At 42.6% G+C, this 144,179-nt stretch overlaps 2 protein-coding genes across 2 annotated transcripts; one reads left to right on the top strand and one right to left on the bottom strand.

The window, feature by feature from the left end:
* Positions 1-465: 465 nt before the first annotated feature.
* On the top strand, positions 466-22,163 carry BFSP1 (beaded filament structural protein 1). The gene is made up of 8 exons (XM_075708255.1): positions 466-836; positions 8,267-8,327; positions 13,096-13,191; positions 14,044-14,136; positions 14,786-14,893; positions 17,288-17,508; positions 18,918-19,003; positions 21,217-22,163. Exons 1-8 carry the CDS (start codon positions 466-468, stop codon positions 22,161-22,163), a joined length of 1,983 nt encoding a protein of 660 aa, XP_075564370.1.
* Positions 22,164-28,381: 6,218 nt separating this feature from the next.
* PCSK2 (proprotein convertase subtilisin/kexin type 2) lies at positions 28,382-136,369 on the bottom strand. Its single transcript, XM_075708073.1, has 12 exons — positions 136,184-136,369; positions 113,967-114,071; positions 84,411-84,524; positions 82,630-82,738; positions 80,634-80,671; positions 62,980-63,056; positions 56,139-56,227; positions 52,518-52,693; positions 39,135-39,350; positions 37,764-37,864; positions 33,313-33,540; positions 28,382-28,868 (listed from the first exon to the last, which is right to left on the bottom strand). Exons 1-12 carry the CDS (start codon positions 136,367-136,369, stop codon positions 28,382-28,384), a joined length of 1,926 nt encoding a protein of 641 aa, XP_075564188.1.
* Positions 136,370-144,179: the final 7,810 nt, after the last annotated feature.

Genomic DNA, 144,179 nt, shown 5'->3' with positions numbered 1-144,179 from the left:
CAGCCCTGGGGACACCACCATGGGACAAAGCTCTCCCCCCAGCACAGCCACGAAAGGCTTTGAGCTCAGCCTCTGAAATTGCAAAGCACTCATTTTGTTGTCCGTGGATAACGCTTTAATCTGCCGAGCGAAAGCTGGAGGTTGCTCTCTTTTTATTCTGGCTGTACACAATTGCAACGTTCAAAAAGAAAAGCCCCTCACCCCCCCACTACCCACTGCTCCTCCAAACTGCTGACGCCCGGACGGGCAGCCCCAAGGCGGGGCCATTGGGTTTTATTTAGTTCACTGCTGCAGATGATGCCTTTAGTGCCACAAACAGCCCTGGAGACAAGTCCTAATCATCTGGGGGGGTGATTATGTTCAGTTCTTCCTCCCCAGAGCCCCCAGATATAATTCAGATCCAAACTGGAGAGACAGGCAGGCACGCAAGAGGGGACCCCGACAGCGCGCAGCCCCCCTGCAGCCATGTACAGGAGCAGCTTCCTCCGCGAGGTGCGCAAGGAGAAGTATGAGCGGTCGGACGCCTATGATGAGCTGCGAGGCTCCCCCGAATTCGACAGCTTGGCCCAAGCCCGGGGCCTGGAGAACCTGCAGGAGCTCAACGAGCGTTTTGCCAGCTACATCAACCGGGCGCGTGTGCTGGAGCAGCGCAACACCATCCTGCGCAAGCAGCTGGAGACCTTCCAGCGCATGGATGAGCTGGTGGGCCTGGACGAAGCCTTCGCTGGGCAGATCGAGTTCAACCGCCAGCGAATGCGGGAGCTGGCATCCGACCGAGCCAAGCTGGAGCGGGAGGAGAAGGACGCCCAGCGCATGCTCGATGAGTACCGCAACAAGTAAGGCTTGCGAACGGAGGAAGATAGGTGGTATCGTTTCCATAGATAGTCTTTGTAGTAGGGATGGGTTTGGTGGGTTGGGCATGGCTGCTTCTCGGGCATGGGTGTGCTTTTCATACGTGGAAATGTATCAGACTTGTAGCTAGGGATGGCACATAAGCCCATGGTGAAAAGCAAGGTGCCAGGGCTTAGGGAGCTCCAGCTCTTCATTTCACGGTCTCACTGCTACTAGGTGGGCAATGGCCTTCTCCCTTCCATGGCAGCAGGTCCTCACCGTGGTACATGTCGGTTGCTGTTGCTCATTAGCTTTAGGAGGATTGTGCTCTCAGCTGCAAAGAGGGAACAGCTCAATTAAAAAACAGACAGCTCGAAGCAAGTCTTGTGTCTGAGCAGCACAGAGTTAACACAACCCCAAACATATCCTGAAATATGTGGGACATCTCTGAGAAACTCTTATTTACAGGCATTGTGAGGCCTCTGGGCCAGTCTGCGCCAGCCACTACAGATGTGGGATGAAAAGAAAGTAAATAAAGTTTTTCGTGGCATGTGACATTTGCCTAATTACCCTGCTCTTCTTCCCTGTATCCTGCTATTTCTGTCTCAGGCTACTAAAGCAATAGCTGTAAGAACGTTTCCCCTAACTTCACCTCCCTTTAACCTCAGTGGCACTATAAATCAAAGAGCAGGAGCCTTGGGGGCTGCGGCATACGAGTGCCTCCAGACACATGTGGTCCCTTCCCTTCAGCAACACGCAGTGTTGGCCGTGTTGCTTAATTAATTACACAGCAAGTCTTGGTGAGTGTTGCTCATAAAAGGACTGCTCACAGGAGAGGAGGGTCTTGGCTTCCTATTACTTATAGGTCAGATTTTTTTTCCCCCTAAATATGCATCTGGATAGTTCACCCAGGAAAATTTGGCAGCAGCCTGGACGCTGAAGCAGAGCTTTTCATCCTCTTCCCCACCAAAGGGTGAGGGGTGGGTGGACTCCATATAACATGCTTTAGCTTAGAAACACTTTTCACTGCCAGTGATGGGAAGGAGAAAAATTAAATATTTTCAATAAATGCAATCTTGGTGTAAGTGCAGCCACTCCTGGGCAATGCTCACCATGCTCATCAGAAACATTTTTAATAAGGCAGAAGGTGAATCATCGGGAGTATTGTCTTAGTGCAGAAATCCAAGTCCCTCAAGATTTCGTCCCTGGTCTCCATCACAGACTTTTTGTCTGACCTTGCCCAAATGACATGATTTTTCTGTCTGATCCTCTACTGATTTTCCCCTCCTCTGGACTAGTAAGTGCGAGTCTGATAACATTTTCCTTTTCTGCCTCTGATCATTTTTCCACTGGAAAGAGCCGGAAAACAGATGCGCAATAATTGACGTCGAGGCCATCTGTGTCTTTAGGCCATGGTCCGATGACATACCGCTATCAGCAGCCGTACAGTCCTAATGCACCCTCATCCTGCCCTCCCCAGCCCTGCACGCGGCTCGGCACGCACCGCCTGATCTGCTGTGCTGCCACAGCTATTCCTCGGGCCACCCTGAGATTTGAATCAAGAAAATGAGCTGGCTAAAAAAAAAAGAAAAAAAAAATTAAAAAATCATATCGCCAACCCAATTCAGGGGGCTGCCACACGAACAGCCCGTGGGGGCTGTGAGCTATGGCACAGCTATAGAAATGCCAAGTCCTGATCTCTCTTTCTCATCTGACAGCAGAGAATAGCCCATCCAGGTGCACCGAGACTTAATGGTGGAAATGGTCAGATGTCCATGATGCCCTGACTTGGTGCCAGCAAGTAATAAGCACCTGATCAGGCAGTTTTGTATTCCAATATTAATGAGCAGGAAATTCAGCTATGAACCAATGCTATAATTTAGCTGTTGACTTCAATATGTATTCATATGTTTTTATTACATGGTGTCTGTGAGATTTTTGACTAAAGTCGGTACTTAAATGTCTAGCTGCATATTAGTTAAAAGTATGTGCAAACTGTAGAGAAACATGCAGTGCTATGGTATAGCTGGGCAAAAATGTGTTATCTCTGTCTGGAGTATTTCAGGCAGGGGAAGAGCCAGTGCAGTGAAATACACAACTTTGATTTCAACAACTTGCAAGAAAAATTGGCAAGAAAAGAAGTAGAAAAACTGGTAAGAAAAAATCAGGTTGTACTGGCAACCTTTTAATGGATTCCTGTGTCCACCTGAGCAGTTTGTGGATTAACTGCCTGTATAGTGCCTCAGCAGCAGGATTAGCTATCTGACACAAAGATAACTTACTTTTTATTAGAGGTGCTTTATGCAAGTTGTAAATAGGTGGGGAAGAATACAGGACATTGAAAATCCTGGGTGGGAAACACCCAGAGAAGGGGGCTGTGCTTTGTGAAAGTGAGATTTAGGAGCTGTTAGAGGGGTAGTTAGTGACTTCTTAGAAAAAATGGATGGTGCCTTGTCACACAATCCTGGGATGTTCACTCAGCAGCCATAAAAGTAAAAAGGAAACTTTGACTATGTCCAAGCCAACAATGTTGCAATTTAAAAATTAAAGATACCCAGGGCCATTACAGTGGAAGAGCAGTGGCTGCTTTTTAACCAAATTGCCTTCAGTTTACATGAAGAAGTGAATCTGGGGTTTATTTTTTTTCTCTTGGGAGCTGCTGAATTTGACCTGAAGACAGACATGAAAGTTCCTTCAGATTCTGAAAAAAATTGGTTGGGTTTGGAGATGCAGGCATTGAAACAAGGCCAGTGCTCTGACACAGCGTACTCTGCCTTCTCGCCCCGTTTCCAGCTCAAAGCCATCCTGATGGCTATGCTTTCAGCTACGTAAACTTGTAAATAAAGGTCTCTAAACAAAATATGGGAGGAACAATCTTCTGTGCCGTGTTAGGGCCTTGCCATGCTACTGAAACCAGGAGTATTCCTGTGCTGAAGACCTGCTCTCCTACCTGGTTCTGCGCTCGGTCGGCAGCAGGCAGCACTCTCACTGCAGCAGCAACGTATGGGTTTCTTGCTTCAGTTTGAAAAATGAAGCATCTACTTTTGGCACACTAGGATTAACAAAATCTCTTAGAACGGAGCACTGTGTATCAATTAATTGACAAATGCCTGTGTCCTTCACTAATGCAAAGAACTTTAGCTCTTACAAGCCATTCTTTTACTCACATTCACAATTTGGGAAATAGATTTATATCTATAAGTAAACCTTTTAAAGCTACATTTAAACACAGTAGGGCCTGGGACTACTGGGCGTGTACAATTAAATGAGCATGAACCATTGAAAAGTAGGTCTTATGTTAAAATTTATTTTTAAATCCTCTATAGCCACATTCATAGATTTTCACATTAACATAAATAATTCAGACTCTGTACCAGTGGCGAATTCTTTCTCTTGAAGTTGCAAAAAAAAGCATCACTAGGAATTGTATCTCATAAAAAGACTAATTATGCTAATTTTATTGAGGATCATTAGTATAGCAATGTTGCATCTAGCTGTGCGAAGAGGCTGTATTTCTCTCTCCATGATACTAGGAAAGATGCTGAAACCCTGATTTTAGTGCCCTTGACTGAAGAGGATTAATTAACTTCAGAAATTAAAAGTCTTACTAATCGATCATTTCATTTAAAATTCATTCACTGCTAATCTTGTGGGTTTTGCATGCAATACGATTCCCTGGAAGTTGCTAGACACTGAAATTGGCACTGTGTTCTCCAAGCTGCGCCACATGGTGATGCTCAGACAAGCTGACACCCTTTGGGGCAACAGTGGAGACCCAACACCCATGAGAAAACAAAAACAAGTAGGAAAACACGGTAGCTGGGATATGGGGAGCAGTAGGGGCTCCATAGCCAGTGACCATTGGCAAAGCCGTCTTCAAGCCCTGTCCGCAGGGGTTGTCTCTGCGCTGCTGCTGCTTCTCTGGTGATAGGGAGAGCGTTCTCCTGCTCTAGCTGCAGGTGAGGAGGTCCTGCCTGCCCTTCACCTCCTCCTCAGACTGCCGAAATCTTGCCCTGTGGCTGTCAGCCACTCAATAGCAGCTTCTTGATAACGCAGGTAGCAATCTGTTCATAAATCAGCAGAACAGAGCCCTCACGGGGCTCATCCTAGCTTTCACAGTATAAAATACAAGGATTATTGGCCTGTCCACTGTCCTTGCAGGACCAGCATTTCACAGTTCGTGCTCTCTTTGGCACCCAAATTACTGCTGCCTCTACTGAGAAAAGGCTAGCAAAGTGCCTCGGGGAAACTGAAAAGGAGAAAAGTAATAGAAAAGTTTAGCCTCGGCTTGTGGCAAGCCAAGAGGTTTCATATATTGCTGGAAAAGTTCAGTAGGGTTCAACAGAGAGGCAACATTTCTCTTTGTATTAAAAGCACAGGCTTGACACCAAACTGAGCGTCTGGCCATTAGGCATCACGAGGATGTATTGTGCCTGTTTTCTCTTTGGAGGGGAGCCAGCCCTTGCACTGCAGCAGGGGCAGGGTCTGAATAAAAAGGGCCTTGCCCTGGCCCCATCTTTTAAGAGCAAGCACAGTCTGTCTGTCAGCTGGGGATGAGAAAAGAGATTTACAGTGCTGCTGGAGCCGTGCTTCCCAGCTGGAGAAACAAGCCTAGTGGTGGGCTTCCCTCCTGCATGCCGGGTGCTCTCACCAGCCCAGTGCCTGGAGCTGCAGGAGCGCTCCAGGGGCTTAACATATACCTGTAAATCTGTTAGTGCCCCAGCAGAGAGCTGCTAACCTAAGAGGGGTGAGGTGATGGGAACCTTTAAAGCTCTTACCTGCCTTTGTTTGAGCCTGGTAGCCCCCTCCACTCCATTTCTTTTCCGCTATGCAAAAAACAATACCCCATTTTTCTAAGCAATCCAAAAAGGTTTGCTGCACCCCTAAAGCTACTTGACTAGATGAGAAGGTTGGTTTTTTTTTTTTAAAAAAAAATGAAGCAAATGAACCTCATGGCTCTTAAGGTCCAGGAAAGGCTGACCAGCAACAATCCAGGAAAAATACGGCCTATTTTAAACATGTCCAGCTAATTACTTGAACACTGAAATCAGGTTTGAAGCATAGCGGGGCTGCAATTTGTCAGCCATTGCACTTACATGGATACATTTCAGCAGGCACAGAGGCATCGTGAGGTCTCTGAAGCATTTCTAAGAGATCTTTAGCCCCTTTGCACTGAGCTTCTAGAGCAGACTGAACATCACTTAAAAGCAACCCTCCTTCAAAGGATAATCACACAATACTAACTCTTTCAAGGCTGCCAGGTGGATTTATGACTGTGTGACACAGCAGGTGTTTGAGTTATTTGAGAGTGAAGGAAAACGTAGCTGCATATTTCAGTCATTGAAAGAATTTTTGAGTGAGGATCTAGCAACTTGGCATGTTTGAAGAGGTCTGAATGACATTGGGACTGAGATTTAGACCCTGACTCTATCGGATGGTTGTATATTACTAGGAGTGTAAATCCAGACTTTTATTGTAGCTGTATATTTGATTTCACAAGCTGCCACAATCTGCTTCGTTCTCGCTCAGTTGTCAGAAAGTATCTAAGTTAACGAAGTGTTTATTGTCAACTGCACCAAAAATTTTGTGAGAGAGCTAGAAAATTGGTTGGAGGTGAGCTACTTAATAAACAACAGAAACAAAGGCAGTCTCGCTTTTGAAGCTGAATATTCTTGGTTGTATTCTTCGAAGTGAACCTTGTGTTATTACAATTTGGCAAAAAGACATTGGTTTAGTTTTGTCAGAAAAACAGCACTTCAGCTGAGGAGGCCCAGCAATCCGTAGGAGTGATAATGAAATAAAACTTCGTAATTTTCACTTGTTTCTTTACTGTTCATGGTAAAAATTGAAAACAGACCAGTGACCAGCCCTGCTAATATTATGGGATTTCAAAAGAAGGGAAAGTTGGGAAACCAGAGCACCAAGTTGAGTCCATTTCTTTGTTCTGCCAAGTTTCTCCTTTGTGGTCCTGGTCAGTTCATGAGTGACCCCATCCCTTCAGCTTTCCAAGACACGTTGAGAGAGATGAGAATAACATTGGCTGTTCGTCCTTCAGGAGAAAGAAAGAAAGAAAGAAACGAGGTTGACATGACCATTATAACTTGATCCTTGATGTGTTCAGTCAGGGAACTGACAAGTTCCCTGTTGACTGGAGCAAGTCCCTTAGATGCCACCAGCATATGTGGGCTGAATCGATGATTTCAGAAGACAGGTGAGGGTTATGTTCAATTCCGAATTACAGCCACGTTCATACTTGTGTTGATGCCCATTGCTTGTACTGCAAGTGAAGGGCATTCACCACCAGAGCTGATTTGTCACCAACCATGAGGGTTTCTTGTACAAAGTAAGAAAATGACAGGTTTTTATATCTCTGTATCTCTATTATTTTAGGGAAAGCAAAGGGACAAACAGGAATAGACTGTATTTATGTACTTTGGCACTGGCAGCAGATGGAGTTTGATGAGCCAGTTGTTCAGTACTGATGGCAAAGTCTCATTGCCTTGTACTAGAAGATGCTTCTGGCTGTTTTTGTTTTATTTAATGGGGTCTCATTAAACCATATCTCCTATTAAACATTTTATATATAGTTTATTTAGGGAAAGGAATAAACAACTATAATCATTAGGAATTAGGAAGTTTTGTACTCTGCAGCTCAAAAGATTTCCTAGAAGATAGTTCTATCTAACATACAAATACACAGCCCTAATTCTTAAAGAATATGTGTTGTTTCCTCAAATGAAAGGTAAACACAATATATATCCATTGTTCACTCAGTACAGGAACATGCACATTATGCATTTGTGGACATTTTATAAATGCATAAGAATAGTTGGCTAAATGCAGTCCTTACTAAGACTCACATGTGATTTTGACCAAACTGAAATATGAATTGCTATTAAAGAGGGCACAAAGCTTGATCCATCAAAGCATTCTAATACAACATTATTCATACACAATCAATATGTGACATTGCAACCTTTGTGTTTAATATGTCTGTCATGAAAATGCTTATTCAATATCAGGTAGAACAGAAAACCAAGTACAATGTAATTAAAAGCTAATATGCCAATGTAGCAAATATTCACATAGTAACAACTGATGAATGGCTGTCACTGGAGTCCAATGCCAGTCAAATAGACTTTTGTTGTAAATAATCTATTCTTGGGCTTTCTGTGAAAAAGTGGTAGCAAATGTGTGGCATTCCATTGTCTTCTGCTATATAAGTTGAGGACAAGAAGTTAGTCAATTTTGGAATTACTCTCAGCATCTGGGACCACAAAAAAAAATTAATGCTAATGCATAAATAAATCTTTTGGGCCCTTTCAGGATTCATATTCTGCTTTAGTGTGAAGCATGTATTGTGCATGATAGTGCAGATAATGCAGTTTGCAGAAGGATGAACCATTGAACTTCACCTCCTTTGTTCTATTTGCAGGTATAGAAATGAACGTGAATATCAGCAGAAGCTAAAAGAAACCCTTGAACGCCTTAATAAGGTAAGCCTGGAAAAATGAGAAAGGTAGGATCTTTATCATTTTTTTCTTTTGGTTTCATTTATGACAGCGAGCTGCTTTGAAGAAGCAGTAGGAAGATAAAATGTCAGAGCAAGGCATTTCTTGTCATTATGCACTGATGAAAAGTTCTCCATCCCCCTCCCTAAGCCTCATGCAAATGGCTGAGCCTTGGCATGTGTGTATGCACTGTGTAGCACCCTGCTCTGTACAGCCCTGCTAATTTTGGTCATGTAGCACATGCCGTGTGCAGCCCATAGCCTCAGCTGTGCTCAGGACTTCATTAATTTTTCAGTAAGACCAAGGGCCAGGAGGATCTACTGCGTAACGCTCCTTTTAGAGCATCAGCAAATGGCTCCTGCATTCAGTTCGGGACCTGGAGTTGAAATATGTGTTGCTTCTTCCGCATCCAATGTGAACTTTGCAAATTCACCCTTGCTGAAAATCTGGCACATGTTTAGGTGCCTTTAATAACTCTTTTTAACTCCTTTAATACTCTTTTAACTCAGAAGACCATTTCTCTCTGAGTGAATTAGAGTCTACACACAGAGGTAGGAAGAGTCCCTTTATTAGCTATACCATGCAGCCAATACGCATATCTAAGAGTCTGGAATATGACCAGAGAAAGCATGTTTGTTGCTAAATACCTTCTCTCCCCCCCCCCCCCCTCCTTTTTTTAAATACAGCTACTGTATTAAAATATATTTAGAACTCATATCATGGCATGAGAAAATGCTGATTGTGTCCAAGCCTTGAAGTCTGGTGGGTCTCAAAGCTCCTCAGTCCCTTGCAGGATATGGTCAGCCCTTCCCAGGACAGACCCTCAGCTTCCCATTAGGTTTCCAAATAAAAGAGAAGCCACAAACCCCCCTGATTTGTTCCTTTCACAGTGAAACATGAGGAAAGTTTATGTGGAGATGCATTTTCCTGAACTGATACCATGGGAAGAGAAATAATAATGATGATGATGATGATGATGATGATGATGATGATGATGATGATGATAATAATAATAATGCTCAGAGAAAAGATGAAGTTTACTAACATATTTAGGAAGTTTCCAAAGCAGGTCTGTGAAACTGAGAAAGCCTGATTCATCCTCTCTTGCTACTAGTTTCCATCTGAGTGAAGAAAGTTGTATTGTATCTTTCCCTGGTTCTATTTTTCACAGCTTATCCTTTATCTTCTGTATTGGGAAACAATTACGGGTGGATTAAATAAAGATTTTTTTAATATCCTGCTGCCAGTGGCAGGAGCTCTTCTGCTTGAGCACTGTCATATCAATAATATGCATGTTTTATATGAAAAAAACATGCGTTTTAGCATTTCTGTCTCCAATGAGCTCGAGATATCCTGCATCAGTGCTATTTCCCAGTGTGCTAGCAGGGCTCTTGGACACCCTGCAAGCTCTTAAAAAATATTTGTGGAGGCAAGTATTTTGTAAGGGGTAGCTGGAGCTGGTGGGTCCATCTTCACGGTCCCCCTCAGCAAATCTGTGGCTGAAGAAAAGTGGATTGATTTGACAACCCCAGGCACAGCTGACAAGATCTTGAGCTGCGGGGGGTGGTTTTATCCCAGGCTGCGTCTGGGCTGCCCCTGGCTGCCCCTGTTGCAGCAGCTCTTTGTATTGGGGCACCAAATGCTGGAGGGAACACAGCTGATTTTCTGTACAGCGCCCAAGACGTAGCCTGAAACCTGCATGTGCAGATGTAAACTCATGCCTTTTCTGACAGATGGAGAATCAGTTCGGAAAATCAGCAAATGGTGGTTCTGGTGAGATCTAAGGGATCTCTCTTCCATGGTAAATGCAAATGCTGCTTAATCACATGGATCAGCTTTCTGGAATCGGCACCTAAAGCAGAATGTTTTTTTGCAAGTTTTTTGCAATTTGAATAGCAAATATGGCAAAGTTCAGAAGAAAATGTGTAGGCACTGCACTGTACAGCATCAGTGCAGCTGCTCTGTCTGAAAGCAGGGAATAAAAGCAAAAGTATTTTTCCCCTTTGAAGGAACATTTGGAAAGCCAAATGCTGCTTTTGCCTATTAAATGCATGTCCTGGTTTCGGCTGGGATGGAGTTAATTTTCCTCCTAGTAGCTGGCATAGTGCTGTGGTTTGGATTTAGTAGGAGAAGAATGTTGATAACACGCTGATGTTTTTAGTTGTTGCTAAGTAGTGCTTATGCTAGTCAAGGACTTTTCAGCTTCCCATGCTCTGCCAGGTACACAAGAAACTGGAAGGGGGCACAGCCAGGACAGCTGACCCAAACTGACCCAAGGGCTATTCCATACCACATGGCATCATGCTCAGTATAGAAACTGGGGGGGGTTGGCCGGGGAGCAGCGATCGCTGCTTGGGAACCGTCTGGGTATCGGTCGGCGGGTGCATCACTTGCTTTGTATATTATTATTACTATTATTATTATATTGTTGTTATTATTATTTTACTTTATTTTATTTCAATTATTAAACTGTTCTTATCTCAACCCAGGAGTGTTTCTCACTCTCACTCCTCCCATTCTCTCCCCTACCCCATCGGGGTAGGGGGAGTGAGCGAGCGGCTGCGTGGTGCTTACTTGCTGGCTGGGGCTAAACCACGACAATGCAGAAATATTTGCTTATCGGTATTATCTAGGGGCCTGGCGGCTTTTTTTGGCTCCCTCCCAAACCTCCCAACATGGCTATTGTCCTGCTGATCTTCTGCAGAGGAGTGCAGAAAAGCAGCGGGCATTCCTGATGACTGGCTCCGAATGTGCTGGTCTGGATGTGTCCGAATCAGCCACTGTCTCACAAAGCAGAGAGGCTGCTGGAGAGGTCTCTGGCTGGGAGGCTCAGCGGCATAATGAGACAGCTAACATCTACACATTTTTGGAATAGCTCATGCTGTGCACGTGCAAAAAGAAAAAGCCCCTTCTACCAGTCATATGCTGCACCCATAGAGTTCAGTCTTTTATTTGCAACCCGTGATCCACTCATGAGATATTTACAGCTGGTAATGGCATGACACCTTTAAATCCCTTCTTTTTAAAAAAAAAAAAAAAAAATTCCTGCTCTTAGAAGCAACATCTCATATTTTGGTATGATGTCCTAGAGCTCAGTAGAGATCTTTCGGCTGTAAAGCAACAGAGGCAGGACTTATATCCACCATTTTTCAATCACATGAACTATGTGGTCATTTCCAGTTAGGTCTTCCATGAAGTACACCGAAGTTTTCTGAAAAATAACAATTGTAGCACCTTTGAGACTACAATGAGTGATACTGGTAGTGAAATTCAGATTTCTTGTTCTGTTCTTACCTATGGCACTGAGGTGCCACACGCATATATATATATATATATATATATGTTATAAAAGTTATAAAGTATCTGGAACTAAATGAGTAGTTGAAATATTGCTATAGCAGAGGGAAACCAGAGCATGGAACACCCCAAATCCATAACCATTTCCCTTAGCAAACTAAAAGTGTGAGTGAACCAGTTGAAACTCCTGTCTTACATTTTTTAGAGATTTCCTGCTCAGCTGAGTGTTACTCTCTATTAAGTGATTATATCGTGATTCCCTGACAAAAGACTGTGAAACTGCAGAACCTTTGTTGCTGTTGCCTTCAGTGGGGACAGGGTGCCACTCAAGATCTGGAGATCAAACCTGTAAACAGGTCTACATTTTAATAGATTTTAACCCTTGAAAGCTTAGTCGTGTCTTTTATAAATGTTGCTTAATTTCTGACAGCAGTTTAGCCAGACTTCAGATCCAAAAAGAGATGAATGAGGAGGAGGAAGGACAGGCTGGTCTGTGGCATGGGCCAGGGGTAAGGACTGTGTCTTCTAATAGGAGATCTACGAGTCATCCAACAACATCAACAGGTGATAGGCTCAAAGCAAACAGAGATACTTCTTGACACAGTTCAGTGGTGGAACGCCTCACTTGTTTTATGAATACAAAATTGATTTACATTCATGGGCTTGTATTAAATAACATAAGATGGGAAAAACCTAGATTAGACCTTTGGGCAGAAATGGAGATTTCACTGGATTTAAATACCAGTGCCACTCATACCTATGTACTTTGAGATCATGATTGCTAGCCGTAGACCTTGCCCTCTGAATTAATTGGACATTATGAACTTTCTTCCTCACAAACCACAATATTAGAAACTTCTGCAGCAAACTGATGTTTTCTGGACTCGCTCATCTGTCATTTTCATTTCCAGAAATGGCTTCAAACCTGACAAACATTTGTGATATTTGAGAACACACCAAAAGGAGAGAAAATACTTTGGACCAACCTGGGGATTTTTTATGAGGAATTCTGTACTAGGGATATGAAAAAGGTGTCAGGATACCGCAGGTCCTGTCATAAACACTAGAGAAATCAATGCCTTAGTCTGCTGATGTCATCTGTTTAAGATTCATGCACCATTGCAAGCTTTTAGCGTCGAAGACTGGTATTTCATAGCATCTATTACTTGGCTCCCAACATTCATAAAGCATATGGTAAACATATTTTGACAGTGCCAGTGCCAAACTGTATCATAAATTACATTTGTGCTGAAAAGCAGCATGTACAAAAGGAGAACACGATGAATAAGGTGCTTAGTGTTTGTTGGCTTCATAATACTTTTCTTTCTCCCAGTAGGCTTTAATTCTCCACGCAGGCAGCTGCGCATGTACAACGACTGATGTTATGGCCAAGTGGCTGCTGGTTTTGGCACTCTAGCTATACGTACTGACCATACCACATGTCTCTGCATTGCAGGAAGCTGATGAAGCGCTGCTGTGCAACCTGGAGCTGCAGATCGAGTCCCAGTTCCTGCAAGATGACATTAATGCCACAAAGGACAGATACAAGAAGGTAACAGGCTGAATTTGTGATCTTCTGTAGATCTTCCTTCTAGAGACATTTAGCTTTGCCCTTCTCCATGATCTGCTCTAGTGGCAAATTAAAGCAAATCCTGCTTGTGTTTTGGTGGGTAAATATAGCCCCTATATGTTTTCAGTGGGCACAGCAGCTGTCATGTGGATGTCAAGCCCAATGTCTGGATGGCTGCAAGCATCTGAATTGACTCCCTCAGGGTCCAATGTCTACATCTGTAGCGACGTCTTGAATTTGTTGACCTGTTACCATGATTCAACCCAATGTGTTGGTCAAGCTGTCTTCTATTTCATGCTAAGAAGCTATTGCTTTCATCAGAGGGGGATTCCCAATTTTCTGGGCCAGAGCATTCCAGTTAATTGGCAGAAATAAGCCTGTGGCCGTATGATTACGCTGCAGCTGACTAACACATGCAGCCCCCTTCATCTTCCTGGGAGAGCTGTGAGGCTTGGTATCAGGCCACTGTCCCACTTTTGTTGCTTTTGAAAGAAGCGGCTCACTTTTTTTGACCACATGCAAAGGTGTTTGTGGTCCTCATTTTGAAAATCTCCCGTGAAATCGGAAATCATGAAATCTTAAATTAAGACTATGAACTATATTGTCACTTAACCAAATGCCTCTAGTATACCCTCAGCATGATGAAACTGTTAGCACATATGCACTCAAAATCAGGTGTAAAAAACACATTCCAAAACCAAGTCTGAACATGAACTGGACTTTTGTATGCTGAAAGAAGTAAATATCTAGGAATAAGCCCCAGAAGTGGAGCACATTGAAGGGCGCACCTTGCTATGGTATTTTCTGATGAAAATGGTTTTTACTTCACCACAGAACCTTATGGAAATCCAGACCTACGTCAATGTTTTGCAGCAGATCATCCAGACAACCCCTCGCGTGTCCCCTATAACTGCTGGCATATGTGAGGTAAGTATCGCTGTCGGTAACTACATGCTGCTCTAAGTAAGAAAGAGTCAATGTTTATTCCTAAAGCATCCCAGATCCTCTAAATCGCACTCCAGGGTTAGACCAAAACTGCAACAACGGTAAGTACTGAATATAAGAGAAAATACTAATTGTAGCTTTGGAAATATGTATTAGCCCCCAAAATGGCTAGTTGAAAGGTAGTTGAAGTAGTTGTGCTTCCTATCTGAGGAGGAGCTGGCAGGATATATAAGGGTTTACAGAGAGAGTAAATCTTGTCCTGAAGGGGCGAGATGTGGTGAAAATTTGTAAATCAAATAAATTGGTACAGACTAAATGAAAACTTGGCGATTCCCACCATCATGAGTGGCTATGCCAAGAACGTTTATTAGTTGGAAGAAGGTATGAACAGCTACCTCTGCAGGGTCTAATTTCAACAGAGGCAGTACTTCTACAGTCCTGCCATCTGACATCTTTTATTCTTAAAGCCATGCCACAAGGGTTTACTTGAGGTTCAGTACCCATCTTTTTATTTGTCTTTTGTCATTTTTTATTTGTCTTTACATTTTATTTCCAGTAGCGGAATTTCTTTTGGCTCTTTTTAAAAGAGTGAAACATCTTTCCTGTACACACGTTGTTTTCTTCCAACCAGGAAAAACTGATAGCGGAGAGGAGGATCCCTGTTCTGCAGAGCCAGCTGGAGGAATACAAGAGCATCCTCTGCCAGCTACAGGCACAAAAATACAAACTGCAGACAGAGGTACTGCCATAACTAGCCGTAAACACAATGATGATGCTCATGAACTCTGCTCTTTTTATGGCCATGTGGTCTTTACCAGGGTCTGGTGAACTCAGTTGACTTGGAGATGTGTTTTCCTTTTTCCATCTTCTTCCTCAGCTGTTTCATTCTCATTTTCTCAGTGGCCCAAATCATCAGGTTTAGATGGCCAGGGAGGGCTGTAGGTATCGTAGCCGCAATGTAGCCATCTGTGCTTATCAGAGTAGCTGGTGGGAGAAGCTTTCCATGTTGTCACTAGATTTCTGTGAGATGGAGTCAGCAGGAGGCTGTGGGTGGAAATGTCACATGGGGCTGGTCTCACTCTCTATCTTACTGAGCTCAGGCTGGAAACTGGCTCCATGAAAAGTGATGGGGGACCTTCAGGGCTCTGCCCGGTCCTTTTCCATCAGTGCCGAATCCAATGCTGAGCTTGCTGTGAGAAGGACTGGACAGACCTGGTAATCAAAACTGAATGTCCTTTGAAATAGGAGTCAGGCTACATTCGGCATCCTGCATTCATCCCTGTCACTGCTAAGCACTACGTCAACACCTCTCCTGTGCTTAGACACTACCAGCACCAAAACCACCTGCTTTATGCCAAATCCTGATTTGCAGAAAATGACTGGCTGAGACTTTCACTCATTGCTCCTGCCCATCTCCCAGCCAAACTTGCCGTAAATCAACCTTCCTCCTCTAGCCAGTGTCTCCAAGCAAGTGTGCAGTGCAGGGACAAGGGCGGCAGGAGATGGAGGAGCAGCTAAAGGCTACAGTGAATAGAAACCAGTCCTGTATAATTGTCAATGGCAGGTCTACCTACACACAGTTGGATGTTTCTTAGCAGATAGGGTGGAGAATGACCACCTTATGCCCCCCAAATACAGCTTCCTTTGTGCCTCAAGTTGTCCATCTGCGGTGGGGGGAGTGATATACTGGCATAAAACACCTTTTGGTGGGATTTTAGACTCCTCTGGAGAGTCAGAGCAGCGGCTCTTAGCTTCCTGGGTGTAACTTCTCTCACTAGGGCACTTGGGGACACTGCTACCCTGAGGTCTTTCCTTGATCTCTTTCTCATGTCTGATGCTCTGGTGAAAAGGAACCGTGTGCTCTGGGAAGGGCAAGAATCAATATAGTGATAGAGATAATGAATCAATATAAAAAAAGGGGAGAAAATCAGCCTTCTGCTGGGCAGATGGAGAGAGGCACTCTTTGGGGAATCGTGCTGCTTTTAAAATGAAATCTTCATGTCCCATTTAGAAAGAGTTTATTAATTCATTCCTTCTCATGCCTTGAGATTAAAATAGTGAAATAACTTTATGAGTGGAGGTCGATGACGTGGTTTCTTGTGACAGTGAAGGCTGGAGCTGATGACTGAGATGTCCTCAAGCTCCTTTGCTTTCCTGTTTCTGGACCTGATAGCCATGTCACAGAGAGGTTGTCGACCCCACCTTGTGAGCACTAGACACTGAAGGGGTCTGTGGAACCTGTTGGTCCACTGGTACACTGCAATATAACCAAACTAATACCAAGGGACTTAGCTCCTAAATTTAGGATCTTAAAAGGTTTTTGAAAATCTTGCCTGCAACATATAGAAATAAATCAATTATTAAAGAATCCATTAGGCAGTTATTGCTCCATTAGCTTTTTGTGAGTGCATCTCTTTAAACGCTGTTTGAAAAGAGGAAAAAAAAAATCCCAAGTGATGAAGTATCTATAATAAATAGCCAAAAATAGCAGAAGTAAGTGAGGGCAGAATTACACTGCCAAATACCCCACCTGTAACTCCTGCCCCTTGTTTTTGCAAGGGACTCATCGCCACCTCCTGGTCGATGCGCACACCAATGACTGGCATTGAGGCCTTATTGCACAGCAGTTATTTCTATCACTAAAGTAAAAAAAGCTGAGGAACTGAATTCAAAAGGGAAGATTTTTATTTAAAAAAAGACCCTTCCTTAATCTTCAGTGCTTGGTCTGCAGACCACAGGTTTTGCCCAGGCACATCTTCCCAGTTAAGCACTTTTGTTCTCCTCATAAGACACTGCCTGCTCTGCTGAGGCCATCCAGGGTGAGCTGCGGGTCGCACAAGGAGACATCAGCCAGCCTTGCGTGCGTGGGGAAGAAGACATCACGCAGCTGTTCCCCTGGTTCATGCTGATCCCATCACACTTGTTGTGGAACAGAAGCCTTGGGATAGATAAGGGAGAGGGGGCAGTTACTGCTTTTGAGTAACTAAACAAATGTAGTGAAACTGCCACTGTGTTTCAGCAGTGCAGCCTCACACATCGTGCTAAAACACATCTTGCCTTTAATTACCCTTGAAATATGGGGCTGCTGAATGCTTGGGAGCTGCTTCTTTCACCCACCAATTTTGTTTACCAGACAACCATGCTGGAGCAAGCGATTAAAAACACCCAGGAAAGTTATGATGATGAAATTCAGCTTTACAATGAGCAGATTGAAAACCTTAGGAAGGGGATAGAGGAGGCCGAGAGGACCTTGGAGAAGTACACGACCGACTGCCGCCAGCTGGTGATCTACCAGCAGTCCCTGGAGAACGAGCTGGAACGGTACAAACGTATCATCGAGAACGAGGACAGCCGGTAAGGCTGGGTTCCTGGACTCTCCCAAAGGGGCCAGTGATCTCTTTTATCTCCTTTGAAAAATGTATCTTTAAGGGCATTTGATCCACCCAAAGCTATGGCCATTTCACACCTTTGACTGGTAGATATCCAGGGACAGGAATCTAAATAGATGCAAAACCTGGTCAAGCCTCTGCCAAGGAAAGAGTCAGAGCCATTTGGAGCTGCTTCTTTCCATACAGTCTCCTTTCCATATACTGTCCTGGCGTCAGTGCACAGAGGTCAGGGAGCGCACAAAAAGCAGACTGAACACCCTTGCCACTGCCCAGGTGTTAGCGAAGCTTGCTGGGGCATTACAGGCAGGTTGGTCTCGCAGGGCTCAGACAGGGCCAACGTCCTGTAAAGCAGAACACTCTTCACAGCAACCCCATTCTTCAGACAAGGGGGAAAAAAGGGTAAAATGTAAGAAATTTGCAGGGATTTGGGTTGTGTTTAAACCTACGGAGGAGCACCAGCTCCCTCTAATGTCAACCATCAGCCTCACACAAGAAAAGGCGCTGGGCTTTCACAGCAGCGACCGTGCCGCCTGCGCAGGCAGATGCAGCGGGGCCAGACCCCTGAGCACCCAAACCACTGCTCTGGGTTGTCCAGAAGGTGCAGGGGAAGGACAGTCACTAATAGTCAAGCTCACATGTGGGCAACAGGTATTTCATCAATTTTCAGCATCTCATTTTGGACACTGCGTTCTGGTTAGGAGTATCCGATCAGGGTAATTCTCGGCACCAAAAATCAAAATGTGCACCTCTTGCATATCTACACAGGGTGTATATCCTCCCTACAGGCCAAAATAGTCTCTCAAATTCTAACAGAGCAGACTTGAAAGGCCACAGATATAGTAAGTGGTTTGCATATTAGGCCAGCCTTTCAGTTTTAACTTTTAACCCTTAATACCACTGACTCCTCCAATATTTTTCAAGGAAGACTGCTCAGATTTCTTCTTGCCCTTCTGAAGTCAGGCATATGCAGGTAACATTGTAACACCTACCAAATTTCATATTTTACCAGCCAGTGTGTACAGCTCTTGCTGACCTCTGGTAGGCATGGATTGACTGCCCATCCAAAATCTTCCCGTCCTTTCAATGTGCTGTGCTAAATTACAAGCCTGTTGCTATGGGTTGTAATTACTGGTGTACTTTACCTAACGGAGCATCCCACGTCTCCTGCTGGTGGAAACCAGCCTAACTCCTGCGAAGGTGCTGTGGCTGTGTTGATTTTCCCCAGGCAAGAAACAGGCTCCCATTATTCTCTTTGACTCCTCACCACAGACAAATACATTTCTTTAACCTCCATGCTTCATTTTTGCACAATTTCACTTGCTCTTGATGGAAATGAGGGGGAGAGATCTGACCGATGCACGTCTTCTCCGGCAGGTTAAACTCTGCTATAGCAGGAACGCCAGTCACACTCTTCACGCAGATCTATAGACCTGTCCAGCCTCAAGCTTCGAGGGGAAGAGGTAAACCTGTGACATGTCTTCCTGTGTCTGTCAAGAGCAGCATCATTGTATTTTAAGCTGTTTTTCCATTTGTCTTCCATACGAACCAACCGTGACAGCCTGACTCGAGGCGTGCTAAGTAAATGCGATGATTTCAGTTTACCTCCGCTGGCTTTGGGACAAGCTGTCAAAGGCCAAAACCACAAGCCAAAGAGTTTTTTTTGTTAATTTCTGCAATTTGCTACTTAGGACAATCAGTAGAGCAAAGTCAGAAGGCATCTGAAACTATGGAAAGAGCTGGGGGTTTGTGCTGACTTGTTGCGCACCGTTGGCCCACACCTCAGTCACCTGCAAAGAGCATCAGGGTACGCTGAGTGCTGCAGGCAGGCAGAGGACACATTTTTGGGCCTGTTTGTGTCCCATGGCCTGGTTTCCTCTGAATGGTGTTTTCCTCCGTGTTGTATGATTGCTTGTTAGAATTAGGATGCTTGTAAACCTGGTGACAAGGAAATGGCCGGGATTAAACTAGCAAGGCTGCTTGTAACAAAGAGGGGAGCTGGTTCAGAGAGAGGTGCTGTAGGTACTAACATATGGGATGACTTACTATAGCTTAACTCCAAGGCTCACTAGGGATTTACTAGCAACTAACTGCCCTGGGAATGGAGATAAACCATCCAATAAGGTTTTTCTGTGGCATGCGGCTGTAATTTTTCTAGCTGCTCTGTGAACCGTAGCAGTTTTATATGAAATGGGTCCATAATGCACGAGGCCAAATCCTCAGCAGCTGTCAGTAACTACTGTCCTGCAAAGTGTTGTTTTATACCCACTGAGGATTCATCCTGTCTCTAACCATACCTCTGCTTCCCACCTGCAAGGCAAGCAGGGCATTTTATGTGCATTGCCGTACCTGTCACATTGCACGAAACACGTGCCTTGGGGAAAACGTGTTCATTGCTGTCTGTCCCTGTGTTCCCCTGATTCCCAGTACCAACCTCTGCCTCCTCTGCTCTATCTATTCATGCCATGGAAATCAGCAGCCTGCCCGCGCTCCCGCCACTGCTGCTGGTGAGCTGTCATGGGGTCATAGAATCATAGAATCGTTTAGGTTGGAAAAGACCTTTAAGATCATCCAGTCCAACCATTAACCTACACTACCAAGTCCACCACTAAACCAATCAAGGGTAGACTAGACTAAACCATGTCCCAAAGTGCCACATCTACCCGATTTTTGAACACTTCCAGGGATGGTGACTCCACCACCTCTCTGGGCAGCCTGTTCCAATGCTTGACCACCCTTTCTGTGAAGAAATTTTTCCTAAATTCCAACCTAAACCTCCCCTGGCGCAGCTTGAGCCCATTTCCTCTCGTCCTATCGCTAACTACTTGGGAGAAGAGACCAACACCCACCTCACTACAACCTCCTTTCAGGGAGTTGTAGAGAGCGATAAGGTCTCCCCTCAGCCTCCTCTTCTCTAGGCTAAACAATCCCAGTTCCCTCAGCCGCTCCTCATAAGGCCTGTGCTCCAGACCCTTCACCAGCCTTGTTGCCCTTCTCTGAACATGCTCCAGCACCTCAATGTCTTTCTTGTATTGAGGGGCCCAAGGGGGTCATAAACACAGCCTGCGGGCTGGGCTTCCCTCTGCGCAGGCCTGGAGCTCACCATCAACCCTGCATTCAGCGGGAAGGGTTTGAAATAGGGCTTTCAGGTTTTTTCCTCCCCCCCTCCCTAAACCCTTGCAGGAGTTGTAAAAGCCAGACAAGCTATTTCCACTTAGTCCTGCTGCCAGGCCATGCCTCTAACTTGGGGCACCTGGCTTCAGTGTCTGCCTTAGGAGACGAGGTTTCTTGTCTCGTTAACAGGGCCAAACCCTGCCACAATCCCTGGGAGGAAGGTGCCGAGCCCGAGAGCAGCAGCAGGCGCCGAACGCTCCTGCTGAGCATTGAGGCAGGCCTGCTGGGTGAATGTTTTGTGCGGCTGCTTCTGACACGCACAGTTGTCCTGTCCTCGCGCCGTGTATGGCAGTAGCGACCTCAGATGCAAAATGGCTACTTGGCCAAGGGGCCCCATGCAAAAGACAAGGCTGTTTACTGCACTGGGGGATGCTGTGCTCACATTTGCTGCTGCATTCAGCTCTCCACCTGCAGTAATGAGGGTGAGAGCTCTAGCATTTGCAGCGACTGTGTTCAGCACTGTTTGGTGTTTGCTTTGTTTTGATTTTTTTTTTTTCCCTAGATATCACCCAGGCCATGCAAGACATTGCCAGTGTAAAGCCCAGACAAAAAGCTCTGACAAAGAAAATTGCCAGGAAAAAGGAGCTGATGTCTAAAGACAAAACTGACGGTCTCTCGCCTGAAAGAATGTACGAAAGAACTCTGGAAGGTTTTGACCAAGATCCACTGGAGTTTCGGCACGAAGGCTCAGTCACATGTGAACCTGGGCAGGAAGGATTAGAACTTGAGGAAAAAGAAATGGGCCCAGAGGACGTACCTGATGGAGCCCAGATAAGTAAAGCCTTTGATAAATTGTGTAACATTGTGAGGGAGAAAATAAGAGTCTACAAGAGACCAGAGCCTAAACCTGATGCCGTTCCCAAAGGGCGTTATGTGCTGGTAACGGGAGAGGAAACCTATGAAGAACCTTGCATCTTGGTCCCCTCCATCCCAGCTGTGGGAGGGATCACAGTTTCCACCAACAACGGGAAGGTGATGAATGGTGGTGAGGTGGAGCCCATACTGGAGCTCCCAGAACCTGCTGAACCATCAGAAAAAGAGAAGGTGGGTATCTGTGAAAGGAGGGAAGAGTTTGAACTCCCAGATAAACAGAAAGAGGAAGAGAAAGAAGACATACTTGAATGGGGAAAAAAAACAAGAGGAAAAATCGAGCAAATCACAAAGTATCGGGACATCTCTGAGCCTGAGCCAGTTCCTTCCCCTGTTCTGGTAAGCCCAACCGAGCCAGGAGTCCTTCGAGAGACAGAATATGACCGAGAAGATAAGCAGGGCCTTTTGTTCAGGGAAGCAGGCTTGCCTGGCTCCATGAGCTACGAGAAGGTGGAGGTGGTGGAGTCCATCGAGAAGTTTTCAGACGACAGAATTCAGACTTACGAAGAGACAGCGATGATTGTGGAGACGATGATAGAGAAGACAAGCAAGAAGAAATCAGGTGACAAAGGCTCTTAAGTGACACACACCCCCTTGATAGTCAACTTGTCTGGCATAGTTGTTAAATGACTGTTGGTTTTGTTTTTTTTTTTTTTCCTGACCGAATGATACAGTAGTGAGATTTTTGCTGTTTGGTATGGAACAGATTGATACCTTGATGGCGATTCTGTCTGATGTAGGCTCACCTTTGGTGCAATGACCATTAGAGTGCTCCAGGGCAACAAGAAATAGGCACATCCTATGCAACTGATTTTTCATGATTAGGACAAGTTGAAAGTAATTATTATAACAGAGCTGCCTGGCTTTCCACAGTATCCGGGACAAATTTGCATATCCTTCTACTGCTCCTATAGCTGCCATATGATTACCCCTCTCTCAGACAGCTGCAAATGTTAACTTGTGACATCTTGTTCATTTAATAAAAGTTTTGCCTTCTACAGAAGAGACCCACTGTGGGTTTGTGTTGCCTTTACCATTGACTGATGGTCCCTACTAGTAAACATCAACTGACTTGGTGTGCAGGAAGTTTTCCAGGGGAAGGGCTGGATACCTGTTAAACTATTCCAAATCTCTCTGATTTACAGTCTTTAAAGAAAGATGAGCTTGGCAGACCTTTCTTTTTGGAGCTAAGGACAAACTCCCTATTTGAAATAAGCTCTTACTGCATAGCCTCTCAGAATAAAACTTGAAATGCCATGGAAGTGGGGGGATAACCCTTATAAAAGATACTAAAGACATTATTTGTCCTTCACCAACACAACTAAGGTATTTACAAATGCCAACAAGCTTTTGAGCAGACTGCAGCCAACGCAAAGGACTGTGCAGTTTGGTATTTTTCTTGTTAAGGCTTTCCTTGGATTGTGGCATTTTACAGCGTTTAATACCACCACGTGATCCTGTCACAGCCCAGTCACTTGCAGTCCCATGGAGTCCCACGGGGTTGCTGGAACAAGTGGTGCCTTCCCACGTCCCCTTGCCTGGGGAAGCAAAAAGCAACACTTCTGCAACAGCCTCTTACAGCTTTGCAGCTTGCAGAAATCTTTGACTCAGCAGAAAAAGGAAGGGAAGAAAAAAAAAAAATATCCTTCACTTAGGTACGTGCAAATACTGAGCACTATTTAAAGCTCATTCATTTAGGCCTCAGCTTGACTTCAGGCTTACGAGTAATCCCACTAAAGCCAGGTACATACTGAAGTGCTTTACATGTTCCTTCTCATCAAATTCTAGTTCTCAAAGTTTTCATTTCAGCTTTTGGCATTGTTACGCCTTTTTCTTTCTGGCTGATTACTCTGTTAGTTGTGAAGGTCAGGGCTAAATGCCACTTGAGGTGATGAGCCTGAGGTTCAGGATTACCTTCTTATATCACTCAAGACTTTCCTTCAATATTGTGTTGTGGTTTTTTTTGTTTTTTGGTTTTTTTTTTTTTAATTAGTGAGTTCCAATGCATTTGTAGCATCTAATCTTACTATTATGTCTGGTAAAGTGGCACCTCCTTCTTTGAAACAGGGACAGGTGACCCACAGAGTCACATTTTTATTCAGGATTTTTTTTTTTGGTTGATGCTGTTTTATTGAAATGCTATGGAAGTATATTGCAGACATTTCTTGCTAGGATGTGTGCTGCTTTTCAGTTTATTAACACTGTAAATAACCACAGAGAAAGAATTTATCAATGCATACGCAGGCTGCACTCTGGTGAACTGGGAGCAACTGCTCAGAATAACTGCTGGTGAAAGCAGGTTTTGAGTACCACAAGGCGGGGGGAGGGAATTAAAAAAAAAACAAAACAAAAACCACCACCCACAATAAACACCCCACGACTGCAATAGGAATTCTGTCACAAAATGGGGTGTAAACAGAGTCAGGCACTACCTAGACAGAACTAGGTACCCCCAACCATCTGATTTCACTGCATTATGGAGAGTTTAACATTCAGAATACCAAAAGCCTTAATCAATGGCAAAGAGGCAACACCTCGGGAGAGCCTGGGTGAGGTGTTCAACGTGTGAACAGCCCGTGCTACCTTCAACTATTTTGTGCTGTGGTGTCACCACTCTACACTGCTGACATAGAAATGGTTGTCTGCTGCTCGTAAACCTTGGTCAGCAGCTGGGCAGTACAAGTATCACGCCTGAAGGGGGTTTAGTGGCATGTAGTCCTGAAAAAGTCACGTACTGCCTTGCAGAGGCAGCAATGCCAAGGTGCAAGACTTGAACCAAGCTGGTGCTGAGCTGCGTCACGGACACCACCAGCAGCAGAAGTCAAGGACCCTGAGGAACTAAGGCCTAAATTCTGCTACGATCTCTGACCTGCCTTCCACAAACACGGCAGTTGCCCAGTAAGGCTGCAGATGACAGGCATCATTCTGTAAATCTGTATGAACATTACACAGAAAACCACTAGTATTCTATTGTTCATAATGACAATGCTGAAAGGTGTAGTAGGTCTTGTGATTTATGGGCTAACCTCTGCTTCAAGTGCAGATTCTCAAATGTAAATTCTCAACAAAGTGTTTAAATGGCAATACTAAAGCGTAACGGTGAAGTACTTGCGAGCAGCTATGCAGCAGAGCATGGGATGAGACCTGGGTTACTGCAGACACATTCTCGCCTCGGTGGCAATCGGAACTAGAGCAGGAGGTTCTCTGCCATCTTCTACTGCTCCAGACATCGTAAGAAATTCTAGAACAACATGTACCCTGTGCCATGAGAACATGTGAGCTAAAAAGTACCGAAAAGCGTGGGTGGGAAGTAGGGAGCAAGAGGAAATAGGGGGTTTTTGTGGATCGAAGTGCTCCAAACAGCAGAGAAAGAAACCTGCTGTAGTATTTCCTCGGGGCCAGAACTGCTTATGAAATGCAGTGCAAAAATGTCACTGTCTCTCTTCCTGAGCGTCCCCTTCCCCACTGAGGGCAGCAGTTCAGCACCCGCATCGCCGTGTACCTCTGCAGAGCTGCCCGTGGAGCCAGCGGGTTTGAGCCACGGAAGTAACACCCAAGGCCTGCGGCCTTAATCGCCTGTATCCCGCCATATCACAGAGTTAATATAAAGCCTGTTAGTCTTCATCCATTGCTATCGATTCTTTTGGAGGATCATGTTCATTCTCTCAGTATCCAGCATGCACGGGATACAAATTTCCTTATCGGTATAAAAAGCAGGGGCGTAGGAAGTCATCCCACTTACAGCAGCGTATTACCTCCCGTGTACCTTCGGATAGGCAATGATGATAGGACCTGCCAGTTTACAACAGCTCTTTATTTTACTCATATTATAAAACATCATCACAGGGCTTTAGTCACCTGTTTCAAATCATGAACTTCATTTTCCCCTTTATTATAAATACTAACAAATTAACTTTATTTTCCATCAGCAATACCATAAAAACTTAGTCTAACTGGACATATTTTTCAGCGATCCCCTGATGCAAAAATCCTGAAGAATTTGAAGTAGATCTCTATATTGTATATACACTTAGTTTTATATATACTTATATCAAAACTCACCATTTCTGTATATCACTCATTATCATGACCTTTCACTTAATAAATTATGTCAGCATTATGAAAATATGAACAACCATCTAGTTATTTTGCTGCTTTATAAGATATTTAATGATCAAACAGAGAACTGCAAAATTACATGAATGCAATGGAAAGTCATGTACACGTTCATTTAAGATTTCCACATGGACTTCTCATATTCCAAACTTTTCCCACATTTTAGAAGTCCTTCAAAAGCTTCCAGTTACCTCGTTCTTTAAACACATACACACAAAAAGTAATGATGTGCGTATATGTATTATACATTACATACTATATGTAATTCTCTATATATTTATAAGCAAATATATGTAACATACTCTGAATATACATATCGTATGTAATATATACATACACAGAGAGATACCACAGGTGTGTCATATGCATTTAGACATACAGGTGTATGCATAAATATATATACATATATATATGGTAAATTCTTCCCTCTGATACATATACGCTGCTCGTTCTGAGAACTGGGTGCCTTCCACGGAAACCTCCTGCCGTCAGCGGGATCCATTCACTTCCAAAGACACAAGCGAACCTGTCCCTGACCCGTTTAACTTCAGTAAGTTTTGGCTCATGCCTTTTGAACTCCAGTTCATGCTTTGAAATGGACCCACCTTGTCCTTGGACCCACCTTGTACTTGGGTTAAGTTTTAAATCACCAAATTAAACACAGCTGGCACTATAATGTATTTAAACAAATAACCAAGAGCACTTCAAAAATAAAAATCACACGGGGCCTTATTCTTCTCCTGCTGACGCCTGTTTCATCCCAGTGCGACTCAGTTGTCCGAAGCGACTGCTGCATGCGACGAGGAACCTGTGAGTAGTCTGCCAAGGCCGCTTGTCTTGGCTTTGGAGTGTAATTCACACAGACTTTGAGTAGGTTGAGCTGTTTATTTTGCATTTAGATTTGTAAAGGAAAGAACAGGCCTTTTATGGAAAGATAAAAGATGGATATTCACTAGAAATAACAGCATAGATTATACATTCTTAAGTGAAACGTGTGCACCATATAACCTTTGGGTTACGTTTTTAATTTTTAGATAAATATTTACTTACTGAATGTGTTTCTACTACTATACACCTGATTAACCAGGACAACTTTTATTAAAACGTTTTAGATGAATACTCTGCATATTAAAAATACATAATAAAATTCTGACTAGTCGCTGCTAAAAAGTAGATCTTGGATCCTGCAAAGATCCAAAGCACCTGCTTAAAATTAGAATTTGAGTAGGTCCACTGATGGCCTTTACTGTAAGTGAGTGCCTAAATATTTGCAGAATCAAGACTTACTATTCAAAGGTTAAATTTGGGATCTCACACCTGAGAACATGTAGTGGTTACTACCATGAGTAATCCCCACCGAGGAGAATGTTACATCTTGTGGCAATAGCCAGAGCAGACTCCAAGGGCGAGAGAGACCGACTTTACTCATGTATGAAAAGCGAGGGTGGGACTGACTCTTTAAGCAGCAAAGAGCAATGATTACCAACAAATCTTCCCAAACACTACATTTTATTTCCCAAGAAGGCCAACTTTGCATTACACATTAATAACTTAGGCATATTTTTCTCCTTAAATATATTTGTATAACATAGAAATAACAAATCTCTATTTCTAAAAATGAAATTTGAATAAAAAATTTGCTTTGGGACTGAAACTGCGTACTTCAAATTTCTCCCACAGCAATTTACTGACAGCCAGGTTGTAAACCCCAGAAAACAGGGGTCTGTGGTGGGAAATGCTGACACAGCCTCATCCTACATGGCCGTAGTACATCTGGCTATAGAGATGAGCAGATGCACTTTTGCACATGGGTTGCCAGAAATCCTACAGCTCATTCCCTATGTGCTCATTCTTCTGTAAGATGGTAAATTGATTTAAACTGCCAAAATTAAAAAAAAAAAACCAAAACACAAAACCAAAACTGAAACTTGTGCTTCTAGAATGCCCTGACCCTGTTTGCAAAGCACTTCCCCTTGTTGCCTGGCTTTGGCATCACTTTCCCTTCCTTATTGCATGCCTGTTGAACCGTTCTGTGGCTGAAGTGTTAGTGTGTATGTTGTATAAGTGTATACATTGAAGAAAACTCTCAAAACAATTGGATTTCTGCAGATTGGGTTGGTAAATTTTCTTCATCTCTGGATTATTTCTTTTTGTAGGGTCTAGTGCCTCTTTGGTTGAACCCGATGGGCAAAGTCCCACTGAAGTCAATGATGCAAAAGGAGCTGTTAGACGTTCAAAGGTCTCTCCAGCCAACCTCTTTGTGATTCCCTCTCTCACAAAAATTTTTAAAAATGTGCCCATTATCACCAACTGCCAATGTTAAAATTCACTCTTTTTTTAATACAAACAACATTTACCACAAAAATATGAAGGGAAAAGCCATTAACTTGTTTGCAGGTTATTACCTATTTGTATGACACAAAAGAAAAATCATTTACAGTCACAAACTGTACATAGTATTTGGTGGGGGACAGTGTATTTGTGGTTTAGAGTAAAAAAAGGATTGCTTCGGTGGTAATTAAAATAATTATTGATGAGATAGAAGACTTGAAAATCAAGAAAGTGTGATAATTTGGCTACAGAGACAATCATTGTAATATGTCTTAACACAGAGGTTTGGGTTAGTAGAAAGGTGAGTAGAGGGATCTGGGGAAGGAAAGACACCGTCATGCAGAACAGCACTAGTTCTTGCTCAGTATACTCTTCAGGCTTCTCTCCACTGCTTCATCTAATTCTTCCTCCAACTCTTCCTTCTTGGACATGGCCAGTTTGGACTGATAATCTTTTACTATTTGGTCTATATATGGTGCGCTCTGAGTCCCATGCAGCATCAGTGTCCACTCCTTCAGCACTCCCCGCTGTGGCAGACTGCCAACAAACCCAATCTCTAGAGCCCAGGTGCCTCGGGGGTCTTCTCCCCAAGTGTGTGTGGTCATGAAAGGCCATTTGTCAAAACCCACCTTGGAGTCGTCATCCCTGGGACGCCGGCTCAGTAAAATGGACTTTGTTCCCATTGGCGAGGTCATGTTGATGTTGAGGTCTCCTCGCCTCGTGGAATTCACAGTTATAACCGCCTGGACGTGCTCAAGGTATCGGACAAAGTTTTCCTTCCCCTCACAAGCATCAGTTGTAAGTGTGAGGACCAGCTTGCCACTTGGTGGTATCTTTCTGCAGTTCAAAAGATAAGTAAGCAAATTAAAAGGATATAGACAGCATGACATGGCTAATTCTAAAACTACTGGGTTTTGGTGCCTCACAGAAAAACCAATACTATTTTCCTTATTAATACATGGAAAAGTAAGGAAATAATAGTTGCAAACTTAGCCAGAAAGAGAGCGTTCTCTTTTTAGAAAATGGTATCAAAACCTTAATTTCAAAATACATTATGAAATGTACACCTACACATAGAGAAGGAAGACAACTAAGAAGTGCACACTGCTATTTAAGAAATATTAACATATCTAATAGCTGCCTTTACTTATCACTACTATATTGGGTAATTGCATAATAATGTGTATATGCAGTAGAAGAACCGTGAGCAGTCAGTCGTGTCAGACAGTCACCTTAAAAGACAGCAGCGTACAGCTGTCTGGAGTCAGAGGAGCCAGTTGCATGGAATTTCAGTGCAGTCACATTCAAGCCTACAGCCTTGTTCTGATTTGGAAACCAGCACAAACATGGGATCCCCCGTTTCAGCTCATTTGAAAAATACTTTTCTATTAAAATTGCTATCCTTGAGCTGCTCCCGTACAGGAGCACACACACACAGGGGAAAGAAGTTGCACTTCTTTACTCAGTTGCCAAAGTGCTGCACCTCGGCGTCACAAGTTTCTTGGCAATTACAATTCAGTCCCTACGAAGGCAAACTCACAATCTACTGAAGGACATTTGTTCCAAGTATTACCAGAAAGCTAGACCTGGAGATGGAACACAGGCTCAGTCCTGTGCAAGGTGCATCCATGTTTCCCAGCTCTCGCAGAGGAGGCCAGGAGCCGCTGTGCACCGTGTGGCCCCACTCAGGATTCCGGCACAGGTCCAGGGGCACTGGTGCCTGGCCCAGGAGCAGTGCCCTGCCAGCAGCCCAGGCTGCCGAGCACCTGCTAAACCCCTCGGGGTCAGGATGCGACTGGCAATTACCAGTTGCCTCAGAAACTGGCTGGCAAACTACACTGGAAGCGTAAACAAAAGTCTCTGCGTCTTCACCATCAGCGAGCTGTGAGCAGTGTGACACCTTCCTCTGTCTAAAAGAAATACTGGAAAGAGAAGAATTACTGCAATCATTAAAAAAGGGAGTAAGTCACAAAAGACTCCAGTCAGCCTGTCATTACCTCTTCCAGTGGCTTCTCCATGACCTAGGTTTTGCCGTAAAATAAGAGAGAGAGTCTGTTTTAAAGGGCATTGACCACACTGTGGTAATGAATACCTTCTTTTCAAAAGAAATGAGTACCAGCCTCTTCTCTTTGCTAATGAAATAGTGCATTCTTCAGAGACCAGTGAAAGCATCTCACTCAAGCCTAGCTTCCAGGAATTCTCTTCTTTCTGAGATGAGCTCCAGTATTACAGCTTAGTACATCACTAATTGGCTCAGACCAGTCTCTGCCCCCCTTTTGTAGAGTACTGCCTTCTTGGGAGTACTTGCAGAGTAAAAAGACATTCAGGTCCAGGTCCTTGAGGCATTTGAACACTTACCTTAAACTGAAAAACCTGTGTTGTTCTTAATCTTATGGATGCCCTGGAGCAGAAACTGGTATAAGATAAATACTGTATAGCTAAAATATTTGAACATATAATACCCTCGAGATTTATTTTGTGTGCCAAAGCACAAGGAAAATGCACTATATGCCAGCCAGAGGTGAAGGATCATAATCTCACAGTTGCCATATACTTGCAAGTTCTCTGCATGGGAAGCATTGTCCTCAAAGCGATCTGAATTTATGTTGTCTCATAGCAGTCTCACACAGCGGACAAAGCTTTGTCAAACAGTGCTTCATTCCACCAGTGGTGATAAGTGCTTTCTGTCTGCTCCAGTAAATGAGGGAGGACACCACAGCGTGAGTCTTTTCTATCTATCAACACCAAACCCCAAAGAAATAAGAGCAGTGTCACCACTCCATCTGTTTTGCAGACAGCCTGACAGCTGCAGACAGCTTTTCTCTCCACCTTCGTAAGTGTTGCAGTGCAAAAGTTATCTCTCTAAAACACATGAGAAAAGGCTTGCTCTGTTTCCCCCTTTCCTATTAATTAGGATCTAACACTCTCTGCTTGGCTAGACTAATTACTAGAGTCCAGGTGAATTTCCCCAAAGAAAGAAAAAGAACAAGAGGTGGTGGAAAGAACCTGACACGAAAGGAGCAGAACAGGAGACAGGTTTTCCACACCCTCACAGTGTACTGCTGCCCAATCGCTATATATATATAAAAAATATATTCACTTTTGCATGAAGTGTAGTACCCAGTTAGAGATGAGCAGGGGGAGCTAACTGCTCTCTAGACGCACACTCCCATGCTCCTGTTCCTCAGCTAATGGACTCTGATTGTCCTAAATCATCTTTGTATCTCTCTGGACTAGCCAGATTCAGACTTGTCCATTTTTTTCTTTTGCTGACCCAACAAAAATCCCTCTTCAGGCAAAGTTTCTGTTGCTAACAAGTGTTTCTACATGCAGCAGAGAACTGTTGCACTTTAAATACTGACTACTTTCAGCATACTGTACATTCTAGGTTGTCAATTCTTTCCTGGCCTGTTTCTGCTAATTGACAATGCTCCTACGGTACAGACTTCTGTATCAACTGCTCACCTACCTAAATACATATTGAATATGTATTTTATATCTACAAACATCTATATCTATATAAACATATATAGAATATATGTAGAAAATGTTGCTCCAGCAAGGCCAAACTGGAAAAATAACCCAATTATCCATGGCAGAAATGCAGCATAGTTTTCATTTCCAAGGAATCTCTGGAGATGCTGGGACTTCACTAGTTTTATTTACAGTGTAATTCAAAAAATGTAGATGTTGCAAGTCATGATTCTTATTATCTCTTGTCAGCATTTCATTTGGGGACATAAATATTACAGCAGTACTATTAACATACAGATGTGTTGGGTAATTATAAGGGGACACCCACACAGACTGCACACTGAGACTCACTGCAGTAGGGCTAGGAGCCTTAGGTCATGACTGACTTGGTTGAAATAACTTGGCTACTGTTGTATGCTTTTAAAATCTCTTCTTTACAAATCTGCGTGCTGTAAGCACAAAGCCTGTTCTGGGTGCTGCTCTCAAAAGACACCAATACAAAGCAATGTATTTCTCAACTCTGGAGCCTGTTGGGCAACAACAGCTATAGAGAAGCTTTACTGCAGTTCCAGATCCCTGGGCTGGAGGAATTACACCATCACCTCTGCTTTTCTACCCGCTCACCAGCAGAAACAAGACAGAAAAACAAAGGCAGAAGGAGACAGTGCTACTGCGTAGCACTTGCCTGACTCCGGCTCAGTCTGTTGCCAGAATACCTCTGCCACATTGTCTAATGCATGGAGCCAAGCCTACAGAAAGAAATTTTCTCTCTTCCTCTACAGTGATCTGCATTTCAATAAATGAAGCTGTAGTAAGATAAATGAAATGATTTGTCTGCATTTAAATTATGAATAAACTAGAGAAGCTCAAAATTAGCTTCAGCTCTCTCTCATTTGTTTCCTACCTGTGAGCATGCGTAGGCCAGATAAAGTAAAACTCAAGATTTCAGCTGTAGAACCTTGGATCCTGCAAACACAAACCCATCTGGAGGTTGGGAACAAACTTACTCTTTGCCTGGCTGAACTATGTGCCAGTGTGGCATATTGGTTTGCTTTCTTTTTCCAACAGAATAATGATGCCTTCAAAAATAGCACTGAAAAGTCAAATTTCAAATGCTATAGACATAAATTGGCCATTATTAGATTAGTATTCCAAGTAATTGAATTGAACTATAGCTGTTGCAGTCAATTAGTATTAATTCATTCACTTGTTGACTCATTCACTTTAGCACATGAAGGTAAATCAGAAAATAATTTGACTACCTAGCCTGCAATTAGAGATTTGAAGAACATAAACCAAACACAATTAAATGCTGTAGTGTTCAAACTGAATCACTGGTACCTGTAGATGATTGTTTTGGTCTTCTAGAGATAAAACTGTCTGCTAGAATATGTCACAAGGAGATATGACCTGGCTGACAGATATTTCATGTAGCAGCAGTTCATGTAATTTACAGTGCCAGCCTCCCAGATTTTCCCTTGTGCACAGGCTCTTTATTCACAGAAACTTTGGCACAAACATACCTGTAAGTACTGAGGAGAAATGGATGTTGCTGTTAATACTACTGGCACTAGCAATGATGATACAGATGAGGTGTAGAATGCACTCCTCCAGCAAACCAGGAACCGAGAGACCATGTAGTTTATTTTATCAACTTATTGAAATAGTTGGAATGCTGTTGGTGATGTTAGGCTCTCTTAGAAAAAAATTTTCATTATGTTTCTTTGACTATCTATGTCTTTGTCCATGTATTTGCATGCTTGTGGTCTCCTAAATGCCTGGAAGAAGCTAAACACTATTCACTTACTCAGGTTCCTGTATTGACCCTCCAACACAATGGAATCTCTCGGGAACAGTCTTCCAGTCTTTCGCCATCTTAACCATTGCTCCCGCATCTAGGACACCATAGCCAAACAAATGGTTGAATTCCAGCCCAACGCCATTTCTACGCCACTGATGAACCTCATCGTGAAGCTGGTTCCTCTTGGAGGTGAGCACTGTCAGGTGCTGCATGTCTCTCCATGTCAGATCCAAGCTGTGGAAGAGCAACATGGAAAACAAAGCATTACAGTATTTCCAAGTGGATATTAAAGAAAGACAGTGTGTTTGAGTAAGCCTTTTGGTAAAATTTGCTTCTATGAATCACACAGAAACTGTATGTATACACATATCAATAACAAAGCTTCTGTTGATTTCAGTGGGAATAAGAATAGGTTTTAATTTTATAGTACTTCCCAAAAATATATTCCCCAAAATTGCAAAATAATTTCTGATTGTTTCCCTGTTCTTGAAAACAACTGCTTTTAACTACACATTATAGATCCACCATGCAATTTTTAAGCTAATAAAATGAGTAGGGTATTCTACTAGATCCTAAAAAGAATACAAAAAGAAAAGGATGATGACAGAATTTTGCCTAGCCTTCCTCTTAAATCTTGCCCTCCTTTTCTTGCCTGCTCCTCCTGCTTTTCCCATGGACCTTCCAAGATTCACCCAGAGAAGTCGCAGTCTGATGAAACTGATGAGCTACACCAATCAAGGTGTTAGTAATTTCAGTATTCTGTGAATACGGGTATATGGGCTGTGGGTGGCTGTAGGTTTGAATTATAAGGTACGGTAGAGGTTTGTCACCCGTGATACACTAGCATGGAGGGATGCAGTCAAGTAACATTTGTCTAGATCTGATGATCATTTTTCATCATCAGCTCTTGTCTTCGTAGATTTGCAATTATTACAATGACAGGAAGGGCACTTACAAGTTATTATTTTCGTGCCGCTTGCATAGGCACTGCAGAGAAATGGGCACTTGTCACAGAATCATAGAATTGTAGAATAATTTGGACTGGAAGGGACCTCTAGAGGTCATCTAGTCCAACCCCCTTGCAGTGAGCAGGGACATCTTTAACTAGATCAGGTTGCTCAGAGCCCCCTCCAACCTGACCTTGAATGTTGCCAGGAATGGGGCCTCTACCACCTCTCTGGGCAACTTGTTCCAGTGCTTCACTGCCCTCATTACAAAAAATTTCTTCCTTATATCCAGTCTAAATCTACCCCCCTTTAGTTTAAATCCGTTATTCCTTGTCCTGTCACAACAGGCCTTGCTAAAAAGATTCTCCCCATGTTTCCTACAGGCCCCCTTTAAGTACTGAAAGGCCGCAATAAGGTCTCCTCGCAGCCTTCTCTTCTCCAGGCTGAACAACCCCAACTCTCTCAACCTGTCCTTGCAGGAGAGGTGCTCCAGCCCTTGGATCATTTTTGTGACCCTCCTCTGGACCCACTCCAGTGGGCCCATGTCCTTCTTGTGCTGAGCGCTCCAGAGCTCGATGCAGTCCTCCAGGTGAGGTCTCACCAGAGCAGAGCAGAGGGGCAGAATCACCTCCCTCAGCCTGCTGGCCATGCTTCTTTTGATGCAGCCCAGGATATGGTTGGCCTTCTGGGCTGTGGGTGCACATTGTCATCTCACGTGCAGCTTTTCATCCACCAGTACCCCCAAGTCCTTCTCCACAGGGCTGCTCTCAATCCCTTCGTCCCCTAGCCTGTCTTGATACCAGGGGTTGCCCCGACCGAGGTGCAGGACCCTGTACATGGCCTTGTTGAACCTCATGAGGTTCACACAGGCCCACTTCTCGAGCTTGTCCAGGTCCCTCTGGATGGCATCCCATCCCTCAGGCAAGTCAACTGCACCACTCAGCTTGGTGTCATCTGCAAACTTGCTGAGAGTGCATTCGATCCCACTGTCTGTGTCATTGATGAAGATATTAAACAGTACTGGTCCCAATACAGATCCCTGAGGGACACCACTTGTCACCGATCTCTATCTGGACCATTGAGCTGTTGACCACTACCCTCTGGATGTGACCATCCAACCAATTCCTCATCCACCAAACAATCCACCAATCAAATCCACATCTCTCCAATTTAGAGAGAAGGATGTTGTGCAGGACCGTGTCAAAGGCTGTACAGAAGTGTAGATAGATGACATCTGTACCTCTTCCCTTGTCCACTGATGTAGTCACTCCATCATAGAAGACCATTAGGTTGGTCAAGCAGGACTTGCCCTTGGTGAAGCCACGCTGGCTGTCTCGAATCACCTCCCTGTCCTCCACATGCCTTAGCATAGCTTCTAGGAGGATCCGTTCCATGATCCTCCCAGGCACAGAGGTGAGGCTGACAGGTTGGTAGTTCCCAGGGTCCTCCTTTCTACCCTTTTTAAAAATGGGTGCAATGTTTCCCTTTTTCCAGCCTCCGGGGACTTCACTTGACTGCCATGACTTTTCAAATGTCATGGAGAGTGGCTTGGCAACTACATCAGCCAGTTCCCTCAGGACTCTGAGATGCATCTCGTCAGGTCCCACAGACTTATGTATTCTGGAGGCTTTAGAACTGACATTCTAATACTACAGAACTAAAGCTGTTCCAGCTGTTTTATGATGAACTCTTTCAACATTACAATATGTCTGATTCAAACCATCAATATAAAAGGATCCGCTTCTCAGCTTTCTGTGCCCCAAGTAATAAGCATGTGTGCATCCTGAATGTACACCAGAATAGCCAATTACTGTCATTTTTCCAAGGTGACACATGATAGCTGAAAACCAGATATCACTTGCATCATTCTTACTGAAACCTTTTAAGAGCTGCTATGTATCTTAAAACTGTACTTTCCATTTCACAGATTGGTCTGTTTTTAGAGACATGTCAAACATATATTGTATATGAGCTGAGAGACATACGGCAGGCAGCAGTCATCTGTATGGGAAATTGTTAGCCATTCCTGTGAAGGCTAGTGTAATTCATCCAGGGTAGTTCTGCACTCTAAAATGGGAGTTTAATAGACCCAGCCTGGGAGGAGATAGGAGACACTGACAGTCCTTTCTATCTTCCCCTCCCACCCCCACCCTTCTGAGCAAAGGCTAGAAACCCAATTGCAAACCAGGGGTATTAGTGTAATTTCTACTCGTGATAGTTTGGCAAGAGTTATTCCAGTCTTCATGGATAGTCCAAATAAAGAGGAATGGTAATTATCGCTGAGATACTAAGGTTGTAGTCCAGGTTAAACATGCAGTGGTCAGAAAATTCATTAAACCTTTATATTTTTATGGTCATAATTACTTATTACATCGTGGCTGTCCCACTGAATGAATTTGATAGTAGAAGGATCGATCATCCGAAGTTAAACACTTGGCATGTACGTTTTACATGTATAAAACCTGAACAATGAGACTTGGCTCAAGTCATGCTCAGCAATCATTGCTCTGCTAATGATAGAAACTTTGTCTCCTCTGCCAAATCTCCATTCTTCTGCATACTGTTGAAGAAAACTATGTACGTAGTGCTCACTTCATGCCGTGGTTACAGCAGCTGAAGCTGTATACCAGAGCAAATGTTGCCTCACTTCATAAAATAACTTAACACAAAGTAAAAAGATGGTATAGGTTATTGTAAGGAAAACTCTTCCTAATCATTAGAGAAGATGACAACGAAGCAAGATATGCGAGAGGTCTCCAATGTCATGAATAGCATGGAGATGGTAAATAGACAATGGATATTTATTCTTTCACATAACAGAGCAATTATGTAGCACAGAAGCAAATTACCAGCAATGGGTTAAGAAAAAACAAAGGAAACATTCCTCACCACCATCGCCAAAAACTATTATTACTGTGGAACTGATTGCCACTGGATGGTACAGGTGCCAAATACAGACAAGTTGAAAAAGAGTTAGACAAATTCAAGGAAGATAAGTCTGCCTGTGGCTATTAAACAGGATAGGGCTGACTGCTCTCTCTCCGAACCACTGATTGCCAAAGCTGTTGTTGAAAGATTGCTTTTAATCCCCATTTGTTGTACTCTCCCCTAAGCATCTGTCATTGCAGACAGTATGTGGCACAAGATATACTCCTGTCTGATACTATAGGTTTGTTCTTATGTTTTTGTAGGCTGGGCATTCCCCACTGGATATGTGGAGAAATTAAATAATCTCTCCCTCCAAACAGTGCTGGAGAAGACAAACCCCTGGAAGCACTGGATGGAGAAGATGCAGAGAGCGAGTCAGCCAAAATGTATCTGTTACATGGCTTTGGCAAGACTGTCACGCCATCTGTAAGTTACCAAGCATGTCACTACTGTAGCAGGCAGCTTGTTAGCTGTTCGTTCTAGCCCTGTGCCACAGACAGCCAACTTGTATGATGAACAACATTAAACAAACCCCAGGCCCTCTCCTCTCTAGAGCTCGCAAGGAATTTCTCAACAGCATACTTAGCCTCCAGGGCCAAGGCGAACACTCCAGCTGCTTCAGGGGCAGCTGCAGACGTTCCTGAGTGACGCAGGGTGCAGTTGCCATATAAGTCCGTTGTAGCCTGCAATGATAATAGACATAATTAATGAAACTAGCTAGTCCATTTTCCTTGCAGCTACAGACGCAGAAAAATACAGAAAGTGGAGTTTGTGCCGTTGCTCTTTAGAGTACTTGTGTGTTTGTTGCTAGGATCTGTTTTCTACTTTAGAATAGCGTATCAATTTAAAAACAGTGAGACATAGTTACAGAAGGTATGAATGCAAGAATAAATTATGATGTAGGAAAACAATGTTCATTACCACTTAGTCATAAACTCATATGGATCTCATTTATTTCCTACAGAGTCTAACCAAAGGCGTTAAATTCCCTTGTGGTTATCAGAAGGATTTGAAACTAGAATTGATGGCAGTATTAAGCTTTCTAACATTTGTGCAACTCCAAAACCAACAGTAGTACCAGGCTGCTATCTTCTATGCAGATTAGTAATTAGAAGAAACCAGAAGGAAACTTTTTAAGTACATTTTATGGTGATAATTACAAAGGTGCCACAGATCATTTCGGCTGATATCAAGACAGAAACCAGTATTTTTCCATCTCGTACTGCACAGGGGCATTTAGGATGCTACAGTGTCTCTTTGGGTTTGAGACAGGGCCAAGGAAAATGTATAGAGGCTTCTGGCAAAGACCTTGAGTTATTACACCTGAATTTTCCACTCTGTGAATTAGACTATGTCCTGGCTAGTCTGAAGGTGCTGAAGAGCAGTGATTGGTACAGGGGAAGAGAATCCCAGTTACACTTGAACAGAAACTGCATATTTTCCAGTTGTAGGTACAGCCCTGTAGGGGATGAATACGATGCTCTGCACCGCTCAGTATGAGACCTGAGGGTGATCTGAACCCCCACATTCCCTCTGTAGGTGACTGAATGTCGTTCTGCTCTGTGCAGCTTCTAGTACAGCACAAGACTGGTTCATGGATGCTCTGCCAGTACAAGTAAGTATGACCTCAGATGTTGACACTTTTCATTTAGATTTTTACAGAGACCTTTTATCACACTGTCCTCTGGAAAGAGTGTAACTGAACTTCTAAACCTGCTTTCCGATAAAAGAATGCACCAACTATATGAAGATCTAAGAGATGGAAGATCATTGCTTTTCTCAATATTAATCCCACATCTCTTCAGCTGACAGTTTTGGCACGATCGCGTACTGCAGATGAGAAAATATCCATCTCAACAAAAGACCATCTGCTGCTCCAAAGCAGACAGAGTTGTAATAGGTCATGGGAGTGCACAAAGACAGGAGCAACAGGACAATAATATCTGGACTCACCACACCAGCCTCCGGATTTCTCTTCCTCCCGTTACTAAAGGTGGAGGCTAAGGTTGAAGAGCAGCTTTCATCATATAGAGCTGTCCGTCCATCATTTATAGCGGAATTGATGGAGATCGTCCACATGCTCGATGCATAACCGTCACAGTTACAGTCATCGTAGCTGCCCCCATCTCCAGAGGCCCAGACATAGATGCTTCCTTTGCCACCTCGGCCCTGTGAAAGGGGAAAATTGACCCTCTTGGGTTAAATTGCAAAAAGGAGATAGCAGCTACTTTAAACTGTACCTCTAATTGTAAAGCTAGGCATCTATAAAGGAGAAAACTGGTCCAAACAAAATATAAATCAAACTTAAGCTAAAATGACATGGACTTCTGCAGGTTATTAAATCCATTTAACTGGCAGCCACAGCCACTTCTGCAACCTTATGTACACAGAGCACTTCCATTTATCTCCTGCTTTGCTTGATGCCCTGAAGGCTCCTGTGCCAGATGCTAAGACATTTTATGGATTCATTAGTGTTTATGTCAAGGTCTAAGTGCTATGAGGAAAGCGTTCTTTTAAAAGGGATATAGGTCATCTCACACACTGGGTTACTAAGATCCAATTCGGTTCAGGCAAAAAACTCTGTAAAACTGGCACCTTTTTCTCTCAATAGATTTTTCTCCAAAGGTATCACTGACTCAGAGCTGTTTTTCTGACAAACCAGCTTCTACTACTAAGCAGAAAATAAAGTTATGGGACGATATGTGCACTTGCAGCCCAGAAGGCCAACCAAATCCTGGGCCGCATCAAAAGAAGTGTGGCCAGCAGGTCGAGGGGGGTGATTCTGCCCCTCTGCTCTGCTCTGGGGAGACCTCACCTGGAGGTCTGCGTCCAGCTCTGGGGCTCGCAGCACAAGAAGGACATGGACCTGTTGGAGCAGGTCCAGAGGAGGGCCACAAAAATGATCTGAGGGCTGGAGCACCTCTCCTGCAAGGACAGGCTGAGAGAGTTGGGGTTGTTCAGCCTGGAGAAGAGAAGGCTGCGAGGAGACCTTATTGCGGCCTTTCAGTACTTAAAGGGGGCCTGTAGGAAACATGGGGAGAATCTTTTTAGCAAGGCCTGTTGTGACAGGACAAGGAGTAATGGCTTTAAACTGAAGGAGGAGAGATTTAGGCTGGATATAAGGAAGAAATTTTTTACAATGAGAGTGGTGAAGCACTGGCACAGGTTGCCCAGAGAGGTAGTAGAGGCCCCATCCCTGGCAACATTCAAGGTCAGGTTGGAGGGGGCTCTGAGCAACCTGATCGAGTTGAAGCTGTCCCTGCTCACTGCAGGGGGTTGGACTAGATGACCTCTAAAGGTCCCTTCCAACCCAAAGCATTCTATGATTCTATGATCTACAGAAAGATGGTCTACCAATTGCACAGAGAAAGCAAGAGAAGGATGGGAGAGACTGAAGCTTAAGTGCAGCTATAAAGGCTTCCCATTAGTTGAAGGAAAGAAATTCGTATCGTCTCCCCAACTTCCAGATAGGCAAGGAGCGGGAAGAGATCAACTCAGCTCCTTCTTCTCATCCCATGCTAAGAAAGAGGTAGGGGCTACCTGGAAGAAGGTAAGACCCGAGAACCCTGACACTCAGGGAAAGATCAGTGCTACTGAACCCAAAGCTCAGATCTCCCACTGATTCCAGAACAGCTACCATTTCTCTCTGCGTTTAGTCTAATGTAATCTGATGTTTACTTCCAACAGCGCCAGAAGGGCGCAAGGCCTCAATTTAACATACTGTTTATACGCATTGGGCAGAAGGTAAGAAAAAAATCTCTTCTGGCCTCTTCATTGTCCAGCATGAAATGAAAGTTAAAGAATATACAAATGTAGCAACCTGCAATGGTATTTTAATAGGAAACCTTTTCTGCCAGGAATTTAAATCAAATCTGAGCTCCCAGCAGTAGCTTCTATTTTTTATCATACCCCACTGAACAGAGCAACCTCATTATTTCAAGCACGTTAGTGAGTCGCATTATAATCCACTGAATTGCACAGCAGGTTTGCTGCCACTGGGGTACATAACATCTCAGGACATAGATTTTCATAATAAAGATGATGATTATGAAAAAGCTTATTGAAATCAGTCTAAGAACTCCCACAAAGATCTGAGATCAATCATTGAGTTTTAAGGGAGGAGGTTACCATTGCAAAAATATATACTCTAAGAACACAATAATTCCAGCAAATTATTTAAAAAAAAAAAAAAAAAAAGTTCATCATAACAAGAACAGTTATGCCTTTTTTCCCTTTGACTTCATCCCCTACGGGGCCCAGCCCTGGGCTTTGGACTCACTTCAGAGGCTACGACCCAAGCTTGCCATCATGCCCACGTACACCATCACACCACCCACCTTGCCACCATCTGCCTCCTTTGGACAGCCTTGGTGGCAGCTTGAGCACATCTCTGTCCCAAAAAGGCAGGCTGCTGCCCAACACAGAGAGCAGGTGGCTGCTGGTGCCAGGAATAGGACATTTGGCATGTACAGACCCATTCTTAAACCACCGTTTCCTTCCAGCCATTTTAAAGGGAGAGAAAACACTTCATTTTCATGTGATAAATCCACAAAAGTAGCTTGGTGCCTGGAAGTTAGCCTCTGCGGTGTTCAGCATGGGGAAGCAGATCTAGCCCTGCTCAGCAAATTGTTCCATGCTGCCAAAACTGGGTACTGCTGCACAGCATTTCACCCCATGGGTGGGATTTATGGCAGAAAACGGGAGTAACAGATTGCTGGTGGGGAGCAGGGGGAATCCACAGAGGAACCGAAATCTGGGCTCGAGTTTGTGGGTGGAATTAGCCTGCTTGAGTGCTGCTGGGGACGGGTTTTCTGCATGTAATTACTGTAATGTGAGAATGGCCTCAGGATATCACTTCTATAAGTATCACATCCACAAGTGCAGCTTAGTGTTAAAAACCATAATTCACCTCTTAACACTCTAATTTCAATTGTCTTTCTGTTTTAGCCAGGACTGAAAAGAAGAGCAAACACTACCAGAATAAACTGATAGCGGCTCAAGTACATTATTTGCAATGATCACAGAATCATAGAATCGTTTAGGTTGGAAAAGACCTTTAAGATCATCCAGTCCAACCATTAACCTAACATTACCAAGTCCACCACTAAATCAGTTAAGGGTAGAGTAGCAACCCCACGCATCCTGGCTTGGTAGCTGGATCATTTATAAAGAAAGTAAAAACTAGGAATCATTAAGATTGGAAAGGATCTCTAAGATCATCAGTCCAAGCATCAACCCAACACCACCATGCCCACTAAACCATGTCACAAAGTGCCACATCTACCCGTTTTTTTGAACTCTTCCAGGGATGGTGACTCCACCACCTCTCTAGGCAGCCTGTTCCAATGCTTGACCACCCTTTCCATGAAGAAATTTTTCCTAAATTCCAATCTAAACCTCCCCTGGCGCAGCTTGAGCCCATTTCCTCTTGTCCTATCGCTAACTACTTGGGAGAAGAGACCAACACCCACCTCACTACAACCTCCTTTCAGGTAGTTGTAGAGAGTGATAAGGTCTCCCCTGAACCTCCTTTTCTCCAGACTAAACAACCCCAGTTCCCTCAGCCACTCCTCATAAGGCCTGTGCTCCAGACCCTTCATCAGCTTCGTTGCCCTTCTCTGAACATGCTCCAGCACCTCAATGTCTTTCTTGTATTGAGGGGCCCAAAACTGGACTCAGTATTCCAGGTGCGGCCTCACCAGCGCCGAGTACAGGGGCACAATGATGCTTACGACTTGCTTCTTACATTTCTCACAACCAGACCTGCAGTAGTTGGACAGTTCGCACAGGCAAACTGTTTGGTGGCTGTCCTCAGGTATCGTTTCATTCGACCATGCAGAAATACATGGCTTCAGGGGAAGTGAATTTTCAGTTCTCTGGATGGTAGTAGTCTAAACCAGAAAAATCTAAGTTGGGACAACTGAGTGTCACATTTAAAGCCAATTGAAAACTCCTATTTGCATCGCGACCTTACATGAACCTCAAAAAATTCAGTGATGTCACTCAACTTAGGCTGCTCTTAAGTGTAGGCCAAAACCAGGACTGGAGAAGGTGGTAGTAATACAGGCTACAAACACCAGAGGGAGCCTGAAGGAAGATTCAGGAAGAACAGCGAAGACCAGCAGGATAACAACATACATTTTAAAGAGTATCTTTCCTCCAGAACCCTGTTGAAAACTGCTCATTTCCCCCAAAAGCGATGCACAGTGTGGCACCCCCGTTTCGAAGCCATCTGAAGCTGTGTCTCACTCAGCACTGAAAATGGATCTTGGTGCATTTAGTACTAGCCCAAGAGAGGCCCATCTCTCAACTCAGGCTAAACCAGAATTAAATCTTGGGCAAGGCTTATATGCTTAGAAAGTCACAGACAACTACTGAGAAGCTCTCTTTGCAGAAACAGCAGGTTTTCTATTTCCAGTGTCCTTCATGGGATGTTGTGCTACCAGCAAAAAATATCCCTGAGAAATTTTCTTACCCCTTTTCTCATCTTTTAAAGAGCATAATCCCAGAAAAACTTCTGTGAACTACCTTGCAAAAGTGAGTGGGCAGGGCACTGCAGCCTAATTCACTTTATGTAACTTCAGGCACATCTTGAACTTTTTTTTTCCCCTGAACATTTTTTTTCCCTTGTTATTGTGTTCATTCATCATGTTTGCTGGGCTAGTGCCTAAGCCAGTGTTTCTCAAAGTTTTGATTGTTGGCTCACACTACCCAGATAAAAATGGGTGGTATTTGACAAATAAATCTCCTCCAGCTTCTCTGACCTTTCCCATCAAGGCTGGCAAGCACCCATGTGAATAACAGCTGGGCCTCTAGCATGGCATGGCCTCTGCCTTGGCTCCTCTTGTTCACCCACTCCCACCTGGCCATCGGGGTTGCTAAAGATGGATGGAAGGAAAGTAACAGTCTTTACAGCACGTTTCTGATGCCCTTTGGCTTTGGCCTAATCCTTCAGTTGTAGATCAGGACTAACAGTTTCCAAAGAGTACAAGCTAAAAACAAAGAACAGACTCCTGTCCTGAAAAGCCAAGTACCAGGAAAGACAGCATCAGGACAGCGGCAGGCAGATGGACTCAGGATTAAGAAGAAGAAAAAGCAGCACCTGAGGTATTATTTTTTAGGCGCCGTAAAAAGGTATTTCAGGATAAGGACAGCCAAATGGTTTGCTGATGTTTAGGGACTGTCCCATGTCTAAGGAAGAAAATGCAGATGGAGTACATTTGAAAAAAATATGAAAAATTACAGAACTGGAAATTGCTTTCCGTAACAAATTCAAAGCACATGTTATTTTATAAGCACCTTTCTTTTTGCGTGACATATGATAGCTATTTTGTAATTCTTCCCCTTAAGAAAACAGAATGTTTCAGCACCTTCTATATAATTTAATAGCAATTTATGTGCCTGCTATGGTAAGAGATAGGCTGGTTTTCCAGGAAAAGTGAAAAATTCTGCAGCTTTTTCAAGTCTTTGCCATGGGTCCTACTGACTTATGAATAGGACTCAGTAAGTTTCCATCTCCTATTAATTTCAACTGTATTTTGAAAAGAGCGTTACTTTCTCTTCAGGACTGAATCCTTATATGTGTTTTGTACTGAAAAACTGCATCCTTCAGTAATGATTGCTAATTATCTCAGAAAATGTAGTTTGCAGCCCAGGCAGGCAATGCAAAATTGTCATCATGTCCCCAGGCTGGGGCATGCCAAGGCAAGGATGGACTGTGGAAGAGCTGTGGGACCATTTGCCTGCTGTTACGCCTTGGCAGGGAGCATTGGCCTGGGCTCTCAAGACATCCAGGAGCCTACGCAGACATCTTGCTCTGCCTTGGTCTCCCCACCACTCCTGTGCATGAGCAGTCTGGCTATGCGGCGTAAGCCAGCTGGAGGCAGTGAGTCCTTGGCATTGCTGAACTGCTGCTCATCTTTTGCACTGCCAGGGTTTTCTGGAGTCTGCCCGTGCGTTCCTGCATCCCTGACATGGTGCCAGCTGGACAGCCCATTGAGCCCCCGCTCTCCTGGCTCCTCCAGCTACCTCTGCATCTGCCAGGCTGATTTGCCCAGAGCAATCTGGTAGCCTATGACTTCCTGGATCCCTTTGCTCCTTTTCTATCCTGATTTCTTGGGGAGTGCTAAAACCTAAAGCAAAATCTAGGCAGAAACACATGCTTGACAGCCAGCCAAGCAATCTCAATTTAACCACACAGACACCAAAGTTTTAAGCAGGAAACATTTGGACTTCCAAAGTTTGCCACTGCACACAGTCAGGGGGACAGCTGTCTTGTTTGAGCTAAATGCCTTAGCACTTCTCCCATGTCCAGCCCCTTCCAAAAGCCTGGAGCTGCTGTACTGTGCCCCTGGAAAAGCCCAGAATGTCTGGCCTGCCCAGCACACCCACGAGTCATGGAGTTCAGCGCAGAAGAAACAGCAGCTGGGTTATCCTACTCAAATCCACCACTGCTGAAGGTGGTGCCCCCTTGCTGTAGGCCTGTCTAACCCTCAGGCATTCATTGGGGAAGGAGGAAAAGCTGTTTTGGTAGGAGCAAGAACTCAGCTAAACACTTGGCTGCCATGCAGAGGACAACCATCACTTGGAACCATGTTTCAGTTGTGCATCTCCTGGTTTTGTCCCTTTTGTATTTTGCTGCCTTCAATAACTGGCTGTCTGTTTCCTTCAAGCAGATTTCTGAAACTATTTGAGTCAAGTAATAGTCACCCAAGTACAAGAGATGCTGCGTAAGAGATTCTCAAAGAACCAAGTCCTATAATGGTTACACCCTAACAAAAGGCTTTAGGTAACTTATTCGTGACTTGGTCACAGAATTCTGAGTACTGAACTCCCGGCCACCAACCCCCAATTAATTAATTGCATAACTGTTAATACCTCCTTTGGCTAAAAATAATGCTTGAGCCATTTTCTATGTATAAATTACTGTTGAAACTGGATGGACTTCCGTTAGCCAAGAGAAATGAATGGAAAATTACACTTTTGGTGAAGAGAGGGAGCATTAGCTTTCAATTAGGGTTCAGTCCAGCAGGGAAATGGGGAGGGAACTTTGAAAATGTTGAGACAAAACCTTTCAATTATCCATTCCTTTTTTGTTGGATGCTGGGCTGTGTACCACAAGTGATAATACATTACTCTAGTCCAACAATTCTGCAGGCGTACTTCTGGTATCAATAATATTTGCAAAAAGCAATCCCATCCTCTTTTCAGTATTTCCGAGCTAGATTATCACCGAGAAAAAGATTCTAAACACCTCATTTACTTTCCACTAGTGACAATGCTGGTTTCTCTGCCCAGAGCTCCCAACTGGCGTGATGAACACTGGCCTCACAGCTTCACCTGTGGCTCTTGCAAAACTGTGCAATTGTAGCATCAGCCTTGCTGGGAAGCAAAAGCACACGGCTGCTGAGTTGCAGCACAGAGATTAGGCAAAACCACTCTTGGGGTCAGAGTGAGACAGCAAAATCTACATTTTGAGGCCACATTATTGTCTTGCCTCCTTAGAAAACAGTAATTTACAGGTCAATAAAGAAAATGTTTACATTTGGAGCTTACAAATATTGCCATGTTGGCCCAACCTATTGATGCCGCAGCTTTCTGCTCTTTATGTGACAGTCATTTAAGTCTTTGTGAAGGGCAATATTTAACCCTGTCACAGGCCCATGGAAAGCACAGACCTACGACAGCCAAGGTCCTGAGCTGACCAAGACATCCCTGAGGAGGCCAGTATCACAACAGAAGTCAGCAGCACTGGGGTTTTGCCCCTGTCCTGTCCTCAAGGCACATACCCATTCCCCCATCTGCAGCAGGAAAGCAGACAGTCACAGACTGATCTCCAAACCTGGGTCATGTACTTAGTGAAAGGTCGTGTATCCCATCACCAGGTCAGAAAAGCTGGTCGTGCTGTTTTACAAAAGCCTGAAAATATCCCATCAGATGAACGGGGTGACTTCAGAATTCCAAGCAGATGTAACATACTTGTGTGGGGTTTTAATACGGTTTGAGTTTAGCTTACATAAATAAGGCATGGAATTATAATGCATATTCCAGACACAATAGCAATACAATAGTAAAGGGCTCCCAAGTTATAAAGCTTGTAAGGCTTGCTCAGAAATGGAGTAATCAGACAGTTGCCAGATCATAAACTAATTTCCCTCTCCTCACTTGGCCGTTGTGCAAATAAAATGATGTTAGAGGTATCTAACTGCATATACTTTATTAATATGCTATCTTCAGCATATTTCAAAGAACAATAACACAATGTCTGTGGCCTTGGAGAGAGGCAAATGAGAAGTATTTCCTTTCTTTTTTAACACCGTCCTTTCTTCTTTCATTGGTGAGCCCAATTACAGAGCCATGATGAGACAATAAATTCTTAATATTGCTCCCCTGGCAATTTGTACTTGTGCAGCATTTTCTTAGGTAGAACCATATTATGGAAGCAATAATGTTTTCACCAGCATAAGCACAAATGGATCACGTCTTATATATTCTGGCTGAGCCGGCGAAGTCTCAAGAAATTAATTCAGTCCATGAACAACTCCTCACAACCTACAAATATAAAAGCCTACAGCATAAAAATGCAATAGGTAGAGACCAGCTTAGCTTGATTACTTCTTTTTACTGCCTTAAATTCCAACAGCTGAAGCTGGAAAGAACTGGACTCATAAAATCGCAAATAAGAAACGTTTACTGGATATTGCATTAAAGACAGGATGTACCACGAAACATGGGTGGAATTAGTTCTTGAGCTAGTTACCTTTTCCTGTTTAAGATGACTGCTGATACAATTCCAGACACAAGGTACCAGAGAACAAAACGTCTATATTTAAGAGAGTTGTGCTGTCACAGGAACTTCTACCGTCCCTACCTCCCCCTCCAAGCTTTCTAGTCCCAAAAGTGGGTAAGCACAGGTCAGACAAGGGATAGGTAAGTCACAAAGCATTGCTTTGTCCAGCTATACCATTAATAAAATGCTAATACCAGCTTACTCCCCCTTCTCTGAAATGCAAGTATCTTGTCAATCAGATGAGATAGCTAGCTGTGCTCAACACTGTTGGGCTGCTTGCTCTTAAGTCCATCATCCTGGTTTCTTGCTCTGCTCTAAATTTTAGTTTGTATTTCTGCATCCGCAATAAAATCCCTCCATAGCTCATCAAAGAAATATAGCTGCAAATATGTGACACAGAGTGATTAGGAGTGGTGAAACTGAGCATATGAGCAGCCTGGTCTCGCTGCAGGGCTAAGATACCTGAGGACAGCCCAGAACAATGTTAGGGTGATGTGATTTACTGAGACTGTAAAGAAACATTTTTCTCCCTAGACCCTGTAACCTGCTGCTGACCATAGGATGCAGCTCAGACGGAGTCTAGAGGAGAGACAATAAAATCTCATTAGGGATATGCATTTTTTGCTCCTGGCAAGTGTGTTTAGAGAAAGACAGCAAGTGACAGAGCGCATTCTCTGGATCTCTCTTTCACCAGACAGAACAGCATTTGTCCCTTAGCCTGTTGCCGATGACCCTAATGGATATCTGACTTGGGTGCAGTCTAGCACAGTCTCCTGTTATAGCTGGCAGCCAGCATCAGGTGCCTCACAGCCAAGGGTGAGTGCGAGACCTCCTCATTAGGCAGGTACTAGATAGTCACAAGTTTCAATCTTTAAAAACTAGAAGCTGTATTAAGTCCTTTCCAATTACTTCCCAAATATGTGTTTTCTGGCAGCTTGAATTTGCATTATTAAGATTGTTCATCTGTGTCAAACCAGTGCTGGTAATTGCCAAGCTGCTTGTGGATGTTTGTCAGTATGAAACTCTTTCAATCCCTATTCTTAAGCACCTGCTGATTCAGCTGTGAGCTCATTTATCTTTGCAGTGCAACTACCACTATTCAGTGACCCAGTCGCGCTGCTGACTGCTGCCCCTGAACAAAAGTCATGAGATAACACAGTGAAGCGTAGATTGCACTAAAAATGAGTGAGATGGTGGCTTAATAACAAAAAGCAGCTTGGGTCCCCAATACCTTCTAGTTACAGGTATTACACGCCATCCCCTTTGTGTTCAGCCTTAGAAAAGCAGTTAGTAAAAGAGCCCGTAAAGGAGTTGCCAATGTGATGGACAGATTCTGCTATCCTTAATTACGTTATTTTAGTGCTGCCTTTATTTATGCTATATACATTATAAGCAAAGAGCACACTGAAATGAAGGTAAGATTAAGACAGAAGGTAAGAATTAGCTTAACAAATGCCAGGAATGGGAAATGAAAGAGGAAAGGTAAGAAGATGTATCAGCCTTAGCCCACCTTGTCTGCACAGCTTCAAGCCATAAAAACAGACATGCAAACAAGAAGTCTCACAGCTTCTGCAGTTAACATCATCTTATCATTACCAGGTGAATAGCTACCCCCAGCATCCCAGCAGCTCTGGAGGGAGAACTTCAAAAGGACATGACAGCAGAATGAAGTTTGGGGGAAGGATGAAACTCTTGTCAGTGAGTTTCTCCTTGAGCTAGGTTCCCAAGTATGCTGGCAACAGGGTAAATGTTACTTGTGTTTCACAACTCAGTAAACTGCATATTCCCCATAAGAATTTCATATCATTCCCACTTATTTATTTTTAGTTTATTGCATTAGAAGCAAGGATATTAATCTTGCTCTGTGCAAGAAATCTTACATTTCCTTCTAGGACATTTGAAAGTATTGCTTTTAGTTTAATAATACACTTTTTATGCTCAGCATGTTGCCTCCTCCCTGCCAATATTTCAGCTTCATCACTAATTCATGAACCATCGTTCGGGTGAGAATCAGCCCTAGACTGAGAAAAAGAATTCCTGCATTTATTTGTCACTCAGTTTATAAAAGATACTTTTCTCTTTAATAAGAGGGGGTTTTATTCTGAAAAATGATTATAAATTAGATTTACATTTGTACAGCGCATGTGTTATAGACCTAAACTAGGTAAAAGGGTATTATATCAAATGCTGACTAGTCTTCCTTTACGTGCAGGTAAGTCTGTAGTGGGTTTTTCAAAGCACCATGGAGAGTATCCAGCATCCACTGACATCCTGAAGTATCTTTAGAAAATCTGGCTCTCCACAAAGAGACATCGAAATAAACTATACCCAAAAACCCCTTCTATGACAGGAAATGTAATGAGCAAAATAAAGGTAGATAAAACTATGATCACGACACAAAGGGAGTTATTTGGGGTGCAGCTGTGTCATCTTTCATGCACATATTGCCAGGAGATAGCTGGGATACTGCCACTATAAAATTAAGTGTAATTGTCCCCGGACAACAAAATCTTTCTTAGGTAGAGAATCCAGTATCATTCCTTCTGCTCTCTAATTCTGCAGTGACTGACAGAACTGGTTTCCTAATGCAGGCTCTCCTGTTAATTTTATACTTTCTGATAAGGTACAAGAGCAATCCTTCCCAGAGTGCAGCTCACCATCACCATTCTCTCTCCTTTGCCAGCATTCAGCCTGAGAGATCTCAGGGCTCCTTCTGATCTTAATATTGCAAGTTATTTTTTCTTAAAGAGAATTACAAACAATTCTGAGAGGAAGGAATTAAAAAAGTCATATGCCCAACACTGCCCAAGTATGGGACTATGACCAGACAATAAAACAGAAGAGAAAAATCCCCTCTTGTACACTTAACATTCAAAGAGATTAATTCCAGCATAACTCCACAAACTAACCATATGGTGATACAACAGCAAGTTAATTGAAAGATCTTTTAAATACCAAACTGCAAAAAAACATGACTACAGTCTAAAATCTGCTTCTCTTGAGAGGGTAAATACCTCTGTTTAGTTTAGTTTACATTCCCCTGCCAGGGTTATTAGTGCCTTTACTGTCACTTTTAGATGAGCTCTGCATGGGAGGAGAATAACACAAAAATTATAGGTGAATTTTTCTATGTTCAGAGTTTATGTCTGCTCCAACCAACATTAGTGGAAGGAAGATCAATTATCCACTAACTGTAAGATATCAAGGTGTTGCTAAAAATTTATCAACTGTGCCACATACCTAAGAAAGATTCTCCACAATACAGGAGTATTTAAGGGGATCTTTATGGAAACACTAGATAAATGAAAGAAAGTCATGAGAAGAAACACAGCTTGTGTAAGATGACTTCAGAGAGACTTTGAGCTTGTCAGAGGTTTGTAAAGTTTATACTACAAAACTGAGCACACTGAAGAGAAATTTGTGACAAGTCTTCCTGTGTTATTGCAGTACATTGCCAATTTTATGGGCAAGAGCATGAAGATAACTGTAATTCATTTGTTATAGGCAAAATATTTGAGGCTCAGGATTTGCGAAAGCTTTAGATGCTTCACTACCTACCACAGCAGTAGATTCAATTAACATGTCACAAAACATGGTAAACTGAATGTGCTGCTCACAGCGAGGTGGTGATGAAGAGTGGGAGAAACTGGCACAAGTAAGACGAAGAAATAATTTGGATGGAAAAACGAGTAATTGCGGAGCTCCCACACAAAACCACCCCAGATGTTCTGGGCAACTTCAGATCTTTTCATTACGGAAACCCATCTACGATCAGCCAAGGGGAGGAGGCTCATTCCCTACAGCATCAGGAGCAGCTGTGGTTGTCCTGGCTGTATGACACCAAAGAGATGGAGACAGAGCCATGCAAGGTTTGTTTGTCTGTTTCGGACTGATTTGTTTTCTTTTTGAGTTGTGGCACACATTTTACCCAACCTTCTAATAGAGTATAGGTTTAACAGATTCCAGGATGATACTGAATGCCTTTTACACAGACCACAGACTGTTCCTACGAGGAGGTGGAAAGGTGGGAATAAACAAGGAGGCTCTTGCTACTGGGGAATAATATTACTCCGTGGATATCTGAACAGTTGTGGTTCAATCACAGCTATAATAATGACCATATATAAGTGACCTGAAAGACACTACAAATCCAAAACCATAACTAAATTGGTAGCACACCAAAACGGACAATGTGATGTCATCTTACACAGCTGGACGTTTCAACCTGGGGAATATTTACAGGATCAGGCTCTTGCATTTTGACTGTGATGGTATATGAAAAGCATATGTAAGCTGACTAGAGATAAACACAGTTCCATGCAAGAAAGCACAGTATCCTGAGATTATACAATAACAGCAATGCCACAACATTGCAGAGAGAACGTTAACAGACCTTGGAATATGCTGAAGGTTGGGACAGTTTACACAATTGCATTGTGTTCTCTAACATCTATGGGAGGACCGTGTATTTCCAAGTCATTGCTTTCAACACAAGTATGTACATATCATTCTGCCCCAGTACCCAGATTATTTAATAAGACTGTTACCTTGTTCACACCATCTGCCATTGCTTGCAGTGTTAGTTCTCTAGGTCCATCCACAGTCTTTCCATTATCAGTTGGTCCCCAGCTGGCACTATATATATCTATGACTTGAGGCATATGACTGATAGAGGAAGCCTCAATAATGTCTGTCATAAATGGCTGGTCGAGCATACGAATACCTGTAGATTTAATCAACATAAACATGAATTATGCATTACCCAGCACAAGATGAAATCTCGGCACCTGCAGATGTCCCCCAGTTACAGATATTTTAATTCACTGACAGTTTCACCCACTCAGTAATTCCACACTCGCCATTCACATTTCACCAGGGTGTGCTTACCCAGCAGGATGGCAGCACTTAAGCACCCAGACACAGCAATGCAGTGTGGCCCAGAAAGAGAAAGCACTTTATTGTTAGCTTTCTAATTACATAGTATTTTCCATCTACTATTTGAAGACACTTTTAAAACAGTAGTATTCAGCAATCTCAGCATTTCTTAGCATTTAAATAATATTAATAGTATTTAAAATAGTATTGTGTAACAACTAGGGAAAAGGATTAAGGCCCACCCCATCTCTAATTTATACTAAGAGATGTGTTGACGCTTCGTTAGTTTTTCAAGTAATTTTTCTGTTTATTTTGGTCCTCTCCAGAATTTAATCAGAGAGGGGAAACACACTACACAACAATTTCCTGGAACAATATCATTGTGTCAACATGCAGATGCAATAGCAAAATATGGCCAGTATTTAGAGAAAAAAGCAAACTAAAACCTGCTTCCTTTAACCCATACTGCAGTAGAAATCAAGTTAGAGTTTAATCAATACAACCCTAGGACATGCCAACTTCATAAAACCTCCAAGTGTTGGCCCTAAGCAAGCCAGAGAGTGTGACAAAGACAGCAGCACAAGCCCTCACATCCATCATGCCCCACACATAGGACAGTTTCACTGACAGCCAACCTCTTGGTGGCCTTTGGATGAGACCTGAGTAACCAGGGTCACATTCCAACTCGCATTTGCAGCCTTGAGTTGAAGCTCAATTTTTCCCAACAGTTTTAGGACACAGGTGGGACTGAAATCAATACCACAGAGCCAAATAGTGTGAATTGCAGCGAGGACCCTGATTTAGAAGCCACTGCAAAATCCATGTGACAAGCGTGAGGCTAGAAAAAGTGGTATAAACTTCAAAAAGAATCCAGACCAAAGCTGAATATTCCTGATCTGCTAATTCAAGACAGAAATTATGAAGTCACACTCAATGAGTAAGAAATCCCTTCACATGCTTGTGAAACGCAGATCTGCACTGAAACCACAGAATTAATTATTGACCCTGGGGAGGTGGGGGAAGAACAGGAGGAGCCAAGCCATCTGGTTTGACTTCAGGGCAAAAAAAGAGGTACAGGAAGCAAAATACACGGTGCCCCAGAACCTGGGCTACAAACTTCTAATTCCACCTGCAAACATAGACCTTGAATCAGGACAGCAGCCGACTCTCAGCTCTAACAAGCTTCCAAGTTCCCACTGACCACACGGTGGTGCTACAGGTGCACACTGTCCTCAGGCAGGAATGGCTGGCTTTTCCAAAAATCGGTGGGCATTCTCCTACAAAGTGGACAAGTATGGAAGGCCATTTGTAGGCTGTTAGTCATCAGAAAAGGCCTTCACCTCTTGATTTTTAATCAACCAGCTTGAAGTTGTGGAGTTATACTAATAATACAGATGAGGTCCAGCCAAAATCCTCGGCCTCAATTCACATTCCTCTAAAACTAGCTATTGCCAAAATGTAAATTTTGTGAAATGTCCCATCCCTGAAGGGGATGTTACCATTACTGAAGAAAGGAGACAAGCAGTAGACCTGCCTGGCCAGTTACTAACACAAACACTGCTTGGTGCCCTTCTACCGTGGAGATTCAGCTTTTGATCGTGTAGGTGACAGGTAAAATGTAGCCTTCCCCAGATTCTTCTGACACTGCGGTGAAACAGGGACCGGCCAAGCAGAGCAGAGCTGCCCATGCACACACACTGTGAACCATTCCCAGGAAGCAATGGGTGCATCCACGCTGGAGTTCTGGTGTGGATCGGGGAATGAAAGTGAAATGCATAAGCATCTATCTCTGCTTGCTGTGCCTCAGTTCTCATCATGGAACAGTCTTAGAGTGGGAAAACTGGATTTCTTCAGATTAAACTAAACTGACACATGCTGTCCAAGAGCCTAACTCACTTAGAATCATAGAATGCTTTGGGTTGGAAGGGACCTTTAGAGGTCGTCTAGTCCAACCCCCCTGCAACGAGCAGGGACATCTTCAACTTGATCAGGTTGCTCAGAGCCCCCTCCAACCTGACCTTGAATGTTGCCAGGGATGGGGCCTCTACTACCTCTCTGGGCAACCTGTGCCAGTGCTTCACCACCCTCATTGTAAAAAATTTCTTCCTTATATCCAGCCTAAATCTCTCCTCCTTTAGTTTAAAGCCATTACTCCTTGTCCTGTCACAACAGGCCTTGCTAAAAAGATTCTCCCCATCCTTCCTATAGGCCCCCTTTAAGCACTAAAAGGCCGCAATAAGGTCTCCTCGCAGCCTTCTCTTCTCCAGGCTGAACAACCCCAACTCTCTCAGCCTGTCCTTGCAGGAGAGGTGCTCTAGCCCTCGGATCATTTTTGTGGCCCTCCTCTGGACCTGCTCCAACAGCTCCATGTCCTTTTTGTGCTGAGCGCTCCAGAGCTGGACGCAGTGCTCCAGGTGGGGTCTCACCAGAGCAGAGCAGAGGGGCAGAATCCCCTCCCTCAACCTGCTGGCCACGCTGCTTTTGATGCAGCCCAGGATTCGGTTGGCTTTCTGGGCTGCAAGCGCACATTGCCGGCTCATGTCCAGCTTTCTATCCACCAGTACCCCCAAGTCCTTCTCCGCAGGGCTGCTCTCAATCCCTTCATCCCCCAGGCTGTATTGATAGCAGGGGTTGCCCCAACCCAGGTGCAGGACCTTGCACTTGGCCTTGTTGAACCTCATGAGGTTCACACAGGCCCACCTCTCCAGCTTGTCAGTGCAGACAAGAGCTAGTTAGAAGTAAAAATACCCAACACATAGAGGTGTGAATGCTGGCTCCTAGGCACCACCCATTTCATTCTGTGCACCTGCTCCTACCACCCTGCATCATTTTTTAAAATAGAAGAAACCAATGACTGCAGAGATTTACAGCACTGCAGGCCCTGCCCTGTGGGAGCCTAAAGAATAAGAGCAGCAGGGGATTTGCCTTTTCAAATAGTTTCTAAATGCAGCAGGAATTTATATTTTACCTCCTGCAAAATGAGATTTGTCACAAATGATTCTGCAACTACACACAGAAGCAGCACTGAAAATCTGTATACAAACAGGAGTTGACATAAGAAGGAGCAGAGCTGTTCCTTTGCAATGTCATTAAAGAGGCTAAACAAGGCCCTCAATTGAAAAGGCAAAGCCATGGAGAAATTCCTCTCCCCAGCTACTGTGAAAGGTAATAAACGCACAGCCCAGTGCCAACCTGCAATCCTGTCCTGAGCAATGCTCCCTGTCTCTGCAGGAGAAGTTCTGCCTGAGGCACAATGGCATAAGGACCATTTACACCTTGAATTGCTACCGTACCTGCCACCTTGGAGTTGTACGCAACTCCCACACCGCAGATGTTGTTGTTGGCAGCAGCAGACACCTCTCCCGCACACCTTGTCCCATGGCTGCAAAAGGGAAGACAGAGACACCACGTGAACCCCAGCTAATGCGTGTACTGAATTGAGCTGGATCACCGCAATCTTGGTTTTGCCTCATAGTCAGCTCCCAGCACTTCAGAGGAAAACCGTTCCATGGCAAATCGTTGAGTGCTGTACTTGGATACTCGGATGAGCTCATTCGTTCCTGAAGCAGGAGATAATCAATTTCCCCTCTGCAGTATGAGCGATGCTTGCTCTGAGGTTAACATGCATACTTACACTTCATTTAGCTGTGAAGTTATTCAGACCTTTTCTTTTTAACTCTGTCAAACAGGTTCTGCCTTGTTACCAACTATTAGTCAGTAGAAGCAGTCCCTTGACAGAACACTGTAAAAATAAGATCAATACAAATTCCTTTATTTTTGTGACTTGACAGTCTGATAGCCATTATTTTGAACCCTACAGAACAAAGTCTGATTGCCTTTTTGCTATTCGAACATATATCAGGAGAGCATCCCTACCCACAAAAAAAAAAAAAAAAAAAAAGCTATGGAAAGAGGTAGGTGCACTATCAAGCTGGTGTAGCAGAAGGCAGCCACAAGGATCACTGCACCCCTCAGTAGCAGAGCCGTGGCCTGGCTGGCCAGGCCCAAAGCTGGCCAGACCCAACGCACATGCATCCCTCTGCTCCAGTGCCTAACTCCCAGGAGAGCTGTTCAGGTGCTCCAGCTGTCAGCTCACAGAGCTACTGCTTTCTGCTCAAGTGGGAAACGTCTCTGCTCTGACACGGAGGTCCAGGTTCGGGCTGACACATGGCATTTCAAGAACACTTGGCGTCTCTGAGGTGCTTTACAGCTCTTAACAGAGACCCTTTAACTGGCAGTGGCTCTGAGGCAGTCCTGCAGGAAGGCAGATTGCATTTTCCTTTCTCCTAACTCATCACAGAAATTAAACCACAGAGAAGATAAATATGGACAATATAATTTAGTTTTTAAAAAACAGCACAGCAGCAAGGAAACTAGTGAAACCTGTGCTTCTGTCAGGTTTTTTTAAGTTTAAGATGTTGAATCGGTATGAATCCATCCTACTGCTCACATCAATCCACTCTGTGCATTAAAACTGGCATTGCTCCTATAGCATGCTAAGGATTCATGCAATTAGCAGTGCTGTATTATCAAGTCTATATGGAGTACCACATGAACCATCCTGGGAGGCAGCAGAATTGTTTTGTTTTAATCATCTTTTTTCTCTCTCTCCCCCTTTAAGCATCTCTGGCAAAGGTGACTGTAACCTTAATAAAGGGGTGAGAAGCGACACATTCTTTTTCCTCGCTGTACTTGGAAGAATATATTTTTAAAGGCAGCTCCATGAAAGAAAATTACTGGCCTTGAATGTACACAGTGTCTTGATCATGAAAGGATGAAGATCTCATGTGAGTTCCTTTTACAAAGGAGGCAGAGACAGAGCGATACCAATTTCTTATTCAGCTGCTGGAGACATTTCTTTCAACAATCAAGTAGGTTTTCCCTCATGCCCTTGTTCAAGGAACTGTGAAAAAAATATACCGTTGCTAGGCACTCATTATCTAGTCACCTGTGGGCTAGCTACAAGCCACAGAGCAGAATAAATGGCTTTGTTAAAAAATTGTCTTGACTGATGCTGGGGTGCAAAAAAAATCGGTGACACTGCCAGGTGAGCTCTTTCTCTCACAGAGGGGAAAAAACCTATATTCCTGGTGAAAAAATTTTATCAGAAGGTCCTCTCCCCCACCTCGCCTCCCCAGCGCCCTGGACCACATGATGGAGACTGCAAGCAGACCTGTTCCAGCAGCTCAGGGTTTAGACACCATGCTGCTGACTGGAGAAAAAAAAAAAAAAAATCACATGTGAGTTAGTGGAAACACATTTGGTTGAATTATTAATAGCGAATAGCAGACTTTTCCAATTTAGCCCTATTTGCTGTTCAGGTATCATTGATAAACCCATTGTGGTTTCTATGAAGTGACCCATGTCATAGGCGCAAATCACAGCTTTTCTCTCCAACGTTCACCTTTTCACTATTATTTCAATGTTCAAAACAAGGGGATAGAAAACAATTAAGAATATTTTCAGCTATGAACAAGTTACTTCAAAGGTAAACCATATAGTACCATGCAGAGCAAGTTTTCCATAAACATGGAACCTACAGTACCAGACAACAACTTTCACAGATTATTCAGCAGTGCTCCAAGGACAGATGAAGAACCTATGAATGCCAACAGAGATCATTTTGACACATGACTAAACTTCCCTCCCCCTTTCTTCCCTCCCTGCAAACATTTTACATGAACGTTCGTGAAAACCTAAGGTGGGAGAGGGTGATTCAATTGAAAGTCAGTTTTGCCTTCAGCTGGTTTAAATAACGTATCTGTACTAGTTATGAAAATTTCACTCTGCTTCGTCTTTGAAAATTATTTCTATATCTAAAACCCACTGCCGATGCTATTGTGCATGCCCTTTTTTCGACACATTTTTAGTCAGAGGTGGCACAGATTTTCACTGGGGTTCCTTTTTATCCGCTTTGAAATGCTTCTGCAGACAGCAAAGGACAGGATTCACCCTTCCTAACTTCAGCTGTCTGCCAGGGGAGGGCTATGCAGTGCCGCAGTCTCAACAGCTGGGACAATCTGCCTCCTATCTTGACCACTTTAGTTGCTTGCACTGGGCAGCGGTTTAATATCCAAGGCTCAGAGGGACACTTTTGTGGGGCAAATGCCATCCTCTTTTTACTCACATGACATTGTCAGCTTCTGAGCATTTGAGTGTTTGCACAAGTGAAAGCGCTCCCCTACTTTGGGGAATGTGCCACTGCCTGCATCCAAACACACCAAGAACCAGCAGTAGTGCTGTGGCTCTTCCTTGACACTTGTGTCACAACGCTGCAGGTAGAAAGAGCTGCTAAATCTGTTTATACACATTCTCAATGTTGTTTCCATTGTATTGATTGAAAAATGAGAAGGAGGGGAGCAGGTATTTTTACCCTGTTAATGAGCGCTGTCTGGAAGCCAAGGGGAGTTCTTTCCTTGACTCAACGGTGTTTTGTTTGGATCCATAATAAGTAAAGGACATTTCTACCTCTGAAGAATATGGGTTTCCAAGATAGCAAATAATTTTTGCCCAGCTAACTCTTACCTGAGTGAGAGAATATACAGAATACAAAGGCTAGACGAGTGGAAATAATTATTGGTTATTTATATCACGGCAGAAATTCATAATCTCAGTGCTCTGAGATGGGGAGACCCCAGTCATGCCTTTTGCACGCTCACAACAAGAAATCAGAGGGCTGTACAGAAAGGCCAAGCTATGTCTGACTCCTATGGGTACCTCCACACTGTACAACATGGTACATGCTAAGCCACTAGATGTGGTTCAGGAGGAGTGGGTGTTAGAAAAAAAACCACAGGCAATTCCCAAAGTGGTTCCTAAAAACCAGAGTGCTGTGGACAGGCCCCTGGTTTTGGGAACAGGGCTTGGTTCAGGTTCTTTCACTGCTCCTCAAGCTCAAACACAGCCCTGCCCCTCAGGGCACCCAGTGTCCCCTATCCTGGCTTGGTCCCCAAGCCATGGGTCTGAACGCAGTCAGCACAGTAAGCATGGGAATAAATCCCTTGGCTGCCCAGTCATCTATGTGCCTCTCCCCGTAACAGCAGCTGAACTGCCTGACTGCAATTCCCTGCCCGAGGGGTGAATCCCTGTCCCCTTCCAAAACCCACCCTGCTTGAGTTCAAAGGCCAGTGGCTGTTAGGTGGAAAGGCCAAAGTGCTTCCAGCAGCCTTAAAAAGCAAAAATGGAAGGGGAATCTATGCTTACAAGCAGAGCAGCTGCGATTAATGAAATACTCCATGCAAAAACCTCTCCCTTTTTTTCTTAAAGTCTAATGACACTTTGCACATGCAGCTGGCAGCTCACAAAAGCCCCTTGGTTCATCTCTTTAAAAAACAGCCCTCTGCTTCTTGTTCCACAAATCACTTGAATTGCTCACATAGAAATGTATTCTTTATGGAAAAAGGGATATTACGCTATCCTATTTTGAGTCTGATCCTCCTGCATGCATAAAATTCAATGGGAGATACATCACTGACTGCAAACTGAGCAAAATGGAGCCTTTATTGCAGGTTTCTCTGAATGGCTTTTCTGTGTAACTATTCTCTATTCAGATGCACCTTTGCAGCTACACATATGGATAGACAGACTATCATAGGCAGACAGTTGTAACCTACCAGTAATAATAATTCAGGAGTCAGAAGTTATGTAGCTTATATATGAGCACATCAGCTTGATTAACAGTATAGCCAAGAAATATGCAGAGAAAAACATAGTCACGACTGCTCCTGAACAGCTGGATATGATGTGTTGGTTTGCATCTTAGCCTGGAGAAAACATGAAATCTTGCATCTTAAAGCCTTCTTGAATTCTGCAGGCAGGAAAGGGATGCTTTACTGAATGTGTTGCTCCTGTGATTTACCTTGCAAGGTAGAAAATTCCCTTTCTCACCAAAGAAACCTCAACGTTTGTGACAAAGAATGCTATACTTTCTAGGTATCATTTTTTTCTGGAAAGAATAATGAAGGAAATCAGCAAAGCAATTTCTGCATTCCTTTTCTCATCCTGACTTGCTGACTTGAGCTCCCCATCCCCTCAAGAAAAGAAACAGAAGAACGTGTTGCAGTTCTCTGAAAACGAATCATGTTGTTCTCAATAATTATAGACCGGGTCACAGATGACCATGCTGCTCACCCTTGATTCTTCACTTGGGTGCCTGAAGTTAGACAGAGGCACCTGGGGCCACAGACTATAACCCTTGCCACATCCAGGATGCTCGAGGCCCATTTTAAGAGACTTTAGGAGGTAACTCTGCCTCCAGGGCCACTTGCAGAACACGTGAGGACTGCAAACTGTGCCCCACTACAAAATACTTGATAGCAGCACAATCAGTGTTAATGGGGCTTGACAGAACACACTTAGTTTTATGAAGTTCCACACTGAAAAAGACAAAAGCTACCATTACCCACGAAAGCTAAATTTAATTTTCCTCCGTGCTGCTCCAGAGTTAAGTGATCTTTCTCCTGCAAATATCCTTTGCATAAATAAAGCAAGAAAGGCAGCAGACCTTCACAAATTAGAGCCCTCGTCTTTCTCCGACTTTCCATTCACTAATTGGATCCATACTAGCTTAAAAGTGTCAGATGTCCTTTCCCGAAATGAAGGAGAAATCTCATTGGCATCTTGCTTTGGCTGAAAAATGGCAGGACTACAAAGGAGGACATTACAGCTCCTAAATCTGTTTGATCTGTTCCAGAAAGCCTGCATCTGAGGTGGAGGCACAGCTGCTCCACATCTTTGTTGTGCCATTCTGAGAGAATTAAAATTGATTTCTTCAGAAATAAAAACAAAAAGCCCATACAAAACACAGAGGCCATCCCTACACCCATACTAAGTTAGAGATGAAAAACACATCAAATAGGCCTAAAATATTTTTTAATAGGCACTAAGACTGAGCCTTGAAACTTTTAAAAGTTTTCAAATCCTCAGTGCTGCTGCTATGTAAATGCTAGCAACATCAATTATATTTGCATCTAGAAGACTTCTAAAAATGTCACTGAAAATATCCTGAAACAATTTTTACAAATTTACAGACCATGGGGACTATGCCGCAGAGCCAGAGATGCTGGATGCTGAGTTCACCAGGTATTAAACACAGCTCATGGGTGTGCCTTGGACTCTGCACCCTTGACTATGTTAAATCTTGCTAAGAGCAGTTAGCCTGACAGAACGGGCTTTTTCATGGGACAGGTGCAGAATCCAGGGCACTGAGTTTTTTTAAAAACTGTCGACACACATTTCTGTTCCATTCTAACCAAAACTGACTTTTGGGAAACAAAAAAGGTCACATTTCCTAAAATCTGAAGCCTTTCCTTTTGGGCCATTCTTATTTATACCATACCTTGAGGACCAGACCTTCTCCTGCAGGCAACTGGCTAAGTTCTGAACATATCGAAGGAGTGGGTCTTGGGCAATCATGATGTATTCAGGAGAAATAGCACAACAAGCACAGCTGCACTGCTGATTCCAGGTTTATAAACACAACAGAACAGGTTCCCAGTCAGTGTACATGGACTTTAATTCCTCCAGCAGCTAGAATTATCTCAGAATCATCCCTGAAATGCTACCCATGTACACTGCCCTTAAATCACAGTGAAAAGACAGACGATTCAGAACTTATGTAAGATTTAATTGTTTTTAAACCGGCCATTCTACACCATGCTGCTTTTCTGGCTTCCTAGTCTATAATCGGAATTTCCCCCCCCCCCCCCAGACTTTTCCTGTCTCCAGCTTACTCCCTTTAGAATTAGCTAGCAGTGATACTGTCTCAGACACAGTAGATGGGAAAACAGTCAAAACTGTATTAAGCATATACAGATTTGGGCTACCATAATGTCCTAGGATAGCTGACAGAAAACAGTATGTGGCTATCACCCATTCAAACGATTTACACGTATACTCTTCTGAAGCAGCAACTTCATTTGTAAACCATAAAATGGTTGTTCAGCATTACCTAGAGGCTACCTAAAAAAATGAAGTCAGAAGTAACCTCTAATTTTCAAGCAGTAGTGAGACTGCAGCTTCCGTTTTGGCAACCACAGAATTTAGCAGAAAACAGACATTCCACAAATATCAGCCAATACTTATAATTTTTTAAGCAAACCAAAGTGAAGAGCAGGCTAATCAAAACCCATTTACCTGTTAAACCAGTCATCTGTGTAGCGGGGGTAAGGGTAGGGGTCATTACTGCTGAAGTCATAGCTGGCTTTGGCATTCTGCAAAACACAAAGAGGTTCAGTAAATCAGCAGACGTGCAGGGGAAAGAACACCACAAATTGAAGGGGAGCTGAGAATTGTTAGTAAACTTTGCCCTCTTTGTTCTGCAAGATGCATCTGGATGCAAACTGGTCCCTGTTGTGCATTTCCCACACCAGCGAGCCTGGGGAAAGATGATTTCTGGGGTGCAAAGCCTCCTGCAGACCATTAGTATTTCCAAATAGTGTGGCTAATTGAGAGGTGGTGTGAGAGCTCAGAGTACTACTGAGGGACTGTTCATCAACACTTAAAGGAGTATTTAGGTGTTATGCTACGTGGTGTGGCAGGACAAGGGTTAAACCCTATTTTCCAGGCAGTGCTGGACATGACCAGACACTTGGGTCTTCTATCATAGAATTATTTTTTAAAAACTTGTTTGTGGTACTACAACAAACAGTCATATTTCTGAAAGTATTTCAATGCCTAAAAATGTAAGTTTCTCAAAATTCAAATGTGAAAACTGCATTAGTGGACAGCACATATGTCTGAAAATCCCTTTGCGTATTTTCTTGGTCCTTTAGTTGTCTGAACAAATGCGGCTTTCAGGCGCTTTTGAAAAATGTCATCCCATGTCTCTGCTTTTCATATAAATCTAAATCATTCCTGATTTTGCGCCATCAGCAGAGTTAAGGACACTCAGCAACTTTTTGATGCTATATCTGAGAAGCAAATGGAAAGTTTCAGAGAGTCAAGTGCCATCTTCTTTCTTCTCTCTTAATGAAAAAATAAATAAAGGGTGACTGAAAATTAAGCTTTTAAAAATATTTAGAAGCTTCCTCTGAAGTGTATGTTCACAGAGTTTATATTTTAATAAACACCATACTCAAGGAACAGAATTATGTTAATTCTTAATTAATGTGTACTTGTATTCTTTTTTCAGATTTGGCTGAGCATGCTATTGAAGATAATTTGAGACTCGTGTATGAATAGCTTTGCTCCTAAAAACATTCCCCTTCAGCAGATTCTCAGTTCCTGGGGTACAGGAATAGACAGTCCATTGGCAGCACCAAAGTCTTTGGGTTTTGGATTCAAAACCCCTGACTCTCAAAAACCCTTGTGCCGGAATGAAACAGGGACAAGACTGTCCTTGATCCTTGGAGGGTAAAACTAAGTATCTTTCAAGTTGCTGTACAGTAATTTTTTTGGGTGATCATTTCAGAAAGCCTGGTTGCTTATATTCAGCACGGACAATAAGTATTTTGCAGCATTTGAATGGAGCAGAGATTTGCAGAATGCCTACCACGCAGCTTGATGCTGTTCTCCAGCTCCGACATAGCTGAATCCCTTTGTGAGTATCCTTACTGATCTCTCCATATCTCTAAGCTAAGGCCCTGCCTGGTTTTCAGTCTGAAGATGCTGTCCAATAATGTCAGCTATAGCCACAAATTCTCAGTGCTAATAAGGCTCTGTGCCCAGGTGTAGGTTTAATTTACCTCTTTTAATTACCACAACTGCTTATACAGCACTTTGAACGGCATACATTTGTATGAGCTAAGAGTAAACAGAACATGACTTTTCAGCCAGGGAAAGAAGGGAAATTTGACAGTGGTCTATAAATCATGAATAGCACAGAGAAGGTGGACCGGGAGTTATTATTTGCTGCTTCTCATAACATAAGAACTAGTAGGAATCCATAGAAATTACCAGAGGGGAGATTCAGAAGCAGCAGAAAACAAGAAGAAGTATTTTTCCACAGAACATGTAATGAGTTACAAAATTCATTGCCCCACAGCAATACAGAGGTTAAAAGCCTGAATGAAATAAAAAAAATGGTTAGACAAATTAACAGAAGATAAATCTGGAAGGGGTATTAGATGCTGTGCTTCCTCCTTCTCCCAACAGTCCACAAAACAGTAAATGCTAGAAGCCAGGAGACCACAGTCAGGTAGATACCACAGTCTCTGACTTGGTCACCATACTGCTCCCCAAACACCCACTACTGGCTCCTGTTGGAGGCAGGATCTTGAGCTAGAAGACTTTGGGCCTCACCCAGTGCGCCTGGCAAAAGCCGTGTGGCACAGACATCCCAGCATCCTGGGACGGGGCAACCCCCGGTATCAGTACAGGTTGGGGGATGAAGAGATTGAGAGCAGCCCTGCGGAGGAGGACTTGGGGGTGCTGGTGGATGAAAAGCTGGACATGAGCCAACAATGTGCGCTTGCAGCCCAGAAGGCCAACCGAATCCTGGGCTGCATCAAAAGCAGCGTGGCCAGCAGGTCGAGGGAGGGGATTCTGCCCCTCTGCCTCTGCTCTGGTGAGACCTCATCTGGAGCACTGCGTCCAGCTCTGGGGCCCTCAGCACAAGAAGGACACGGACCTGCTGGAGCAGGTCCAGAAGAGGGCCACCAAAATGATCCGAGGGCTGGAACACCTCTCCTATGAGGCCAGGCTGAGAGAGTTGGGGTTGTTCAGCCTGGAGAAGAGCAGGCTGCGGGGAGACCTTATTGCGGCCTTCCAATACTTAAAGGGGGCCTACAGGAAAGATCATAGAATCATAGAATGCTTTGGGTTGGAAGGGAGCTTGAGAGATCATCGAGCCCAACCCCCCTGCAGTAAGCAGGGATTGAACCTGTGAACTTGGCGTTATTAGCACCATGCTCTAACCAACTGAGCTAACCTGGCTGGTCAATGGGGAGAATCTTTTTAGCAAGGCCTGTTGTGACAGGACAAGGAATAACGGATTTAAACTAAAGAAGAATAGATTTAGACTAGACATTAGAAAGAAGTTTTTTACAATGAGGGTGGTCAAGCACTGGCACAGGTTGCCCAGAGAGGTAGTGGAGGCCCCATTCCTGGCAACATTCAAGGTCAGGTTGGATGGGGCTCTGAGCAACCTGATCTAGTTAAAGCTGTCCCTGCTCACTGCAGGGTGGTTGGGCTAGATGACCTCTAAAGGTCCCTTCCAACCCAAAGCATTCTATGATCTTAATGCAACAGAGGAAGTTTGGATTCTGCAGTGTCCAGGGGAGCTGTGACAAGTATTTGTGCGAGGGGCCAGGTTTTGTCCAATATGTGGCAGTAAAAAGAAATGAGCTTGTCAACAGAAGATCCAGTCCTGTTCTTTATTAACGTGTGCAGTACCTACTGCTAGCAGGACAAGCTGGAAAACAACATCCTGTGGTAAAGTCAAAACAGAAACAATGACTGAGTAATTTCATTAGCGGATAAAACCTACTCTGTTACAGAGTCTAGCTTGGCAACTTTTGGAGACAAATGCATTTCAATCACAAAGTAAGGGAACTTTCTTACACTACTACCTTGGACCAGACATGGCCTGGCAACTATGCAGACTGCAAATAACTAAGCTTAGTTCCAGATCATTTCTTTCATGTAGGTATGGTCTAACTCAGTACTAAATGTAATTAGTTCAATATACTGCCAGCTGCACAGATGAGAATTTAAGCTCAGTCGTGGGTCAGCTGTGTTTTTTTCCACATCTGGAAGAAAGGCAGTCCTACTTACACAGACCCTCAACTCAAAGGGGGTCTGGTGAGACTGATTTTTCAGGACATCCTCAGACATGCAAGCACCTCGTAGTAGCTATCAACCACTCTTGACTCTAGAATTCCCTTGTGCAAAGAATTATGGATGGAAAAGCCCTTCTAGCTGTGCAGATGTACCACTCGTGTCCAAAGTAGTGATAGACAAAGGGATTCCGGCATGAATGATTCAGCCACCCTACAGCAGACTGCAGCTCTGCTGTATGTCCCATGTAACCAAACGTCAGCTTATGGAAAGGTTGCTTTAGGCAGGCTATAAACAAAGTTGTGCAGAGGTCCTCCACATCCTGTAGCTCTTACTCGCTTGATTTTGGATCACTGCACTCACAGGAAAAAGATATCTAATGTAGCAGGAACCATCCACAAAGTGCAAAATTAAGAAGAATTCTTGGAAAGAAAACAACTGCTGACTGCACAATTTATCTTCATTAGGGTCTTTGAGAAAAGACAGTGAGTTTCAGCTTCATGAAGAAATATTCCGCCCACACTATGGAAGCAGTGGAACGGGTAATGAAACAGCAGCGACAAGTACAAATGGACTGCTTCAAGTTCCTAATTTAAAGATCAAATCCCCAAATATCTAAGCCTCAAGCTTCTTTACTTTTTTTTTTTTTAAAAAGCATAAACCAGTGACAAATTAAATCAGTTTGAACACTGGACCAAAAAGGGAACTGCTTCAGTGGATAGCTAAAATATTTCACCTTGTGTTTTGGGAAATGAATACTAAAATCTGTGGTCTGCCATTCTCCTCCACAGACTGGACTCCCCAGCAGGCAGCAAGAGGGAATTTATTGCTAACATGGAGATTTAATCAGGGTAGGAACCTGGGAGGTGGCAACCAAAGCCACTGCAGTGAGGATCTGCAACAGCACACTAACATGAAAACATTTTGCTTTTCAATTCAGGTGACTCAGTTTCCAGTTTTAATGCTAAACTAGTCTACTAGGAGTTACTTCTCTTAGACTTGAAGTGTCTAATATTTCTTTTTCAATATCTAAGGTAGTTGTCTGCTTTGTTTCTCCAGGGAGCAACTCAAACCACCAATCTTAGGCACTGATCATAGATTGCGGTCTAGCCTTAGACTAGTCATCAGGCATACAATGTTAGAGGGATAGGATTCATCTTGTTCATGTTCAATCAAAACCAGTTCATTGTCACAAAGCGATTTGAACCTGATGTTTATCAGTCACCATCTATACACAATTACTTATAAATAATGTCTATTATATAACAAAATGCTATTACAGAAAGGAATGGCATAGTATTTTAAGGCATATCTCTATTTTTGCTTTCTAGCCTCTACCCCAAGTAAGATGCTAATGGAAGAGTACTCGATCAGATGATGAGATTCCTTCAGTCATTTATTAAGTAATGGCTTGCACACCATGACACAAATAGATTACCTTTGCCTGTGTATAAAATTCTGCTTTCCTTAAAAATAAGCTTAGACCGGCATTTTCCCAAGAATTGCCCGTACTTTTTAAAATATATGCAGTAAAATCTTCTGTGTAAAACATTCATTATGTAAAATATGACAATAATAACAGATCAGTTGTCCTATGTGTTGCTCAGGTCTGTAATAAAGTTATGTACCTTGAATAATGCAGCAAGCCCATAAATTTTTATATGGCTTTACAAGCCTCTGAAGAGTAATACTACTCTTTTTCTCCATAACTCAAGAAATGTGCCTATGCTCACATGCTAGTCCAGGAGACAATTAAAGACACATGTCCCACTGGTCACAGTCTGATTCTATTCATGACCTTAAAGCACTGGTGAATTTAGCCCAGAGATTTGTGTCTTCTTTTAGAAGAGAAACATTTTTAACACAGGTGGCATCTGGTCTTACCCTCTTCAGGCAACTGCAAATCCTTAGAGATCTGAGGCAGAAAGATACCTTTTGCTTGTTTGATTTCTTTACTGATCCGAAGAGCAAGCAAACCCCTGGGCTCAAATTACAACATATAACATCTCGGAGAAACTGTACTAAAATAACACCAAATGCCATGTGGTGGAAAAATGAAATTCCGTTTTGTACACACAAGCTTAAGAAAATGGAATATGCTCACCAGGAGGCGAAAAAGGAGGCAACATGATATTTTGCCTAGGAGGGGTGCTATAAGGCTTAAAGGTCATTAATGAAAAACAGAGGCAGGCTTGCTAAGTCAGTAGTCACACCGTAAGCCCTCTCCTCTCTGCCATGGGAAGCACGCAGTTCTATTTTCTTTTGGTTTGTGGGGTTTTTTTAAATGGAAATGAAAAAAACCTGCAACTTCTTAAATAGGTCTGCCCCTACCTGAACTAATTTACATGTCCTATATTACTATCCAGCAAATTCAGAGCTGCATTCAAGACCTTGTCAACACCAAGAATATATCCATGAAGTGATGGGCTATGTTCAAAAATGCTAACCTTAAAGACCAAAGTCCCTGCTGGTGAACATCATCATCTCCCTCCAGAAACATAAGCCTTTTATGCAGTTCTTACAGGTTCATCATAAAAACACTCAGCCAGACAACACCAGCCAGATCTTGAATAATGAATAAGACAGCAGCACACTTTTCTGCCATCCTCCTTTTCAAAACAGTCACAGAATAATACATCAGAGCATCATTTGAACCGGATGAAGTAGAGAAGTGTGCTGGGTCCTGAATAATACTTGAGGTGCCCATAAGCCCTCCTGGTGGTCCAGTTTCAGGTATTCATTAAAGGCCTTGCCTGGCCACAGAATGAGCAGGTATAGAGCACACTGCAGAGGTGATTTCATTTTCTAGTTATCACTGACCAAGCTCTTATTTCAAGCATCTGGGATTAGGTCAAAAGAAAAAACTAGTGGAATTATAGCCAAAAGAGGATAAACTGACTACAAACAACAGGTGACTACTGCTTAATTTCTAACAGTAGAAATACTTGAGTGGTACAAACAAGTGGTAACAATTCTAACAATCCAGTTACTAGAATTTATAGGAAGACATGTTCACTGTCTCGCCTCTATGCAGCTTCTTATTTTGCAAAGCTGAAACTTTTTCACTGCTTAGGTTTAAAACCAAACAAAAAATGCAGCTGAAAAAGACATGGGGTCTCCTGTTAACATTTATATTTATCTTCATTAAGGTAGCATTATTTTTAAAGTAACAGTTATGAAGAAAAAATGCTTCACTGAGATCATCTTACATTGTGTTCTTTTTCTAGATTAGACAGATATGCTTTGTCAAGTAACTGATGATCTTCTCTACATATCACTTGGCAGTACAGTGTCACACAACCTCTTATTTTACTTTCTCCCCACTAATTTCTTTCTTATCTCCCCTGCAGACAAAATCAGAAAATCAACACAAGTTACACTGCCTGCTGGTGCTCTTCAGCATGTGAGCATCTTCAAAAAGAAAGGCTGCAGCTAAACAAACTATTTCACATGGGGATAAGACACCTGAGCAGTACAGCAGTGCCGTATACCACACATGTAGCTCTAATCATGAACTTTTTCAAGCTTCAAAGAAGAGACAAAATTATCAATTCTATTGTTAGGTACCAAAACTGTTGAATGTTTTCCCAATATAGTAAACCAAATGAAACTCCAAATGCATTCAGCTAAATGCCATCTAACTCTCTGTAGCTGCTTGCTAATCCTTGGCTCAGAGGTACATAGTCAAACAGGACCGAAAAGATGAATCACAGAGACTCAGAGAAAATTTAGATTGGGCAGATTTTTTAAGAAGTGGAGATTTATTCATTTTTTACCTAGCAAAGTTTGACAAATAAAACTAGCTTATTGAAATACCCTCCATTTCCTCTCCCCTGCATCTTCACTTGACATAAGAAAAAGCATAAGAAATTGAGGCAGGCATGAGACTTCATTAAAAAGCAAGCAGTCAAATGAACTTGTGCTTATAATAAAGAGGCTGCTCCACAATTCACCTCTTGGTGTTCTTAGCCTGCTCCACAGTTTTCAGGTTGATGTGGAGGAAACCTGAAGCACATCACCAGTTGTTAATTACTTAGAGCCAGAGCTCTGAAGGCAAAAGCAAGTTAACCTACAAAAAAATGAAACCTATTTCTGCTCCGCCAAACATTCCTGAATTTTCAGAGGGGGTGCACAAGAATCTTTAAGCTATTCCTGCAACATACAGAAGAGGTACTGATGGTTCATAGGGAGGCACATTGCTAAGACAATTAAATTAATAAAATAAAAATAAATTAAGCAACTAGTTACTGTTAAATATTTTCAGGGCAAGTAGCAAATGTAAAGCTTTAAAGCTTCAGACTATGGAATGAACTCCTTGATTTCTTTAATTCGGGGTGGGGATGGGGGGGGTGGCATCTGAGTGGCTAGAGATATATGAGCCATTGAATTATTTTATCATAATAGCAAATACAAAGAGTGCAATGACTTTTACTGAAAAATACTGTGAACACACACTTCATCTAGCTTTAGTATTCCATTTTATTAAAAACCTGGCCCTCATTCCCTTTCCAATACATGGATTTTTTTCCCCCTTCATATACTTTGGTTATATATTAGTGTGACCTACTGAAGTTGAGAAAGTAATAGAGGTATAAAGCTGGCAGCAGAGAAATGAGGTTCAGGTCCATTATTCTTAGTTGTATTCCTGTAAGAAATAACTGACAAGTTTGTCAGTATTTCAAATATGTGTTGGGTGCTGAGCTGCAATAGAGGTTGTGTTTGCAGTGTTTTGATGGCAGCCAACACTTACAGCTTCTTGGAGGGATGAGTTGGAAAAGAAGGGGAGCTAGAGCCCTCTTGCTCTTCTCAAAGCCTACCAAAATCTGCCATGGGCTCTCCCACCAAACACAGTAGGCAGGATTCAGCATCACACCCAGTCTCTTTCTTAGGCATCATGTGGTGGATAAAGACCAATTTTGTCCATCAGTGGAAGAAAATCTATGGCTTGGAGTTTGCAGTACAAACTCAGCAGTCATTTGAACCCAGTTGTTTAGCATGACATGGTCTGGGCAAAGAGTGGCCACTTGCACTGGGAGATCAAATGCTACCCTGCTGCTGTGTGTGTGGCTAGCAGGAGTTGGCACCAACACCACTCTCTGTGACTGCAAAGGCATTGCAGTCAAGAGTCATAAAAAAACAATCAATTATCAACAATGCTCACAGCAAAGTGCAGGAGTACTGGACATGCGGTTATAATAACACTCATAAAACAAACTTGGCAGGATGTTAAGGGTGACCGCTGTAATGGCTTACACCAATCATGTTGTTACAAAACAGGCGAACTGCGGCTTTGCAGAAGAGGGAAGTCAAAGTAGCTTAGATGGTTTGGGGAGTTAGCTACAACAGACCAGCCAACCTGGTCCTGGTATGAAGAGGGAAGGACAGGGAAAGCTATGCTGGTGATACAGAGGAACTGAAAGTAAGAACAGATGAGACAGAAAAGTGGTTGGGTATTTTCCTTCTTCTGAAAGGTTTCTCAGCTGACAAGAGAAGAAACCGTTAACAACTGCTCAACTGGTGTTTCACCTAAATTGCACAAATATGGAAGATGATGAATGGACACATAGGTGAATCAAAAGCAAGTGAACATTTCAGAGAGACTCTGAAAACTATTATCTACATTTCTTTTGTCACAAAAAGCAAACACAGGTTGACTTACATGCCTTAGAGTTAGAAGGTCTTGAAGATCTACTCTGTCTTATTGCAGTTGCATGCTGCCCTCATTAGTATAGTTTGAAAGCATCCCAGGGGAGTCTTAATAATGTGACTAATATCTGTCAAGACATGCTGCGTTCTCAGGGATTTTAATGGACCAATTATATGCTTTTTCATTAATTAAAAAGCTGCATTGTTTATTCTGTGTGGAATTGGCAAAACCAACGGACATCTAAATCCAAAATTTCAGGGAGAGAAGGTGGGATCTTCAGAACAGACATTCTCATGTAAATCCACACAGACTACATTTTGCAAGTGTCAATGCCTTTAAATAGTACATGATCATTCCAGGTTCTTCTCTTAAAGATTAGTATATGTGATCATAGCTTATGTTTTCACAGGATTTTACTGGATGTGTAAATTTAAGGAATGTTCTAGACATCATTAGCGGACTGAAAGAAAGATTCACAATTACATCAGTCAGACATGGTATCACTGTTGACTAATTCTGCAACTGAGTTAAAGTGCCACTGAAGTAAAGTGATTTACTTTCTTACAAAGTAATTCTAAAAAACATGTGCTAGCATCAAAATTATTAAGTCCTTGAACATAGCACAGCCTTTACGCTCTCGTTTGCACGTATTCAAAGTGAGATTCACCTCCTCTAACAAAATCCAAATCACAACTTGCCTGCAGAATATATCCAACAATCCCAAATCTACACCAAAGCTTATGAGTAAGAACAGCACAGGGAACATGTGACTGAAGTATGCAATACCATATCCATTTAACTTTCACAAAACAACATCTACACAGCACTGGAAGCAGCCGAAGGGTCATCAAATACAAGCTCCTGTTCTACAGTAAAACATGTTATCCTAGGCTGGGCAGTCATGTTTCCGCAGCTCTTGGTATCATTATTTGCTCCGTTGAAGCTAGGAAGCCTATGCCTCTTACTGTGATAATTAAAAAAAAGGAATACACAGTAGAACAAACATTAAAAACCTGTTATTTATATGATCTGCCAAATTTCTGATTGCTCCAAACTTAATGGAAAAACTACCATTGACTTCAATGAGGCCAACATTTTATTAGACATTGTGCACTGCTATTCTGTTCCCCTGTAAGAGATGTTCATTATGCTTATTGCTTCTGTTGGGAATGCAACAGAAATGAAGAACATTATATTTAAATCAAAGCAATCTGAAATAGGGCAGGCATTTAAAAATATCTTAACCACCTACATAGCTACTGAAAAGTAAAATATTAATACGGAGAACATAAATGCATACAACTAAAATCAAACAATGCAAAGCAAACAACCATGTCAAGATGAAGTGCCAGGACAGAAAGAATTGAATAAATTTCAAATGAACCAAATTAATTTACAGGCAGAGTGAAGAAGAGGTCTTTAAAGTATAGGAGGTCATCTGCATCTTTATCTACTGTATTTAGGCTATCATGGTTTTGCAGAAGAAAGCGGACTCCTCGTGCCTCCCTGCTCTCCTCTTCTGCAAGTTTGGCTTATCCAAAGGGCTCGACCAAAACTCTCCTTTCAAAACCAGCCACGTGCCCACTAGTTAACAGGGGGGTTGTGACTCTCCTTGCCAAAATCATCACTGGGCCCAAAAGTCTCTCCCTAACACCTGTCAAATTTTGATGAAGCTTTGTGAGGGACTAGTGTTCCCCACACATACCATCTAATTCAGACTTCCCTGGTGATACCCTGGTAGCCAAAATGCAACTACAGCATGAATTTTAATTAACTTCCACTTCAATGCTGATGGATATTCAGGGATTTCAACACTGGTTAGTGTCTTAAACACTATGAGCAGTTAAAATAACTACTCTTTGAAAAAAAGAAAATTAAAAAAAGCTTCCAAATGGAAAAATCTTCAAAAATAGTTTTGCCTTTTTCAACCCAGAATGTGGTATTTTCACTTTGGGGAAACAGAAGCTCTTTATTTCATTTTGTTGAAACCAGTTTTAAAATTACACAGTGTACACTGTCTCCAGGGGACTGTGTATCTGACCTTGTTCTCCCAAGTGGACCATGTACCAGAGTGGGATTTTGTTGCTGCTGTTTTAATTCAGCATGTTCTAGAAGGCAAATATTTAAAATCAGATTGAACTGATAAAAAAAAAAAAATCACTTTTATTTTCCCATGGACACTTTGATTTTATAAAACACTCATCTTTTCTAGCAAAAATATTGTTCTAATGGAAGATTTCTGGCCAGTTCCAAAAGCTAATTGGTCTGCAGAAAGGAAGGTACTAACAAAACATAGCAATGCCAGGTCCCTCCATGGCAAACAGTGAGGACTAACATCTTTCCTCTGCTTTTCTTGTCCAAATAAAAGAAGAAAATATTTCCAGAAACTTACTTGGAGAAGCCCTGGAGAGAAGCACAAGCCAATTTCAAAAGTGCAAGCCAGAACTGATGCAGAAACGTCCTTATCTGCTCTCTTCCACCCCTGTGCATTTCTCATTTCAACAATCTTAATTTACTTTCCACAGATGATGCCTTAAGTGAAAATTAATACCACTGCTTAATGATTAAAGCGATTAGCCACCTTGCACTTTCTCAGTGTGCAGCTGATTAATTAAGTACATTGATTATAGAGAAAAATAAATGCTGTGGACAATGTGTGGTCTTTAGCTTGCAAAGCGAGTGTCTTTGGCACCATTTGACATTGCCTGCACACCAGGCATGCATTTAACTTGAAGATTATGCCCTTCAGGTGGCTCTAATATGGAATAAAGAAGGAAACTTTTTGCAGCATTCATTGCTCTGAAAATAATCTCACCCAAATGCCACTACAATATGTTAGTATCTTTCTGATTCCAAAGGAATGGTACTTTGAGGATATTTTATAGCCAGTGCAAACCAGTGCATGCCCCTGAAGAGGCCAGCATCAGTGGAGCAACGCCAACTCCAGCTGCACAGACAGTGCTAAGCACCAAGCCGCACAACTTGCCAAGCATTCAGGGTCCAGATCTCCCATATCGGGCTTTAGCAAAGCAGTTAGCAGAACATCTTTCAGTGTGAGAAATCCAGTTTTCAGCTGCAAACGCAGCTCTGTATGTGACACAAATCATCTTCCCTTAAGGCAATCACATCTCCTTCACAAGTTGCAGCCTCCTTTGCAGAAAAAGATTCTATCTAGGCCCTCATTTCATCATATGAAATGATCCAGAGGAGAAACAGTCTTCAAATTTTTTTTGCTGTTCCATCTTTTTAATTAAGTTGAAGGCTAGAAAGCTTTGATAACATCTATGATTACAAAGCATTTTTATCTTTCATGAAGTAAGAAGACACTGACATCTCCTTTACACAACACCATGGCTTCTCTCTCCCGTTAGCAGTGCTCATATTAAGCAGCTGTAAGGCGGAGTAGAGAAACTATACAGTCATCTTATTTAGAGTGCAGCACACAAGCTCCACTGTAACAAGTACCCGCAAAACCAGTTACTATCAGGCGCAGGGGAGGACAAGACTGTTTGCAGGACCCCATTATGTCTTCCAAGATACGAAGCATTTTTTGTACATGCTAAACCCAGCACAGCCTTCCAAGCACACAAAGGACCCCATTTGCCTGGCTGATCTTATCAGAGGAGGCATCACCTCTTTTTCAGCCTTTCGTATGTTCAGAAAAAAAAACAGACTGCACAGAACAGAGAGATGAGCCCAGAAGCTGATACTGCACAGAATAACAGAAAAAGATAGCCAAGTCTGCAACAGAGAACTTCATTCTCTTCCCAGTAACTTCTAATTTATGCCGGTGAAACTTCATTGTCTCGCATGTCTTGAATGATCATCTTCTAAATGCTAAAACCAGCCTCCTAGCTGCCAGAAGCTACCTGAGCAGCATAAACAGCCCAACAGAAGGCCATCAGTTTCAGTTGCTAAGGCGTCAGTCAGCCTGGCATTTAAACACTCGATCCATCGTTCTATCCTGGCAAAAAAGAGGTTTCGTTTTGTCTCAACGATTTCTTGATGAAATTTCTGCCACAATCTACTTAAACAGCATCCATCAAACAATGTGCTTACTAGATTTTCAGTGTTAGTAGAAGAATGTTTGTGAATTTATCCCAGTTTTTTGTTGATAATTTTTAATTGTTATGCTAGTGTTTATTTTAGAAAACCTATTGGCAAAAAACCCAACCCCAATGCAACACCAAAAACCCAAATGAAACCAAACAATCTAAAATCCAATTAGTGTTGCAACATCTGAAACAGTTTATTCTGTCCCCTGTTTTGTGATAATGCATGTATTATTTCAACATTGCAATTAAAATAGGTACTAGCATCAATGGCCAGCATGCAATCTTGCCCAGAAAATACCTTTGACGTATTATAGCAGTAAAGCTTTATTGACATTAAGTGTCTAGTGCATGTGCTCAATAACGCTTTGAAATGCGGTAGGAAATGGCAGTATAACTGTCTCGGGCTCTTTTGAAAACCATGCCATAGGAATCAGATCTCATAAAGCTAACTGAAATAATTCGCTGATGCCAGGCAAGGATGAACCCGACTGCTATGGCTTGTCTTTACGTTCCCTGGGGATCCCCTGTGCTGATATTAATGACAGTGCAGAGACACTGGGAGCTTTTCAAGGTCTTCAGAGGGTTTCCAACAAATTCTGTCTTGGAAGGGCAATGTTCTTCTCACCACCAGTTATAGGTGAACTCTATTTGACTTGGGCAATTACATCAGAGATTTCTGTGGGGCAGATCATCAAGGTCAAAGCGGCACGGTTCATCTAATATGCAGCCCTTGTTACTTCACTTTTCTTTCTCGCTCAGATGCTGTATCTTGGAGAAGTCAGTCCTGAAAATTGCTGGCTTTGTATGTACAGTCTGAATTGAAAGAAAACCATGGAGTATATTAGGCTTCAGCTTTTTAATTATCAGTTCATAATGAAGGGTTCTCTTTGTGGGAAAAAAATAATTTCCTGAAGGCTGAACCTCTGCAGGGTTTCCAAGGCTTGGAGGAAAATATCGACTGTTTGACAATGAGTCTCTCTGCATTCACGGTGCAGAATGGAAAATTCCAGCTTCGCCATAACCCCCTGGATCCCAGAAAAGCAAATAGCTATACTGCAGCAAGCTGGGAGGGGGTGCTGGGAGAGCAGTCCATCCAGGCCATGAGCAGGCACATTCTTTTCCATGTGCATGAAGTGCATTAAAAAGAGAAATGGATGATTCAAACAGTAAAGCTCAGAAACTGCAAAGAAAAATATGGACAGAGTGCGCTCCATATGATAGGTCATAGTTCAGCAACTTTTAGGAGAAAATACAAAATGTTTTTTTCTTTAGAAAGCTCTTTTTCTTCCCTGACCCCCCATTTTGTCTAAGTGCTAACCCCCATTAAACTATTCAAGCAAGAAAACCAGCAAATCAAAACCATAAAAGCCAAATTAAACTGAGTAATCAAAGCCAAGTTTTTATACTTGAAAATGCTCCAGTGCACTGGAGCACCACCTTTGAGAGACTTTCTAATAGTTCCCAATTTTCCAAGCAAGATGCACAGACATTGCCAGGGTATGCAGGCATTTACACACTTGAGAAACAAAAGCTGTAGGCTTTTAATTTCCTAAAAACAAACAATATAACAAAGCCTCCCCAAAATGCAAATGTCGTGAAATACCAAAAGTGTGGTATAGGAATTGTACAAGGGTGACTGCAATTACTGTGCCAGCCCGAAGCAAGTTAACAATTCATTCCCAAGAGACTCATTTCATTGCATTTTTAGGTCTAAACTCATCTTTCCTTCAGCTGAATTTGAGTCCTTGTCTCTAGTTCATACCCAAATTACTACCTACTGGGAAAAAAGGCCCCCATGGTCTCTGAGACACAGCCGATGCTATCAGAGCAGGATCTCCTCGGACTCAAGGAGGCCTGCGCAGCCTTGCAGCGAGAGGAGGAGAGGCAAAGTGCAGGTGAACCAAGCCCTGCAACCGCTGTGCTGTACTTGGGCGAGGGAGGAGACGGCAGATTTTAGCAGCGGGAGCAGGAGTCAACCTTGCCCTTCAGCCAGCCACCTCTCAGACACAGCAACTGCAGCTGGCTCTGCAGGAGGAGGGGCCAGCACCTCTTACTGGTTACCAAGTTTACCCTTTTACTGGTTACCTTGCACGTAATGTGCTAATTTATCAGCACGTTTCCTTGCTGTGTCCTCTGGTATACTCAGCACGGAATGAAAAATGAACCTTAGGCAAAAAAGATGAACTATACAAACTCAAGCTTTTTTTTTTCCCCCCCTTTTTTTTTCCCCAGTGCTGTGACAGCCTAGAACCACAGATTTCATGTGATACCTCCTATTTTTGTATTTCTGTATTAAAAGCACTGGGGTGGTATCTCCTTTAAGACTGATCTTTCAGACGGGGTTTCTGCTTCTCCTTTAATGATTGTCTTACCAACCACTCGGTTCCTCAGTCTTTTCTCCCCTGTATCTGGCTATTGATCTGCCTTGCACAAGCCATGCCTAATTCTGCGTTTTGCATTGGCCAGACAATCTTCTTTTGTCCCTCCACAGCCTGATCATTGCTCCACTAGTGGACCACTCCTTGCTTGGACAAAGTCATTCCTACACAAACCTTTTTCAGATTCTCATTTTGAGATCAGTGTCCTCACAAGTCTTTCACAACTGCCATTAAAGGTTTTTTGTCCCCATATCCAGATAGCTTTTCTTCTCCAATTTTAATCCTAAAATTTCTTTTCTGGACTCTCAGATTTCTCTCCAGCTCCACAATCTTCTGATTTCTAGCATCATGTCTGTGCATTGTCATTCTCTGTGTCATCTTCTATTAATTCTAGAATACTCACTATTGCCACTCTAAAAACAATACATTTCTGCTAAGCCTGACAAATATTTATCCATCAAACAGAAAATATTTTTAGAATTAAAAGAGAAAACATTGTATTACTGAGAAACCTATTTTTGGTTTCCAGGCATGATCCCAGGTTCACTGTTAACAACAGAACTGTTTCTGTTTGGAATTATATTAGATATGGTGTACAGACTTTTTGCTTGTTTATTTGAAACATGGCTTTTAGAACCAGCATATTCCCACATACTTTGTCCACGCCTGCTGCTGAAAAGTGAGTAAAGAGCACGTGCTTTGCCCAGATCGTATGCTAGAACATACACACAGAGTACCATTCCTGCAAAGAAAAAGGCTGCCTTTTACAAACTTCTTTATTTGTATCAATTTATGGGAACATCCTGCTGAGTTATTCCTCTTGGGAGAAAATTTTGCAGTCAGGACACAGGGTTTAACCAGCTGCTATCAAGCCAGTTCATAAGGAGTGAAACTGGCCATCATGCACTTCACCTGTGTGGTCAGCTATTTCCCAAATTCCTTGTCCAAAGTAAACACTTTCTATATCCATTTATTCTCTACCAAATGTGCTTTGCTACTTGCACCAACAAATTGGTTTTCATCCTGTGCGTTACTATTTTCCAAACTGCAAGTATGTAAAAATAATTGTCTTACTCTTTCTCATTTTGGAGCTATTCTATCTGAACGTCTCATGGTTTTACCAAAATTCCCAGCTGTCTTTTGTTCTTCTTTTCATTTAATTGCAATTGCAGACTAAACCACATTGCTCAGCTGAGGAAGCGTCGGCTTCCCTCAGGAAGCCACTGACTGCAGGAGAACAGCAAGACCTAAAGCAGAGGCACTGCAACCCGCCCCGGCAAGGAGCCACAGCTTCTTGACGCCCGTTGCCCAAGGGACTGCCACAAGCGCAGTGTGAGAGCAGCGTACCACAAAGGCAACCTCCGGTCCATGGGTGCTGGAAGCCCTTGTAGATGCCTGGAGATAGGAGTGCTAGTATCAACGGGGGGTTGGGGAGAGCCTGGAAGAATTAAGAAAGATAAAAATCCTCTAGCCCAAAGGTCTGAAGGCTGAGGCAGGTTTGAGGAACAATCAATTGACACAGTGTGTGCTGAGAATATACAATCTGCCCTGCACATGCTTTGGAGCACTGGATCAAATCACCTGTTATAAAGGAATTAAGCTGTTTCTAGAGGTTTCAAAGGCTAACACGTGCCTTGCCACAGCCCACAGCTCCATGGCCCTCCAAGTGACAGGTGCATTCCGCATCTTAATAGCAGGATTTAGAGCCAATTCCCAGGTTACTCATTTCTGTCCTAAATCCAATACTGCAAGCTGCAGCTTATTTAATGTGAGGTAGCACTGTCATTCCTCCACAAACAGTCTTGTCACCTTTCCATTCCTTGCACAGGCAGTCCCATTTTTAGTCTGCTTCTTTCAATGTGAAATGTATCATCTGTAAGATCAGCAGTCCAGCTGTACTGTAGTTCCACTCACTATTTAAAATTTTGTAGCAGCGGGACTACAACAATTAGAAAATCCACATTTTTACAGAAAAGGTCAGCATGTACTTACGTAATTTGATGCGAGATCAGGATGCAGATAATCAATTCCTGCAATAAGATAATGACAGAACAGAAATCAAAGGTTAAAAGTTTCAAAAAAGATTTTCTAATGATCACAGAACAAGATTCCTTTGCAGTCATAGGAAAATTATCATGGCAAATGATGCAACTGGTTGACATGAAATTCCAGTTTTTAAATGTGGACTTTTAAACTGGTTTACCATTTCTGATGGTAAAAAAAGTCAAAATCCAGGTGCCAATTGAAAAGGTGAGCTCAGCGACAAAATTTATTGACCTGTTTTGTAGACTAGATCATATTTACTTATTAAGATTAGTTTAAATCACAATTTATCTTTATACAAGTTCTACCATCTCAAAGCATACCAAAACTAACAAGATCAGTAAGCACTGGATCAGTACAGGATATAAAAAGGAATATTTTAACCACTGAAAATTGTAAACTAAGTAGACAGAAAATTACCTAAACTAGACTTAGACCTAAACTCCACATTTTGGATTATGTGTATGAAAGAGAACTTTCAATGTTGGATTAGACCATTTTAGCAACTATCTGAGTATAAGCACCGCACCTTGGTAGTGTGCTAGAGATTGTAACAGGGCAGTGGTGCGGAATATACTCATTCTAATGCATGGTATCTTTCTACATATGGCAAATATACAAATCCCAGTAGACGGTGTAACAGAAGCTGCAGATCTACACTCAGATGGGATAAGCTGACCTATTACATATCCAGTTAAAACACTCAAAGAAATGGTCACCAATCTCATGTTACATTTTGATCATTACTCCTCCCCGTGTCTCCAACTACCACACTATTACATGCTCAATTTTATCTGCACAGAGAATGTCGTATTATTGTGGTTATCCTGATGAAACGATTACCTCCCATTACGTAGGGTCCTTAGCACTAGATTTGCATGAAGATACCCTTGTATCTGTGGAGAGCCTTCCTGATCCAAATGGTAGGTGGACAACAAAAGCCTCAATGAAGAATCACGTTATTCAGGTGCTCCCTTCCAGAGTTACCGGAAGTGAATATAAGGCAAATTACCCCCTTCTGTAAAAGCTGTATCTGATGGGCCAACAGCTTTATTTGGCCTGAACCTCAAATAGTTTGTCATCATCCCCATCACAGTCGTGCCTAGCTATTCTGAAAGCTAAGTCCTGCGTCTGTGCGATCTGTGAAATTGTGATTTCTCATGACATCACATGACAGATCATCCCTCACATGAGACTGACCACTCATCAATATACAAATGTCTGATTCTACTTTCTTACCTACACAAAAACCTCGTCTTAGGAGTAAGCAGATGAGGAACAGAAATAAGTGAGGACAGAAAACATATGTGGATCCAGGCATTTTATTTATTTATTTTTAATATTATTCAGTCACCATAAAAGGAAGACATTCAAAATTTAGCCCAAAGAAAAGTGTCGAGAGACTGCACAGAATTCCTGTACTTCAACAAGGAAGCCATGAGTAGAACAGCTGTGACTTCAACTGTACCTTTTATCTTCATCTTCCTTGAACTTAGCCTCAAATTAGTAATATATTTAATATGCAGGTCTTTATTGACATTCAGCATGAAAGTGTTTAATTATTTCAGCTGTCAAGTATGACTTTGAGAATAATGTAACGGAGAAAACGTTTTCTTAAGTACTTTTTGCACAGCAATTACGTCCCCCAGTCAGTGCCTACAGAAGTCAAGCAGAGTCTTTCCTTTGGCTTAATGGCCATTATAGTGTGCCCTGGAAGATATCTGAATGATAATTGCAAACTACTTTTAATGCTTGGATATCCATGCTTCAGTATCCCTAGTGAAGTCTTTATAACGTATTTTCCCTGAAGATCTCAAAGTCTTTATGGAGGCTGGTAGTCTCAGCACTATAAGCAATCCATTATTACTTTTTAATCTTTTTATTACTTTGATTACATGGAAAAAGCTACTTAAAAATACTAAATTAGCATGCAGTCTTCACTTACCATCATCCATAATTCCTATGGTAACTCCCTTCCCCGTGTATCCCAGCTCCCATGCTTCAGCTACATTAAGGTCAAGTCCAGGAGTCCCATCTGCTTGACCAGTGTTAATCTAATACATCAGTGAAAAAGGAAGAACAGGTTTTTTTTTACTTGATAGACACATTTCGACAGCCACTGAATTTTGCTTTATATCTTTCATATATCTTTGGCATGGAAAATATATCCCATTTGCTTTGAAGTACACATCTGTACGTCATCATATTGACTGCAATAATGGTAAAACAAACCAAAAAAATGCACCAAACAAACAAAAAAACCCCAACCCCAACTGTAGGTAAATTCACTTCTTTGTGGTTTACAAGATTTGATTAAACACTGAATCTTTTGGACCCAGAAAAGGACTTTTCTACTTAAGCATGTCAGGGCAGTGGGTCAATCCAGACAAAAGTTAGACCAATGGATTTTACAGAGGACTTTTTTATGAGCAGGAAACGCTTTTTCCTTGAAAGCAGGGTTTTACTGGGATTCATGACCACTGGGTTTAGTACAAGAAACAACTTTTGATAGCCAAGTTAGCCCTTCTTTGGACAGGGAAGTTCACTAGATGAACTTCAAGGGTCCTTTCCAACCTTGTGTTGTGTGTGATTCTATGGTTCTGCAGTTCAGGCATTACTCACGTTCACCAACCTCATTCACAAATTTCTCACGTTCTGTGGGAAAAATAATATGGCTTTTGCTGTTCCAGAATTTTCTGCAATTTTGTGTCAGACACACCTCATTTCAAAACACATTTTAGTATACTTTATAATCTAAAAACTATATAGCTTCATAAAAATTTTGATATTTTTATCACTGCAACATTTTGATTGAAGTACCAGAAAGAAGTGAATTAATCCACACTTTAGTTTATCATCCCATCAAGGATGAAGTCCCATTCATATTAATGTGCCCTCATTCACCTGTCTTGTTTTGGGGGGTGGGGGGAAAGCCATATTGGATGGATTCATAAACCATAAGAAATAGATTAAAAGGAAAGAGAATAAGAAACACTATTCTTAATGCAAAAAGAGCCTTCTTAAGTTAACAAGGTAGTACTGCATTTACTAAGTATTTCATCACAAACAGGTTGCAACATTAAAACTGTACAAAATTACTCTATCAACTTCTTAAATAGAAAAATATAATTTTGGCTGCTTTTATGTAAAAATTTAATTTTTCTTTTATGACTAAAGACTTCTCCCTCTAAAATATGCGACATGAAAAATTAAACAATTTAACAAAATATTAATTGCTTTTGACATTAGCTTAAGCCAGAATTCATCACTTTTCAGCTGTTCTGCTTTTGATAGAAGAAAATCAATTAATATTCAAATTTCCATAAGAAAAGAAAACCCTCAACTTTTTCTAGCCAGTGCACTAGAACTTTTTGTTATAATTCTATAACAATATTTTACCTGGCAACAGCTCAAAGACATGATTCATATGCAGTTTTAGGGGTCACATCAGCACACCAGGAATGCCCACAGGACACCAATACAGTTCTCTTTCAAGCCTTCTAAGGATCTTTCCGTTGACTGAAATGAAATTTAGCTCTTGAAACGTGCTGGGTCTTCCCAGCATAAAAGAGGTACAGTTAAAAACAACAGGACAGAGCCTTGGATCCATTCCCAAGTTCTTGTGACATATTTGGAAAGAACTCTTGCAAAACATTGCAACAGCACAGAATGGCTTGAATGCCAGTTGTTTAGTTATGATTATCGCGGTTTTCATTCAAAACTTACCAGGTACCATTGCTTCGTAAATAAAGGATCATTCATGTTGATGTCAATGTCATTGATGTCTCTATATCCTCGTTTCTTTCTGCTGAAGCCTTCCTGTTGCACAGCTTTCTTTACCTGGAAGGGTTAATTTTTACATCTTTAGCTCAACATTCTTAATCACAGATACAAAGATTTTTTTAACCTTGTTTTCATGACCAATAAGGATTATGAAATCACATTGTTTGTGTCAGTGTCATTCATTTGCAAATTCTAAACCTGTGGCTGATTTCAGTCAAAATTTGCAAAGACATAGAGAGCTCAAGGACTACTACAGTGGCTATGTGGTGGAGAGACACCCACAAGTGTCCTATCTGGAGGAAAGCTACAGCTTGAACGTGTTTTAGATACCTGAGAATTTGCATAAGAAACAGCCTCTGTTCAGGTATCATTAGTGTCATGGATCTTCTTGCCATATTTTTCTTTTTCATAGCCACCAATATAAAAACATTGCTATTAGAAGCTAAAATTATTTAATTAATTCCCAATATGTCACTGTTCGAAGCTACAGGCATTTGATAAAATGAGGCCGGTCTCAACCATGCTTTTACTTTTTCAGATTTTTCTCCAGGGCATTTTCAGAGTATTAGATAGCCTTTCCTTCCAAAGACATTTGCTGGGAGAAAAATATCTGAGGTTGTGTGCTTTCATCATACTCCTGAAGTTCTCAAAAACACGTCTTGTAGAGCAATCTACTTTCAGGGATTATCCTTGCAATAAATAAGTGATAAATAAATACATTGGCAAGAAAAACTACATGGCAAAAAAGCCACTAAATGGACCAGACTGGCTAAACTGTAAGATATAAAAATACTGGTTATGAAACACAAGTAGCCATAGTTTTTAGAGATCCTTTCCTTTATGAACAGCAAATCCACAAAAACATTTAACTAAGCACTGTAGAAAACAAGAAAAGTTAGACACAGAAATATCTTTGGAGGCAGGAACTACACGTCAGACCACAATCATCTTATTTGTACCCATGTAAAAGAGCACTCCTAAAGGAGATCACCGAACGGTTGCAATTGTTGTTATAATACGTGCTAACATGTTCTTAGACCTTGCAGAAATGCTGTCCAGTTTGGCATACTTTTTTTGTACTCTTTAGCCTAACACCTGGAAACAAGGTAGCGTAAGTCCCAGCATTTAATTCAAAATAAAAAAAATTAAAAGAAAAGTCTAGCCCTCTTGATCAGAGAGGGACGCTTAAAACCATAAACCGAGTACAGCAAGAAGGCAGCAAAACCCCTAACGTTTCCTTTTTCTTCCATTTCATTTTTGTGAAAAAAAGGCACGGTTATTAAATTAATCTAGTAACTTGGAGAACCACTTCTACATGTGTGGCTTTGGCATTTCTGATTAAGACGACGTATACAGGAGTTACACTGCTGTGTCACAGTAACTCATGTAGTGTCAGCCAAAATCAATAGAGGAGAAATTCATCTAAAGGCTAAATCAGATCTTAGGCCAGCTGAGTCATTCTTGGAGGTGTCCTTCTGTCTCTGTTAATTAAAGCAGGAGCCTCAAAAGACAGTGCTCAGTGAGGTGCCTAAGGCTGAGATGAACCTGGGATCTAACTGATGGGGCAAAAACCTATTTTCCTCCCAGCCATATTGCTTTGTTATAACCCTGAAAACCTAGTACCAATTCATAGTGAGTAGGATGGGGCAGCGCGCCCTGAAAAGGCAGTATCAAATGTTTCTAAAAATCTACTTGTATGAATTCTAACTCCCTAACTAAAGCTACCAAATAATATTGAACTGGTAGGTGCTTTCATTTATACGTGTGTTTCCATTACTGTGCAGGTTCATTAAAAACAGAGCAGACTGAAAAGAAAGAAAAAAACTAATACCAAATAAGCTAGAAAGAGGACAGTGATTAAGTAGGACCCATACTAGGTGTACTTAGTGGTGCCAGGTATCTGAACAGAGTAACGAAAGGTATAAGCACACTGTTTGATACCTCTAAGATAAGGCTCAGTGATGCCATGGAGACAACAGAGCAATCACCTGTCATTATGCCTTCCTCCGTCACCACCCCTGCCTCTCTGCTTGCGACTGCAAACCCCGAGCTGTCACCACAGAAAATAATTATGAACAGAAGCCAACCCTCACTTAGAGGGATGCCAGAGAAAAAGATTTCATGCGTTTGTGCTCCCACGCAAGCTTGCTGGCTCTGCAGGACCTGCTGCATTAAGGCACTGAATTAGGATTTAGTACAAAAGGATTTCTACAAATTAAAAAGCAATGCTTCGGAGCCCTGGCTTTTCTTCACAACAACCCAGAGGAAGTGGGGGAGCAATTTACAGAAATAGCACAGGCTGGTTTCCCTCTTCAGGATCATCTCATTTGTCTGATTTGCTCCATCTTCACAATAAAATATAATTTATTTTTTTGTATATTACATTACATTACAGTATAATTTCCTGAGACAAGGAAATATACCCCTCAAGGAGGTATAACCTTCTCTGAACTAAAACCACTCTGTAGGCTCTTTTCTGAATATTTCACATAGAAAAGGCGTACAGGATGTTACCATCCACAGAGGTAACAGTCTCAGAAATTCTGAGGTCTTTCTCTCACTACAGAAACAAGGGGGTTTTCCTCGTGTTCAGTAACTCATACAATCACATCCAGAAAAGATTAGGCACTTCTGTCATGAAATGAATTGGAAGGTTTGGGTAAGGCCTTGGTAGCTTCTCACTTACATAAGCTACAAATGGCCTCATTCAACTTACCTTGTATAACCCTGCACGAAGTAAGAACTTGCCTTTCTCCTGATGAAAATGTGTCTAAAAAGCAATGATCCCAAGATCAGATAACATCCATATATTCCAGAAAAAAATCCCCAACAGAACAAACTTATCATTGGAACAGGATGATGCAAATGCAATTATTTCAGTGGAGAACTGCCCATTTAGGGCTGCAGATAGCTGACTCAGGAAAATCCTAGTCTTCTTGTCAGCTGGGTATCTGCGTTAGAAAAATGGTGTTTTTTTCAGAGCTGGGAACTTATACTTTCATATCTGGTCTAGATCAGGAGAGGGACCGCATCTGATTCTGCTATCTCAGAGAAGAGCAGGCCTCCCAGTGACATCAGTAACATAAATGCATTAAGTATCATGACGCAGGTAATATGTTTCAAAGCACATACAAGGGAGAACATCTTTGCGTGTGCAATGGTAGAATATCATTGGAAAACATTCTGATTTTTTAACAGCCATAATCTCATGTATTTGTGTCAAGTGCAGACCTGGAATCCAGCCCTCAATCCAATACACAAAGCAACCTCATGCCATCTTTTAAATACTTGTTTCCCCAACTGAAGCAGGAAAAACAGTGTTTGTAAGACTCAGGCTTCTGATAATAGCATCTCTAAATGATTTGAGCCTGTGAAGCATGATACTTATTAGAACCTAGTGAAGGAATGAGATTTTCTTACTAAAATAGCATGAATTTTACTGTCTCAAAATTAGGCTTATTTATCAGCAATAACAGCCTTTTGTTTATTTCATTCTTAATTCATTTATTCCTCCTTCGTTAGGATACAGGATTAAGTAGAGAGCAAAATTGGAGCATCTACTTTATTAGCATGTTACTAAATCACGTAAAAGTTACTAGCTGTGTTGTAATCAGAATGAAGGTCATGTATCAAAGAAGGTAGCCCAAGGATGACAAGATCTTTACAAGGAAAAAAGGCTCAAGTATTGATTTTTAATATACTTGTACTTACGCATGGCGTATAAAGCCACTTGCATGATAATAAAGCAGCAGGATACCGATGCAGAACAAATTAACAAAATAATCAATTGACTGCAATACTGCTCTGGGAGGGCCAGAAACTGCAGCACTCTAACTGTGCTCTATGCTCCTGCGAATGCCAAGATAATCAGCTCCTCGTTTGACAGAACAGGGTTAATTGTACTGGTGAGCTCCTGCAGTTAAATGACTCTGTTATATTGAGCATAAATGACAGATTTACTAAATTATACCAGCGGGTGCACAAAACTGGAACAGTACACACAACCCCCAACCTCAAGAATCAAAAACTTCAGAACAGGAGAATTCAGGCCAAATTCTAGAGGAAAAAGGCAGTCCCACTCATGACATCTAGTAGGCATGGCTTGCATGGCTTTTCAAAAAAAAAAAAAAAAACAACACAGAAGTGAGATGATGAGCCAAAGGAAGCAGTGGTTCTTTTTTCTCTAAAGCCTCAGGGTCAACACAGGTCTGCTCCTGAAGGTGAAGTGAGAAGTTGGAAACTGATAGCCTGTATTTTTGAAGAAGTCAGGCTGATGGTTGGTCTTAGGCCCTATGAATTGTACTGAAGATCAGTCTCCCATGAAGGTGGTTTGGAACAGTGTGTCCAGATGCACAAAGGCATCATCAAATAAACCACCTCCAGCTAGTGGAAAGCTGTCCCGACTGTTGCTGTCATTAATTTCTGATATCCAAAGAAACACGATGGCAACAAAAGATGAAGGCAGAAAAGTTCAAGTGAGCCAGAGTGAAATGCACACCTAACTCTCTTTAAAAAGTAAAGAGAATTGATTATCAAGCACCTACAGCAACTTTTTGGGGTCTTACTCACAAATGACAACACAGTTAAATGAGTGCGTCTCTTTCACCTCTGATTTCTGCCTAAGTAAACAGAAAGACATTTAATTTTACTATCTACTCCATCCACATAACATAGAAGAGAGATGTCCATTAGGAGACTGGAGGTGCACTGATCCCATTCACAGAGTACATACTCATCACCTGTATTGTCCGACAGCTGAGCTGCTTACTGGTAAGAAGCTCTGAAGATGTCAGATAGGCACACCCATCTTAGATTCTTCTACATTTTTGTTAAAAGCCCCAAAGTAACCAAGTTTTGTGTCACTTTCCACTACAAAACTAAAAGTAAACTAAAAATAAAGCTGACTCTCCTCACTAGCAAAAAGGAAGCACAGACCTACTTGAACTGTAACTAAAGTCAGATCAACTGAACAAAACGGAATCACTTTTAGATGGCAATGGGGACAGCTCATTTCTGCTACTGAACCGATACCCTGGGGTGGTGAAGCTGCTAGACTCCATCCAGCCATGGCAATGCAGAAAATTGATGCCTTTCGTCTTGATATAACTGGATCCATCTGCTCGATTTCAAACTTCCTGAGCCTGTTTCAAGGCTTGGAAAGAATGAGCAGGGATATCAGGGGGTGTGAGTGTCATTGACCAGCCAATACTTATTAATCAAATGACAACTGCTCCTCTTGAGCGAGCTAATAACTTTCGAAGGTTCTCATGGATCTCTCCATGCATAGCAATGAGTCCCTGTTGCCACCTGTAGGTGTCTCTGGTGGATTATTCCTAACAAAGTCTCCAAGTGCCTCTTCTACCTGTATCCACTAATCCCTGGGGAGTTTTCTGTACAGGGACTCTTTCCCCAATCTATCCTGACACTCCTTGGTAGGTGCAGTTAGACCCCCTACAGCAAAGACGTAGCAGGTGTTGAAGCACAAGGCCTTTGAAACATAAAGTTTATCAACACAACCTTCCTTGCCATTTCTAAGCAAAGGACACACAAAGAAAATTGTTTTCAATTTAAGACTTCATGAAAGTAAAAATGCATCTCTTTCCATTAAAATACTTGTATCACTCTTGTTTTATGCATGTTTAAAAGCTATTTTCATAATGACAAGCATAGACAGCATGAGAATTGCTTTGATTTGTAGGGAAAGTCATATCCACTGTAAAATATGTTCATTCTTCATTGTTCTCAGCCTTCCTTCTTCTACCTTCCTGTTTCTTCTTTGTTTTGTTACTAGTTGAAACAGTGTCACTGGATATCAAGGACCTGCTTGTTCTGGACAAGTCCTAGTTTTCCCCTTTCTCTAACCAGACCTATTTGACTCCAGAAACACTACTAAGTTTATATAGACCATCAGCAGATACTAAAGCCTCTGGACACTTATGCTGTCCCCAGACATCCCTCTTGGGGTCTTCTCAGTTTTCCTTGACTCCAGCTTGTGCTCTTTGAATGTCTTTCCCCTCTCTCTGTGTATGATATCGCAAAAATGCCACACTCCCAGTAGACTAAACCAGGGACAAAATACTGCCACCATTAAAAGCTGATTGTTACTGACTGCCTTGCACAGCAAAACCCAGCATAGTTGGGGCTGCTCACTAACTTCTCTGCAAAAATTACTGAAAATCATAACACCAGAGGTACAGTCATTTAGGAAACTACCCCAGAAGTTCAGCATCGATCAGACAATAGTAAAATATGAAGGTGAACAGCTGAACTCAAAGGTTCCACTCAGGCAATTAACCTTTCTTGACAGAAACACAATTTAAAGAACTCATGTTTCAACCGAGTTCATATTTTAAAAAAAAATATGCAAGAACTGACTTGCTTCTGCCTTATTTTGTGACCTTTCGTTTTCCTGATATTAGTTCAGTGCTTGGTAAATAAGGAGCTTTCAAAAATAAAAGAAGGGGAAAAGAAATCAATATTTTTGTCCATTTAGCAGGCCTCTCACAGTTCAGTGACATTCAGGAAGCAGTGAGTAAAGAGACAAGGAATCAATGTGTAAGAGGAGGCTGCAGATCACATTCAACCTGCTCAGCTAAGCAATCAATAGCGCTCCTCTAGCTTCTACTTTGAAATGCAAGTGAGTTGTTTAGGCTGCAATGTAAAATGAATGCTGAGTACGGATGTTCTGCAATGGAAAATGCCAATTTGGTAAACCAGAAATTTTCACAGGATCATGCCCTCTTTGACAAAGTTTTTTTGCCCTAGGATAGAATTTACTAAGAGGAAAGACTGAGACAGAGAAAAAGCCCTGGATAACTTGATATGCAGTGTACTGCCTCAAGTACAAGGAAACTGCTTCACACCTCTGCTCTCTCCTCACTTTGGAGTGAGGGATCTATATACTATCACAGGTGCTGGCTATTCTAGGAACACTGTTCTTGTTTCCAATTTTTTCACTGCTTAGACAAGCCAAAAAGAGAGCAGGAGCATTTCTGGAATCTTAAGAAGTTTCCACAGGAATGAAAAAGTGCTTCTTATTCTACATGGAGAAGCTGACATTACACTTTATTGTATATAATGACAAAAAAGGCAAAGTCATTTATATTTCAAACCACGTCTCATTGCAAGACAGCAGGACAGTCACTTCAGTTATAAAATCAAAGATCTCTGTAAGAAAGAAATTCCCCGGAGATGGGTTGTAACTGCATGCATTAGTCTGGAGAGTGGATCTGGAGAGACTGCAAACCACAGGGACACTTTATCAGCAGCTTGTGGGTAACTTTTGCACTTCACTGTCTCACCAGTTACATTAGGCCACAGAAACGATCAGCCTCTCCAAATCAATCAGAATAACCACCTCTCGGTACAGGTGTAAACAACAGCATGCCTGGTGACAGAAAAGAAAACTGGGCCCCATGCATGTAGGGCACTATCGACTGCAGATCCTCCCTTCTTAGCTGTAACATTAGTTACTACGAGTCACAGCTTTTCCTTCTCTCACATCCCTCAGCCAAGTACTGCAGTACCTTTCTTAAAACATCACGCTTGGGGGAAAAAAAGCCACCTTTTTCTTCTTCTTCTTCAACAGTAAAAATCTTTTCATGGAGTGGTTTTCATTTATTACAAAGGCCACCATCAACCTTTGAGGTGATACCCAAAGTAGGTCTAAGTTATATTTGCAGCCTCTCTGTGGTATAAAAGGGTTTTCGTTTAAATGGGAATCAGGCCCAGTTCATCTTTAAGATTGCAAACTTTTTGGCATTGAGACTAGCTTTTGGATATATCTGTGCAATGAAGAGAGGTGCTCACATGATGCTGAATCTTCTAATTTAATAATTCCCTCTTTGTCATCATTTGTTCATTTATAATTTTGGACCATTTCTTATACTCCTGGGCAGTTTTCCAGCAGAGGACTTTCCTCCCGCTCCACAATAGCTCACTGGTGCTACAAGGAGAGAGGTACTACAGAGCCCACCTTTATATAACCTCCTTTTTAAAGATTCCATTAGTACAGTTGCTGCTTCCACACACGCGATGAATATCTGATACATCCCAAGAGAACAGGAGTGCTCACAGGCTAAAGATTCCTCTAACTCTGTTGATTTTAAGTTAATTTATTTCATGAAGCAAGTCTCCAGATAAGTGAGGATTGTGAGAAAATATCACTTGGAGAAAAATCTGTTCAGTTGGGTTTGTATGGGAAGATTCAACTGACAGGTAAAATTATTCTCTTTGTCGAAGCGTACCGTTGACCCACCCTGATGCAGACGAGAGTTCTTGTAAATGTGTGAATATTTGAGCTAATGCCCAAACACATTTGTAGTCATAAAGCATCATTTGTAGCAGCTTCACCTCTATCTTCATGCATTTTAGAATCATCGAATCGTTTAGGTTGGAAAAGACCTTTAAGATCATCCAGTCCAACCATTAACCTAACATTACCAAGTCCACACTAAACCAATTAAGGGTAGACTAGACTAAACCATGTCCCCAAGTGCCACGTCTACCCATTTTTTGAACGCTTTTCTTTCTGAATATGCCCATTTGCTTTACAGACATTATGTTTAAGCGTACGGCATATATACAGACTGGAAGAGCCTTGCAACACGCCTGTGTAGGTACTCATCAACACTTAGGGAAACTAAGTCAGCAGAGGATGAGACCTCAATGTAACTCTGCAGCATGCGCCAAAAATAAACCCCCTAGTCTCCAAAGTGATTCTGCACTTAAAAGCTGGCTTCTGACCTGTGCTATAACTCGTCATACTTCCACTTCATTCTCCACAGCCTCCTTCCCACTCAAATTTCATCTAATAGCTCATCATTTGCCTTGAAACATCTGCTTGGAAAAATACAATTCACATTTTTTCTCATGGAATTACTGGCACAGAATATCCCTTTCCCACGTTAACAGTAAATATGCCATGTCACACTCATTGACGAGCTGCATGTTGCCCCATCCTTTATGTGATTTATTTTGCTTTCCATGTGTACTCCTTTTCTAAACAGCTTCTAAGTAAAAAACCAAAGCATTTTTATACAGTTGCCCCCCATGCCCAATGACAGCGTTCAGTCACAGTAACAGCGGTGGGAGCTGTTTGAGGTTCCTCTCTCATGCAGCACGGCTTAGAGTAAAAAGTTTACTTAAGCTTCCTCTGCTGTTTATGGCCCTTCTGAGCAGATGGGCCCCACTGGATCCAGTGGTGGTGAATAATTTTCATACATAAGTTTTGCCAGAATCTCAGCTGAAGACCAACTTCCCAGAATAAAAATGGTATCATGGCTATCACAGGAGGGAAAGCAGGAAAAGTAATGTCAGTGCCATTGTTCTACGTACAGTGCATGAACCAAGCAGAAAATCAATTTGATTTAAATTCATTTAAGAAAGTCTGAATTAAAGCAGTTACTTAAAACTAGCTGTGGGTCCTCAAAACCTGGAGTCATGGGGTGACAGTGAAGGAGCGGTTAGCTCCATCAGGCAGAATCCAGGCTTTCAAAAACCTGGGTTCAGAAAAGGCACAAGTGCCTTTTGACTTCTTTTTCCTGGCTGCAACCCTGTGAGTGGCCTACAGAATACAACCCTTCTCTTTTGTAACCTATTCTGCACTGTCATTGTTCAAAACAATTTTTCCTTTCCCTATTTCTTCTGTTCTGTGAGCAAATGACGCAGTTTGAATTTGGGGAGAATACCCCCTGAAAAGGCATCTCTTTCAGTTCACGTGGAAGGGAGCCCCTCTGCGCAGACAGAGAGGGCCATCACAAATGGCCACCTACTCTTCTTGCAGCATCTCCTGTGGTCTCTGTTCTGACTCAGGTCCCCACTGCACCATACAGGCAGGTTGCTAGCACTGATTACTGCCCACTGCTGTCAACACCTCCCCAGCCAGGTGATAATGACATCTGCAGAAAGCCCATTTAGCTTTAATAAAAAACAAAGCCTATTTTTACAAAGCTGCCTGCCTGGAGTGATATAGCAACAACTGCCAAAAAGTCTAAGCTTATTCTAATATTTCAAACCTGCAATACTTAAACTTCAAGGTTCGCGTGAGCGGTAGTGATATATTAGTGAGCCTTTCTTGTCCATTTTTAACGCCTTCAGAGCTCTGTTGCTATCTCAGTGGAGATGAGATATAGAATTGCAAACCACTGATCATCCTAAAGTGCTGCCTGGTGGGAATTACATGGGCTGTACAATGTCTTTTCTCAGGAAATTTCATAACTAGAAGCCAGACACAAAACAGAAGCCAATCTTATGACAGAGGGAAAACCGCAATTATGCTGCTGCTCACATTCGCATATCTGCTCACGCACCCAACAGCAGAGTGGTTGTTTATAGCACAGCTACTTCTTTATTCTATTACCATAAATACACTGGACAGAAAAGACAAGGGAGCTTGCTCCCATCCTTTTCCCAGCCCAGTAGGAAGCAACTGATGATTTGTATTGATTGGGCTGTACACCATAAAGGTTGCAACTGCACTTCTTCAGCTCCTAGATTCAGAGGTTTATGGATCCCCGTCACAAAGCACGTTAATAAAATCAGCAGAGGTTTATGTATCACTGCTGTACAGCATTGGGTTAGCAGCGTATAGCTGCCAGGGACAGGCCATCTGCCACAGAGGAAGCATCAAAACAGAACAGTTTCTACAGAACAATTTCTGTATCAAGAAGAAAGGTAGGAAAAGCTGGGAAACAAAGGATTGGTTTACAAAAAGGGAAGAAACAGTCCATGTCCTATAATTCTGTCCTTTACCCAAATCAGTTTTTAATGTGGTACTTCCAAAGGACTGACCTTGATCCTTGTCATGACACGCTGTACATCAGAATCCTTTCTTTTAATCTTCAAATGTTCTCCCTCAATTCCTGCCATGGAGCCTGCAGAGAGCGCAGTTGCAGAGCTCACTGGTGCCCAGCACTGCGGGAGAGAGCATGGCCAAGGCAGAGAGATCTACATCAGGGCACTTTTCCCACCTCATCCCAGAATCTGGCTGCCACGATGGGGCAGAAAAACACCTTTCTGCCCCGAACTTCTGAACCGCCTAGTGCCCAGCCTGAGAAGCGTGTCAAACCCACATTTCCCCAGGCAAAGTGTACAGCCCTTTTCTTGACAAGAAAGTCACCAGGACACGAGCGATTTGGCAAAGGAATCGCATCTAGCCTGCGAATGTAGGCAGGAGACCCGACACAGAGCAGTGGTGGGGTCAACAAAGTGGGGAAAAGACACCACACTGGGGCACACAGCCGTCCCCAAAGCTAAAAGAGCACACAGAGAATTAACAGGGAAGGAAAAACCCGTGAAACTGAGACAAGCATTAATACACTCAGAGTTTATCCCAGCTGAAACTCTCCTTAGCTTGTCACAGGGACAGAGCAGTACCAGGCACAGAAGTGTGGTCTGAATATTCTTTATGGGTTTTCTCAACAATCCCCTTTAGCAGAGAGGCTTTTTACATCCCTGCCCATATTCTCCAGCAGCCTGTCCTGCTGGCTGCTGGCCAAGCCTCTCTCCAAAGCCCATCTGCACAATTAAAATTATTTTCAAAAATCTTAGAAACAAAGGGGTTTCTGCCTTGATTTCAAGGGACAAGGACATGCAGTTGGTTCAGAGTTGTCACAGGCCCCTCTATTTATCCACTGCCTAGAGCAATGAAAACTGGCCCCCAAAGACTACAAAACTCATTATTCACTGAAGTTGTATGTGCACTAGCCGGGATTTTGGTACCAGAATTTTCCCCTGTCACCACTGGGACAAAGCAGAGGCTGGTTTAAATAAAGTGATAAAATGATCATCCTGCTGCAAATTATTTGAACTACTGCTGCTTTTTTTGCCCGGAATGAGGGAATACCTTTTCAGTTCAGTTATTAGCATAAAATAATTAGACTTTGGAGTATATTTTCCTCCCAGTGCACATACATCATTTGCATCAATATTAATAGGAACCTCTGTATTCACACTCATTGAAAGGAGGCTGTACCCCAAGGGACTGAGAAAAGCAAAAGCATATTTAGGGTTTAGTCTATCACCGAAGATTTCCATACACTCCTGTAAACTGCTATCCTCATTATATACTTCTTGCTCTTCCCGGTTTATTTCCATTGAGACAAATGTTTAACAGATCATGGAAGAAAATCATTTGCTCAGGTTTCACAGAGGAGGCAATTAAAAATGATGCATGCAAATTCTATGGAATTTGCTCTGGGTCCAAACTTTGAGACCCAATTCATGTTACGGTTTCCACAGAATAAAAATTTAACAGAAAAGCTTCCCTGATGAAATTACATTTCTTTGGTATGAAAAGTGGTGAATATCTGGTTAATACTAGCAGCGCCTGCTGCACGCACATCTAGGGGCTCTTCATAGTTCCAAAATACCAGCATTAACCTATGTTACAGCAAGCACTGAAGAAGTGGCTTGAGACTACCAGTACTTCACAGAGTAATGAAAGGAAGATCTGGGGAAATAAACTACTACAGCAGAACGATTGACTTCATGGCAGTCTGAACAGATGCCTAGATTGGGATATAAAGTCCCATGTGTCTTGGGTCACTGCAGTCTGAAGAAGTGTAAAACATCCAGTGCTAAATGACAGAATCATGGGCTTGGTAAGCTGTTGACAACACAGTGACATGAGAAATTATGTCTTTTGTTCTGGGCCTTTCCTTTAAGAGCAAGGTGAGCTGTACCTATGAATGACCACCACTAAAAGAAAATCACAAACAACGAAGTGCTGCCAAAGATACAGTGGAATTATGTAAGCAATGAAACTGCCAAAGTCTTGGCTCAAAATGTCATTTTATGAGACTGAGGGTAACAACAGTATTCGCAAAATGGGGAAACCTGAACAAAAAATAGAAAAAAACCCTGAGGTCCCTGAAAAGGACTGAAAATTACCATCCTCTCTACTGGGTAGGACCCCTCGCTGTTCCTCATTTCCCTTTAAGGAAGGGTCAACCCAGTTTAAGTTATTCCCTCTTGTTTTATCTCGCCACATGCCACCCTGGACTGAACTGCAAATGAGATCAGGGAAATGCTCTAGCTTAGAAACAATTTTTTAAAATGCAGTCATATTCCCTATCCCAACTATCTATCCCTGCAACAAGAAAAGTGGGAATGGTGTCAGAGGAACAAACAGTAAGGACAGAGGAGGCAGGAATACCTAAACTCAGGAACACCACCAAGAAAAACATCAGATGCAGCCACCACAGTGGAACAACAGTGCACATTTGGTATTAGCTTCTTGGCTGAGATTCAATTCTCCAGAAGTGCAAAGACCTGGGTTCGACCTCCTCTTGCCCAAGGGTAAATACAGACTCACTCCATTCATTTCAGTGAAATTACTTCAGATTTTCACTGCTGCGAACTGGAGAAACATCTCTCTTGTGTTTAACACCACCCCTGTGAAGAGAAAAACTGTTAAAAGCCTCCCTCTGGTTGAACTCAAGTTCAAACTTGCTGGGCTGAACTTGTGAGGACAAATTACTATTCTTTGCTTCAGGGCAGAATATCTGTTTCCAAAGAAGTAACCAAGTCAGAATACGCAACCCCCTGCTGAGGAAAAGACGCTGAGATGTTGGGGGGAATGAGTAAGTAGGGGTGCCCAGAAGAGGCGCGTACTATGAAGCCGGAGCAGCATGCAGAGCGTGGTGAATCAGTATGCTCGGGCTCTGCAAGCAGCAACGGCATGTGGACATGGCCCGGAGACGTCCTGGCGTAGTGCACTGCTGGTGCACCTCGTAGTGGTGGCTCACAGGTAGCTTATCTCCAGTATTTCTATCTTGGACCTTGTGGAAGGTCAGCATAAGCGCCTGTGTCCAATTCCACAGAAATACCGCAAAAATCCCAGTGTGACCCCCACCTGAGGCATGTGTTGTTCCTTCACATGCTTCTCCTCCCTCCCACTTAAGCCAGGTACCCTCTTCCTCCACAGGTGCCTACAGGTGATGAAAACTGTCCAGCGGAATTTCTCTTCCCTTTATTGTAACTCACAAAGCAGGTAACGTTTAGAGAGGAAGAAAGCACGAGCTCCTCATACCTTACACAAGCGTGTAACTGAGGTCATGGTTTGGTCAGGGATGAAGGAAGCAGATGGTTATTTTATTTGTTTTTCCTTCAGATCTGTTATGCAAACAGAGTCCTGGAAAGCTACTGTGTTGTCCAGTAAAAACTTATCTGAGGACCCTTATGGAAAACGTGGCTGAAAAGAAAAAAATCCCTTTCCTCTTGTCAACCTTCACAACAAAAAATAAAGGCAGAACTGAGAAAAGTTCTCTCCTATTCCCCCCTCATATGTCCCCTATCAATTTAACTCAGGACTTGCAAAAACCCCACATAAATCTCAAGGAAATCATTCATTGTGTCTTTCATCAAAATCACTAGTTCCTCTAGTCAACGTGGGCAGCTGCTGTTTCAAGCAGGCAAAACATACTAAAGGAGGTTTCAAATCACCTCACAAAGGGGACTAAAACTATCGTTTCATTCCACACCTCCATCTGAGGGTAATGTGCTCGGCCTGGAGCTAAGAAGATGCTTTGTCCTGGTGTTCTACTGATGCTCCTGGTAGCCGGGGCAGGAGAACCGAAAGGAGCTAAATGTCAGCTTCCTACCTGCAGAGACTCAAGAGAGCTTGGATTTCCATGAGCAAATATTATAATAAAACCTGCGCAACACCTACGCAACCCTAATTGCTAAGAAATCACTGACACATCTCGCTGACAAACCAATACCTTCCCCAGCCGATCAACACATATTTGGGGTCAGTAGCATAGCCTAAAGTAGGTTTAAAGTAGCACAAAGACACACAATTCCTCGACTTTCTGCTTCTTTCCATCTGCAAATACAAAGGCAGGGGGGTGTTGGATTTTGCCTTCTGGGAAACGCTGCACCCATATATTTCAAATGTATAAACTGCAGCATGTTCAGTCAAATAACTTGTGCATAGTTTATGCAAAAAATGAGTTGCTTATTGGACAGCAAAGAAACAGTAAATGAAAAAAATGTTACTTAGGTTACAGTCTCCTGAGCACAAAGACCTCTCAACTCAAATCTCTATTAACGCTACAGAGGTAAATGTGTTTCTCCATCTGCTGCTGCTGTTACCTAGGACGAGGAAGCACTGTCCTGGGAAAAGCTGGAATGAGCCATGGGGAAGCAAGGACAGGAGCAGAGGCAGGACCGCTAGTACTGGATTATACCCAGGGACAAATGCCTCCATACAATTCTGTTATTATTTTACGCTTAGATAGCCTCTAGCACAGCAATTTCCCCTGAGCCTCCAGATCATGCATGTGGAAACACTAAATGACAACAGTAATTACAGTTTAAGGTTACTGTCCTTTGTCTAAGTCTTTCGGGCTTCAGAGGATCTGCACTAATCTCTTGGTTTTTATTTTTTCCCCACTGTTCTCATCTCAGTTTTCTTATTGCCCAGGTGCTGTAAAGACCACAAATGGCTGTAATCCAACCTCTTTTTTGTTTTGGGGGTTTTTTTGTGTCTTGTTTTTTGCTTTTTGGTGTCGTCGTCCCCTCCTCGAACACTAGATTGGGCATCTAGAATCTACTCCTACTTTTGCTCTGCTTCATTGTATGACCTTTTGGAAAATTTAAAGCCCCCCCCTCTATTTATGTCCAGAATTTGTGAACTGGGCATAATCCATATCTGAAACATGCTTTGAAACCTGTAGTTAAAGATTATTTCATTACATACTGTAAAAGACCACAAATTATTTCAGATGGACAGACAGATCGTTTTAGTGGGAGATCTGCAAGTATTAAATCACCAAAGCAGTCCCTTTCTCGCTGTCGTCTATTTTGTAGGCAGATAGAAAGTATTTGGGAAGATTTATTTGACTTACTGGCTTACGCTGAATTATTCATTGTTTGCAAGTCAGGCAGGTAATTCACCTTGCACACAGTTCTCAAGTACAGTGCTAATAAGAAAACCATGATGAGTAGATTTTTCTGACAAACAACATTCTCAGGTAAACAGCTGTCTTTAAGGAAATACGTCCTTTCTCTATGCAAAAACATTCAGTATTCCACAGTGAATGGCAGGACACCAGTAGACGTCAGTTTGACTCATACTCCTAAAAGCAATGTCCTTTTTCATACCTTCCAATTTCAATCTGGAATTTGCATTTCTTTCATACACTCAAACTTTCTTCCAAACCTCACTGACACATGAAAGTGAAAACATTTCATAATTAAACTCCAAATTCCACTGAGACTGCATATGGCAACTCTGAAATTAAATGAAAAACATTTTTTTGCTATGGTAAGTTGCTCACTGCAGAAAAAGTTTTCTTCCTTAGAGATAATTAACCAAACTAAATAATTTATATCCTCTTTACCAGGTTTTTCTCCAACTAGCTTCCTGGAAGAAAAAAAAAAAAAAACAAAACCCAACCTATTCATCTTCTGTATGTCTCAAGTTAATTACTGGCGGATTTTTTGTTTTCAGTGAATTACAGCCTATGAGTAAAAAATGCTTCCTCCTTTGGAGGACTGCATCACTCAGCTCCCACTATCTCCTCAGAACAGGGTTTAAGAACCCATTAAGTATGCTCTGACTGATGGAAACATCAGCCTCCTTAGATCTTTGTAGAAAAAGGAGGGTGAGTTGAGGTCCCCTGGATTTGTTTGTGACAAACTCTTCAGGCACTTTTGGATAACAATGGCTTCCTAGACTAACATCCAAACAGGACTAAAAAATACTTTTGATGCAGATGTTCAGCAAATTGTCATTGTTCAGTGAATTAGCAACAGAAACAGCTAGCTTGCGCCAAGCCCCTTTGCTTCAATTTTCCAAAATGCCTGTGGACCAAAGAGCCAGTGGAGGTTTGCTAGAGTTAACTGACATCAGAGAGCAAGAGGTTTGCACAGCTGTGAGAAGCTCTAGCCCCCACAGTGGCACTGCTGCCCTTGAGTTTGTTCTTAGCCATTTAGATTCAATTAAGAGCAGCAGTGAAGTCAGCAGCGAGTTACCCATTTCTGTGAGCAGCAGAAGGCTGTAGTTCCGGCGGATAATCAGATGCTTGTTTCAGAGGTTGTCTCCCACTAGCTATTTTTCCTTGCGTGAAACGTACTTTTCGCATTGTGGAAACTGGAGTCAGACCTATGGATGTCTGGAAACAGGATGTTCATTTGGAAAGAAATAATGAAACTGAAGAAAACAGTCAAAAATGATCATGAAATAAAATCTTACAAAGGTTCCAACCAGAAACATTGAAACAAAATTAAACTCTTTTTTTTGCTAAATAAAATAATTTGGTACAATAAAATATTTTTGCCCTATTTTGGTATTTCAAATATGAAAACGTAGATTCTGTTCCTGTTAGTTTGTGATTGCGCGATCAGAAATAAAATGAGTTGAAGTCTTAAAAATATTTTTTCTCTTTAGGAAAATAATAATTTTAGTTAGCGGATTGTCTGATGGAAAAATTTTCATAAGCTTTTCTTATAAGATGCCCTGCACCAGTCAGGGAAGGACCCTTGAGATTCATGAGATATGAATATGGTTAGATCTGGAAACAAGGAAATAAAAGTTTAACATGGAGGTTTCCCTTCCTCTTTTCAGAAAATAAATAGTCCAAACAGAAATCCTCTTCCTACTGCAATCAAGGGAATTATTCCAAGAAAAGCTTGTGTTCCCAAAACAAACAAAATGGATTCAAATGAACATTTTACCAGGAGAGCATCACAGCTGAGAAAAGAAAATAAAGCAAGCACTGTTCAATTATGCCAGTATCTCCTGGCCTAAGAGAATCAGCATTTCTGTCCAAACTCTGGCAGAGATTGCTTGTTGCCCCACGGTATCAGAACAATAAAATGCATGAGGCAGGCTATTACAAGAAGAGTTCAGCTTGTTCTAAGCTGGAAAAACCAGCAGTTATAACGGTACCTATAAGGTTTATAAAAGGTGTCACACATTTTCAAGACACTCTGCAGACACTGACTGGAATGTGGCTTCTCCAAAGAACAGAGGGGCTGGGATAGCAGCTGCCAGCCGGAGAGAAAATGTCTCCAGGCACAGCAGCGCTGGCTTTGGTGGAACCACACCTAGGACGAAAGCGATCCAGTCATCCAGAAGCTCTGCAGGGGAAGGCTGGCTGAGCGCCAGGAGAATCAGTGGCCTAACACAGTAGATGGGCTCAGGATTGAGTTTATCTTATTTGCCAGATGACAAAGCCAAGTTAGATAGGAACAAACATAATCAATAACTCAGACTCCAAGACAAAACACAGGGCATCTCCTCACCCCAGTGGCTTATTTTATTTTTCAGGTTCTTGATGAGGATACAACCAATGCATCTGGACTTCCTCCAAAGAAAAGGAATAGGAGAGAGTGTGAAGAGGTGGCGAGGAAGAAGAGAACCAGCTATTAATGTTCAGCATAGCACTGCAGTGTTACATAAGCTAGAGCCCAGCAGTAATCAGCTTAGTGATACTGCTGTGAGACCAGGAGTATAAAAATAATAATAATTAGATCTGGCAACTCTTGTTCTTCTGTGAAGACTTCACATTTGCAAGGCTCATGGATCCCTTACTGTGTATTCCTCTGTATGAAAGAATAATGCTTGGAATCAATAAAGATAAAACGAATGGAGACCGACTATTTACATTTATGAAATGTTAAGTCTGTACACCTAATAGGAATGTATTTCTTTTCAGCACTCAGACAGTAGATGGCTATCAATATAAAACATAAAGCAGCATCTTCACAGAAGTGCGGCCATTCAGCTATCACTTCATACAAACAAAGTCGTAATATTGACCAGAGTCCATTTATGACAGTATGGAGCTGATATTATACAACTAATTCGGAAAAATATGTAACATGGAGATGTTACGGTATTTCTTAGTCTTTCCACAACGTTTTATTCTACCCAGTCCTGTTCTCCCCCTCAGTATGGAAGTTTACAAGGCAAAGAAGCATTATTCAACTTCACCAACCCATGACATACATATTAGCATTTTAATTACTGTTGGCTATTCTCAGCTGTTAGAGGTACCCATTTTGCTGAAAAGCCATGTTCCAATGCAGCATCAAATAATTACTACAGAAAACTATTCGGAAACAATTTAAATCTAAACTTTAATTCATTTCCATTGTATCTCCAAATACTGCAATCAACTTTCTCTGACCTTCGTAAACCCCTTTTTGTATTCATGGAACGCATCACGCATGCAAGCAATGACTTCATGGATGTATTTATAACTCCTTGTTGGCTTCTGGGCTGTTGAGTTGGTGGCAAAAAAAAAAATTGGTATTATACTACAGATATTGCATACATACTTTGAAGGTCTGGAAACACAGAATGCTTGTAGCAACAGTGTTTTGGAACAGATTGCAATAAACCAATAGACCAAAATGCTGTTCACAAAGAAAACACTCATCAAATTTTAAACAACAGTAAAGTATGTTAAATGGCATGACTGGATGCACTACATAATACATTTAATGTGTGATATAGTAACATATGCCATTATATCAATTGTTTTAGCTTGAGTCTCTTAGTAGAAAGGTAGCAGGGTTTTTTAACGTCACAGCCCTGTGATGCAAGCCCTGGCACAGCATGCTCAGATACCCTAGAGAACTACACCAAAAAATGTTCCAGTCTTATGTTGTTATTGATTTAACTGTACACGCTTAGCTGCACTGCCTTTTATTTATTGCCAATGTCGTATAGAGTAAATGGTTCTGGTCACCTAACTGTACACACAAGAAACCCAGTCACTGTTATAACAGCTGATTTTCTGAAGTCAAGAAAGAATAGAAATAAACTGTTAGAAATCTAGTCTGTTTCATTCTAAATCTACCATGTCACAGTCTAAAATACATGGGCATCATATAATATCAGGTACAATATTTTAACTAATTCTATATTCTTCCCAAACTATGTGTCAACCAATATATTTCCAATCTTTCAAAAGGGTTTAACTCAAAGGCAGTTTTCCAGTCTCCAAATTTTCTGTTAGGCTCAGAGATTTGCCAAAAGAAAATAGACTCCAAAATGTCTTGCATTGTTCCTGAGGAAGTTCTTCTAGCATACAATTTACTCATATTGAAAACAAGAAAGTATAGTTGAATACACACGCTTTCTAAACTGAAAGTGAAGTTAACCCTGAAGATGGACTTCCACATGGCTGTCTGGATTCTGTTGTAGCTCTAGTGTTGGTGACTTGGGAAGGGAGGGCACTTTTGAACCCCCACATATTTTGCCATCGTCAAGCAGAAGTGCTCCCAGGCCATGACTGACTCTTCCAAGTCAACCCCAGCTGTCCTAAACTGAGCCCTGGCAAGAGGAAGGAAAAGGGTCATCACATGGCACCAGGAGATGCTGGCATGATGACAGCCCAAAGAAGGCAAAGCCAACCAGTGGGTGCTTCCCTTCATCTCACCGACACAGGCTGCAGCTGGCTCGAGCTTCCCAAGGGAGAAAGGCGTGTTTATCACCAACACCACATCCGTGGATTCCTGGATCCAGTGAATGCCGAGATATTCACCAACCTTCAGTGACTGTTAGCTCAGCACATCAGAGCACTGCATTTCTTATTCAAATCCAAACCAAACTTGTCCCAAACCAAAGCAAACTTGTGCAGCAACTAGGTTCCATGTTAATCCAAAGTCACTGGCTCACACTGTCCGTTCTTCTCAACGCCCTACTAACAAAAACCCTAAACCATACATTCTCACCACTGCCACTGCTTGTATTATAATATTAAACAGACACCACTGAAGATTCAAGGCTGGAAATTGCACAGACAAACAACAAAGGCAAGGCCTGCTCCACAAAACAGAGACTCTATTCATCAGGCAGGAAAGAAGAGGGAGACAGGAAAAAGCAGAGGGAGACTGGGGAGCGATGCTGCAGTCAAGAGACCAGACCTCAGCAATAAAGCAGAAACTTAACTGATGCCAGTTCAGCAATTTACAGGCAGCAGAGTGGAGGCTGAATGTGGTCAGCTGTCTCAACAGGTTTTAGTAAAATTGCTGAACTTCCACCTGGTTACAAGTATTTTTGAGGAATAAAGCTCATTTTATTGCCTTACCCCAGGTATCATGTTCAGCAATATGCAAATGATAAATACGTGACTGGAAGCAACTTTAAGAGGTTATCTGAACCATCCCAGGGCCCTGGGGAGGAATCAACCGCACCCGAGTCAGTTATGATCACTGTCTAACCTTGTCTTAAAACCACTGACCATGCAGGCTCCACAGGCCCCGACGGCACCAGGACTGCAGTGCGTCAGTACTTTTATTTTTGGAAAACTCCACGTGAATCTGCACAGCATCGTCTTCACTTATCAGTCTATTACCTTGCAGTACATTCATTTGTATTTTTCTAATAGAAATAGTTTTAGCTTACCCTGTAATTTTAGTTATACACTATTTCCATAAAAGACACATGTATGTTTACATTTGATGTCATTTTGAAAGTCTGTTATTTTATTATCTGCAGCTAATGGTGCTTTTTCATATAATATAAGTATACAAGATTTCCAACATTCTTTAATGCTGATGTTGATGGATTCAGGTTTTTTTCTCCTTGTAGCTGTTTTTCTGGTTACAAATAGAAATAATAGATCAATCCAGCTTAGCTTTTACATCATGCTGGATATAACTGCATTTGCTCCAGTAGCAAATTGTTTGAAATATTTAATTTTCCATACTCAACAGTGTTGTGATATTTCATATTAGAACTGCTTTGCACATCACAAATGCAATATGCATACACAGTCCAAATACAAGCCAGCAATGCTGCACTTAACATCAGGAATTCAAGCTTGGAAACTGGAAAATTCTTCAGTGAGTATGCTTAACATACTCACTCTGCAGTGAAGGGGATTACTGTGACAACCTAAGTGACAGCTTAAGCATCTGAGGGACTCTAGGCCTCATTATTCTTTATATCAGAGAGTTCTTTTTATTCTTATTATAGAAACTGACTCCTATATAGTAATTGTGATATCTCAATTAAAGAGCAGCTAAATGTTTTACAGTTGGAGTCGCTGTTGGTCAACTATGCAAGACCTAGCTGAAGAAGGCCTTCTGTGAGCAGGTAATCTCCATCAACCCTTGCTGTGCATGTGTAGAATCTACAAGTGGCACTGGACAACAAGAAACAGGAATCCCTCGGATTCAGTTTTCAAAAAGCAATCACAGGGAATTGAGCAAGGATTATTTGCAGTGACAACAGCCAGGCTACTATACTATGTATAGTGGAGTCATGAACCAAACTTGCTACTTCACTGAATTTCCAACATCTTTCTTTTGACATTATCACAGACACAAATAATTTCATGGCCTAAAGCCTAGTTTCTCCTCTGCACTCTGGAGGCACAGCAGTGCCCCCTTCTGTCAGCAGTGCAAGAGGGGCAAAGTAGCAAGAAAACTTTTTTCCCCTCAATTATCAGACACCTAAATCTCCTCTTTGCAGCCCTGTTGATTTCTTGTTTGGAATGGCGAAGATCATACAACACATGTAGTGTATTTCCTACAATTACTTGTCTTTGTCCTACTGGCTGTATGACCTTTTCTCTCTCCATGTCTGAAGTGCAGGCTGAATTCCACCTTCCCATGAACTGACTCTAACTGCATCTGCCTTCTTTTTAATTGTGCTGTAACTTCTGCTGCTTCTTCCTTTTCATCTTCTCAGATAACCCCACTCATGAACCTGTACGTTTAAATAACCATCCACCAACATGTGCAAAGGGTCTAAATATCATAAAAGAAAATGCTTCATTTAAGTGTTAATTTCTCTCAGTAACAAGACATACACCAGATCAATTATCAGATGATCTAATGCATACAGCTGACTAGAGTTGCCTCAAGGAAATCAGGTTTTTTCTTACAATGCTTGCCAACTGGCTTCATTATGAATTAGAAATACAAAATCTTCGACAAGGGCCCTGAGCTGTATGGGAAAGCAAACCAAATCTAGTTCAAGATGATATCGACCTGAAAAAGTTGTTAATACAAGAACAGGCCTCCCTCTGGGAACTGGAAGAGACCCTTGGAATCCCTTCCTCAAATACACTGGACAAAGCATAAGACAACTTATGCCAGAAACAGATAAACCAGGGATCCATTCATGGACACTGCCTGCTTTCTGCACAATACGCTTCATTTTGTCAGGATGATTGACAACAAAAATGTCTTCAGTTCTTGTTTGGTGAACAAGCTGGCAACGCAGCTTCAACCAACACTGTGTAGGTTTGAGGGTGGCTGGGTTTTTTTCAGCACTGGAAAGAATACATTGCCTCTAATGAGTTTTCCTTGGCTGTTCAATATTTATTACACGTACTTAAGCAGAGCTTTTATTACTTAATGTTCCATTTCCTTCCAAAAGGATAACACCGATGCTCATGTAATGCTGCCCTATAGTCTCATAAAATCGATGGCAGCTCCAAACTTTTCCTGGGCATAGTCCTATCAGCATGCCAGCCCCACGATAGCATATATAAGGGCAAAATGCTAAATAGACTTCACTGGGAAGTCTGTCACCTCTACCATCTGCAGCGTGAATTTACATAAAAGAGCTGAACATATGAAGGGCTTTTTATCCTGCCATTTTCTTCTGTCTCTCTCTCTATCCTACCACACACATTCATACCTCCCTGCATGGCAGAGAACTAGATGGGGGACCTGAAGCCTCCCCCCAAGATTTGAGACAGGGTAGCAAGTCTTAGGCATTACATTCACTTTATATAATGTTTATCTCCACAGAGGCTGAAAGTTTTGCATAGATCTGGGGTCAGTGCTGTGGTGAACTGCATGGAAATTAATCCCTCTACCCACAAAGGGCGTCAACACCAGGATTACAACAGTGCAGCACTCAAGTGCTGGCCCTTTCCTGAGGGGTGGATTTTGGTATTGCTGCGCCTTTGCTTTTGGGAGAGAGCCAGCTTTCTTCTCAGAGGGAAGAAGCATCTCAGGACATCTTCCAAAGTTTGATCAGAAACTTATCAGGGATTGAAAAATCACTGCCACTGGCCAGGAAGCTGGGAAATCAAGATGTGGGGCATGGAGCAGGAGTGAAGACGTGAAATATAGCCATTTTAATAAAAATAACTGTAAGATGCTCTTATTGCTACATTCCAGAGACAGAACTGCATGTCTCCAGTACTAAAATGCTGGAGAAACAGGTTACACCTCCACAGCAATTAGAGATCTGACCAAATGTGCAAGGAAGGCTACAACGGCTCCTACCCCTTGAGTCCCCAAGATCACTGCACTCTACACTTGCTGGAAAACTGGAGAGAACTGAGGACAACTGGGTTCTCCTGAGCTCATCAGGAAGATTTTCATGTTTGCAAAGGCGATCTTTGCAAAGGGGATGTGCTGGCATCTAAGGGAATGAGGCAAAATCTCAAGCCTGCCATTAACACTGCCAGAAAGGGCACTGAAAGTTGACTCACATTACACTGCCATCGCTAAGGGCTGCTGCTTGTTAAGCAGCGGTGCTCTTCCCAAGCTGCCAGCCCTCTTTCCTGTTAAAGGTGACCATGGATGAAATATCCAGCTCTGGCAGCACTTGGCAACCCCCTGCCTGGCATCACAAGGCACTTCTGCCTTCGCAGGATGCAATGGTCTGACCACAAGCCCATCACGTTAAGGGGGCATGGGAGGGATGTGAGGCAAGGAAGGATATGGAAGATTTTGATTTATTTAATTAAAAGCTTAGATGCTCTGCATTTACAGCCCCCTTTCCTTCCCTTGTCCCATGACACAAGGAGTTTGGGAGTACTGCTAACCCTGGGCACCTAGAGACTAGGCCTTGAAGAAGCTACGCATCTGCCCTCCCCAGACTCCTGCACCGGCACAGATATCAGCCAAGTCTCCCTTCCTAATCCCTTTCTGCAAAATAACAATTGCCATCACTGCGATGTTTATTTCCAAAGAAGTCATCGCGGAAGTGCCAAACTCACTCTCAGTGGAAGATTTTCATTTCACCTTCCCCCCTCCACACATATACATTTATTCCCCCAACACCAACACAGATGCACTCGCATATAAATATCAGTAATGGGACTCAGCTCTTCTCTGTATATTAAAGCCTCTTTCTTGAGTGGGATTAATCTTGGCAGCTGTCTGACAGGAGAGACTGTGTGGGAGGAAAATGGTTTTATCTAAAACTTGAAAGAAAGCAAAATAATCTTTGAGAGAACAAACTGTTTCAACTCTTGCTCCTTCAGTGGAAGACTATTTACTAACAGAAAATACCCAACAGCAGCAAACATACAAAAGTATTGCTCTGAAAGGTAACAAAGACCATGCTTTTTTTCTTTCCTTTTACTTATGTGGCCACTTTTCAAAACATTTATTAATAATACAGCTGAGTCTCCCCACAGGAGGTCAGAATCTGAGTCAGTTTTGAAAAACAAAATGAAGTAAATCCCATGGTTTTCTTTTAGCTATGGTGGAGCAGGAAAGGTCTCCGCTTCCCATCCTGTCTCTACTGTACTTTCAGAGACAGGAAACCTAACAAAACAAGACAGTATGAAACACCTCCGTATTTCTGATTTACTTTTCCAGAGCGATCGCGTTGATGAAACATACCACTGTTCTTTATAATTAAAAACCAAGTTTGCTCTTACAGAAGCTGTATTTCCCCTTGCTCGCAGGGAAGTCGCCCTTGGAAAAGGTCACCTACCTCTAAGATCACATTATGACCTGCACTCGGGAGGCAGGACACTGATGTCAATGTGGACTCCCTGTTTCCAGCCTCTCCAGTCTACCCCTGTGCTTCTTCACATCCTCCTCAGCTCATGGGCCGGCTCCATGCCCACATCACTCAACCTTTTTTCTGACTCTGGGCTCCTGTCGAGCCTGTCCCACTTCCCCTCTCCTCACCTTCACGCTGATGGCCTACTCGGACTCCTCACTGGCTTTATGTCGCCTGTGGCCCTTGCCCCCTGCTGTCACCCTGCTGTTTCCTCCTCCCAGCTGCCTGCACCCATGGGTCACGGCAAGGACTGCCTCCCTGCCTGCAGCTCCAGGGCAAAGTACAGCAGCTACTTAAGTGAAGCTTCCCAAGGCAAACCAAGCCTAATGGTTGACCTTTTGGTCTGAGAAATTTCAGCTGAAACAATTAACAGATAAAGGCAGATGAAGATGCAATTTCGCATGGAGAATGCTGGATATCTTGCTGCTATGTCTTATCTCATTAAAAATTCCAGCTTTAACATGTAAAACATCAAAGGGATGTTTTTCCCCCCACCCCAAATCTACATGGCACCAAAGGTACATATGGTAAAATAATAAAATACAAGCGCATCTGGAAATCATGGAAATTTGCAATGGATGGAAGAGAGTTGTTTCTGAGCAAACCTCTCCTAGAAGGTTCTCCGTACTTCAGAGAATGTCATTTAAATAACTAAACAGTCTCCATTTAAAGTAGTTCAATTCGCTGTGGCATTTGCCATCCTGACAGTGAGGATCCCTGAGAGGACTGTACTGACAACAAAAGCCATGGTGCTTCATGCGTCTGCACTTTTTTCTCAAACAGTTCAATAGCACAACACACTATATGACACTATTACATATGCTTTCACCTGCTGCCAGTACTGCTTCAGGCTTCAGCAACACTAACGTATCAAATAATGTCAAATCCATTGTATCCGAGGCTGTTCCTCAGAACAACGATTCAGTTCTTGCTGGATCTCTAGGAAGGCATCTTAATAATGCTCCATTCCCACGTCCTTGACAGCGATGATGTTTATCACACAACCGCTGTATATGTTTAGCATATCACCAACTTATTTTGGTAAAAACATACAGTAAATTTTGCACAACAAATTTTTTTTGAGCATTTTAAAAGACATGCAGAGCATGAAAATGATGCAGTAACCTGTTTGCATAGTGCTCTGCCATCTATCTCCCCAGACTCTTGAAAAACCGACATGGTTCCTCAAGGGACTTACTTGATTAAAGAACATTAATTAATTGAGTGAACATCTGTGCTGTTTTTCAACTAATAATTAAAATTAGCTAGGAATTGTAATCTCCTTAAAAGTGAAAAGTCTACAGAGTAACTGCAGCCCACTTTCTCACAACATTTGGGTAGGGCTAAGCAACTACAGCAGTTACCACTATAGTTCCTGAGAGATTTGTAAGGCCCTGTGGTGGAAGTTTGCTTCCTGGCTAGCCTGACAACAGGAACATTTTATTATTGGCTTCATGCATTAGCATATTAACCATGACAGTGCTGACATTTGTTGCTAAGTAAAACTGAATGTAAGTGGTCTAGAAAGCTGCCATTAAATTTAGAAATTATTTTTGGAGTTTGAAATTAAGTACCGTCAACACAACTCATGTCTCCACTTATACACAAATATGACAGGAATTTTAATGACTTCTCCAAACTCCACATAGAAAAGAAAGAAGGGAAATAAGATTAATTACTTTAATTGCTCTCAAACTGTATTACAAAAAGCAAATGACCTATATGGTATCATAAGAGCTCAAGGACTATCCACAGGAGAGAGTAAGTAGGAGGGCTAGATGAGAAAATTTCATGTTACATGTGGAAATGAAATGTTGCTTCTGTTCTCCTTTCAATCCCCATTGTAACCCACGAGGTCAGGACACACCCAGGATCACCCTTTTCCTCACATGGGAGATATTCTTAGTTATTTAAACACAGGGCTTTATTCCCTGAAATCAAAGGAGGGAGCCAAGGAGAGCCGAGCCATTGGTATGCAGCACCAAGAAGTGGAGATTAACAGCAAAAATGAGATTTCATTGCACATGACAGAAGCCAACTAAGAGTCTAGAGACCGCAAATATCAGATGACTGCAAAAGAGAACATCTCTGAACGAGAAGGTAGATTAATTTAAGCTGTTCTTAATAGCACTGCAGACACTCAGTCTAGAGGTAGTCAATGCAAGAGCCAGTCTGGAATTAGTGCAGGAGGAGTGCTCAGCCATGTAATACTGGGGCTGCAATGAGAATTGGTGGGTTCATACAAATACCATAGATATTTGTAAAATTTTCAGAGGCTTACAGAAATACTTACTCCCAGTACAGAGCCACCTGCACAATGACTGTACTCAGTCACTAGTTTGTGACACACTCACTTAGTTGCATGCTTTTTCTGAAATGGCTTTTAACAAGATTGGGTGGTTCACGGAAATGAAAGACACTTCTCTCAGGACATTTGCTTAGTATCCACTAATTGTAGATGGTTTCTGAACGGTTTACTTTCTGATCCCTGCTTGGTAAACAAAATGAGGGAAGCCTGAGAATTTCTATTCAAGGCAGGTTGAATGGGTCTCTTCCTCATAGCGCCTCACCTGTTCCTGGTACCAGCTTTAGAGAAGGGGGCCAGGAAGGTGTACCTTAGAGCACTGGAAGACCAGCAGCAGCCCCAGGGAACCTGCCAGCACTCAGCTCTCGTCATCTCAGGATGAAGTGATGGGAGCAGGCAGTACCTGGAACCTGTGTGGTTCACTCACATGGCTCCCAGCCGCAGGAGTGACCAGCCATGTGCATCCCAGTTGGACCTGAGCCCAGAACCATTTGAAATTTCTGCAGAAGTAGGAAAATTAAGTCGGGAATTCATCAGACCTTGCTTGCTCTGGTGTCACAACAACAATTAAGATCTTATTTAACCTATTTTTCTTTTCCTCCTACTCAGTTTTTTATTTTCATAGATGTTCAATACCGTATAGTATCTGGCAATAAAATTCTGTCTGGAATAAAATTGTTCCCCCCTCTTTTTTGCTCACAGTGCAGAGAGTTTAAAGCCTACTGAAGGATTAAAACATAATCTATTTGCTGTCATGATATCACTCCTCAGGCTTATCTACTTTCTATGGGCAGTAAATACACTTTTTGTGCTACCTGGCCCCACTCCAGCCCAGTATTATACTGGTGTAAGAACTCTGAAGAAAAAAGAATTTGCTAGTGCCAGCTCACAGCCTTCTGCAAAAGGGGCCTTTCCCTCCTGTCCGAGTGGTTTATGCTTCTGAAAACCGAGCACACCATTTGCCAACTGTGAGCAAGAGCCTCTAAAAGAAATACTGAGGTTTGACAGCATACACTCTCTTAGCGTCTGCGGTGTACACCATTCCCTGAGAAAAAGTCCCAGTGCAACTGCAGAGAAAATGTCACCATTCACACCACAAGGTATTCTGGGCTGGATGACCCACGGGCTAGCAGGATGCGGGAGGTGGACACGACTGTGGGATGTACACTGGATGGCCCCTCCCCACAGTACAGAGTGCACTGAGATGTCGTGAAGACTATGGCATCACTGAGTCTTACTGGAAAGAGGATACGTCTTAGAGAATGTAAGAGCATTTGGAGTAGTGAAATAAAAATAAAAGCTGAGGCTGTTTGGGAAGCGTGTGCATACAACAGTCACCAAGCTTGAAATAAGCATGGGGAAAAAACAACGCAGCCATAGCCACAGATTTGATCATCACCCTGGTCTCATAAAAAAATAGTCTATGTCACAAAGAAAACATGATGGGTGCGTACAATGATGAAACACTTACCCTGGAATCCTTTTCCAGATGAAGCTTGTGTTGAAGACTGCGTCTTCTCCTGGCCTTGGCAATGCCATTGTGATAAAAGAAGTATCCAGTATCTAAAAAAGGGAGCTGAGGAAGAGAGAGAGAAAAAACATCATGGAGCTACTGGCTACTAAGAAGGATGACATGGAAAACTTTCACCTGTCAAGTGACTCGGGAATCTACAAGACGACTTATGAAGAGTTACGCCAAAGGGCTCAAATCACTCTTGAGAATGTCACTTCTAAGTTACTTTTGAGAAGCGTGCCCAGTGGCATTAAAGTTATTTGCTACAGGTTTACAATATGTAACTTCACTTGTATACACTTGGTACTATTTTCACCTTATGTTTAAGGTCAACAGTGCCAATATTTCTGAAGGGTTTCCCAAATCACATCAGGATTATTTCCCATTTCTTGAAAAAGCTAGGAAAAGAGAACAAAATGAACTGCAAATGATTTGAAACTACCACAAACCGTCCTTCAGCAACAAGGCGTTACGCAAGTTCTTTTCTGAGCCACTGTAACACACCCAAGCTGATGCCGTAAGCAGTAAGGCAGAAAGCAGAGTGATTTCCCCTCTCTGAAAAATATGGTATTTAGAATTTCTTCTGAACACAAGGAAATGGAACATAAGAAGAATATTAAGAAAACAGACAGCTCACAGTGTCTGGGTGGGAACAGTCTTGCACAGCTTTACTAAGACATTTAGGCAGCGAGCAAACACCTCCAGAGGGCTTTCCAGGCCCACCTAAGGCAAGTGCCAGGGAAAGAAGATGCATGTCCATTACTAAACGCATCTCTCTCCGCAGAACAGGCAGAGAGTGACTGCAAGGCTAGCAGACATTTAGCTTTGAGAAGGCTGAAAGGCATGGTGTTAGGAGAACAGCATCCCACCTCCAGCAGTCAATTAGAAAGCTCCATTTGCATCTCAAAATCTACAGCTTTTTCCCCTTTCCACCTTAATAAGTAGATTCCAGTTGAATGTTTAAATCTAAGCAACTAACTGTGTATTTTTAAACTAAGCTTCTCTTTGTAAAAGTTGAAAAAAAAATAGGGTCTTTTTGTGAGGTTATATGATAATGCTGTGAACGTTTCAACTTCAAAGGTTAGACTACCCTGCACATAAAATAACTACTTAAAAGAGATATTCCAGAACAGCCATGACAGCCCTGTTCCTCTCCTTTTTATTACCTATACTTCATGATAACGTAAACCTCTTCGCAGGAGTTCAAAGTTCTTTACTGAAAAACTGAGACTGATGTCTAGCTAGAATATTCATTGTGAAAACCTGGGTTGAATAAGGTTAGCAGGATCTTGCTGCCATAAAACAGATTCTGTTCCTGTATACAGGCTCACAAATATAATTTTCCTTCTATGAAATTATCTCCTGTTTCATTAAAACTATCACTATATCTGGTGCAGTTCTGCAAATATACTTTGGCATACATTTGGAGTGGTGTGGGAATGGAAGATTCACGGTGAATTCTGCAAGTGTAAAATTTGGTCACATTCCAAAAGTGAATATGTAAGTTTTTGGGTTTTTTTTTTTTCCTACAAAGTCCTTTTTTATGTTAATTGAAACGTTTAATATTAATGAAATCAAAGCATTTTATTTTCACTTTTAAAATTCCATTGTGTATGACAGGTAATACGTAAATGCAAAGTAACTTTAAAAAAAAAATCAAAGCATCTGTTCTGATAAAAAGATGTCTTTTTAAGTGGATATTAAAGATTAAGGAAATTTTGTCAAAATCATTATGGTCCCTTAAAGCTGATTTGCAGGGCTGACTGGAGAGCTTTTCTGGGCAAATAATCAGAATATTTTGCATCAGCTCCATACACATGTGAAGAACACAACAGCTGAGGCAGAAGGAGAAATGAGGCTACGGAAGCTCATGGCAGTGGCCACAAAAGTCTCCTATGCTTCGCATCCATCCTCAGAGCCACAGCTCTTAAACCTAAAATCCTGTCTGGGTTTAGGACATTTTTTAAAAAAGCAAATTTATGTTTTATGTTTAGAAAGTCCAACCCTGTCATCTTTACCAACTGGATAATAAGGTATTTCCATAATCCAGAGTTTGGCAAATAGATCTGACTGTCCAGGAAATGGCCCTTCCCCCATGTCGGACACATTATTCTACGCCTCAAAAATATGCAGGGGAAAGAAATCCTAAATAGCCAGATCAGTTACAGCTTGAAATCCATCTCACCGTGCTAACCATCACCATCCATCGCAAGCTGTAGTCCAATTACCCCTCTAATTGTCTCAATGAAATCAGGCTGTTTTCCTTCTTTTAATCTCAGTATCAACCATTCAAATCAATTCCACTCAAATATTGATCCTGTTGTTCTTCCATTAAGGAAGATTCTCAGCAATTTTTAAGGTATCTAGAAATACATAACACGTATTCACTGTTCGTTTTCTGTGTAGGGTTAGTTTCTAGTGCCACTTAGACTGAAGCAACATATTGTATAGTAAACTTTTAAAGCAAGTGTATTCAAGTCTGACCATAAACAAAAGCAATTACTGTTTGTGCAACAATGACCAGATTCATGGACAAAATCACGAGCAAGTCTGACTCTTTCCACAGATATCCCAGTAATCTTTGAGGAACTCAGATATTTTACAGTTCACATTGTTTTCACACTCATTCAATAAAATTGAGAGGGACAGACAGGAGGGCAGCTAAGTAAGGCAATACCTGAAACGTGACAATCAAACACCATGGATTGTGAATAATCAATAGCAGAAACCTAGCAATTTGCAGGAAGAATCTAAACTCTTCAGTAAATCCTTAAAATTAATGGATGTACATGCAGGAGCAGTCAGATGCCAGCAAAGGGCCTAAAATGTTGCACGCTTTCATAAGGATTTTGCATTGAGATCAGTGAATACCACAAGCAACCACTGAAGTGCTCAGGTTTTGATGAACTCCTGCTACTGAGTCAGCAACCCCTCTGCAGCGGCCAAACGGCAGGACGCAGGTAGCTCCCAGCAGGGTTTACATTCCCACTATTAGCTTCTCCAGGAGGTCTACTCTGATTTGGAGCTAGGGTAAAATAGCAAATAGCAAAATGAACAGTGCATGTAATGAAGTGAAATGAAAACAGAAGGGCTCTTGTACCTAAAAAACTCCAAAGTGTCACCAGCAGCAGCAACTCTGTAATATTCTTGTTGTAAAGCTGGAATCGTGTTTGAGTAAAATTCCTATTTCAGCAGCAGCAGGCTCTGCATGTAACAGAAGAATAATGCATTCAGCCTGGTGGCTCAGGTTCTTTCTGTAAGACAGAAGCAAAGCTTCCGGCCCTCAGAGAAAAATTAGCAATTACATAAGATAACTAATTACTGGAAAGCACTTGAACGTTCAAGTGAGGAGGATTACTTAGAGTTTGAAAAGGGTCTACTATTGCCTTGATGTATAAATATGGTCCAATACAAAGTAGGACTCTGAGAATCTCAGAAATTACAGACACTTCGTTACTTGCAGTCTTTGCATAAAATTACTGGTGAAAAACACATACAAGCAAAACCAGAATCACAAATACAGCACAGCAAGGTAGAGCAAAACCTTATATATCCACCTGTCTCCTCCTTTTCTTCAGATTTGCAGCCTCCTTGTGGCTATTAACAACACTATCTAAAGTAGATATGAAATCCTGTTTAACCTCCTTCCTGAAAAGGACATGGACCAGAAAATAGCTTTTAAAAATTCAGTGTTCAACTAAATGGAGGAAAGTAAAGCTCCTTAAATGGAAGAGGCTTATCTAGAAAGCAAAATGGCTAGGATGTACCATTTGGTATAGAAAAAAGCAGGAAACACTTCATATCATGCACAGTTTTAGCACCGATACCTCTGACTCTGAGGTATCTTGGCTGTTCTCAGACTACCGCTCCACCGGAGAAGTCCAGGTGTAATTATTATTGGGGGGGGGGAAGAAAGTAAGATAAATTTGTGGTTCCTAGCCTTTCTGCACTCTCTCCTTATATCTGACAATCTTCCCCCAGCAAGAAGAGAGAGCAGGAAATTTACTCTGTGCTGCCCTAGATACCACCCCCAGGAAGGACTGTAAATGGGCAGCTACAATTCTCCCTGCCAGGCATTGCTTCTGGGCAGTCATTCCCTGATATTGAAAGGGAGAGGGGAGGAAAAAAAGGGCACAGTCCACTGCTGAGCCCTCAATTACTGATCTTGCTCCAAGAAGGAAAAATCAGGTATAAGGCAGCCTGTTCCTCACAGGCACCTGATCTGGGATGGGGCAGCACACATGGCTCCCTCGGAGTTGATGGCTCCCATCCCATTTTGTCTACTTGACAGTGAAAAATCAAACCATCCTTTTTTGGTCTTGCCTTGGACAACATACGCAGTGGCACCAGATGTAGTTTTGCCTGTCTAAAAGCAAAGGACATCAAAATCAGCTGCAAAGTGGTGCAGGTGTTTAAAGAAAAGAAGCCACAGAAAGACTACAAGGACAGGCTGAGGGAGTTGGGGTTGTTCAGCCTGGAGAAGAGAAGGCTGCAGGGAGACCTTACTGCAGCCTTTCAGTACTTAGAGGGGGCCTGTAGGAAAGATGGGGAGAATCTTTTTAGCAAGGCCTGTTGTGTCAGGACAAGGAGTAATGGCTTTAAACTAAAGGAGGAGAGATTTAGGCTGGATATAAGGAAGAAATTTTTTACAATGAGGGTGGTGAAGCACTGGCACAGGTTGCCCAGAGAGGTAGTAGAGGCCCCATCCCTGGCAACATTCAGGGTCAGGTTGGATGGGGCTCTGAGCAACGTCATTGAGTTAAAGCTGTCCCTGCTCACTGCAGGGGGTTGGGCTAGGTGACCTCTAAAGGTCCCTTCCAACCCAAAGCATTCTATGACTAAGTTCAGACACTGTTCCTCATCCTAAAACAGCAGCACTGGGGCCACCTTGGGCAGAGCCAAGACTGAAAACAACCGTAAAAGCATCAGTGTTATCTGACCAGAAGAGCCTATCTGTAGCAAAGGTATTACAAAGCAGAAAAAAAATGCTAAAATAAAAAAAATTGAGAAATTAAACAATAATAAAAAATATATTGAATAATGCTGCCAGTGGCATCAGTACTTTACGTGCTCTCAGTGAGAGGTCCAGCATTCACAGCCTGTCACTAATTTTAAGAGGTGACAAATACAACACAAAAATAAAGAGGAATCTTGGTTCCCAGGCTTATCGTGAACATTAAAATTTTAATGACTCCTTACCTTTAACATTAAATTTTACTGACTCACTTCAGGGCTGTATCTACATACCTATCTATCTCGCAAGCAAATTATGGTGCCCTCAGAAAGCTTAAGAACAGATTGGATTGCACCCTCCTATTTTAATGGGACTGATCTCTGCCCAGCCTTTTGTGCATCATTTCCAATGATTTCTCCCTGATACTGTAATATTCTAAAACAAGCTTACTTGAACCTATTGTTAAGGTTCCTCTCTCAAGTTACCAATGGAGACAACAGTCCGTAACAACTTTCTCTTGAGCGAAATCATTTAAAAATACAAGCAAAGGGTGATTTATAACAAGTTACCCCAGGGTTGCCTTCTTTGATTGTCACCAAAATCAGCATAAATGGATCCATCAGTGAACAAGATTCACAGAAAGTCCTCATCCAGACGGGGTGACAAAGACCCTTCTCAGGGCTCCCTGCCTGCCTTAGCATGAGTATGTGGCCAGGCACATGAGGGTTCAGACAAACACTGGTGCTAAAGAAACCTTTTGTCTGCTCTGAAGAAGAAAACAATACCCATCCCCCAAATTAAAAAGATAAATGAAAAAAAGATTTTTTTTTTTTTTTAGTATAACACAAAACAACTCTCCCCCACAGAGCCCAAGCACAGCTCCTGACTTTAAAAGGGGCCATAAATCTGCACAGGTGAGCTCTTTCATCCCATTACTGCTCAGTAATTACACCAACAGAAAATATGACCTAAACCTGGCATGAGTAAATGTATTTGGAGCCTTCACAGGCCCCACAAGCCTCATGCCTTCAGTTGCCATTACAGCTGAAGCACAACAAAATGCCTCCCAGCAGAAATTAGAAACCTTTTAATCCCAGTTTCACCAAATGCACTGAGGATGCTTATAAATATTCAATATGAATTTTTAAACTCTCTTACTCTCATTTTTCCTCACCCCAATTAGCATTAGAAATCATTTTACTTTTAAATACACAGATAGGAGCCAAGTCTGAAGTCAAAGGCACTCACTCACTATAGCGACAAGGGCCATGTAAGAGTAGAGCCAGCTAGAAACACGGGCAGCCCCAGGCATCGAAATAACACAGAACAAAGCATGAACAAGAAAGGATTAATTCAAACGTTGGTGGAGAAATGTGAAATAGCGGAGAGGACTAAAGCTGTGCCAGAGCTTACCCAACATGAAATCCAGCTCACTGTGTCCCCACAGCCCCAGGCAAGAATTTCATGCTTTCTCATTAGTGTGCTATAATTACTCTGAAGGCTCAGCAGAAGGATCTCAGGTGGGGCCAGGGATCTGCACAAGCTCCAAACAGCCCTGAAGACTGGCACAGTCAGGTCCAGGTCTGAGTGTTGTGACTCAAGTCTTCCTGGCTCATTTCTCATTGCACCTGTGTCTTATTTAGCTGCCTCCACCAAAGCCTAATCTGCTTGTCTTGGCAAATCTGGCAGGTGGAGGTGTTAGCCATAGCTTTAACACTCCCAAAATGTAAATCTCATATTAAAAGATCATCAGCAGGCGATCCTTGTGAAATCAACCGATTAACACACAGCACAACATTTCTCCTACAAAATAATTCAGAAATGCCTGACTTAGATAATCTCTTACATATGTTTTCAGCTCTGTTTCATACGCATATCCAACCACCTCTTAAGGGATCGGCAGCAGATGGTGGTAGTAAGAAAGGACTGTGACTACATCGTTGAGAGATTATTGATCTGTTTGTTCTTCCTTTTTTTCCAGAAGTCAATGGAAATATTGTAATATGCATGGTAACAAGGCTACCTGTTATTGTTATTTAGGATATTGGTTATCCTGTAAGAACATGGCAACCTTGCTTAAAAAGTTCTATTAAGTCTTTCTCAAGCCAGCAGAAGTAGTTTCCAATGGTTTCTGAAAGGTTCCCTCACCCCAACAGTGAAATACCTTTTCCTCTACGAACAGTATAAAGTTAAATGTGATATCCAAAGACTTTGCAGAATATATGCCTTTGGATTTTATTTTAGCCAAAAGGATAAAATAAAGCCTTTTGTCTAGTCCCTCTTGCATGCACCAACCACAAGGTTAAACAGTCTTCCCAACAGCTGGACATGAGGGGTTTAGTAAATACAGGGAAGTAAATGGAACCAGTTGTGGACTGCTATTACACTTACACGTCCAGCCTGTCCATGTGGAATTCATCTGAGCTCCCCATACAATTCACGGCAAAAAAAGAAGGCATTTTCAGAGCATGATTTGTCTGACCTATTTTAGGTGACTACGTTAAAATGAGCAGAGACGAGTCCCTGGAGCACCTCTTTCGCTCCAGAGACTGTAAGAGGAGCACAGCTGTCCACATTCAGGTAGATCAATTCTGATGTTAAATGTCTAGTTCTCATTTTCTCATCAGTTTTGTTCTTCCATTATCACACATAGTGCTTCCAACCACATACAAAACACTGCTCCATGGGTTTGGTTTCAAGTTTGCAATATTTGGAATTTGATTTGCAATGGAATGAATCATAGAGGTTTAATGTTTTACTGTATTTATATCGCTGTTAAGTTTGTCACTGAAGAGCTTCATCCTGCAAGCACGTAGCAGTCATAGACAAGATTGTGGATTTGCTGATAGTTTTATCAGTGAACTGGAGAAGCCATTTGAGGCTTTTAAAAGAGTTATTCTAGTTTATGTGAATGGATCTGTGCATTTTAGAGAGTTTTTCTGTTACCCCCCAGTAACCATAAAACCCATTATCAATTCTGCCATGTGCACTGTTAAAACAGGATACTTTCCAGATCTGGAGAATAGAAGAATGTTCTTGCATATACACTAGCACTCACATTGGACTGTCTGAATTAATCCAGATCGTCATTACCTGTAGTAGGCAACTGCTACTGTTTGGCTGACGGCCTGAAGTGAAGTCTTAGCAATCATCGTTATGTCCTCTTACGTAGATGTGGAGGATCCTGCAAGAATAGCACCTCAGCCAAGCCCCGGTCACCAGGAGGAATCCTGGAGCTCAGCACCCAGAAAAGTCACTCTGAGCATCTAACAACTGTGTTGTCATTTTTAGTAGCAACAAATGGCCATTGGGAAAATGAGACAGCCCCCTCCAATTGTTCAGCTACACGGCTCCATAGCAACCACACACATAATAGATAAACATACACATCATTTTGAATAATAAAGTAAATACAATTCCATCAGAAGTTGAATGGATTAAATTTTCTTAAAACAGGTATCAGTAGCACAAAATGAATTTTTTCCACAATCTGGGAGAATTCTACTCATCCTTTTAATAAAAAAACCCAAAACCAAACACCACCCCCCCCAAAAAAAAAAAAAAAAACCAAACAGAAAAAGACAAACAGAAATTAGACTCCAGACATTCTTTAGGTGCATTTGCTTCTAGACTTAACTTTCCTAACTTGCTCATGTTAGCAGTGCATTCAAGGAATTATAGCAATAGCTTCTTAACTGTGCAGAGTAAATAACATCACAGCCAGAAAGCTGGTCAATGCTTGACCCAGTTAACTAACTGTAGTTCATTTAGGCTGTGACAGTCAATGCTTTAAGAATACAAGGAAAAAAGGATGGTGCCCCAAAAGTGGTTTTGCCAATTCTACATTTTATGACCAAAGGCAGATAAAACTTTTGCTATTCATGCCTGTCTCCTTCTTGGAGCAATGGGGATCCTCTGGGTATCCTGCCACTCCTTCAAGGCTCTTCTGTGTTTTCAAAGCGTCTCCCAAGATGATAATACTCTGTGAAAGCTTTTGCACCTCAAATAACCTTCTCACCCAGATCACTCTATCCAGGACCATTTAAGTTGCGCTTTCGCTCTCTGCTGTTGCTTCACACGGTAGCACTCTGCTATAGGACAGAGCCAGGACTAAAACTCCCAAGACATCAGTTTCAGCTGTATCCTAAATACTCCTTGTAGCTTAGCCCTGGCCAATGCTCTGAGAGTCTGTTCTTGAGGTGCTGGGTGTGGTGGGTTGACCCTGGCTGGGCACCAGGTGCCCACCAAAGCTGCTCTATCACTCCCCTCCTCAGCTAGAGAGGGAAGAGAAAATATAACGAAAAGCTCATGGGTCAAGATAAGGACAGGGAGAGATCATTCACTAATTACCATCACGGACAAAACAGACTCGACTTGGGGAAATTGGTTTAATTTATTACCAATCAAATCAGAGTAGGATAATGAAAAATAAAAAATAAATCTTAAAACACTTTCCCCCCACCCATCCCTTCTTCCCCCACTCAACTTCACTCCCAATTTTTCTCTAACTCCTCCCCCCGAGCAGGGGGGAAGGGGAATGGGGGTTGCGGTCAGTTCATCACAAGTCTCTGCTGCTCCATCCTCCTCAGGGGAGGACTCCTCAAACTTCTCCAACGTGGGTCCTTCCCACGGGCTACAGTTCTTCATGAACTGCTCCAGCATGGGTCCCTTCCCCGGGGTGCAGCCCTTCAGGAGCAGACTGCTCCAGCGTGGGTCCCCCACGGGGTCCCAAGCCCTGCCAGCAAACCTGCTCCAGCCTGGGCTTCTCTCTCCACGGGGCCACAGCTCCTGCCAGGAGCCTGCTCCAGCGTGGGCTTCCCATGGGGTCACAGCCTCCTTTCAGCACATCCCCCTGCTCCAGCGTGGGGTCCTCCCTGGGTGCAGGTGGGTATCTGCTCCCCCGTGGGCCTCCATGGGCTGCAGGGGCACAGCTGCCTCACCATGGGCTGCACCAGGGGCTGCAGGGGAATCTGCTCCGGTGCCTGGAGCACCTCCTGCCCTCCTTCTGCACTGACCTGGGTGTCTGCATGGTTGTTCCTCTCGCGTAGTCTCACTCCTCTCTTCAGCTGCAGTTGCACAGTTCCCCTCCCGCCCTCATTTAACTATGTTATCCCAGAGGCACTGTCACTGATGGGCTCAGCTTTGGCCAGTGGTGGGTCCGTCTTGGAGTTGGCTGGCATTGGCCCTACCAGATGTAGAGAAAGCTTCTAGCAGCTTCTCACAGAAGCCACCCCTGTAGCCCCCCCCACTACCAAAACCTTGCCACGCAAATCCAATACACTGGGTGACCCCAGTGCCTCCTAATATTAGGAGAATCTCAGGCAATTACAGCTGTAATATTCTTGTTTCAGTTGCCTTGTATGCAAAATGGCATAGTCTAATAAGTACTTGTTTTCTTATTTTATTTATTGACAGGATTCATTTAATTAATGTTTGCACAGCACTGTAGACTGCGCTATAAAACTATAACTATAAAATGCCAAGTGCCATTGTCAACATATATTAATGGGTATATCTACACATACTGTATATATCTATGTAATCAGGTACCTCTTTAGCAACAGATACTTGGTAAGTATTTTACTCTGTTTACATAATGCATGATGGAAATCTCTTCTTCATTTCAGTACATCTGCCTTAGGGAGAACTCATATTATAAGAAATAGTTTGATTTAGTTATAGTCTGCAAACTGCAGTGACCATGCTACATTTCTAACTAAGCTGGATCAGTACTGCTGACAGCAATTAGCACCGCTAACAAAGGCCGCTTTGCCTCACTCCTGATCTACCATCCAGCTCTTCTTTTAAGCACGTAAACAAATAGGTTGACTACTATTGTCACACTGGAACCTGGTGTCACATCAGCTCTAAAAGCAGAGATAAAAGCCATGAGATAAAGTTTTTTGCTATTTTTAAAACAGCATTAAGATGTAGTGTGCCCCAGCCAAAAATTACTGGTACTTTTATCTTAAGGATGGAGAGGGGGCAAGTCACGGCTACTCACTGACATTTCAGCAGAGCACTTCAGCATTATTTTTAAATCTACGTCCATGTAGCAAAGTGTGTAGGACATAAATATGTGTGCAAGTGCTCAGCTAATGTAGCACCAAAAAGCAACGTCATGAACTCAAGCTCTAATGAAGTAGTGCTATAAAAGCAGCTCAGACCAAAATTAGTTGGTTACTGACAAGAGCTACTCAAGAAAGCACAGAAAAGGTGAATTGCACTAATGCAAAGATGCTAGCCGTTACCAACACTTAAGGAAGATTTGTAGCTCTCTTTCTATTCAAAACCCTTATTCTTTCCTTTTTTCTCCATGTCTGTGTAATGCTAGGCTGCCAAGCAATAGCCGATTGACAGAAAGCGCTTCACAGGGAGGTTTCTGTTGTTAGACAGAAGTCTTCCAGTTCCCAGAGAAGCAGTCAATTCCTGGAGAAAAATATGTGCTTTATGGGAGAAAAGCTGATGGGTAACAATTAGAAACAAAACTGTGACATTAAAGTACGGGAGGGGGCAGGGGGGAGCACTGTTGCTTTTTTTTTTTTTTTAAACTTAAGATAGCAGGCTTGAGAAGAGCAGGGCAAGGAAATTTTAGGAAAAACATTTTCAGTGGAGCCAAGGAAAAGAGAAGTTTTGGTACACTGACGTTTTCCTTATTTTTGTAAAGTTGCTTGACTCTGCTAAGAGAAAGTCACAGACATTAACCCCCACTATTACAAGACCAGGTCAGAGGCAAATTCTTTCATTACTTACGCCATCATGAACTGGAGAGAGCTCCTCTCGGCTCCAGTACACAACAGTACGATCGTCACTTCACAACAGAGACTAACTGCTCTGAGTAGGTTCAAGAGCTGCGTATTAGACGGAAGAAAAAGGATGACCCAAATCTGCCTCGATGCTAGCAATAATGATGAGAAAAGAAAATAGCACCACCACCTCTTCCTCCCAGGACCTAACTCATTGACCTTTCAGGCAGCTGTGATATAAGTCTTCTTACTGTTTGTTACTACCAATTAATAAATGACAGAAGTTTATTGCTGGCAGAAGTTGTGGTCAATCCAGCATGCGCTGATACGTTATCTTGCTTTTATTGCATCAGTCGAGCAAGGCAAATGCAGGTTCTTAATTAATCACGCAGCATATTTCAGCCCGTAGAGCCTGGAATACTGGTTTCCCTACCAAGGTACCATATATTTAATGTGAATAAAATATGTTTAGTTAGAAGGGGAAAAAAAGGGATTTTACAGAATGAAATTGAGTGTTTTAATTCCCATCAGAAGAAAGAGGAAAGAAATCCACTTGCTGTTCTGTCTAGGTTTTACTCTGTACTATACCTGAATTATAGGAGAAATGGAATGGTTTTACAGTTAAGAGAAGAAAAGTACATTTGCTTATGAAGTTTTGGGATTTAAATGGTAATGTAAAAATTAATAGGCTGAAATGCTGCAAAAAACAAAATTCAGCTGATGTCCTGATCCACAACTGTCATTCCACCAATGCTAACAACTCATTTTTCCAAACCTGCAAATATGTTCAGGTTCTGATTTTTCACCCAAATTCAGAATTGACAATTCCGCTTTACAATTGGTTCAGAGTAACTTCTGAATCACTAAATTTAGTTGACACACATTTCTAAAATTAATTGACACAGGAAAGCATAAGGTCCCTGTGGGACCGATGGGAATCCACCAGTCATGGTTAGAGCTAATTCACCACATCTTGGCTGCAGCTAAAAGCCTTAAACAGAAGCTTCTGCTGCACTCGGTGTTGCACAGTATGCGAAAGACAGCGCTCACCCATAGAGCGGATTTCGGAATCACACCCCTTCCTTTCACTGCTGTTTCATGGAGAGTTAACGATAGGAGGATCCTGTGGCATCAGGAGAGGGGAGGCTATATCCCACCTCTTTTACTCCCCATACAAGGAAGAGATTCACCTGTTTGGCTCTAGTTTGATATCCAGCACCCATCTAATAACAGTACCGGTTTCTCTACTTACTAATAATACCTAAATACCTATTTTGGGGGTTTCAGGTTTTCACAGTTTCGTCCTTACTCTAGGAGAAAGCAGCTCTGACATATTACCGTTCTACTCATCAGGTAAGCAAATAACCTAGTTCAGTCATGAGTATCTGGGACATACTTGCCGTCTGGTTTACAAACACTGAGGTCACTCTTTCCATTTGCTTTCTGTGGACAAAGAAGTTAAGAATGTAACATTTACACAGAAGTTTTGTTTGAGAAGGTAGGTAATACATGATAAAGAACATTACGGCCCAGTTCAGTCCCTTCAGTGAGTAAACTAGAGCTATCACCACCTAATTTATTTGTTTATAATCCCAGTGTATAAGTGGTAAGACTGGGCTAGCTTGTAATTTCCTTTTTTAGGTCCAAGCTCCCGCTACGTGCTGAACACAGCCAGCGTTCAGCTGAGTTAGACTTTTGAGCTACTGTCATAAATCCATGACCAAATTGGATTTCACGCCAGCTGATAAACTGTGTGTGGTGGCCATGCAGAATTTCACACAGCACACCACCAAATTCAGCTCTCTCTGGGACAGCGCGCTCTGTCCCAAAGCACGGCCTGGGACCGCTGAGCTGAAATTAAATCTCCATTTCAGTAGTATAGGGTTGGCTTTTTCAATGAACTTATGAGAATTAAATGGAGCTCGCCTTGATTTACAACAAGAGCAACACACCAGACTGCTTCAGGTTACTTAGAGAAATCCTCTTTGACAAACAGTCAAGCAGTTTGGCTTCCTCCCACCAGAGCCCAGTGATAGATGCAAGCTCTGGGCTGCTCACTGCAATATTTATAGCCACCATATAGCCAGCATCCTGTAGAGACCTGACCCATTTAATTATTTGAAAAAGTTTAAAAGAAAAAAAGAAAAGGGTTTCTGATGACTACGACAGCATTACAGGACAAAGGTAAATTTTAGATCCATTAACTACAGCACCGAGTTTGTTACTATAGGTCTCACAGAAACTAGCCACCCATGCCACGGACTGGAACTCCACAGGAGGGTTTCCCAGGTATAATATTTTGATAAGAGCTGGCAGAATTTATCATTCATTTTAGCATTTTGACTTGATTTGCGGCTCACAAAATTTTCCATGAGCACAGACGTTTCTCAGGACTTACTAATTGAAACTATCTACCAAACAAATTCTACATACGATTCAGCAACTAATTCTTAAGTACTTTATTACAAGCATTTGAAACTTGAGTTGCATAGATTAATTTTCATTGGAATAATTCCACAGATGGGTGAGGGAAAGGGTCAAAAGCAAACTTCTCCTTAGCTATATAGTATTACCAGTAAAACTATTCCAGGAAGTCTGATGCTTTTTTTTTTTTTCTTTCCCCTTTCTGTTGCTGGTTTTGTTTTGTTTTCTTTTAAATCAATGTGGTTTTACTGGTAAAAGCTCTAGTTTAAATGAAATTTCTGCTAATTCTGTCCTGACATGGAATGAGTTAAAGATGTTAGCACTCCTACACTGGTAGTAACAGCACTGCAATTAGGTTTGTTTTCCCATTTTAACTACATCAGTACAGTTACACAGTAAAACTTTTCGAAGAGTGGGTAGGGTGTTCCATCTTGTCACCTGTCATATTTTGTGAGAAGGATAGAAGGCTATCTTCCACCTTCACACAAAGGCTGGTTCTTCTAAAAGATAACAAAGTCAAGCACCCCACACTGCACCTCAGTGCTTTTCTGAAGGAGCCAAGCCTAGCAGCACAGCCAGTCTCTGCGACCATCTGCCTGCTAATAAACAAACGCCAAGGATGCCACAGGTTCTCAAACGGAAGAACTTTATGCTCGGCGTGAATCGACAATTTATTTTGGTCCAGAGTTTGAATCTGGATGTGAACTCCTGAGCTAGAAACAAAACGCTCTACCTCATTTGCAGTAACCTAAACGATCTGGGTCTGGTTGTAGGCACGGCAATAGGATCTGTCCATCTGGCTTCATACCAAAACCCAAGTCTTCGAGACAGGGTACTCTCACAAAAACAATTACCCTTTTGCTGCACAGCTCTGCGACCTCAGGTCTGGGGACAAATTCAACTTTGGTGTGGGTAACAGCAACAGATATCCATATTGGCTCTTAGAAATGGCTCTCAGACTGCTCCCAACACATGGAAAACCTACTCAGAGGAATGAGAGCTTCAAATAGGGCCCCAGACAGAGCCACAGCATATGGGATCCCAAAGTTCAAATGCATACAGGCAATGAATATATCCATATGTTGCAGAGTCCAGAAATAGCCTGAAAGTCATCTACAAGAAAGCTATCTGGGCAGAAGGAAGGAGATCCCAGACTGACAGCAGGACGGTGATACCATACTAGTGATCTTTGTTTATCTAGTGCTGATATTAAAATAACACCTTTGACTATAAATTCCATAGCACAGGTCCAAAAATAGCTCAGGAACTGGCAGACTTGAAGTGAAGGAAACAAAGCCAGAGATCTGTTTCCTATATATTAATCCTGTCTCTCCTGGTGCAAATCCTGAACCTCATGTGCATGGCACAGAAATCTCCACACGCCATCGTGATTCTTTTACACACAGGTGTACAAAGGAGAGAAATAACCTGAGGAGCTGAAGTCACTACACACAATACTTTGAAGGGATTTCACAAGAGTAGGAAAAGGACATCATCAGGGTTAGGAGACACAGCACAGGGCAACAAGCTGTTTCCTGCCACAAAATATCAACAGAGAACTTGCAGCTGCTCTGCTGGTGGTTCCCCCACCTCACAAGTACTCTCCGGAGCAGGGGCTCTAGAAATCAAGTCAGGGGGCCGCTTCTGGTTTCCACGGTGCCACGCCATCCTAAAACTGCTGGCCAGGGAGGCTGGCTCCGGTCTGGTGGCATGCCGGCAGCCTCTGACAGCAAGGAGCCTGGGAGAGCTGTTCCTGCTCCACCAGCTTTGGCAAGGTGGGGGAAGGAGCAGGCAGCAGGTGGCACCCCCCAGCATCCACGCTTTGAGCACTGATGCTCCGCGGCTGCTTAAGGCCCTCAGACCTGGAGCTACTTCTCTGAGCAGAAAGCTGTCCCTGGTGCCTTCATACCACACTGCAACAAGCTTTCATTGGGCACGCACTCGGGGCACTTGGTTTTGGTGTGCCGGGATCACAGCGTTCTGGAAATCCTGTTCACTTCTTCATATGTTTTTTTCTTTCTATTCTTCTCCTTGACACTGGCAAAACTAAATATAATTTAAATGAAAACAAATAACTGCACATCCCCAGTTGGGCTGCAGCATCAAAAAAAAAAAACCCCAAGTGAAAAAAGAATTACTCACAGCCCATTTCCTGGGTCTCTACCACATGTTCAATTTTGCCAATGAGTTCAAGCAACATAAAATAAACAAAATTATAAATGCAGGCAGCTTTATAAGTAGCCAGAATTTCCTATCTTTGTGTTTACTGAGCTGTAGCTCAGTAAACAAAACAAAACTTATCTGTAAAGGTAAGGTTTAATATGCGTGTTTTGCCAAGAAACAGAACTACACCATGTATTCAAAACAGTAACACAGCAATTACAGCAGGAATCTGTAGTAGGGGAGGTTGACCTTCTTGTTTTACACTCAAATAATAAATGCTATGAAAATCTGACAAGGTAATTATTTTATATCTCAGACAGAACACTCACCGCCAACAGGCGGTCGGTTTGAGTCTCTGGTAGAGAAGGAGCTCTACAGAAACTGGGTTAGGGATGTACTTGAGCCTGTGGTTTACATTCTTCTTCTTATTTATAAGTTTACAGCTTTTACATGCATAAGCGAGTACATTTAAGTAACAGGGGATTTTTTTTTTGTTCCACGTTAGCCAGTTATAGTGTTTGCTCCTGGGGCTGTTTCTGCATCCGAGGCAGAGTGCAAAATAAACGAGAAAAAGCTGAAATCAAAAAAGCATAATTTTGAACGAAATACAGTATTTGCACATCTGAGGCAAAGTCTACTACTGCAGGGAAACTCTGATTTAATTCCAGTAACATTTCTCTCGAGCGTAAATAGGAGCAAATGGGACTTCCCAGTCTGTGCCCGGCGATACGCCTGGATTCTGCCCACAAGCAGCTGACAAGGATCCCTCCAAATGCAGATGGCTGCTCTCTCTGTGTCTCCCTGATTACCTTCTTCCAGGGCTTTTCTGGAAAAGGGAGCTCTCCATCACCACCCAGCAGTGTGCCTTCCCACAGCAGGATCAAACTTTTCCTGCTAGTTAATTGCTTCTTCCCCATAATTTAAACACATCAGCTCAGACTCTCTTTTGGAAACTGAAGCATTCGCTGCTGTGGTTGAGATGACCTATTGAAATCTGAGTAGTTGCACAATTAGCATTTGGATGGAATTTACTTTTTCTTATCTTAGTAATACAAAATTGCAACAGCGACATCTAGGAAATTAAAGCTCTTAGTTTCCTCAAAAAATTTACATTGTACCTTCCATTTCTAAGAGGTTTTTCTGTTTCCATAATAAGGGATTCCTTTTGCAAACAAACATCCTTTCTTCTAGGCCAGCATAAAACACAAAGCTAATTAATTATTAAACACCTATTAGTGCACGGAAACACTGCAGTCTGAGGCTTGATCGTAAGTCCTTGGACTCCAGCGGGCAGAATGTGGGGAGGCCAGGGCTCTGCCTCCTGTTTGCATGGGATGCTCCATTGCTTCAGCCTCTGTTTCCACACTGGAGCACGTCTGCATCCTCCGTGCTGCCTTCACCTAACCAGAACCAACACTTTCACGAGCGCTTGGGTTAGCAGCACATGTGAAGGCAACACAGGCATGTTTATCTGCAGAGTATGGACCACCATAGCACAAATTGGCTGGTTAATATATACGCACACATGGTCAGCCAGGAGCCTGGCTAAGAATTCACCTTTCTTTGCTCTTCTTTGCTCCATGCATAGGTATTAGAAGAAAAGGAACAAGAAACATATGTATGTGTATAAATACACATATCTATAGACACACATACAGGCACACGTTCTCAGCCAGCATTTTTTACATGCACAGAATCCTGTCCAACCACCACAGTGCATTCCAGGCATACAGAAGCATAGCCTGGCACCTTAAATATTACGCTAGGCAAACACCTCTTCTCCAGATTTAGGGGCTGATCTACACAGGAAGGGATTTTCAGGGCTTAAGTGTGTGGACCCCAGGATGAAATTTCCGGATCCCTGGAGGAGATCCCTGCACAGAGCTCCCAAGGCTGCAAACCAATTATTCTGCCTCCTGGTCTGCCTTCCACACCACATCAACTCCCACCTCACAGGCTCCCAGCCTAGATGCAGAAAGTGGGCTGATGTAGCAAGAAATATAGCTTCTTTATCTGTTAAGTTTTGCTTTCAATAAGTCTGTACTTATGCAATGTAAAAAAAACCCCAAAGCTCACAACATTTCATCCAGAAAATCCTGGCCAGCTCCAGAAAGCTTGGTCCTCAACCAGCAGCCTCCTAAGCAAAAATGGGAAGCAGAAAAATCACAGCTGTGAGGGGTATCTTGGGTTTTGCAAGATTTAGAGGGAGAGGATATATTGAGGGAAAAACACACCAGCTTTGGGGCACATAAAATTCTCCATGTTTTGAAATCCTTTTTTGGTTCTTATTTTAAAATCTGAGGCCATTGAATGCCAACTGTTTAAAACCCTTCACCTCAGCGCTACCAGAAGTGGAATACTTAGCGATGGCGGCATTTTGTAGATTGTCAGCGTTGCTGATGCAATGGAAAGAGATGTCTGAAGTCTGATCTCCAATTAGGAGACCTTTCCAAATGCTTCTTCCAACTCCCATTGTTAGAAGTGAATTAAGAACTGCAAGGCAAGGTCAGAAAGCAGGGCTTTTTTCAGCCTGCATTAAGAAATGTATTCTGGTGGCAACCATGCCAGGAGGAAAAAGGAAAAAAAAAAAAAAAAAAAGAAGAAGAAAGGGGAAAAAAAAAAGTTGTTCCTTTTGCAGTTCTCACAATTCAACATGTAGCTATTAGGGGGGCATCGTCATGACTCCTGAATGCTCGAAGACAGTAAAGCTAATCATGTTAAGAAAAGACTATGCTTTACCACAGTATCTGTTTCACCAAGGATATATAGAATCAATTTTGGCAGGTACAAATGGATTGAAAAATTACAAACACTTAAAAAAAAAAAAATCAAAGAGCATAGTCAGAGTTGCAGAGAGGTCTGTATTCTGGATTAATTCAGGGAAGGTTAAAAGAAAATTGACCAGTGTTTTTGAGATTCTGTCTCACATTAGGATCCTAGATCTAAACATAGGCACCTGTTTACGCAAGTACCAAGCCCTTCTTAACCAATTCATCACGCACTGAATTCAAAGTACACATTTTAGCCCACCTAAAGTCTTGTAGTGGTTTCAGAATGATGGTAGGAAGCATGGCCAAAGAATCAATTAGCACATCGCACAGTTCATAACATTAATCTTCAAGGCAATGCTTTCTCTTGTATTTCTACAGAAATCTGTTGTTAAGTAAATGTAATGTGCACTTGCTCAGAGATTGTTTGTGATTAGGAAAAAACCATGTGCAATAAAAATATGTAATTTAAAAATCAGCTCCCATAAAGTCATGTTTGTTAAAAGAGGTCTGTGATACACAGCATGCATAAAAGAAATCTCTCTCATACACGTCTTAAATCCACACACAGCAAAAAGCTGAATCCGCCTTTGTGCTCCTACTGGGAAAGCACCTGCACCGAAATAAAGGTGATTATTTTCAGACAATGGCTCTTCTCCAATATGGGTAAAGGTAACTGCACTTGCTTTAAGTCAATAGCTCATTATATTGTCCAAACAGCATATGTGGTTGAAGTATGCAAAGATCACTTCTCCTTCTAGTATAATTTGGGGGTTTTCCAGTATTTTTTGAATATTTCATTAGACAGCATATCTACACATGGTACTTTCCCCCAAGAGCTTACTACTAACAGCTCCGTTTCCATACAGACACATGGCCACGTTCAACTTTCTACACTGTCATTATTGCTATGAAAGCTGAGTCTGCAGACAGTAAGAGGAGACGCTAGACAAGCCTGATGAGAGCAAAACAGATTAGGAGACTCTTCAGTTCAGCAATACTGAGAAGACGCTAGAGTAGATGGCACAAGCTTTTATTAATGCCCAGCTCTTGCCACCCAAGCCCCGTTACAGATTTCCCCTGCAGAACGGAGATTGCTATCAGCCTGTCATGGATTATTCTCCAACACAGACAATTAAATGCCAAACCCTATGAACTTTTCCCCCAAATTACTGCCTTGCAGATAGTAGGGTGCTATTTTCTCGAGCGTTTGAGGAGGAGGGGTGGGAGGCTCTCTGGCTTTTCAGGGACCGGGATGATGTAACCTAAAAACCTCTTGGGACAGCACGCGCTCAGTGCAAGAGCCACCGCCATCATCCGCCCCCCCACCCTGCGAGCAAAGCACACGCTCATCGCGCCACGTCTCTGCCAGGCTTCGTTCCTAGAGGCACCCGCGTCCACAGGCAAGAGCCCCCCCGCAGCACGTACTAGAAAGCAGGTACTCTCCTCTCGCACACCTGAGGGACTTTTCTCTGGCTCTCCACTGAGATGAGCTACAAGATTGATTTCCATGTAGAATCTGTATGGCTCCTAATATGCCTGAGGCACCCTGGGGAGAGGCATGGTGGAAGCGAGAGGACTGTAACAGCCCAGACGCTGTACTACATCCTACAAAATCCCCTCTCTCCCTGTCTCTTCCCCACGTGGGTCACAGGATCATTTGAAAGCATCTAGCAAAAGTAATAAGAGATTCAGCTACACAGAAAAATACCTTTCCCTCCTCCTAAGGCCTTATCAGTCAGGTATCCCCAGGACAGGGGGGAGGAAGTGCAAACAGAAGGAGAATGGAAAGGGAAAACTGTTGACCAAAAAGCCCTAAGTTTCATGTAACAAGACCTAATCCCCAGAATAGATCCTTTTTCCCAAGGGCATCAGCAGCCCAGCTCTGTCACTATCAGGACAAGGCTGTGAGTCCAACCCAAAAGCATCTTAGCAGCAGCAGGAACCGGCTGGGTCACAGCAACAATGATCTTGTCCTCATTTCTCTAACGAGCCCCCACTGGAGTTGAGACAAGGCAGCCCAAGGGAGGGAGTCTCACTCCATGTGGTTTGTTCATGTTTTATATTTTATTTTAATCAAGGTCTTAAGCCATTTCACTCATCCAAGTTCAGGGTGCCATTCTCATTCATTTCCTTGGAAGTAGGATCAGGCTCTCATTGCATAACTACCGGGGAAAAGAAAAAAACCCGAACAAGCAGCAGCAGCAGCAATGCTCACAGCTCGCTTTCCCTCCACACTCCTCCAAGCCGAGTGCTGCTTGGGCATTAAGTCTGCCAGGAATTCTATCGGCCAGGGCATTCTATTAGCTTCTCCCTGTCTTCACCCCAGATCTGACTGTACCCTAAAATATTTAGACATCTAATTATTATTTGAATGGGAGAGATTTCTAGTGGAGCCGGGAAGACTCCCTGCCGCTGTGGCCACCTAGGATTTCCTGGGAGCTCCGGAGAGAAAAAAACCCTCCAACGGCACTTGAAGTTTCCCAACTTACAGTCATTAGTGATAAGCACTGATTGCTTACCACACTTAATACTAAGCAGCTTCTTCAGCCTGGAAGCATCCTGTTTCTCCGTGAGAATAACAGGGATATTAAGAAGCCACCAACCTCACAAACTTGAGTGTCAAAACCCCTATGAAATTTTCCATTTCAATTGTGTGCGAGCTTCTCCATGGAGATGCGGCTTTAATTATTTCTGAAGTGCTCCGAGCAGTTTCAACTGCGGCCGTGCACAGGAAGCCCCGGGCAGCCCCCACCGCTCCCGCAGGATGGGCGCTCAATTGGAGGATGTTTACAGAGTTAAGTCAAAAGGCACCGAGCTACCATGTGGGAAACTCCTCTGCTTTCCAGTCCGAGAAAAATCACCCTTCAGGGCCGCCGCTGAGGAGCACTCGCAATGGCTCTCAGCACCGCTGGCTCCCAAAATCCCCTCGGGAGGGGGGGGATTAAGGCGGGGCGCGCCCCGCTCCGTCCCTTCTCCGCGGGCAAGTCGCGGGCAGGACCGCGGCGGGGGCCACCCCCGCGCCCCGGGATGCTGCGGGAAGGACGCCGCTCGCCCTCAGCCCAAACGCGAAGGGCACCGCACCGCACCGCACCGCCCCGAGCCTGCGCGGGGGCTTACCTTCCGCACCCCGCCGAAGCCGTGCTCCGCCGCCACCCGCTCGGCCTCCGCCTGGCCCCCGCCGTGCAGCTCCACCAAGAAATGGTTGGTGTAGACGGCTCCCCGGGCCGGGGCGCCGAGGAAGAGGAGGAGGAGGAGGAGGAAAAGGAGGAGGACGCCCCGCAGCAGCGGCGGCCCCGCCGGCATGGCCCCGCGCTGCGCGCCCGCGGAGGCAGCCCGGGGCGCCGCGGGGAGGGCGCCGGGCCGGCGGGAAGCGCCCAAAAGATGGGGGGGGGGGGGGGGGGGGCGGGGGGGGGAAGAGAATAAAATTAAAAAAAAAAAAAAATAAAGCGGCGGAAGCAGGAGGGGAGCTGGGCGGCGGGGACCGGCCGGGGGCTGCTGCGGGGTGCCGGGGTGCGTGTGCGGGAGAGCGTGTGCGCTGCCGGCTCTGCCTCCCCGGCCCCTCCTCGTCTCTAAGTCAGCGGCGGCCGGAGGGAAAGCACCAGCCGGGAGGGGAGATCGCCGCGCTGCCAATCATGGGCGAGGAGGATCGCCCCGGCCCCCCCCTCCCCCCCCAGCACGCATCTCACACGCACCCCCCCCCCCCCCGCACACCCCACAGCCCTCGCAACAGCGCTGCCGCCTCCCCTACCCCCCCCGCCCCCCCCGCTCCGTACGCGACCCCACCCACGCCTCGCACCCACCTACACACCTCACACACCTTTCGCAATCCCCCCCTACAGACCTTCCCCCCAAAATTACACCCATACACCAGCCCCAGTTCAGCACCCACAGCACACACCCCCCCCCCCCCAGCCTAGCCCTGGACCTGCCCCAATCCCTCCAGCTCTTCCGTGGGGCTGGGGGGGCCCTGAGTGGAGCCAGACCACCCCCCCCACCCCCCCGCCCCAGCAGGTCGATAGGTGCCTGCAGGAGCAGGAGGGCTAACACTTTGGCAAAACATACACAGCCAGGGCCAGCACCCAGCTTCTCTTTTGAGCCCAGCAAATGCAAAGTCTCTGGGAGTGCCCCCCCACCCCCAGCTTGCACCCCGCACCAGCCGCTCAACGGGGCAATGGGCAACGTGTCACCACCTCTCTTTTTGGAGAAGCCTGGGCCCAGGGAGGTGGTCACGCTGTCCCAGGGGAAAGCCAGGGGAAAGCCTCAGGCCCAGGGCCCCCCACTCAGCTCCGGCCACCAGTGCGCACGGCCAAGCCGCTCAGCTGTGCAGGGACACGCAGGGGTCTGGGATCCCCAAGCAATCCCCAAACGTGTTTGCAGGGAAATCACAGGCAGGAAAGCAGGTGGGCATTCGCTGTGATAGCCAAGGATGGGGAGCTGGTGGGATTTCAGAGAGGTGGCAGCACCTAAGGGGATGGGAACTCAGCCCTGTAAAAAAAAAAAAAGTAATCTGCCATCTGCAAAACTTCAAGTCAAATGAACGGTGCAGAGCATGCAAACTTACATCAAGGTAGAGTGTAGCTTGTTCCTACAGATAGGTCTGTTAATTTGTCATGCCAGAGGTTAATCCTTTGACAGATCTCTGAATGATTCCTTTCCCCTGGGAAAGACTCGAGGCACAGAAAGCATGGAAAGTTCGTACTGCCTTTAAAACAAACAAAATGATAGATTTACTGTAATCCGTTCTACAAATGGTCAAATGGAGTACAGAATTTAAATCAGTCTGGGGAAACAAAGGAAAACAGCAAAGATCACAAGTGACACTCTTCCATTATCCTAAAATGCTTTAGAAAATGACAGAAGAGTTCACCACATGATTGTGAATCCAAATGAGCATTGGTTTGTCATGACAAATTATTGATTTCCTTCTTCTGGATAAAAGAAAATCCCTGTTCAAACAGAAGGGAAATGGTAACTTGGAGCCTGATCCAAAGCCCGTTTAAATCAACAGAAGTGCTGTAAATGAATGACTGATGTTGGGGGGGAAAAAAAAAAAATCAAACACGAGGGAAGGGTAAAACATTAGAAATGGCACAGTAGAGAAGGAAAACATCATTGCAGCCTCATTAACAGACTATGTCAATAGAATTCAGCTTTTAGACGCCTGTTCTAAGCACAGACAGTTATTAAAAACAACTTTATATGTTATTTCTTAAAGCCAAGTTGTTTGTTTTCATCAATATTCAGCAACACCTCACAACATCTCTCCTGGTACTAAAGCAGCTCCTGCTGCATGACATGTTTCCAGGTGACCTGGGGCCCGTGAGACTCTCAGGTCAGTAATACCCGCTGCTGGTGACTGCTCGACAGCCAACGGAGACCCTACTGGTTTCCATCCATAGCTGTTCCTCGGGATCAGAAACTAAGGGAAAATAAAAAAGACGCAGGGGAAAGGAAACACACACATCTCTACTTTAAATTCCTGTCTGTGAAAATATATATAAGCCTTTCTTCCCCAGAGGTCTTCCCTTGGTTGACAAGCCTCTTTCCATTTTGTTGCTGGTCCACAGAAAGAGGAACATCAATAACAAAGGCAATGGAGCAGCCCTCCTGGCTCCCTCAAATCAGCAAGACAAGATCCTGCACAAATTCAGAAACTAGGACCGTATCACAGGTCTGGGTGAGGAGCATCACTAGGTCAGTCACTGTGTATCTCCTGACATCCCTGACTGCCGGCTGACAGTACCGCTCTGCAAGCTGGTGCCACTGAAGAACTATACGGCAGGGACATTGCAATGCTGAGGAGATAGCACCCACTGGCTTTAGCTTACAAACCTCACAATGTCGAGCTTTGATGGTTTTGTCTATATGATTGTCATGGTTTAACCCCAGCTGGCAACTTAGGACCACACAGCTGCTCGCTCACTCCGCCCGCAGTGGGATGGGGGAAGAGAATTGTAAGGGTAAAAGTAAGAAAACTCATAGGTTGAGATGAGAACAGTTTAATAATTGAAATAAAATGATAATAATAATGATGATAATAGTAATAATAATAAGTTGTAATGAAAAGGAAAACAGCAAAGAGATAAATAAAACCCAGGACAGACAAGTGATGCACATGAAAACAATTGCTTACCACCAACTGACCGATGTTCAGCCAGTCCCGAGCAGCTGCCCCCTCCACCAACCTTCCCTCCAGGTTTATTGCTGAGCATGACGTCGTATGGTGTGGAAATATCCCTTGGGTCAGCTGGGGTCAGCTGTCCTGGCTGTGTCCCCTCCCAACCTCTTGTGCACCCCCAGCCTACTCGCTGGCGAGGCAGCATGAGGAGCAGAAAAGGCCCTGACTCTGTGTAAGCACTGCTCAGCAATAACTAAAACATCCCAGTGTTATCAACACAGTTTTCAGCACAAATACAAAACATAGCCCTATACTAGCTACTATGAAGAAAATGAACTCTAACCCAGCCAAAACGGGCACAGTGGTGATGTTTAAAAAAAAAAATAAATTAAAAAGAAAGAGATTAGGTTAGGAAACACTGGATTAAAAAGGCAGATCTGAATAATACCAAGAAGAGAAAACTCAGTTCAAAGAGGCCATTTAAAGAAAAATAGTCATTAGAGTTGATGACTATAGAAGTTTAAGACCAGACAGGACCACTGGGATTTCTAACCTAGTGTTTATGTAAACTGTGGGGCTTATCTGTATGAATTCTGTAGTCCTTTTTTTTTTTCCTTAATGTACCACTTGAGTTAAAAAATCAAGACTGATCTATTACAGCCATTGTGGAAATGTTCCAATGATTGCTTACAATGTAACTCTGCCTCTTCTTAAAAATACCGATTGGTCCTGCATTGAATTCTAGGTGGTGTTCTTATGAATTTGTCCATGGAACTACTGAACTTTTATTGAACTTTTCCTCCCCAGACAGTAGCTTTAAGGTTGTGATGATAAAGACATCCAAATAGCACTCCCTGAGTCTCTTTATGTAAGGCATATTTTCCATCCCTTCAACCATTCCCATTAAATCTTTTTACTCCTTGAATTATGAACCATAGCTGCATCAGATATTTTCTCAGCAGAGGTCAGGCCAGTGCTAAATGGATGTTACATCACGTTTGTATTCTTACTGGGTACCCAGTGTTTCACCAGCCAAGGATTTCATTCAGTCGCTGACTCGTACACCTCTCAGCTCCCACAAGCCCTCTTCAGGACCACCACTCTCTAGGACAAGTCATTATATCCTGCATGGCCAATGATCTTTGTCCCTAGATATATGTTACTCTACTTTATCAAGATACACAACATTTACTTGCATGCAGCTTTCCAAACAATCCAGATAACCTAGCACTCCTCTCTCATAGTTTATGACTTCCTTCTTCAACCTACAAACTTTATCAGTAAAGAATTTACGTTGATGTGCTGGATTTAGCAAGATCTTACAGAGATCATTTCTTGGCCCCAGTCCTCTGGAACCTTTCCAGAAACAGATCAACTTCAATAATGATTCCTACTTTGTACTTATACTTAAGAACCTAGCATTTAATCAGTTTTTAATCTGTTTCATAAAGGCCATTTTGATTTTGTATCTAATTTATTCACCGTCATGTCATGTGATATCAAGGGTCTCCCAGACACATGCAATGTCACAGACATGATGATGATGGATCAAAAAGCCTGCTTTTTTTTTTTTTCCCCCAACTACATCAGTTGGTCCAGTAAAAGAGACTAAGGTTCCCCATAAATTTTGGCTCATCTAACAGAAGGTGAATAAACAATAGTAGGTTTACCATTCAAAACTACAACAATGTTTAAAAAAATGATATAAAATTAGTTTAACAATTCCAGTTCCTAAATGGATTGCTAACTAAATCTTTAAACAACCATTAAATTACTATGATTATTTTACAACAAGTAGTTAGCATTCAGTATGAGGTCATCCCTGGGGACCAGACAGGATGCTACCATGCTAAAAGAGACCAGTACGTCAGAGGAAGTTGTAAGAACTCATCTCCCTGCTGTGAAAGTCAATCAAGTCCCAAGTATAAGATTTACATTGCTTTCATCTTTACTCATTCACCCTAGCAGATGCTCAAGCAGTAGCATTCTGCAGAGCTGGAAACAGAATATTGCAATAATCACATCTCACATGTTATGAAAGAGCAAAAGGCCCAAGCATCCTTTTGCACAAGTCTGAGTCTCCCTTAAACCCATCTTTCTGAAGCTGTGAAGTGAGCATACAGCCATCCTTTTAGTGGACTCTGGAGCAGGCTCAAAGATAATGCCAACATTCAGAGCAACAGAAATAGGACTACAAAGCATGAGAAGAGATTTCAAACGGAAAGAATTGGATGCATAGTTAAAAAGCCCATGGTTGAACGAAAGCGAAACAGTATTTGACAGTCTTCTTTAGAAGTTACTAGGACAGGGAATGAACAGACCTATTTGAAGAAAAGCAAGAACTAGAGCCTTATATTCTCTACATATCAAGAACACCAGAGAACCTGTGTCATTGAATGCACAGTATTAAAAGAATAGAGTGAGATGCTATCAGGACCTGCCATGGCAGTTCCATGGACCAGCTCCCTACTATCAGTCGGCCCACTTCACCTACAGGATGAAAGTCACTTCAGAAAGATTCCACAACAAGCGGTCTAAAGGTACGTCTATTTATCAGCCTTGCTGTGTTCATCTTATGACAGTGTATAAGAGCAAGCTTTAAACTGGTTTGTTTTGATACTGAGAAGCACGCGTATGAGGAAAGCAAAGCAGAAACCACAGTAAATTAGTTCAGAGAGAGCACAGCTACTGTTGCTCCACTTTGAGCTGACTGCCAAATCAGCCGTGACTCTCAAAGAGGGTTTTCATAAAACACATCTGGGCCATTTGAGCACAATAGTGAAAAGATGGATGTATGAGTTATTGTAGCGAACGGATGAAGCCAAGCAAAACCAGTGTGTCTGTGCAGAGGTTCTAGATTAAAGAGCTTGGGATACAGTTATCCTAGATGATTTCTAGATTATTTGCCCTATTTAAAAACACTTACCTGAACGTTTTTGTTGCTTCATACTATTAGAGTATTTTATGACTGTTACAAATATACTAACAGCGGCAGCATTATTTACAGGCACATGGCTCCTGATCTGCTATATATGTTAAATGCTGTTAGTGAAGAGAGAGGGCTACAGCAGGCACCACTTTGTATCTAAGGTATATGAACGCAGGAAGGTTGGCAGTTACCAGGCACAGGAATTAAGAACTAAGATGAAATATTTCATGCCATCACTGAGTGGGGCTGCATGGACCTTTCAAGTTTAAAGGACGCTTGAAGACTGGAGGCCTAACCCACAGTTTCTAGTTACTCAGACTTTTAAGTTGCAGGCAGAATCCTCTCAACATATGTTTAACTATACAAGTGTTACACTGCCAAGCGTCAGAGTGAACAAGAACTGTATGTACTAATTTAGTGACATGATAATGCAAATAGTAAGGAAGAAAAGTATAGGAATTGGTTTTCAGCATCCATTGACTGCAGGCCAGCTGGAGCGAGCAAAGAGGATGGGAGAAGGAAAGGTGTAATTTCATCCTCAAGCAGTTTTGGTTTTTCTTTCATTTATTACCTCCAGACATAAGGAACAACAGAGGGGCTGGTAAGCAACATTGTGTCTGACAGGCAGAAGGTGAAAACTGTTGATATAAACAGTGAAAGCAATCTCCCATGCTTACTTTACAAGTTTACAACCCAAAATGGACAGAGAGAAATAGCTTACATGTAAAATACATGTTCACAAGCCAGAAAAATAAAGCCCTTGAAAGAAGAGAGTGTTTAACTGAGCATTTGAATATGCTTAAGTTTAGGCCCATGCTGAAAGCCTCATGGATTTCTCTGGGGCTACAGCTTGTGTACATGTCTGTCTGCTAAATGGGAATATTATTACCCATGTGCTGAAGTCATTTCCTGAATCTGACTTAGCCACTGCTTAATATCCACACAGACAAATGTTCAGCTTAGGCAGCCATAGCAGAAAGGTACTAAAAGTAATGAAAATCTGTGGTTCATTTATATGAAAAGGATATGCTTGTCACATTTACCAGGCTTGTTTGGGTTTTATGCTACTGAGTTGTTTGCTGAAGACGGAGTCTGTCTGGAAAAGAGGTCTGTGCAAATGATATTAGAGAACTAGAATTGCTCAGCAGAGTCAGTTTGGAGCAGATGGTCTCAGTGACATTTTAGAAGATAACAATGGGTGAAAGCAAGCTCCTAAGCAAGACCTGGAAATACTAGCATCAAAAACCCCCAAACAAAACCAAAACCCAGCAAAAGGAGACTTAAGAAAAAAGGGCAAAAGAAAGTCAAAGTAAGAAGATGTGTGTGAACCATGGGAATAACTGGGCCAAAGGAAAATGGCTGGATAGGTGGAATTAGGGACAGAGATCATGCATCAGAAGAAAGACTGAAAATGGAACTCAAAAGGGAACATCAAAAGATCCAGCAAGATGGTCTCCAAGAAATCCACCCACATGGGTGATAAAACTTTCATGAATTACTAACAAATCTAACTGTTTGCCTTGGGAGGCTCCCACCTGTGTCCCAAATGAATTACAGAAATGCTCGGGCAAGGTAGGGAAGAGACAGCAGTAATTGCAGCTCATTCAACTTCCTGAGCCTGTGTAATTGTTCATCTCTTTATCAAAGACAAACGGGTGACAACATACAGGTGTGGCACAACTAATAAGGAGCTCTTCAACTTTGGTGGAGCATTAATTGTGAATGTTTGGCTGAAACACAGGACAAAACAGCTGGCCACCAAAAATGCAGTTTATTGCAATACAGAAAGTAAACATTTCAAGAACTTACAATATTTCTGTATTTTCCATTTTGTATTAAAGCCTTGCAGTCCACTGAAAAATAGAAGCAAAGATAGGGAAAAAATCTCCACCATCGCTGCTGGGCTGCTTCGATCACTTTTCTCTTAATCCAGCTTCCAAGTACTGCCAGAGTTAAGTAGCTTGGTACATGACTGAGGTGAATTTGTGCTCTTTCTTGTACCAATTTCACAGGCCTGCAGTTTGCCCCCCGCCCTGGAAAAGGCTGCAGACCAGCAGTTTTTTCTT

Source organism: Pelecanus crispus, chromosome 3, assembly GCF_030463565.1.
Source record: "Pelecanus crispus isolate bPelCri1 chromosome 3, bPelCri1.pri, whole genome shotgun sequence".
Taxonomy (NCBI): Eukaryota; Metazoa; Chordata; class Aves; order Pelecaniformes; family Pelecanidae; genus Pelecanus; species Pelecanus crispus.
This window is presented reverse-complemented; position numbering and strand designations above follow the sequence as displayed.

What these genes read in the sequence shown, in the direction of transcription:
- BFSP1 (XM_075708255.1), top strand. Translation starts at nt 466, where the DNA reads ATGTACAGGAGCAGCTTCCTCCGCGAGGTGCGCAAGGAGAAGTATGAG. An exon ending in TAACTGCTGGCATATGTGAG is followed by an intron (nt 14,137 to 14,785) that starts GTAAGTATCGCT and finishes TCTTCCAACCAG; the next exon opens with GAAAAACTGATAGCGGAGAG. An exon ending in TCAAGCTTCGAGGGGAAGAG is followed by an intron (nt 19,004 to 21,216) that starts GTAAACCTGTGA and finishes TTTTTTCCCTAG; the next exon opens with ATATCACCCAGGCCATGCAA.
- PCSK2 (XM_075708073.1), bottom strand. Translation starts at nt 136,369, where the DNA reads ATGCCGGCGGGGCCGCCGCTGCTGCGGGGCGTCCTCCTCCTTTTCCTC. An exon ending in TTACGAAGCAATGGTACCTG is followed by an intron (nt 82,739 to 84,410) that starts GTAAGTTTTGAA and finishes CTGATGTATTAG; the next exon opens with ATTAACACTGGTCAAGCAGA. An exon ending in CTGATCTCGCATCAAATTAC is followed by an intron (nt 63,057 to 80,633) that starts GTAAGTACATGC and finishes TGTGTTTTGCAG; the next exon opens with AATGCCAAAGCCAGCTATGA.